This window comes from Pituophis catenifer, unplaced genomic scaffold (assembly GCF_029215685.1).
Source record: "Pituophis catenifer annectens isolate HBS135680 unplaced genomic scaffold, rPitCat1.0.hap2 SCAF_1, whole genome shotgun sequence".
NCBI lineage: Eukaryota > Metazoa > Chordata > Lepidosauria > Squamata > Colubridae > Pituophis > Pituophis catenifer.
This window is the reverse complement of record NW_027256881.1, coordinates 240796525-240940623: the sequence shown is the minus strand read 5'-3', so window position 1 is coordinate 240940623 and position 144099 is coordinate 240796525. Positions and strand designations below refer to the sequence as shown.

At 40.9% G+C, this 144099-nt stretch overlaps 2 protein-coding genes across 2 annotated transcripts; both read left to right on the top strand.

The window, feature by feature from the left end:
- Window positions 1–41504: 41504 nt before the first annotated feature.
- On the top strand, window positions 41505–96130 carry LOC139308574 (NACHT, LRR and PYD domains-containing protein 12-like). The gene is given in 15 exon segments (XM_070932181.1): window positions 41505–41775; window positions 42361–42399; window positions 47165–48848; window positions 57536–57613; window positions 73137–73307; window positions 78910–79080; window positions 79248–79412; window positions 79603–79773; window positions 79931–80101; window positions 80285–80455; window positions 80643–80801; window positions 80992–81162; window positions 87772–87845; window positions 87848–87941; window positions 96070–96130. Coding segments are annotated over 15 exon segments (3651 nt in total).
- A 19549-nt stretch (window positions 96131–115679) lies between these two features.
- On the top strand, window positions 115680–139274 carry NLRP6 (NLR family pyrin domain containing 6). Its single transcript, XM_070932194.1, is given in 9 exon segments — window positions 115680–115950; window positions 118542–118574; window positions 122424–124104; window positions 125884–125961; window positions 129276–129446; window positions 131528–131698; window positions 135408–135578; window positions 136476–136646; window positions 139012–139274. Coding segments are annotated over 9 exon segments (2802 nt in total). The 3' UTR covers window positions 139067–139274.
- Window positions 139275–144099: the final 4825 nt, after the last annotated feature.

Genomic DNA, 144099 nt, shown 5'->3' with positions numbered 1-144099 from the left:
GAATGGCAGACAATCAAGAGGAGGCCAGAAAACACCATCAAGAAGTCAAAAATGAAATAGGAGGAGTAAAAGAAGATCTAAAAAATATGAAGAAAAAGATGGAAAATATACAACAAACAATTGCAGAAAATGAGCAAAAGTTAAAAAAATAGAAACCAAGGTAGACCAATTAGACCTCAAGCTAGAAATGGCAGAACAGAAAGCACTGCAATTGAACAAAGAACTAACAGTCTCAATCACTTTCCTGGAAATGGAGAAAGCTTCATTTTTCTTGCGCTTCCAGAATGTCGTGGAGGAGAAAGAGGAGGATTTGAGGGAGAAAATGGTTGAGATAATTGCAGAATTAATACAGAGGGATAAATTGGAAATACGAGATACCATAGATGAAATTTACCGAGTACATAATAATTACATAAGAAGGCACCGCTTAGCACATGAAGTGCATATAAGATTCACCAAAAAAATAATAAGAGATGAAATTTACAAAAAATCAAGAGAAGAGATGGTAACATATAAAGGGAAGGAAATCATAATTCTAAAACAAATCTCATGTAGAATTCAAGAGCAAAGACAACAGTATCAGTTTTTAACATCACACCTCATTAAATACAAGATAATGTTTAGATAGATTATCCCCGAAGGAATTCTTATTACATGGCAGGATAAGAAGTTTAAAGTTGATTTGTTAGAAAAAGCTCAAGAATTTTATAAAAACTTCCTGGAAGAAGAGCCACATTTTGGAGGTGATTGACCCCTCCCATAGGAAACTAAAAAGGAGCAAACAGGGAGTGGGCTTTTGTAGGAAACAATTCGTTAGTTCAGTGGTTTCAAGAGTGGAAAGTTCTGTTAATGACTCTAAGAGACTCTGTGCCAAGTTTTGCTTTGCTCTGTGTTTGGACATTAGTTATCTGGCAGCTTCCCAAGCGAGATAAAGCGTGTTGATAAATATTCCTCTGAAAGACTGTTTGCCAAGCCGTGCTGACTGTGAATGAAAGGAATTCACAGTCATGTAAATAAAAGGGGTTTTGGACTCTGCTTCTTGCTTTCTAAGGACACCTAGGTCAGAACAGTTAAATCTATTTTTATTTCTATTAAGAATATGGTCAGGAAGAGTTGGAATTTAATATATATATTTTTTAATTTTTTATTATATTTTTATTGTTAAAGAATAACAGAAAGAAAGAAAAATAAAAAAATCAATAATAAGGAATATATTGCTATGCAAACGGAAAGGAAGTTTTAGGAAATTGAAGTCTTCAATTCTTCCAGAAATCTCTTTGATAAGGTACTGGTGCCGATTCATCCAATCTCCCAAGTGCAAAGTCCACAAATGGTTGCCAAGTGTTCCAAAAAATATTTTCTTTGTATATACCACTTCTAATTTTAATATCACAAGTTAATTTATCATTTAATGCAAATTTCCATGTTTCATTATACCATTCTTCTAATTTTAAATCAACATTTAATTTCCAATATCTAGCAATTATAATTCTCCCCATTATAACCAAAATCCTCACCAATTCTCTTTCTCCAGTTGTTAATGTTGTTTCATTCAATATTAATAATAATATGGTTTCCAATTTCAATTTGACCCTTTTCTTAATCACTTCAAATATTTCATTTTCTATCCTAGACCAAAAAAGTTCAACCCCATTACATTTACACCACATATGAGCATATGTCCCGAGTTCCACTTTACATCTCCAACACATTTTATCCACTTTATTATCCATTTGAAAAAGTCTTATTGGGGTCAAATACCACTTCCAAATAACTTTATAGTTATGTTCTTTAATCCTTATTGATAATGTCCTCATTATTCTACTAACCCAGTTCATATTCCAATTTTGATCAGAAATTTCAATACCCAGTTCTTTTACCCAATTCTCTTTCATTACCCTTTGTGAATTATTATCAAAGTTAATAATTTTATAAATTTTACTAACTAATCCCTTTGGCCCAATTTCATCTTTTATTATTCGCGATGTCAAATTTTCAAATTCCGTTTCCTTTCTACTCTCATCATTCCTTTCTTTACATTTCCTATTCCATTTATTCATTTGAATTCTTTCAAACCAATTAATGTTTAATTTTCCATAAATTTCCTCTTTCCTCATTTCATTTTCTATAAATTTCAACCATTCACTAATTGTTTCCACTTTCTCTTCTATTATAATCCTCTCTCTGTTACTATTTAATTTCATTGGGCAATTCTCTTTCAGTTTACCTAAATACAATACGTCTGGTATTAATTTTTTTGCTACTCTGTCCCAATTTTTAGTCAAACTATTTAACCAGTAATTACAAATTTTAACCTTACCTTTAAAATTTTCCAAAAACCATTTGTAACCAAACTTCTTTATTTCCTTCATTTCCAAACTACCCCAAAGTTTAACATCTCCTTTTAAAATTTTTACTACTGTTTTTATATTAAATGCTCTATAATAGTTTAATAATTTTGGAATTCCTAAACCACCTTGTTTTTGGTTCTGATACCACATTTTCTTAATCAATCTTGTTTTTTTATCCCCATTACAAAATTTATCTAATTTTTGTTGATATACTTCAATGTCCTTCTCAGTTAAAAAAATCGGAAGCATCTCGAATAAAAAGTTAAATTTAGGAAGTAACATCATTTTATATAAAGCTACTCTACCAAACCAAGATAACTTTAGTTTTTTATATTTCCCAATTTTCTCTTAAATTTCTTTTATTACTATGTCATAATTTAGTTTCTTTAAATTTTTAATTTTAAGTGAAAGTATAATACCTAAATATCTTAAATTATCCTTTATCCTAATTCCAAATTGATTTTGTAATTTTTCTAATTTATTTTCCCTATCAATTTCCATTAATAATTCTGATTTTGCCCAATTTACTTTCAAACCAGTCATATCTTCAAATTCTTTCAAATGTATTTGAACTCTTTTTATATCATTTGTAATATTATTTAAAATGACAAGAGTGTCATCCGCATATAAATTAACTTTGATGCCTTTATAACTTATTAATTCTGAATCCTCTTCAATCAAAGTTGTTAAAATTTCCATTGCTAATAAAAATAGGGTCAGAGACAGGGGACAACCCTGTCTCGTCCCTGCTTCCAAATTTATATCTTGTGTAAATATACCATTTACCTTCACTCTTGGTGAGTGAAGGTACAATTTGGAAATAATATGAATAAATTTATTACCAAATCCTAATGCAGAAATCATTTCTTTTATAGTATCCCATTGTATAGAATCAAAGGCTTTAAAAATATCGAAGGCAAGAATATCTATCTTATCACCATTATTCTCAGCAATATCAATAACATTTAATACTCTTCTAACTAAATCACACATATAACGCCCTTTAACAAAACCTACTTGATTATGGTTTATATATTTATCTATAAAATTATTCAATCTATTTGCTACAATTGCAGTAAATATCTTAGCATCTTGGTTAATCAAGGAAATGGGCCGATAGGATTCAATCTTTTCTAAATCTTTACCTGCTTTCGGGATTAAGGATATAATTGTTCCATTCCAGGACATGGGAATATCACCTCCATGTAATATCTTATTATACAATTTCTGTAGTTTTGGGATCAAAGTTTCTTTAAACTCTTTATAAAATTCTGCTGGTAACCCATCCTCACCTGGAGATTTTCCAAGTTTTAGCTTCTGAATCACATCTTTAATTTCCTCAGAGGTAATATCCTTTTCCATTTTTTCTTTATATTTATTATCAATTTTCTTCTGACCATATTTTTCTAAGAAATTTTTTAATTTACAATTATCAATTTCTTTTTTAAGATATAATTCTTGAAAAAACTTTTTAACAATTTCACATTTCTCTAATTTTTTATAACATCTCTTACCTTTTTCATCTATTAGGACACCTATTTGTTGGTGATACAAGATTGGTGATACACCATGGCTGTTGATACAAGATTTCAAAATAGAGAAAGCCAAATGAGCAAAGGGTCAAATAATGGAGTGAAGTTTAGGAGTAAGAATACAATGTTGGTAAGCAGTCTGCTGTCAGTGGAAATCCAAAGGGAAAACCAGTGAAATTTGGGAGGAAACATTAATAGCTAAGCAGCCATTCAGATAATGTGACAGTATACTTATGTCAGAAAGGGCTGAGCTGCATGGCCAGATATCCTAGTCAGGTGTTAGGACCCCAACCAGAAAAGAGGATGAGATAGCTACATCAATAGCACTTAGATTTATGTAATGTTCCATAGTGTTTTATAGCAGTCTGAGCAATTTACAAATATCAACATATTGCTCTCAACAATCTGTGTCCTTATTTTACCAACCTTAGAAGGATGGACGCCTGAATCAACCTTGAGCCAGTCTGGATTGAACTCCTGTCTGTGGGCTGAATTAGCCTGTATTACTGCATTTTTTAAAAATTTGATTTATATGCCGCCCTTCTTCGGAGACTCAGGGCGGCTTACAGTGTGTTAAGCAATAGCCTTCATACTTTTGTATATTTATACAAAGTCAGCTTATTGCCCCCACAAACTAGGTCCTCAAATTACCTACCTTAGAAAGGATGGAAGGCTGAGTCAACCTTAAGCCTGGTGAGATTCGAACTTACAGTAATTGCAGACAGCTGGTGTTAATCACAATGCTTTTAGTCTGCTGAGCTACCAGGCCCGGTGCATTCTAACTACTGCGCCACCAGGGGTCCTAGTATGAAATTATCCTACACCTTCCTGCTTCAAGATGAAAAAAGTCCCTTCTGGCTTCTTCCAGCTCTAGAAGTGCTTCCCAGTTTGCTCCTTCAGGTACCCACTGAGTCTAGTGGCCTGGATGGTCCCTCTTCCAGGTTAATGATTGCTGCGTGGCCATTTTGGGCCTGGACCATTTAACCTTTAATTTACTTTCACTTTTTCATTCCTCCCCCCTCCCCACTTATTTCCCCCACAAGTTGCCCAATGAAGTAGTGGAACTGCTACAGTCCTTTCTCTGAACACTTGAAGATTGTTGGTTTTTTCCTCACATGGGAGGTATGATGGATTCTGGCATTTGATACCTAGACTCTACTTTTTTGTTCCCTCTTCTTTCAGTGGTTAGGTCTTCTTTCAATTTTCCCCATAGAAGAAAATAAATAAAAAGAAAAAAATGGGTCTGTTAGACAGGCAAAGGCAACCCACAGGAAGGGCTACGACCTCATAGACGACCCTCACTCTGTCAAGGACCTTGGAGGACTCATCTCAAATGATCTAAGTGCCAGAGCTCACTGCAACAACATTGCCAAAAAGGCATTAAGAGTTGTTAACCTAATCTTGCAAAGCTTCTTCTCCGGTAATATTGTATTGCAAATTTGGGCATACAAAACTACAAATTTGCTAGACCAATTCTCGAATACAGCTCATCTGCCTGGAACCCACACTGTATATCGGACATAAATACAATTGAGCGAGTCCAGAGGTATTTCACGAGAAGAGTCCTCCACTCCTCTGCTCACAACAGAATACCTTATGCCACTAGACTTGAAATGTTGGGCTTAGACAACTTAGAACTACGCTGCCTTTGGTCTGACCTAAGCGAAGTACACAAAATTATCTGCTACAAAGTCCTACCTGTCAATGACTACTTCAGCTTCAACCGCAATAATACATGAGCAGATAATAGATACAAACTTAAGGTAAACCACTCCAAACTCGATTGCAGAAAATACAACTTCAGCAACAGAGTAGTCAATGCCTGGAATGCACTACCTGACTCTATGGTTACATCCCCAAACCTCCATAACTTTAACCTTAGACTGTCTACTGTTGACCTTACCCCATTCCTAAGAGGTCTGTAAGGTACCTACACTCTCTGTCCTACTCTCCCCATTTATTTGTATATATTTCCTGTATTCATAATATGTTTATACTTATATCTGTTATACATGTTTGACAAATAAAATAAAATAAAATAAAATAAAATAAAATAAAATAAAATAAAATAAAATAAAATAAAATAAAATAAAATAAAATAAAATAAAATAAAATAAAATAAAATAAAATAAAATAAAAATAAGGGCAGCCCTCATCTGCCCATCCACAGCAAGACCAAAAAGAGGAGCCCCAGAATTGGGAGGGCACAGCAGAAAAAGGATTAGCCACTAGGGGCCCAGCTATATCACAGCCCAGACGGAGCACATGGCTAGTCACTGCTGAACATCACAGTCTAAACAAAGCCTCCTTAAACTGGCCACAGAGTCTACCTTGCATCAATATCAGACAAGTACAGCTTAATGCAATGTTGAATTAGTCTTTCAATTTAACTTTTTTCTCTTGGGACCCCTTTCCAACTTTTAAACATTAGGGAGGATCCCAAAAGAGCTTTTGTTTGTATGGCTTATATTGATTAAATGAAAAATTAAAATTGACATATTCGTTGCCACTATTATTTCTCATAATTTTTTGATTGGGTTTTAATATTGTATTATTTTCCAGCACAGACTGGCTAAGAGGTTTGATTTCACAGACACCTGAGAAGGTCTTCTATCTGGGTGATAAAAGAAAATGAGATTGTAATTCTTTTGAAGATTGTATTATTAAATCTTCTATTCCTACATACTGAGCTTGCCCTGCATATGTTATAGCTGCAAGGACACTCTAGAGATGATATTGGAAAGCATAGGCAGCTCTTTCAGGTAGTTCTCGCTTAATGTCGTACAATCATTCAGCGATTGGCCAGTATTACATTAGCACTGAATGAGGGTAATTATGATGCAGAATAGGAATAAAACTAGTGCAATGCAACATCTTCAGTGTTTTAGTGTTAATATTTTTATTTGGTATGTACTATTGCAATGCTAATGCATAGTGCTGGTCTGAATTCCACTGATAACACAGCAAAATATTCAGCTACACAAAACTTCTTGTCACTGAATGTTCAGTATTCAATGCACTCATTGCTGACATAATAGTTGGCAGGACTAGAGTCCCAGGCATCCAGGGAGCTTTCTCCTGCTTCAACCTGGCTGCTTGTCCCAGAATCAAATGGGAGGACAAATTTTAAGTGCTGGCAGCAAAGAGCTGTGGATAACAACAACATCCAGGAGTAGACAAATGGGCCGATAGTTGAAAAATGTCACCCCCAAAATAAGAGCTGCAAAAAACTTTTGGCCAGAAAACCTGCTTATTGGAAAACCAATAGTTTCTTATATCAAACAGACTCCAATGAGATGATTGATGCTTATTAGCAGAAAACTGGTAAAAGGACCAAACCAAACCCACTGAAGGAAATCTCACCAAGTTCCCAAATGAATGTTCACCAAGATTCTAATGCAAGCTATGGCAAATGGTACCACATACACAGAAACAGGAAGCGCTTCAGAAAGGACTTGACAGAAACATGGAAGTTAGGCAAACATTTCTCCCACAGAGCTGATGGGTGGAGCGGGGGGAGGGGAACCTTTTTTTAGAGCAGCAAGGAACCTGTCAGCTTTATCTGCCCTTTAGCCTCCTCCAGGTCCTTGGCCTCCTCCATCTCTTTCAAAGAGGAGAAAAAGAATCTGCATATGCCCAGAAACCCTTTTCTGGTATTACAACACTGTGGTAGGTTGAGAAAGAATTAGGAAAAAGGGTGGAAGACATTAAGTGAAGCAGCCGGTTGCGTATCTTCATTTCAACCTTTGTTTAAAGGCATCTTTTCAAGGCTTTTACAGCTCTCCTGTTTGATATTCATTTAGCAGAACTGCTGTGAAACGTTTCCTGTCTTTTGAAGCAGCTACTTCAGGACACGACAGAGCAAACACAACTCACAGAATAAACTGCAACGAGGAAGGGAGGGCCACTGTTGAAAACGAAAGCACAAAGGGCAAAGCTTTATCTATCTATCTACAAATTCAGGACGAATTTACTTTCAGACTCCATTTTTTGCCACAAAAAGGTAAGGTTGCCATCCTAAGTGTTTAAATATAGGAGGGTTGGATTTCGTGTAACGTGTGTGTGTGTGTGTGTGTGTGTGTGTGTGTGTGGTAGACTATTTGGGTGGTCAATGCTTTGCAAAAATATAAGGCCTTTGAGGAAGACTTTTCAGCATAATTTGTGCAGGGAGGAAACGTCTCCAGGAAAGGAGGAGGCCCTTCATCTGAGCTTGGAATGGGGCTGGCAATATTTCCTTATTTCCACCATCAGTCTATAAGCATAGAGAGATTTTTTCCCCTAAGTTTTGCTTGGAGGTCATCAAGATCTGGCTTCTCATATAGGGTGTATACCTGATACCAGGATGAAATTCCTATGATTTCATGTTTACAAACTTTCCTGGCTTTCCAGTCAGCTGAAATGCTGTGTAGAGCTCAACCGGTCTGTGCTTTTAATGTTTAATCACATGCTTCAGCAGAAGAGGTGAAGACTGGGGCATTAGTACAGCAGAAAACGTGTCCCTACCTGGCAAAAGCTGATCTGGCCCTCAAGTGCCCTCTGGGAAAGAAGGAAAAAGGTCTTACGTGCCAGGTGTGCAAGGCACTATGAGCCAGATGCAGAGGGTGGGAACCCCAGCCTGGTTCGATCTGTGGGGCTTCTGTTTGTTTTTGAGCAGCCTTTGAAGTTCTTTCAGTCCTAACCGTAGCAGACAAATGGAGATCAGGAAGGGCGGTGGCTAGGTTATGGCCAAGGTTAACGGGTGAAGTGAATGGAAAGGGTAACATAGATCATGCCAAATGTGATATGGAAGTCACTGTCAGATCTCGTCTGTTGAGTCTGAGCCTGCCTAACAAAGTACAGCATGTTCGAGCTGCCAAGTTGGGAAAGTGGCGGGTGGTGGTGGTGGTGGTTGAAGTCACTGCCCACATCATTTAGCCTCAAGAGAAAGTTGTAGGGAAGGAGAGAGGTTTGTCTTGTCCGCTGCTCCTGATTGTGGTCTTATTTATTTATTTATTATTTATTTATTAATTAAATTTCTATACCGCCCTTCTCCAAATAGGACTTAGGGCGGTGCACAGCCAAGATAAAAACAAAGCATACAAAATTTAAGAACAGTATTAAAATAATTAAATATTTTGGCCGAAATTAAGATAACCCAATTTAAAATCAATTTAAAATTTAACTCAGGCCAGCCCAGCTTGTTGAAATAAATAGGTTTTCAGGGCCCGACGAAAAATCCGGAGGTCTGTTATTATACGTAACTCTGGGGGAAGGTTGTTCCAGAGGGTGGGCGCCGTCACAGAGAAGGCTCTCCCCCTGGGGGTCGCCAGCCGACATTGTCTGGCGGATGGCACCCTGAGGAGGCCCACTCTGTGCGAGCGTACTGGCCGGTGGGAGGCTATTGGTGGCAGAAGGTGGTCTCGTAAATACCCCGGCCCTAAGCCATGGAGCGCTTTAAAGGTGGTCACCAACACCTTGAAGCGCACCCGGAAGACCACTGGGAGCCAGTGCAGCTCGCGCAGGAGAGGTGTCACATGGGAGCGCCTCGTCGCCCCCATAATCCCCCGCGCGGCCGCGTTCTGGACCAGCTGGAGCCTCCGGGTGCACCCCAGGGGGAGCCCCATGTAGAGAGCATTGCAGTAGTCCAGGCGGGAAATGACTAGTGCCTGAGTGACTGTGCGTAGAGAGTCCCGATCTAGAAAGGGGCGCAGCTGGCGTATCAGGCGAACCTGATAAAAAGCCCCCCTGGCCACGGCCGTCAAATGATCTTCTAAAGACAGCCGTGCGTCCAGGAGGACGCCCAAGTTGCGAGCCCTCTCCGTGGGGGCGAGTGATTCGCCCCCAATAGCCAGCGATGGCGTCAGCTGGCTATATCGGGACGCTGGAAGCCACAGCCACTCGGTCTTGGAGGGGTTGAGTCGGAGCCTGTTTCTCCCCATCCAGGCCCGCACGGCCTCCAGGCACTGGGACATCACTTCAAGGGCATCGTTGGGGTGGCCTGGGGTGGAGATGTACAGCTGGGTGTCATCAGCGTACTGATGGAACTCCACCCCAAAGCCACGGATGATCTCACCCAGCGGCTTTACATAAATGTTGAACAGAAGGGGCGAGAGGACCGACCCTTGTGGCACCCCACAAGCAAGGTGCCTCGGGGTCGACCGCTGCCCCCCCGTCAACACAGATTGCGACCGGTCAGAGAGGTAGGAGGAGAACCACCGCAGAACGGTGCCCCCCACCCCCAACCCCGCCAACCGGTGCCACATGATACCATGGTCGATGGTATCGAAAGCCGCTGAGAGGTCTAACAGGACCAGGATAGAGGAGCAACCCCTATCCCGAGCCCTCCAGAGATCATCCACCAACGCGACCAATGCCGTTTCCGTGCTGTGCCCAGGCCGGAAGCCGGACTGGAGCGGGTCTAGATAGACAGCTTCATCCAGGTACCGGGGAAGCTGTTGCGCCACCACACTCTCAACAACCTTCGCAACAAAGCGAAGGTTGGAGACTGGACGATAGTTAGCCAAAACAGCCGGATCCAGAGAGGGCTTCTTGAGGAGGGGCCTCACAACCGCTTCTTTCAAAGCGGCCGGCAGGACCCCCTCACTCAAAGAAGCGTTAACAATCTTCTGGAGCCAGCCTCGTGTCACCTCCCGGGAAGCCAGTACCAACCAGGAGGGACACGGGTCCAATAAACATGTGGTCGCGTCTTGGAGAACAAAGGGAGGAACCGGTGTGGATTGGAGTTTGTTGTGGTCCATCACAGGCTCTCATTGGAGTCTCTGCAAGAAGAGTTGGAAAAAGAGAATGCTAGAAGTTTGGATCTGCTATCAGAGCGAGGCTATCGTCTGCCTATCCTGACCTCCTTGGCAGTATGTGGGGGGGAGGGAGCTTTCTCCTGCTTCAGCCTGGCTGCTTGTCCCAGAATCAAATGGGAGGACAAATTTTAAGTGCTGGCAGCAAAGAGCTGTGGATAACAACACCCAGGAGTAAACACATGGGCCAGTTGTTGAAAAATGCCACCCCCAAAATAAGAGCTGCAAAAAACTTTTGGCCAGAAAATCTGCTTATTGGAAAACCTATAGCTGCTTACATCGAACAGATTGCAATGGGATAATTGATGCCTATTAGCAGAAAAATGGCAAAAGGACCAAACCAACCTACTGAAGGAAATCTCACCAAGTTCCCAAATGAATGTTCACCAAGATTGTAATGCAAGCAATGGCAAAGCAAGTTTCCAAATAGTACCACATACATAGTGGGAAGCCCCCCCCCCTCAGAAGAATAGACTATTTTGGGACATATTAAAAAAGGCAGAATATTATATTTCCCTAAAAGAGTAATGGAGAAACATATTTTTAGAGGCAGACAGCAGCCCCAGTCTTTCTTTTTTATTTTTATTTTTATTGAAAATTATTAAAATTTACAGAAAAAAAAGCATAGCAATATGGATAGAATTGCAGAGAGTAATATAATACATATAGAGTTTTAAAGTATCAATTTTCACCTAGAGGTAGTACAAAGCTCCATTAAACCAACTCATCAGAAGAAATAAAAGTTTATCCAGAAAAAAAAGATTCTCAATTGCCATGCAATGCTCCTATAAATATTTACCCACATTCACACTAAGGTTAATATTTCCATTCTTCTTAAGATTTCTTTTTTTGCAGCCAAGCATACCACCTGTCCCAGCTCCTATATAACCCCAATTCTTGTCTATCTTGCAAAAGTCCAGTAAGCTTGTCTGTTTCTGCACAGTCCAAGATCTTTGCGGTTAACGTAGCCTCCAATGGCATATTTTTGGATTTCCATTCTTGTGCAAACGAGATCCTGGCTGCAATGATGATGTGGAGAGCGAGATACCAATTAGATTTGTTTAAGTTCTTTGGTTTCAGGCCTAATAAAAACGTTTCCAGGTTCAATTCTAGTTTTTTTTAAAAAAAAATTTTTATTACATATATAAACACACAAAAAACACATACACATACAAATGTGACAAATACGACATTAATAACATAAATGACATCTAAACGTAGTGTCTGATTTTATCCGACATCAATAACCTAAATTCCTCAATATATATTCCTTCCTCTCGCCTTATATAACGATATTATTATTTTTTAATCTTTAATTATGGGTTGTTATATCTTATTTGGTACAGAATTTTATTTTATTTTTTTATTATTATTTTTTTGGGATTGAAACAGATTTAATCCCAGCGTGGAGTCTCACAAATCTTCTGTCATTGCTTAACAAATCCAGCAGACATATGAGTTTCCTCTTGATTAAGTATTAATTCCGGAGCTTTTTTTTTTTTTTTTAATTAACATAAACAAACATAAAACACATGTAAACACTTATACATTAACAAAGAGTCAATCGACTAACTTCTAGAAAACCTTCGCATCGGTGATTAATGTCCATTTAACCAATTTTCCTTAATCATACTATTTACAAATTTACTTGCTTATACCTTAATATATTCATTGAAGTTCAGCAGTATCTTTCTACAAACATATTAACCATTTATTTATACAATCCTACGGCTCATCTCATATATCTATTTCTACAATTCTTGAGTTATGTTCTCCTAATGTCCTATGTTGTTGGCCCTATCCTTCTTTCTAACCATGTGTACCATTTTTGCCAAACTAAATAAAAGTCAGTGTTCTCTTTATCTTGGAGCTCTTTTGTGAGCCTATCCATCTCTGCGCATTCATTTATTTTTGTTATTATTTTTTCTTCTGTTGGTATTATCTCGGATTTCCAATTCTGAGCGTACACTATACGTGCCGCTGTCAATATGTGGATGGTAAAATATTTTATCTCCTTGGTACACTGTGGTGTAGTCATTCCAAATAGAAAGAATTCTGGTTTCATTTCTATACTTTGCCTCGTTGTTTCTTCGATTATTCTCTTAATCTCTTGCCAGTAGCGTTGTGCCTTCCTGCAAGACCACCAGAGATGGTAATATGTCCCCATTTGTGTCTTGCACTTCCAACACATTGGTGATGTGTTTGGAAACATTTTAGCCAAACGTGCCGGAGGAAGGTGCCATCTATAAAATATCTTGTATAAATTTTCTTTGTATGGAATCGACAGTGTCATCTTATAATTTTCTGCCCATAGCTTGTCCCATCTATCCAACTCTATATTGTGACCTATATTTCTTGCCCAGCTTACCATGTTTTCTTTCACTGTTTCCTCCTCTAATTTATACCTTATTAAATATCCATAAATTTTAGATATTATTTTCTCATCTGTGCCTTTTAAAATTTTATCTAGTTCACTTGGTTGGCTTTGAAAATCATAATGTCTCCGGTCTGCTGTATATTTTGACTCAATTTGAAGATATGGCCACCAATCAATCATAATGCCTCGTCTTTCCAGTTCTTGTCTCGTAAGTAGGTCTCCTTCACTACTCAACAATTCTTGATATTTCCGCATCTTTCCTATTTCTATAGTGTTTGGATAAATTAGCGCCTCCATAGGCGACAACCATCGTGGGATTTTACTATAGTGTTGCCTTCTGATATCTTGCCATGTTTTATATAGTGCACCTCTTATTACATGTCTCTGGAAGTACGGATGTTGCTTGTCTGTGCCTTCCCACAGAAAGGCATGCCAACCTCGACTCAGATCAAATCCCTCCAAGTATAGTGTTCTCCTATTTGATAGATCTATCCATTTTCTGATCCAATTCAACGCCGCCGCCTTGTAATATAGCTCCCAGTCTGGTAGACCTAGGCCTCCCTTCTCCTTTGTGTCCTGTAAGCATCTTATTTTAATTCTAGCTTTCTTTCCTTGCCAGATGTATTTCATTATTGTCTTATTGAGATCCTTAAAGAAATCTTTTCCCGGACCAATTGGTATCACTTGGAAGAGATATAGGAGTCTTGGTAATATGTTCATCTTTACAGACGCTATTCTGCCAAGAAATGATAGTTGTACCTTATTCCATCTTTCCAAGTCTTTTCTAATTTGCTTCATCAATTTAATGTAATTGTCCTCTCTAATAGTTGTTGCTTTTGTAGTAAGCCAAATTCCCAAATATTTTACTTTCTTCGCAATTTGCATTCCTAATTCTTCTTCTAATTTTTCCTCTTGTGTCATTGTCATATTTTTGGTCAAGACTTTGGTTTTTTGTTTATTGATCTTAAGCCCCGCCACTTTGCCATACTCCTCTATCTTCTCTAATAATTTGACTCCCGCTACTTCCGGTTGTTCCACTATGAAGACCACATCATCCGCGAAAGCCTGTAGTTTATACTCCTCATTCCTTATCTTCAGTCCTTTTATTTCTTCTTCCTTTCTTACTTCCTTTAGAAGGATTTCCAGTGAGATTATAAACAGTAGAGGCGATATCGGGCATCCTTGTCTTACCCCCTTTTGGATGCTTATTTTTTCGGTCATATCTCCATTAATTATAATTCTCGCTGTCTGGGAAGAATATATTTTCTTAATCATTTTCAGGAATTTGTCGCCAAAATTCATAATCTGCAGTTGTGCTATAAGGAATTTCCAATTCAAATTGTCGAACGCCTTTTGCGCGTCGAGAAAGATTAGTGCTACCTGATTATTGATGTTTTGCTCATAGTATTCGAGAACGTTTATTATTGTCCTCATGTTGTTTTTTATTTGTCTCCTTGGGACAAAACCATTTTGGTCGGGGTGTATATAATTATGTATAATTGTTTTCAGCCTCTGTGCTATAATTGTCGTGAATAGTTTATAATCTACATTTAACAGCGAGATGGGTCTATAATTTTGGACTTTAGTCGGATCTGTATCTTCTTTGGGGATGAGTGAGATAATTGTTTCGGCCCAAGATTTAGGTGTTTCTGCTTCCAGCAGTGCCTCATTGAGAACTTGTAGTAGTAGTTCGTCTATTGCAGACTGGCAGTTTTTATAAAATTCCGTTGGAATTCCATCCGGACCTGGGACTTTGTTGTTCTTCTGTTTCTTTCGGGCTTCCATCAACTCCATCATTGTTATTGGTTTATTCAGTATTTCTCTGTGGGATTCCTCTAATTTCTGAATATTTGCTTTTTGTAGGTATTCCATAATATCTTGGTCTTGAGTCTCTTCTTGTGTGTAGAGGTTTTGATAGAATTCCCTTACTATACGTTTTTTATCTAAATTCATACTATATAGTTGTCCTGTTTCATCCTGCAATTGTGTATTATTCTTTTTTCCCTCTCTTTCTTCAGTCTGTATGCCAGCCAGCGACCTGTTTTGTTTGCATATTCAAAGTATTTCTGCCTGGCCATTTTCATTTTCTGTGCGATTTCTGCTTGTGAAATTAAGTTCAACTCATGTTTAGTACGATTCAATTTTTCCCTCGTTGTTTTGTCATCAGGCTGTTTCTGTAATTGTGACTCATATATGTTGAGTTCTTCCATTAATTTTTTCCTCTTTTGTTGTTTATCTTTATTTTTTTTTGCTGTGTATGCTATTGTGAGGCCTCTTATATAGGCCTTAGTAGTGTCCCACAGATTCTGTACTGAAGTCTGCTCCTTTGTGTTTATTTGATAAAATATTCTAAGTTCGTTCTCCATCATCTGCACATAATCTCTATCTTTTATTATTCGGGTGTCCATCATCCACCTCTTCTGCTTTCGCTGTCCTCTCCATGTTATTTTTATAGGATTATGGTCAGCCCATGTATTCGGTATAATTTCGATGTCTTGTAGATCCTTCCTGAGGTCTGGCGTCATCCAGAGACGTCATCCATGTCAATCCGAGACCATGACTGGTGTGGTTTGAGTAGAAGGTATATTGTTTGGTTTGTTTGTTGGCCTCTCTCCATCCATCATGTAATTGCAATTCTTCAGTCATATCCTTAAATGTATCCGGTAAGATTCTTTTTCGAGTCTTACTTTGTTTATTACTTCGATAGTCATCTTGTATATTCACGATTGCGTTGAAGTCTCCGACAACACAGATATTTTCGTACTCCAAATCTTTAATTGTGTCATGTAGTTTCTTGTAAAATTCTCTCTGGTTTCCATTAGGTGCATAGATAGAAGCTAGCAATATTTTCTTTGTTTCTGTTTGTATTTCGGTTATTAAAATATGTCCTTCCGAATCTGTATATATCTGTTTAGCTTTTAAATGGTTTTTGACATAAATTGCCACTCCTCTCTTCTTATTATTTCCTAGGGATGTGAATAATTTTCCTAATTTTTGATTCTCCAACAATATTTGTTGCTGTCTTTTAATGTGTACTTCTTGTAAAGTTATCACATCTAAGTCCAATTTTTGCAATTTCGTAAATATATATTTCCTTTTCCTTGGGGAGTTGAGTCCGTTTATATTAATTGATATAATTTTTATTTCTCCTTCCATCTCTATCGAGTTTATCTATTTGTGATTTTCAACTTTGTTGTGTTTCTGGTAACTCTTTGAGTCTTTTCCCTCGCTCCCTCTCTCTCCATTCTTTCTCTCTCCAATCTTTTTGCCTCTTCCTGATCTTTTTCTTCCTTCTCCATCCGCCGTGTCCCGGATTCCGCTTCTCTCCTTGTCTCCTGTTCCTCTTCCATTGTAAAGTGCTGGTCAAAGAATTCTTGAACCTTTTCCAGATTATCAATCTTGTACTTTCTTTCATCCCAGGAGATAAGTAGGCCTTCCGGTAGTAGCCAGCGGAATTTTATTTTAAATTTATTTAGCTGGGTGGTCAGGAAATTATAATTTCTTCTTTGATCTCTCGTTCTTCTTGGTATTTGTTTGAGAGTTATGATTTCTCTTCCCTTGTGCATGATTGTCTCTTCCCTCATCTTCCTGTAGATCTCTTCCTTAATAGATTTTTTCGTGAATCTTATGTGAATTTCTTTGGGTAATTTGTTTCTTCTTGCGTAGTTCGTGTACACCCTATATATTTCATCCATTCCATTTCGCAGTTCATCCTTATCCACCTGGGTTGCCTTTGCCAGTATCTCAATCATTATTTCACTTAGATCCTCATCCTTCTGCTCTTCTACATTTTGAAACCGTAAGTAGAATGATGCCTTTTCCATTTCCAGATAGGTTAACGCGTCCTCAGTTTCCTTATTAAATGCCCCTTGATCTTGTTCCATTCTTTCCATTCTGTTGGTCGCATATTCTACTCTTTCTTTCACCTTTTGGATCCTCTGCTCGTTTTCTGTTATGTTTTGCTGAATTTGTTCTATCTTCTCATCCATATTTTTGATGTTATCTTTAATTTCACTCACATCTGACCTCAATACTTCATGATTTTTCTTGGTCTCTTCATGATTATGTGCCATGGTTTCCTGCATTCTATTCATGCCTTCCTGGATCATTGCTAATGCGGAGTGGATGTTCTGTAGGGCAGGGCTCATTTTCTCCTTTTCTGTGGTTTCAGTTACTTTCTGTTGAGCTGGTGAGGTCATAAGTATCATTTGGCCCGATGGTGTTTTCTTACTTATTTTAGCTGTTGTCGTTATACTTGTGGTCGCCATTATTATCTCTTTTTTTATTCTTTCCCAGATTTTCATATACTGGTCAATATTTCTAGGTCTGTTTTAAAATTTCACCCAAATTTATTTTTCGCTTTTTTCCAGGCTCCTTTGTACTTATAAATCAATCAGCATGGGAAGCTAAGTGGGAGGGTCGAGGGAAAAATGTAACGTTCTAGCAATCCATCAGCTAATTCTCCCTGGTATTAAGTATTTGAATAAGTGGTATATTAGTAAGTAGGGAGTAAGTGCAATATGATTTCTCTCAGAAGGTAAAGGGATGTAGTTAATATAAATGTATCTAATATACTATGGACTAAATCTTTAATACTAACTATATATAGATCAAATTAATATATCACTTAATCTATTAATATACACTTCTTATAAATAAGGTCATACTATGCAATCAAATGTCAAACGTAGATTCCTTAAGCAATTGTCTAAATATTTATCTTACTTATCTAATTTATCCAATTTATTTTAATTTATATAACATACGTATATGGATATACTTTTGTAATTATAATATAGCTATGTTAAGTATAATATAATCCGGATCTTTGATTCTAGTTGTATTAAGACAAATTAACAAATCATTGAGATTCTAACTATATAAAGACAAATTAATAGAAATTATATTTAGCTATAATAAAATCTATATCTCTGATTCTACATATATAAATATATAAAAACAAATTAATAAGGCAATAATTCACTTAATGGGTACAAGATAAGTATAAGGTAATGTTATGCAGTCATATAAGTATAGATTTCCAAAGCAGTGAGTATATATACACCAAATATTACTTCTTAGTCACTGTTGGTAATTAGTAGTTGGTTTTGGTAATATCTTGTATTCTGGCAATCTTTATATCAAATATCCAATTATAGTTCAAGTCCACTTCCTTTCAACTGTCAATAGTTTCAATATAATATATCCATGTATTATCCACTTGTTCCGTAATCCTCAGTTCAAGTCCTCACCGGGATAAGCCGTGGCAGAAACAAAAATTATAAATCCAATGCATTTCACGTCCGATCGTACTTTTTCCTCCCTTTACTTTACTTTTTGTCCAATACACACCGATCGTGCGCCAAAAGTATCAAGCGTCTGCTTCCCCAAATAACTCAATCCAATAGTCCCGTTGCTTTATTATCCAATTATCCAATTAACTCAATCAATAAACTCGATCCTGTTAAGGAAGCCTTTATCTGGATTGTCCAGTAAGTATCGGCAACAATGTTATAAGTTCTAAGTTGACTGCGTTCTCCCTGCCGTTGCTCAATATGGCTTCACCGTCCTTTCTTCTATGGATATCCGGGGCTCTAAAAGTCCTCCCGTTAAGTCTTTTAAGTTTTCAGAGACCTTCGCTCTCCCAGCTTTTTGTTATGAAGCTCTGGTTATCAATCACACACTTCGTTCAACCGTATTCCCTCTGGATTCTTTCGGATTCCACTGACTACCAGATTACACGCTGTCACTTTCAATATGGATTCCTCCCCTTCACTCCACTTATCGGTCACCGCTTCTCTTTCTCCTCTTTTATTCAAGGGTTCCTTCCGCCTGCTTTCTCCCAACCGTTAGAAAATGCAGATATACCTTTTCAATCTTTAATCCTCACTTCTGTTTTCACCGATGCTTTTCTTTTTCAATCTTCGCTTCCCTCTTAACAGCTGTCAGCGTTTCTGGCCAGCCGGGTGACTGGTTCTTCCTCGTTCCGAGTTAGAGGAGTTATCCTGAACCTTCGGGGGGATTGCCGCCCTCCCCGAGGTCCTCAGAAATTTCCCCTTCTTCTACCGACCTCTATGGGGTCGGTAGCGCCGAAATCAGCGCCCGCAGCGAGGATATTAGGGGCTTTGGAAACGGAGCACCGTTCCTTTCGTCCCTAACACGTTGACATCACCGCCGGAAGTCCTGGTACAGAATTTTGTTTTACTCTTTTAGGATCCTCTTTTGGTTTTGTTTTTCCCCTCTAACCATTGATACCACCTTTGCCAAACCAGGTAGTAGTCAGATTCTTCCTTTCCTTGAATTTCCTTGGTGAGTCTGTCCATCTCAGCACATTCCATGACTTTAGATATTATTCTATCTTGTGTTGGGACTTCTTCCAATTTCCAATTTTGTGCATAAGTGATCCTTGAGGCAATCAAAATATGTGTGATCAAGTATATTGTTTCTCTGTCGTAATTACTTGTAAATATGCCTAATAAATATGTTTCTGGTCTTAGTGGTACTTTTTGGGCTGTTATTTGTTCCAGTTGGGTTTTGATATTATTCCAGAATTGTTTGGCTTTGGGACACGACCACCACATGTGGTAGTATGTCCCTTTTTGTGCTTTGCATTTCCAGCAGTGAAGATGTATTGGGGAACATTTTGGAGATTCGTGCCAGTGGGTGATGCCATCTATAAAACATCTTGTAAATATTTTCTTTGTACTGTACTGATAAGGTTAATTTACTGTTAATTTTCCATAGTTTTCCCCATTTGTTCAATTCTATAGGGTATCCAAAGTTCATCGCAATCATATTTTCCTTGACTATCTCCTCCTCTAATTTATATGCCAGTAAGAAATTATAGATTTTTGTTATTAATTTCTCATTGGGGCCCAATAAGATTTTGTCCAGTTGGTTTAGTTCTTTTTGGATTCCAAATTTCTCCATATCTGTTTTGTGTCTGGATTGTAATTGTAAGTATGGCCACCAATCCATTTCAAGCCCTTGAGTTCTTAGTTGTTCTATTGTTTTTAGTTTTCCTTCTTCATTTAAAAGATCCTGATATGTTTTCATTTTATTTGGGTCCATTGTGTTTGGGTAGATTTGTGCTTCCATTGTAGAGATCCAACGTGGTATCTTATCATAGTGAATCTTTCTGATTTCGTTCCAGGTTTTGATCAGGGTATTTCTCACAATGTGTCTACGGAATTGTTCTTGTTTTGTGGGTTTGTCTTCCCATAAGTATGCATGCCATCCCTTTGTCAAGTCGAAACCTTCCAATGTTAATGTTCGTCTATTTTTCAATTCAATCCAATCCTTTATCCATGTTAATACTGACGCTTTGTAATAAATCTGCCAATCGGGAAGTCCCATTCCTCCTCTATCTCGTTTATCCTGTAAATGCTTTAATTTGATTCTTGCCTTTTTTTTCTGCCATATGTATTTTGGTATCATCCTGTCCAAATCTTTGAAGTATGTTCTGCCTGGGTTTACTGGAATCACCCTGAATAGGTACAGCACTCTTGGTAGAATATTCATTTTGATAGTGGCAATTTTACCTAAAAAAGATAACTGGAGTTTTGTCCACTTTTCCAAGTCTTTTTCTACTTGTTTAGCCAGTTTAGTATAATTATCTTCCTTCAGCGTCGATATTTTGTTGGTAAACCATACCCCTAGGTATTTGACCTTTTTTGTTGTTTGCATTCCTAGCATATTTTCCAACTCTTTTTCTTGGTGTTTGGTGAGATTCTTTGTTAAAATTTTAGTTTTTTGTTTGTTGATTTTCAAGCCCGCCACTTCTCCATATTGCTGTATTTTAGTTAGTAAACTTAATCCCGATTGTAGTGGTTTTTCTAATATAAGTACTATGTCATCGGCGAAGGCTTGCAATTTGTATTCCTCCAATGGCATATTTTTGGATTTCCATTCTTATGCAAATGAGATCCTGGCTGCAATGATGATGTGGAGAGTGAGATACCAATTAGATTTGTTTAAGTTCTTTGGTTTCAGGCCTAATAAAAACGTTTCCAGGTTCAATTCTATCCTACATCATATGATTTCTAAAATCCATTTTTGAATTCTAGCCCAATATTCTTTTGCTCGGGGACAGGTCCACCAACTATGAAAATAAGTTTCCATAGCGGCGTTGCATTTCCAACAAACCGGAGAGGTTCCCGGGAATATCTTCGATAATCTAGCTGGAGGCAGGTGCCATCTATACAGCATTTTGTATATATTTTCCTTATAGGAAACTGATATTGTTAATTTTAAGGTTTTTCCCCACATTTCTTCCCATTTTTCAAGTTCAATCGAATATCCCAAATTTCTCCCCCAGGCAATCATTGAGTCCTTGATAACCTCCTCTCCAATCCAATCCATTAAGAGGAATTGATACAGTTTGGATAATACCTTCTCATCCTTCCCCAACAAGATCTTATCAAGTTCCTGTAGGGAATTATAGATTCCTCCCTTGCTTTTGTCCTGGGCAGTCCTGGATTGGATCTGATTGTATGTCCACCAATCTAACTCATAGCCTAATTCCACCAGCGTATTTCGAGATTTTACTTTGCCTAAAGGATCCAACAGAACTTGGTAAATTAATGGTTTATTTCTGTTATAAAGAGTCAGGTGTATCATCGCCTCTAAAGGGGAAAGCCAAATCGGAGTCATCAGGTAATATTTATTTCTTATTCGATCCCAAATAGTCATCAAAACCTTTCGGATAAAGTGGTCCATAAAGTATTTATGTTTTTTGGGCCTTTCCTGACTCAGATAATGCCACCCCTGTTGCAAATTGTGGCCTTCCAAACTAAGGATTCTCCTCCTCCTCAAAGCAATCCAGTCTCTGATCCAATTTAAGACAGCTGCTTGATGATAAAGCTCCCATTTAGGTAGGCCAAATCCTCCCCTGGAAGGGGATTCTTGAAGCATTTTCAATTTAATCCTTGGTTTTTTGTTCTGCCACACAAATCTATGTATACATTGATCTAGAGATTGAAAAAATTTTGTATCTAATAAAACTGGGGCTGTCTGAAAAAGAAAAATCCATTTAGGCAGGATATACGTCTTAACTACTGCAATTCTACCTAATAATGATAACTGTAATCCTTTCCATTCTTCCAACATTTCTTTAGTTTGACCAAGTAGTTTCTGGTAGTTATTTTCTTAAATGGTCGAGCATTTGGATGAAAGCCAAATGCCTAAGTATTTCAATTTTTTAACTATCTGAATCCCTAGTTCTTACTCTAACTGCACTTTTTGATTCTTTGTCATATTCTTAATTAGAATCTTGGTTTTATCTTTATTTAATTTAAATCCCGCTACTTTCCCATAAGCCTCCAACTCCTGGAGCAAGATTGGTCCCAATTCCAAAGGTTCTTCCAAGACAAATATCAAGTCGTCCGCAAAGGCTTGGAGCTTAAACTCTTCCCCTCTGATTCTTAGCCCTCTAACCCCTTGGTTCTTTCTGACCTCATTCAATAATAACTCTAGGGTTAAGATAAATAAAAGTGGAGATAATGGGCACCCCTGTCTAGTACCTTTACTTATATAAATCTTTTCAGACTCTTCCCCATTAATAAGTATTTTCGCTGTCTGTTTTGTGTATACTGTCCGGATCGCCCTGGTAAATCTTTCCCCGAATTCCATTTCGGTCAACTGTGCAAAGAGAAAGTTCCAGCTCACTCTGTCAAAAGCTTTTTGTGCATCCACGGAGACCAGGGCCACCTGTTTATCAGAATTACACTCATAATATTCTAGTATATTCAATATAGTTCTCACATTATCTTTCAATTGTCTGTAAGGTAGGAAGCCATTCTGGTCTCCGTGGAGGTACTCATTCGAAAAAATTTTTAGTCTCTTCGCTAAAATCGCGGAGAATAATTTATAATCGGAATTAAGCAGGGAGATCGGCCTGTAATTTTTGATCAGAAGCGGATCAGTGCCTTCCTTTGGGATTACTGTAATATACACTTCGGACCAGGAGGGTGGCATTTGACCAAAGACCAGAACCTCATTAAACACTTCAGTCAAAAATTTCCCCAAAGTCTCAAGGAGGGCCTTATAGATTTCTACTGGAAGACCATCCGCACCTGGGGTCTTTCCCCCCTTTTGTTCCCTTAATACTAACTCTACTTCCTTCAAGGTAATCTCTGCATTCAATATTTCTTTCATTGGTAATGGGACCTTCCGGGAATCCGCTCTAGCCAAATACTCTCTAATCTCCTGGTCCTGTTCATCTCCAGCTGTATACAAGGCAGCAAAATATTCTTGTATTATTTTACCTTTCCCTTCCTTATCCGAGATACATCTTCCCATTTGGTCCTTCAGACAAACTATCCTATTTCTTTCCTGTTGCTTCTTCAGTCTTTAGGTAAGTCATTTTCCCGCTTTATTTGCATGTTCAAAGTGCCCTTGTTTTGCCCATCTAATTTTAGTAGCCAATTCTTCCTTATCTAATAAATTTAACTGGTGTCGGGTTATTTTCTTCTCCTCAACTAGTTTTAAGTCCCCTGGGTCTGCCTGCAACCTCGCTTCCACTTTCTCCAATTCACCCATCAATTTACTCTGTTTCAGTCTCTGGGTCTTCCCCTTTCCAATTATATGAGATGATACTACTCCCCTGATCACCACCTTCGCCGTATCCTAGATAATCTGGAGACTTCCTATTGACCCTAAAGAAAAAAACCATCTCCTCCTTTAGTTTTTGAAGTAGATCTTTGTCTTTTAATACTCCTACATCCATCTTCCATCTCTTTATTCTGCGGGCTCCTCTCCATAATATTTTCAATGGGCTATGGTCTGCCCAGTCATTAACCTCAATTGCTACATCTAACACCTGGTCACATAATCCTACAGTCATCCAGGCTATATCTAATCTGGACCAGGAATGGTGTCTGGGGGAGAAATAAGTACCCTGTTTCTTTCCCGGATTTCTGTCCCTCCATATATCTCTCAGCCCTGTTACCTCTCTAATCTGTTTACAAATTTTTGGCAAAAGCTTCCTCCTCTTTTTCGCGGTTTTACCTCTCTCTGGTATATAATCCAAATTTGGGTCTACTACCGCATTAAAGTCCCTGAGCAGACAAATATTGGCGTAGTTTACCTCTAATAGCTTCTGATATAATTTACCGTAAAAGTTTACTTGGCATTCATTTGGGGCATAAATTCCAACCAACAAACATTTCTTTTGGTCCATTGTTACCTCTACCATCAGGACTCTACCTTTTTTCCCAGCATAAATTAATTTAGATTCTAAATGTCCTTTTACATATATTACTACTCCCTTCTTTTTCTGATCTGCCAGGGAGGCATACAAATTTCCCAGTCTTTTATTCTCCAATATTGCTTTCTGGTTTCCTTTGACATGAACCTCCTGCAAGCATATCATATCATAATTTGCTTTTGCCAACCGGTTAAACACTCTCTTTCTCTTACATGGATTATTTAAACCTTTAATATTAGCTGAAAATAAGGATACTCCCACCTCTCCCTTTACCATCCTCCTTACTACTTATTTATTACTTGCTCTCTGTTTTCTTTCTGGTCTGTCGGGTTTTCCTCGGGGAAAGGGGTTCTTTCCTTCCTCCAGCTCCTTCCCTCTCTATCTTTCTCCCCTTCCCATCTGTTCGTTCCTTAAGGTCTTCATCCTCCTGTAGGTCTTCTAAGCTTTCATTTTCTGCTTCCCTCTCAGTCTCCAAGTCATTCACCTTAAAATTTAGCTCATAAAAATCTCGTGCATCTCTCAAGTTCTCAATTTTAATCCTCTTGTCTCTCCAAGTTATCAATAAACCTTCCGGTATCTACCATCTATACAGAATTGCATTTTTCCTTAATTGCATCATCAGAAATTGGTATCTTCGCCGCTGTTCTCTAACTTTCCTACGGATTTGCTTTAAAATCATAATTTGTTGTCCTTTATATGATATCACCTGGTCCCTTGCTTTCCTATAAACTTCCTCCTATACGTCCTTCTTACAAAATCGGATATGAATTTCTTGAGGCAAATTATGTCGTTTTGCATATCCCGTAAATACCCTATAGGCCTCATCAATGTCTTTCATTATTAACTCCTTCTCTTTTTCCAAGATTTCAGTTAAGATACTTCCAACTACTTCTCTCACACATTCTTCTTTATCTTGAACCACGTTCTGCATTCTTAGGAAAAAGGAGGAGCGTTCCATCTGTAAGAAGATTATTTCTTCTTCCATAGTCCTCGTAGTTGCGGCCTGCTCACGTTCCAATCCCGCCAAGCGTTCTTCATATCTATTGGTATGGACTTCCACTTCGTGAAATCTTCCCTCTTGTTTAATCATTGCCTTTCACACTTCTGTCAATTGTTCATTTAATATTTTAATGTCTCCCCACACCTCTCCCATTTCACTTCTCAAATTCATTGTTAAGTCCATAAAATTCTTCATCATTACCTCTTGCATCGTCTGCATCATTCCCTGTAGATTCTGTAATGAGGGGGACTTTCCCAATGTATTTGCATCTTCTATAGATTTAGATGACATTTGGAGTGATAATACCGGTGATGACACTGAGGAGGGCAGTAAAGCTTTCTTGCTCCCTTTAGTAACCGTTATAGCTGCTGCAATGGACATCTCTCCTTGGGGTCCTCCTTGATTTTTATTTGGAGACCAAAATTTCTTCCATCCCAGCATACAAACTAAGTTCTCTCCACTTTCCAGCTTACTTAGTCTTTCTCTTCCTCAAATTCTCTATTTATCAATTAATTTAAATCAACCCAATATATACAATTAATCTGCAATTTTTAGCCGATGTATTAAGTATATAGATATATAAATTATTTTCCACAATAACAGTAGTAGATCAGTCCCCTCTGTATATAGTGTAAATATAGTATAAATCTGTTTAAGTTTCTATTCAGCCTAATACATCACTCAGACCTAATCAGTTAATAAGGGTTGAAGAAAGGAGGGAGAGTGCTGTCAAAGATTAACCAAAAAGGAAAGGAAAAAGGAAAAGGGGAGGATCAAATCTTTAGATTTTAGACTTCCTCCAAGTACAATCACAATATTCTTTTGGAGTTTCCAAGTCTGCTACTAGATGGAGCTGCTGATCTTATATTGCCGACAGTTCCAGGCAAAGACTTTCCAGCTACAAACATAGAGTATCAGAGAGCTAGTAATTCAGCTTGGTAAGGGAGATTATTAATAGTTTGTCCCGGATTTATAAATTTATGATAGAAAAAAAAAGTCCACAGCAAAATCCAATAATCCAATAAAGGAGATAACAGATACAAAAGAGAGTAAAATTACACCCCACTACCAGCTCTTCTCCTATTAAGTAGGCAGATTTCTTCCCCGTCTGGGTTACTCTCTCTCAGCCACTGATCAAGTGAGGCTATTTCACCTCACAGCTTGTCCGGGCAATTAGAGCTTCACACTCTCTCTCCATGCTCCTCACCTCTGAGTTCAGCATTGATCACACAATAAATCCAAGTTCTCCAACTTTCCAACTTTCTGCAATCGGCTTCCTATCCAATATGATGAGTCATTCCTTTAGGGCCGCCATTCCCGGCGCCTTCTCCTTGACTTCAGAGACTGAAAGAGGATCAAGCCTTCAGCACGCGGGATCGCCACATCCACACGCGCCCTGCACTCCTCACTCTCCCCACTCCCTCCAGGGGCGGTTTCGGCAGGAAAAAAAGCCGTCTGAATCAAGGAAAAGAAGATCAGAACAGGAGCTCTTTTCCTATCCTTCTTCTTCTTCTTTATTTATTTATTTATTTTATTTATTTTATTATTTAAATTTGTATACCGCCCTTCTCCTGGTGGACTCAGGGCGGTGCACAGCCAAGTAAAAAACATCCAATACAAAATTTAAAAATTTAAAAGAATTATACCCTTTGGCCGAAAATTAAGAACCTTACGACTAAAACCCATTAAACAATTAAAAAATCTAATATCTCAAAAACGGGAGGGGGGGTTCACGCCAGCCCTGCTTGATGGAAGACAAAAGTTTTTAGGGCATGGCGAAAGGCCCGGAGATATGATATCCTTCGTATCTCCGGGGGCAAATCGTTCCAGAGGGCAGGTGCTGCCAGAGATAAGGCCCTCCCCCTGGGGGTCGCCAGCCAACACTGCCTGGCTGACAGCACCCTGAGGAGTCCCTCTCTGTGGGAGCGTACTGGCCGGTGGGAGGCTATTGGTGGCAGAAGGCGGTCCCGCAAATACCCAGGTCCGATGCCATGGAGCGCTTTAAAGATGGTAACCAGTACCTTGAAGCGCACCCGGAAGTCGACCGGGAGCCAATGCAGCTCACGCAGAAGAGGTGTCACATGGGAGCGCCCTCTCGCTCCCATAATCCCTCGCGCAGCCCCATTCTGCACCAGTTGGAGCCTCCGGGTGCACCTCAAGGGGAGCCCCATGTAGAGAGCATTGCAGTAGTCCAGGCGGGAAATGACGAGTGCCTGAGTGACTGTGCGTAAGGAGTCCCGATCCAGAAAGGGACACAACTGGCGAATCAGGCGAACCTGATGAAAAGCTCCCCTGGCCATGGCCGTCATATGCTCTTCTAAAGACAGCCGTGCGTCCAGGAGGACACCCAAGTTGCGAGCCCTCTCTGTGGGGGCCAATAACTCGCCCCCAATAGCCAGCGATGGCCCCAGCTGGCTATATCAGGACGCCAGAAGCCACAGCCACTCGGTCTTGGAGGGGTTGAGTCGAAGCCTGTTACTCCCCATCCAGATACGCACGGCCTCCAAGCACCGGGACATCACTTCAAGGGCATCGTTGGGATGGCCTGGGGTGGAAATGTACAGCTGAGCATCATCAGCGTACTGATGGAATTCCACCCCGAAGCCACGGATGATCTCGCCCAGCGGCTTCACATAAATGTTGAACAGAAGGGGTGAGAGGACTGATCCTTGCGGCACCCCACACATAAGGCGCCTCGGGGTCGACCTATGCCCCCCTGCCAACACTGACTGCGTCCGATCAGAGAGATAGGAGAACCACCGTAGAACGGTGCCCCCCACTCCCAGCCCCTCCAACCAGGGCAGCATGATACCATGGTCGATGGTATCAAAAGCCGCTGAGAGATCTAATAGGACCAAGATAGAGGAGCAACCCCTATCCCGAGCCCTCCAGAGATCATCCACCAACGCGACCAATGCCGTTTCCGTGCTGTGCCCAGGCCTGAAGCCGGACTGGCATGGATCCAGATAGACAGCTTCATCCAGGTACCCAGGCAGCTGCCGTGCCACCACACTCTCAACAACCTTCGCCATGAAGGGAAGGTTGGAGACCGGACGATAGTTAGCCAAAACAGCCGGATCCAGAGCAGGCTTCTTGAGGAGGGGCCTCACCACCGCCTCTTTCAAGGCTGATGGCAAGACACCCTCACCCAAGGAAGTGTTGATAATACCCTGGAGCCAGCATCGCGTAACCTCCCGGGAGGCCAGTACCAGCCAGGAGGGACACGGGTCCAATAAACATGTGGTCGCATTCAGCCGCCCCAGTATCCTGTCCACGTCCTCGGGAGCAACAGGATCGAACTCCTCCCAAATGACAGTCTCAAGACCGGCCTCCATCATCCCGTCTGTACCTACCCAGTCAGAGACCAAGCCTTCCCGAATCTGAGTGATTTTATCGTGCAGATACTGAACAAAATCCTCAGCACGACCCTTCTTATGCTGAAGCCCCCCCCTCCCCCCAGTCTTTCTTAACAGCTCACAGCAGATGCGAGTAGTTAAGGAGATAAAGAATTTATTGAAAGAGGAAGCCAACTATCTAGATGGCTCCATTCATAAACAAAACAAATAGTGCAGGAAGAAATCTATTCAAGACAGGATATTTTGAAACTCCTTGCAACAAAGTTTGACAGCTAACAAGAGCAGAATGGTAGGATTCGTACAGTAGCCCCTCACCCAAGATCCAGCACAGGATAAAAGCCTTTCACAACACAAAACCCTTCATTACGCATACACACACACACACACACACACACACACACACACACAGAGCATTTCAGGACCTGTATAAAAATCCTGGCACCCATCTAGCTAATTGTTCAGCTGACTCAGAACTGCATGCTGCATTTGTGTGTTGTTCTATTCATCGTTAAACTTTCTTTCCAATCAGCCTCCATGTTGTTTCCAGCGTCTTTCTCCCAGCTTGGAACTGAACCAGATATATTTTCCTTCCAACAACACAAACAGGAAGAGCTTCAGAAAGGAACTGGCAGAAACATGGAAGTTAAGCAAATATTTCTCCCACAGAGATGAAAGGGGGCAAAGAGGGGAACCTTTTTTAGAGCAGCAAGGATGTCCTCGGGAGAAGAGCTTTATCTGCCTTTTAGCCTCCTCCCGGTCCTTGGCCTGCCTTCTCCAAAAAGAATCTGCACATGCCCAGAAACCCTTGCCTGGTATTACAAATCTATAGGAGGTTGAGAAAGAATCAGGAAAGGTTTGGAAGACATTAACTAAAGCAGCAGGTGTGCGTCTTCATTTAAACCTTTGATTAAAGGCAATATTTTCAAGGCTTGCACAGCCCTGTTATTTGATAAGAACTCTTGTGAAACTTTTCCTTTCTTGAAGCTCAGGACCCGGCAGAGGAAACACCAATCACGATAAATGCAAGGAGGAATGGTGGAGCACTTTTGAAAACGAAATCTGGAGCCTGCGAAGGGCAAAGCTTTATCCATTTACAAATTCAGGACCAATTTAGCTTTCAGACTCCTTTTTTCCCAACAAAAAGATAAGTTTGCCAACTTAAGTGTAGAAATAGAGGAGGGTTGGATTTCATGTAACACACGTCAGTGTGGGATAGACTGTTCTGGGACCAATGCTTTGGAAAAATATAAGGCATTTGAGAAAGACTTCCAGTATAATTTCTGCAGAGAGGAAACATCTTCAGGAAAGAAAGAGGCCCTTCAACTGAGCCTGAGAAATTAGTTAAGTGAGTTTTTCCCCATTTTATGATTTTTCTTGCCACATTTGTTAAATGAATCACGGCGGTTGTTAAGTTAGTAACACAGTTGTTAAGTGAATCTGGCTTCCGCATTAACTCTGCTTGCCAGAAGGTCACAAAAGATGACACCTCGGGAGACTTCAACTGTCATAAATATGAACCAGTTTGTATTGAAAGAACCTGTTGCAATATTTTCAAGATCAGACTCAATAAATATAGTAAGAGTTAAAGGTTTAAATATTTCTCCTTTTATTTACATTAGGCATTCTATATTCACTGAATATTCACAGATAGAAGCCAGGAATGGGTGTATGTAGCTCCTTATATATACAATGGGTGGAGCTAGGTGTGGGAGTGGTAAATTATGAATACATTAAGAAGTGAAGAATAAGTTAACCCCTGATACCCCGTTCATATACTATTTACATATTAGAGAATAAGGCATTTACATGTGACAAATCCCCCTCTAAATGCCGATTCGTTATGCTACACCAATTACATTCAGATTCAGGACAATACAAAACATATAACTTGGAAGTCAAGTATTTATGCTGCTTAGAAGGTAAAGGCTTTGTCAATATGTCAGCTAATTGTTCCGATGTCTCACAATGCACTGCTTTAATAAATCCATCCTGAGATAATTGTCTCACATGTTTAAATTGTATGTCTATATGTCTGGACCTTTGTCCAATGGCGTCAGATCTAGATATTTCGATAGCCGCTTTATTGTCTTCATGCATGACAAAAGGTAAAGCAGGTTTTTTCCAAACATCAGAAATTAAATCATTAAACCATACAAGGTTATTTGCAGCTTTAGATAAACAAACATATTCTGCTTCTGTCGTTGAAGTGGCCACTAATTCTTGTTTGCCAGTGTACCAGTAAACTGGACAATTATTTAGGAGGAATACATAACCGGATGTACTTTTTCTGCATGAAGTGTCTCCAGCCCAATCTGCATCTGCGTAACACGTGAGGTTTGGTTCCTTAACATTATTGGGTTCTAACATCAGACAAAAATCTAAGGTATTTTTTAAATATCTTAATATCCTTTTAACAGCTTCCCAATGGTACATTGTTGGTTTGCTGACATGTCTGGACAATAAATTGAGGGGTAAAGCGATATCAGGTCTTGTCCAATTAGAAATGTAAAGAAGTGAACCTATGACTGATCTATAGAACGTGTTATCTTTGAATTCAGGGGATGATTCATCAGCATTTCTTAGGAAGTCAGTCTGCATAGGGGTGTCACAGGGTTTGGCATCACTTAGATTGCATTTGTTTAAGAGCTCTATGATCTTATCTCTCTGAGTAAGTTTGAATCCTCTTTTAGTCTTATTAATTTGAACACCAAGATACTTATTTACTTTGCCTAAAGATTTCAATGAGAAATGCTCATTTAGCTTGGTTACAAATGTTTCTCTTCTTTCTTTATGTTTACCTATGTACAAAATGTCATCCACATAGATCAATACAAATTCTATGTAATCATCACCTTTTTTAACAAAGAAACAGTTATCAGCAGTAGTAGCATTGAAGTCCATAGTTTTAAGTACTTTTACTAAACAATCATACCATCGTTTACCAGATTGTTTTAACCCGTATAAACTCTTGTTTAACAACCAAGTCTCATTCTTGTTTGTGTATTGACTGTGAGGTGCTCTTACATATATTTCCTTATCTAGTTTAGCGTGTAGATACGCAGTCTGTATGTCATATTGGAATACATCGAGATTGAGTGCTGATGCTACTACTAGAGCTGTTTTGACACTCTCAGTTCTTACTGTGGGGGAATATGTGTCAGTATAGTCCTCCGGATATTTCTGTGCATAACCCTGTGCAACTAGTCTGGCTTTGTATAGAGTATTGCCTCCTTCTAAATTTTTAATTTTATATATCCACCTAGTACCAATAATGGTTTTGTCTTTTGGTGCAATTGCAGGTGTAAATACGTTTAGTCCTTGTAAACTTTCCATCTCTTTTTTCATTGCTAATTCCCATTTTTCTTTTTCTTTACGAGGAAGTTTTAACACTTCCTCATATGTATTAGGTGTCGTTGATTCTCCATCCATATGCATTATGTAATCCTTGTATTTATTTGGCATTTGATTTCTGGTGTTTCTAATTGTTTTTTCAGGTTTACTATTATTATCATGCAAATATCTTGCTTCCTTTTTTGTTAGTGTGTCTGTCTTTATTTTGTGTTGGCTATTTGTCCATGTTTTGGTTTTGTTTCTATGTTTGTTATCATTTTGCTTTTCTATAGTCCCTTTCTCTTGGGATTTTGTATCTTTGTTGTTACTTGGGAATATTTCATTAAGATGTATTTTAGACCAGTTGGCCTGTTCATGGAACACAGCTGTTCTGGAAACTATAAATTTGTTATTATTATCAATGAATCTGTATCCTTTTGTGTCTGTCTCATATTCCATAAATCTGAGTCTTCTAGACACATTTTCTCCCTTTCTTCTTAATTGTTTAGGTATGTGTACGTCTGCAGTGACTCCAAATATGTGCATGTGTGCTAATTTTGGTTTCCTATTATACTTCACTTCATATGGTGTCTTATTTACAATGCTGGACCAGGTTCTATTCTGTGTGTAATTGGAATAATGTAGGGCTTCTGACCAGAATTGTTTGCTTAAGCCAGCATCTTCCAACGTGCATCTAATCATGGTTTGTAATGTTGAGTTCTTCCTCTCTACAATTCCGTTCTGAAACGCAGAAAATGGGCTAGATGTGTAATGTAACATTCCTTTGTCCTTCAGCCATTGGGAGAATTCCTTAGACATGAATTCACATCCCCTATCTGTCATGATTTGTTTTATTTTGATATTGTGTTGTGTTTCTACGCATTTATAAAATTCTTTAAATTTCTGAAAAGTTTCATCTTTGTGTTTTAATGTATAAACAAATCCATAGCGACTATAATCGTCCACTATGGTTAAAAAGTAACGTTTTCTATAAGTGATTGATGGAGTTAGTGGACCAACTAAATCCATGTGTACTAAATCAAAAATTTTGTTGGTTGACCTAGTTGATTTCCTAGGTCTGGGGCTAGTTTTTAGTTTTGTAGATTTACATACTGAGCATTCCAAATAGTTTTCACAATTTTTTATTTTAACACCTTCTGCGTGTTCAGTCATTTTTTGTACTACAGGAAAACTGGCATGTCCTAACTTCCTATGCAAAATATGAGCACACTCATCATGAATTGGCTTACCTATTTTTGGTTTTTTTTCATTATGTGCATCCTTGTGATCATGAGCTACTTTACATTCATCATTGTCACTGTTGCTAATGTTTCCATCATCTAGTTCAATACAATCTTCCATATTTGAATCAATGTTGTGTAACCATTTTTCCTTTGTTATTAAATAAGGTAGGCCCCCTTTAATTATTACAGTGCCTATATCTATTTTATTTTTCTCCAAGGTCGCTTTTCCTTTAGAAAAAACAATGTTAATATCAGAATCTCTACTTAGTTTTATGGCACTTAGTATGTTATGAGGTATTTCGGGTATTAGTAATACCCCCTCTATTTTCCCTAGGCCAGGTAAGGTTACATTCCCTCTACCTAATACTTGAACCTTTTCTTGGTTAGCTACCTTTATTACAAATTTATCTTCTACAAATGAAGATAATATATTTTTGTTATTAGTGGTGTGATTAGTTGCTCCAGAATCAATAAGCCAATTATTGTTCTCAGTTTGCTGTATGTTAGTGTTGTCTTGTTTATTTAGTCCATTCAGTGAACCAGATTTTCTATCCTTTGAATTATCTCTGCCCCCTCTATGCTCTTTGTAATTTGGTGGGCTTCTATATCTATGTCTATCAATGGAAGATTGCCTATAATTGTATTTGTTTCTGTGTTCTGACCTATGTCTTTCTTTTGAAATTTTGGGGCAATCTCTTCTATTGTGCTCCCTGGATCCACAGTTGTGGCATCTAAATGTTTCATTATATCTTTCTTGAAAAGCTACTTTTCTATATGGTTTGTGTTCTATGTGATTGTTAGAGCGATTCCTCCTTGAATTGTCTTCAGTTATTAACTTATTGGATAGACTTTCTATGGATAAGTATCCTAGATTGATTGTGTCTAAATGTGACATATAATTATCCCATGATGGGTCAAGTGAGTTGATGATAACACTTTTCATCGTTTGATCTGAAATCACCTCCCCCCTTAAATGCAGTTCAGCTCTTATTTTGTTTAAAGATATTAAGTGTTCACTTATGGAAACCCCTGGTTTTATCCTAGATGAAAAGAAATCTTTAGACATTCTTGTGGTAGTAGCTACACTGTCACTGTGAAATAGATTGAACATGCATTGAATAATTTCTGAAACAGTCAGATTTTGCTTAATGCTGTGATACATAGCAGGAGATACACTAGAAATTAATAAGAAAAATGCTCTATGGTGTAAACAGTCTAATTTTAGAGTCCAAGGTCTTTTTGGGGGACTAGTGATAAAAAACAGTAAGTTTTCTTTCATAAAGACAACCTGGAGCTGCTGATACCATTCTTGTAAATTAATGCCATCTATCCTCAGCTTTGGGAAGTCACTGGGCAAATTTCCTACATTATTAGGTCCATTACTTACAACCTGAGGTAGTCCGTGGTCTCGTAAATGCTGGAAATTACAAAATGGCATGGGAATGCTCGCAACGAGCCTGCACGGTCTTCTCAGCAACTCATGTCTTCCTGGACCGTCTGTGTAGTCTTGCGCATGCGCGTTGTCCATTTCGTCTCTGGAGTCGTCGTGAGAGGTTCTCGTCGTTGCGGCTCGCTCGTTCTGCTCCTCCTCAGACGAATCGGTCTCTGGCTCGATCTTGGGAGTCCTGACGATGGCGGCTGTTCTTTTTCTTCTTTTGAGAGCGTTGGTGCTTGCATCGGTCTGTGGCGTGGGGCGGTATCTGCAGGGCTCTCTGGGTTCGGGCGTCGGCGCTCTCGTGGTCAGGATGGGAGCGGGTAGATCTTGAGGCATTGGCTTGCTCGCTTGCTTGCTAGTTGGCTTTTTGGTAATTTTTAGTTTCGGCCCAAATGCAGCAAAAAGCGTTTTCATTGCTGATTTTATCTGAGTATCTGTTGAATCACCTTCACTTTCCGATTCTGATTCTTCTGAGGTGTTTGAATTTTCTTTTTCATTTTCGTTGTCTGGTAATGTTTTTCGCGCCAGAAATTTTGAATCGAGTTTTCTGATTGGCTCTGCTTCGCTCACCCTGGAGGTCTGTTGAAACCAAGATGGCTGCCATTCAAAATTTCGCGCGGGATCACCGTTTTTCTTCTTCATAGTATTTTTCTCTGTAATCATATCACTCACTATTTTTGGATCTTTCGATTTTTCAGTAGTGATGTGCTTCTCTCTCGCTGCTCCGCTGTTTTTCAGCATATCTTGGAGGTTCGCGATGAGGCTTTCATCATTCTTCTGGCTCTTTAATAGTTTTAATATCTCTGACCTGAGTTCGTTGTTTTCTATTTTGATTTCCTCTCGATCATCATTTTCATTTATTATTTCTTCGTCTTCAGTGGTGTATTCTTCGGATTCTCTCGAAATCGCGTTTGTGGATTCATCGATTATTTCTTGATCCGTTTCCATTTCTTTGCTGTATGCCCTGGTGTTGGGCCTATCTCTCTTAGACATATTTAAATTTTTATTGAGTCAATTAACCATCCTCTGCTACCAGATTGTTGCAATATTTTCAGGATCAGACTCAATAAATATAGTAAGAGTTAAAGGTTTAAATATTTCTCCTTTTATTTACATTAGGCATTCTATATTCACTGAATATTCACAGATAGAAGCCAGGAATGGGTGTATGTAGCTCCTTATATATACAATGGGTGGAGCTAGGTGTGGGAGTGGTAAATTATGAATACATTAAGAAGTGAAGAATAAGTTAACCCCTGATACCCCGTTCATATACTATTTACATATTAGAGAATAAGGCATTTACATGTGACAGAACCCAGGCTGCTTTTTTAAGGAAACTTTTGGGCCTCCCTCTCTGTTTTGGCTTTGCTCCGATGTATCTGGAACTGGGCATTCGATCAGTCGAATGCATGGCGTGGATCAACACCTTTAAATGGTGGTTCCGGGCACTCTTTTTGGCAGCCCCTGGCAGCTACCTCTCCCTGGTGTTAGCTGACCCCTATATGTCTCGATGGGAGAGGGAACTGACGAAGAAACTCCACCTGTTAGGTTTTTCGGGGGATGCCATGGGAGACTATGGCCTTAAAGATGCCCAATTTAGGGTAGCCCAACGGCTTGTGGACATAGACTTACAATATCTGAGAGCTAGAGCTAATAAAACCTGCTCCCCTCTGGTCTTCAGCCAACTTAATAATTTTGGACTGAGGATGGCCTCATATTTCTATACTCTAACCATCCCTAAGTATAGAAGAGTCTTCTCCCTTGCTCGTTTTAACGTCTTGCCTTCAGCATTGCTGGATGGACGATTCAAGAGGCTTCCGAGGGGCGAGCGGCTATGTCCCTGTGGTAGAGCGGAGGTTGAGACTGTGGAGTATGTCCTTTTACACTGCCCCATGTACAACGTAGCCAGGACTAATTTGATGTCTCTCTTAGAGACAGATTTCTGTGGGCCCAATGATAGTGATTTGGCCTTGTATTGTTTAGGGGATGGCTCTTCATACACTACCTCTCAGGTCTCAAAATTTTTTCTAAAAGCCTTAACCATTAGAGGAGAGCGCTGTGGTCCCTCTCGGCCGGGGCTTCCGGTGGCTGGCTGTTCGTGATGTTCTTTTTCCTGTTTTTCTGTAGCTATGATTGCATTTTGGTCTGTGACCGTAAATAAATTTATTATTATTATTATATGAACCAGTTGTCAAGCATCTGAATGTAAATCATGTGACCATGGGGATGCTGCAACGGTCATAAGTGTGAAAACTGGTCATAAATCACTTTTTTCAGTGCTGCTGTAATTTCGAATAGTCACTAAATGAACTGTTGCAGGAATAGTAGAAAGGTAAAGATGGTTTATGTGCATTTCTTAAAGAGATTGAATCACATTCACAAAACAAAGAAAGAGAATGGTAAATACTTAAATGCTCACCACCTGGAGGGAACAGACACTTTTCTCCTTTCCAGGATCCAGGGTTTTCATGCATTATTACTCTCCTATTGTTAATGCTCATGTCTGTTTGAAAGTTCTGCATTTTGTTTTGGGGAATCATCCTCTACATCTTCTCATTGGCTTTGGGAGTTAGGGACCAATATTATTATTATTATTGTGTCTTAATCCAGGGCCCTTTACAATGATTTAAAACCAAGGGCTAAGTTTCCAGGAGGAAACACTTCTACTATATCAGAAGTGGATTTCAACAGGTTCTGACCAGTTCTGGAGAACCGGTAGCAGAAATTTTGAGTAGTTCGGAGAACCGGTAGTAAAAATTCTGACTGGCCCCATCCCCATCTATTCTCTGCCTCCCAAGTCCCAGCTATCGGGAGGAAATAGGGATTTTTCAGTAACCTTCCCCTGGATTGGGAAGGGAATGGAGATTTTACAGTATCCTTCCCCTGCCACACCCACCAAGCCACGCCCACCAAGCCAAGCTATGTCCACCAAGCCACACCCATAGAACCGGTAGTAAAAATTTTTGAAACCCACCACTGTACTATATATTCTATATTGGCGTTAGAATATCAAATGGGTCTGATTCCCTGCTGCTTGAAGAAAAAAATAGAAGATTCCTTTATTTCTGACAGCATAGCATAGAAATCAACTATCGGAAATAAAGGTAGAGTACAGAGATTATGTGTTTAGAGCTAAGATTTTTATAGGGGAAGAATACATGGGAATAAATAGCTAAATTGACTTGTTTGATTAGGGAAAGAACAGCAATCACTTTATAAATGAATAAAAACAATTTATGGACTCTTAAAAATAAACGTGATTTCTGGAGTTACAGTTACAGGCTGAATATTGGAAAAATGGAATTATATCACGTAATTCTGTGGAAGGAAAAGGTATCATGTAACTATTTTAAAACAGATTTGAAATACCATATTTTTTGAACCATAAGACACACAGGAGTATAAGATGCATCAAGATTTTGAAGAGGTAAATAAGAAAAAAAAAATTTGCCCTCCCTGGCCCCCAGGAGCACTCTGCAGACCTCTCAAACCCTCTGCATGTCCTATTTTTCCAAAAAATGCACCCGTTTTTTGCAAAAACAGGACACAAAGGGTTTGGGAGGCCTGCAGAGTGCTCCTGGGGGCTGGGGAGGGCAAATACGTGACATGCATGGGAGGGCTGGTAGGCCAAAAATGGGCCTGTTTTTCGCAAAAATGGGGCATGCAGAGGGCTTGGGAGGCCTGCAGAGAGCTCCTGGGGGCTGGGGAGAGCAAACACGCCCTCATTTTTGTGAAAAACAGGCCTGTTTTTGGCCTCCCAAACCCCCGTGTGTCATGTTTTTGCCCTCCCCAGCCCCCAGGAGCACTCTGCAGGCCTCCCAAACCCTCTGTACATTCCATTTTTGTGAAAAATGGGCCTTTTTTTTGTGAAAATGGGATGCGCAGGGCGGAGTTTCAGGAGGCCAAAAATGGCTGTATTCAGTGTATAAGATGAACCATTTCCACCCTCTTTTTTGGGGGGGGGAAGTGTGTCTTATACTCTGAAAAATATGATAGTTTCTTTTAGATTTTCTTCTTTGTTTTCTATTGTTTTCACATTTTTTTCCTATGACTTCTTTCTTTACTATTTCTTTTTCATAGTTTTTATATATATAAAGCCATCTTTTGTGCCAGTCACTTTGGATAATTATCACTCCATCTCCAACTTCCCCATTTTAGAGAAGGTTGTACCAAAGGTAAGGTGACCAGATTTTAACATTGGTAAAGAGGGACATTGTGGGCGTGGCTTATTTTGTGGGCGTGGCTAGCTGGTCATGTGACTGCGTGGGCGTGGCTAGCTGGTCATGTGACCGGGTGGCCATGGCTATGTGTATAGGGTAAGGTGAACAGATTTTAACATTGGTAAGAAGGACACCATTGTGGGCGTGACATATTGTGTGGGCGTGGCTTGGAGGCCATGTGACTGGGTGGGCGTGGCTAGCTGGTTATGTGACCGGGTGGCCATGGCTATGTGTATAGGGACTACTCAGAGGGCTGAAAAGTCATTTCTGACAGGTCCTCACACTTTTGACTGGTCCTCACACTTATGACCATCCTCACATTTATGCCCGTGCAGTATTCTTAACAACCATGTCACTCATTTCACAACTGCTTCTCTTCACCATGGTGACAAGATAGGGCAAAAACGTAAAATGTGAGGACAGTCGTAAGTTCGAGGACTGGTCAAAAGTGTGAGGACCAGTCAAAAATAACTTTTTCAGCCCTCTGAGTAGTCCATATGCACAAAAGGACTAACCAGAGGGCTGAAAAAATCATTTCTGACAGGTCCTCGCACTTTTGAGTGGTCCTCACACTTATGACCATCCTCACATTTATGCCTGTGCAGCATTCTTAACAACCATGTCACTCATTTCACAACTGCTTCTCTTCACCATGATGACAAGATAGGGCAAAAATGTAAAATGTGAGGACAGTCGTAAGTTTGAGGACTGGACAAAAGTGCGAGGATCAATCAAAAATAACTTTTTCAGCCCTCTGAGTAGTCCATATGCACAAAAGGACTAACCAGAGGGCTGAAAAAAGTCATTTCTGACAGGTCCTCGCACTTTTGACTGGTCCTCACACTTATGACCATCCTCACATTTATGCCCATGCAGCATCCTTAACAACCATGTCACTCATTTCACAACTGCTTCTCTTCACCATGGTGATAAGATAGGGCAAAAAACATAAAATGTGAAGACAGTCGTAAGTTCGATGACTGGTCAAAAGTGCGAGGACCAGTCAAAAATAACTTTTTCAGCCCTCTGAGTAGTCCATATGCATAAAAGGATACAGCAATAGAGAGGGATGAAGGAAGGGAAGGGAAATTAGAGTAGGAGTGAGGGTAAGAGGGGGAGGAAGAGAGGAGAAGGAGAAAGGAAGAGGAAGTAGGGAGGAGAAGAAGAGGGGGGGAAGAGAAAGTAAGAAGGAAAGAAAAGAGAGAGGTGGTAGGTTTGAGGAGAAAGATTGCTGTACAATAAAAAAGATGAAAGGGAAGAAAGCCAACCCCAAACAAATATAAAGATATTAAGATAAAGAATGAATGGTTAAACTTTAAAGAATAAAAGAGAACAAATATGAATAAATAGCAGTAATTAGAAACACACATACAAACATACAATTTATTTTCTTTGAACAGAGTATTTGGCCGGTTCACAAATTTAAACAGTGTTTAGTCACTTCAATTAAATTTACAATTTCTATATTTCCTTTTTGCCATATTTATTCCTCATCTATTTTTTTTAAAAAACCAATATTACCCTTCATCCTCATCTCTAATCTTAATCAAATTCAATTTTTCCCTTCTATTCTATATTATACCCCTTTCCATTGTCATCTATTTTTATATCCATCCTCACATTGTTTAATTATGTAATTATGTAATACAGTTGTTTAATACAAATTCAACATTTTAATATAAATCAATTAGTTATAAAACTATCTTTTTTGTATATTAATCAATATGAACATGAATATTCCAATTATTTCCATGCAATCCAATTTCTTACAAATCAATTAATTATATTTACCAATAATAATAAACCAAATAATTTCCCCCATATATTCCTCTGAACCACAACTTAAACATTTCTGCTTTCAACACAATATACAATTAATAGTATCTCAATTCAATTATTACAATTCCCTAGTTAAATACAGCTTTTTTTTCTTTTGTGTTTTAAAATCTTGAACTCTCCTCCTAAATTTCCCATTGTTTGCAGTTTTTCACCTACCTTTTTTGGGGAGGAAAAATAAAAATAAAAATAAATCTCTCTCTGCCTCATTTTGTCACGTTCCACCAAAGATCCTGGTTTCGGTTTCGTTTCTGCAGCTTAGCTAGGGGAAAAAAAACTGCTTCAGGAACTCTTTACACTGATTGCCTGTAGGGCGGCCCTTTGAAGCCCCGGGCAAGAGTTTAAACAGTTTTTTTTTCTTCTAGCCATCAGCTGGGGCTCAAGAGGCAGCGGGACTGAGGAGGCAGAATGAAAAATCGGGACTTTTTTGAAACGCCGCGGGACGCGGGACAAATTGCTAAAAAGCGGGACTGTCCCGCCAAAAGCGGGACGTCTGGTCACCTTAACCAAAGGCAGTGGGATGATAGCTAGAATCATAAAGGTCTTTTCATCCAATTTCCTTCAGGGTAAGCTTCTTGGTTATAACTTGTCATCTCAGGTCAGGATGAGTGTTGTCTATGTTTAAGGAATATAACCTATCTAGAATGTATGGAGTAGGTGACATACGCAAATCTGTACACATCAAATCATAAATAAACTGCTGTACCTTTGTGTCTCTGCTAACTAGCTTAACTTTAATAGTATTCCCTTCAGGCCTCATTTTCCATATTAGTTTAATTTTCTAATTTTAATTTTAGATTGAATATAATCCGTCATAGTTGACATGAGTAGCATTCTGGAAGAACGTCTTTACAATGCATTGAATGAACTCATTGAGAAGCAATTTAAACTATTCAAACGGAGGCTAAATTGTATTGATTATAATGGAAAGCCAAACATCGGTAGAGCTCCATTGGACAAAGCTGACGAACAAGATGTTGTAGATATCATGATTCAGCATTATGGAGAAGATGCTCTAGAAGTATGCATTGAAGTCCTTCGAAAATGCAACAGAAATGATCTTGCCAAAAACCTTGAAGAAACTGGACAGAAAGGTAAGAAAACCCAATATATTACAGAAATGTTCTCTCCACTTAAAATCAAGTGGCAATAAAGACCATTGTAATTTGTTTCCCACTGAATCATTAAGAGCCATTACTGGCTCTCATGGCACTGGACAATTTTGGCCTTATCTGCAAAACTCCCTTTTTAGGGAAAGTTCTTGAGAAGAACCTTAGTTTGTTAAATAAATAGATCATGCCAGATTATGTTCGCTAAAAACAGATCATGCCAAATCAATCTTATTTCATTCTTTGACAAAGTGACTAAATTAGTAGACCAGTGAAATGCTGTGGACATAGTAACTTAGACTTCAGCAAGGCATTCAACAAAGTAGACCACAATCTACTTCTTGGTAATTTTCACCATTGTGGGCCATTCAAGCCTGCCTGTAAAAAAAAGAAAGAAAGAAAAAAGAGGAAAATAAATATACAGAAAGGTAAAATAATTATTAGATAAGAAATCTAATTAACATAACTGTAGACATTCATAGAAATGATAAATCAATGCAATTACCTATCTTATGAAAAATGCTCCGATATTTATCAATTTTATAATGTGTAATTCTGGTTTATCTTTAGTTGCAGATGTTGATGCTCACCAACTTGCAAATTCATCAGGTAAGGCAGGTCTCATTCAAAGGATTACTGAAATTATATGTAAAATTAATTCAGCATGAGCAGTTCTTTCCCTCTCCCTCCCTTTCTATGCAAATTACTGTGAATATTAATTATTCCAAAAATTCTGGTGGGGAAAACTCTAGGGTGGTTTTACAGTGCTGACCATAAAAAGGGGAAGGGGGAAGGGTGGAAGGAAGGAAGGAAGGAAGGAAGGAAGGAAGGAAGGAAGGAAGGAAGGAAGGAAGGAAGGAAGGAAGGAAAATTTCCATTGCTACCTGTCAACTTCCCAAAAGTCACTCCCACTCTCTTTTTTGTTTTTTTTTTGTTGTTTTGTTTTGTTTTCCGGGATCATTCTGTTTCTCTGTTTAGGTTATGAATGTTATCTAAAATAATGCCCCAACAGAGCAGAGGTTATTTAGTATTACATCATAATTGTCCATTCATAGTTTCCATTTATACAAAACTTATTCAAAACTTGTAAGTAACATGAAGTCTTCTGTCCATTGGCTAACTAAGGCCATAAAAACTCTTTTTGCAATCTTAAATAAATAAATTTAAACAAATATAAGTCTCCTTGCGCTAAGAATGAAACATAAGATCCATTTCTGTTGTCCAGCCATCATTTCCATGACATAGTTCAAAAGAATATAACCATCACAAGAAGTTAAAATTCAAATCTGACTGATACACATAAAAATTTCTCTTCCAAATATAATACAGGTAGTCCTCAACTTACAATAGTTCATTTAATGACCGTTCAAATTTACAACAGCACTGAAAAAAAAATGACTTAAAACCAGTTTTCACAGTTACAACCTTTGAAGCATCCCCCATGCTCAGACTTGAGATGCTTGGGAACTGGTTCATACTAATAACTATTGCTATGTTCCAAGGTCATGTTTGTGATCTTCTGACAAGCAAAGTCAATGGGGAAGCTAGATTCACTTAAGAATCAGGTCACTAACTTATCAACTGCAGTGATTCATTTAACAACTGAGGCAAGAAAGGTCATAAAATAGGGCAAAACTCACTTAACAACAAAAGGTTTGGACTCAATTGTGGTCACAAGCTGATGACTACCTGTATTAAAACATAACAAAAATTATTTTTAAATGAGATGTTATTCTTATTACATCTCCAAAATGGTTTCTTTTTCTATACAAATGTAATACAGACATAGAAATCAAAATTAATATTTTATGTTGAAAAAATTAAGATCTATATTGAACATTTTAATATAGATTTGATGTTAAGACAATCTTTTGTTCTTAGATTACATCTCCACTTATTTATTCCACTATTATTATTATAATTAACATTTGGCTTTGTTACAATAACCAGGAGACTATGATGCTATTGAGAGTAGTAGTTTGGCTTGCCAAGGTACCAACCCCATTATAGGAAATGCTTGTGTAATTCCCAAGATGCCCAGAGAGAAAGATGAGTGACTCTTCCAGCTGTGTTACCTAAGGCATCCTTCCTTCTCAGAGCTGCCTTGCAAGTGGGCATAGCAATTGGGAAAATTCAGAGCCATTGAGAATCTAACTGCCTGCACAGAGCACAGTTGGTCTTCCCACCAAAGTGGTACCTATTTTATCTTCTTGCATAGAACATCCCTTCAAACTGCGACATGGGCAGAAGCTGAGGCAAGTGATGGGAGCTGTAATAATTGCCAGTGGAATGCTAAAGTAAAATGATATTTATCCTTTAGCAAAGGAAATAATAAAATCTCATCATTATCATTTCTTAATTGGTCTAAAATTTTAAAAAACAGCCTCTATCTAAGTCTTCCACATAATACTATTTTTAAAAAATTAATTTTAGGTCTGGACTATTGCATTGTATCACTATAGCATAGGAAAAGGGATCAAAATAAAACTTTCCAGAAATAATATACCATGATATTCAGCTCAATGTAATAATGATAGGAACTTCTAATAATCTATTATGTTTTGAAGCCAGTGTCATCTAAGTAACTAAAATGCTATATCTGTATCTGTATCTGTATCTGTATCTGTATCTGTATCTGTATCTGTATCTGTATCTGTATCCAATGGTGGGATTCAATTTTTTTAACAACCGGTTCTGTGGGCGTGGCTTAATTGGGGTGTGGCTTGGTGGTCATGTGACTGGGTGGGCATGGCTAGCTGTCATGCGACCAGTGGGCATGGCTATCTGCATAGGGACTACAGAGGGCTGAAATAAGTCATTTCTGACTGGTCCTCACACTTTTGACCGGTCCTCGCACTTATGACCATCCTCACATTTATGCCTGTTGCGGCATTCTTCACAACCATGTCACTCATTTCACAACTGCTTCTCTTCATCATGGTGACAAGATAGGGCAAAAACGTAAAATGTGAGGACAGTTGTAAGTTCGAGGACTGGTCAAAAGTGCGAGGACCAGTCAAAAATAACTTTTTCAGCCCTCTGAGTAGTCCATATGCACAAAAGGACTACCTAGAGGGCTGAAAAAAGTTATTTCTGACAGGTCCTCGCACTTATGACTGGTCATCATTTATGCCCATTGTAGCATTCTTAACAACCGTGTCACTCATTTCACAACTGCTTCTCTTCACTATGGTGACAAGATAGGGCAAAAACGTAAAATGTGAGGACAGTCGTAAGTTTGAGGACGGGTCAAAAGTGCGAGGACCAGTCAGAAATAACTTTTTCAGCCCTCTGAGTAGTCCATATGCATAAAAGGATACAATAGAGAGGGATGAAGGAAGGGAAGGGAAATTAGAGTAGGAGTGAGGGTAAGAGAGGGAGGAAGAGAGGAGGAGAAGGAGAAAGGAAGAGGAAGTAGGGAGGAGAAGAAGAGGGGGAGGAAGAGAAAGTAAGAAGGAAAGAAAAGAGAGAGGTGGTAGGTTTGAGGAGAAAGATTGCTGTACAATAAAAAAAGATGAAAGGGAAGAAAGCCAACCCCAAACAAATATAAAGATATTAAGATAAGGAATGAATTGTTAAACTTCAATAATTAGAAACACACATACAAACATACAATGTATTTTCTTTGAACAGAGTATTTGGCCAGTTCACAAATTTAAACAGTGTTTAGTCATTCAATTTTTCCCTTCTATTCTATATTATACCCCTTCCCATTGCAATCTATTTTTACATCCATCTTCACATTGGTTAATTATGTAATATTACTGTTAGTTAATATAAATTCAACATTTTAATATAAATCAATTAGTTATATAACTACCTTTTTTGTATATTAATCAATTTGAACATGAATATTCCAATTATGTCCATGCAATCCAATTTCTTACAAATCAATTAATTATATTTACCACTAATAATAAACCAAATAATTTCCCCCATATATTCCTCCAAACCACAACTTAACCATTTTTGCTTTCAACTCAATATACAATTAATAGTATCTCAATTATTACAATTCCCTAGTTAAATAGAGCTTTTTTTCTTTTGTGTTTTAAAATCTTGAACTCTCCTCTTTTTCCCTAAATTTCCCATTGTCTGCACCTACCTTTTTTGGTGAGGAAAAAGAAAAGAAATCTGCCTGCCTAATTTTCCAACGTTGCAGCAACAACTAAGCCAACAACCTGCTTTACTTTCAGTTTCCTTTTCAGCATAGATAGGGGAAAAATAATCTGCTCCAGCAAGCAGCAGAGCCCTGAGCAAAACAGCTGAGAGCAAATCAGCTGAGAGTCGGGAGGCTGACTCTAATTAGCCTATGCTGAAGCTCCGTGGGCCAATAAAATTACAAAAAAACACCGAACCGTTTGTTAAATTGCTGGCTCGCCCACCCCTCACCCACCACTATTTATTGGCAATAAATAGTGGTGCAGAGGGGCGGGGCAAGGGGTGGGGCGAGCCAGCAATTTAATAAAGGGTTCGGCTGAACCCCCTAGAACCGGCAGAATCCCACCGTCTGTATCTGTATCTGTATATCTATCTATCTATCTATCTATCTATCTATCTATCTATCTATCTATCTATCTCCCAAAAGGGCCTGGAAGAGAGAATTTATGCTGAATGAAGTTGCTCCAAATTTGATATCATCAGTAGATATGTATATTTGTATAATTCAGAATTTGGGAAACCCAAACCCCATCTTTTAATAAAAACTGCATCAGAATTATACTCATTCTGGCAGTATTTACCACATTCAAAGGATAAATGAACGTTTAACAGCATAAAAGAGTTGGAAGGGATTTTGGAGGTCTTCTAGTCCAATCTGCTGCTCAGCAGGAGAATTTATACTGTTCTGGGGAAATGGCTATCCAGTCTTTTCTTAAAATATCCAGTGATGGAGCACCCACAACTTCTGAAGGCAAGCCATTCCACTGGTTTATTGTTCTCACTGTCAGGAAATTTCTCCTTAGTTCTAGGTTGTTTCTCTCCTTGATTAGTTTCCAACCATTGCTTTTTATCTTGTCTTCTAGTGCTTTGGAAAATAGTTTAAAAAATTGTTTAAAGAATTACAACTATCAATATCCAAAGACAAATCTTTATATAACTTACTAGTTTTAATGCAATCATCTGAGAAAAATATTATGTGAAATCATAAGTAAATAGTTAATGACAATTATTTAATGTATTGATTAACAAGTATTTGCCTATTGGCATCAATTCTGACAAACCAATTAACAAAGTATCCTACAGCTTCTCTCAACACATTAATCCAAAAGGTAGATGGGAGTGGCTTCAAGGAGAAGATACAGAGACAAAGCACTTGAGTGTGTTGTGCAGTCTTTATTTTTCACACTTCTAATTTAATTCATTCTTCCTTTAGAATACAGAAACTACATTAAAAAAAAATTTGAAACAATGAAAGATCCTAATGCTATTCCTGGGGAATATGTGCCCCTGAACCAGAGATACTCAAAGCTAATCATCCTAGATTATCATCCATCTGAAGAGGAGAGAGAAGATGAAATTCTGGCAACAGGAAGGAAACATGTTGAAATCATCAGCAAAAGAGCCAAGTCTTCAACCAACATTGAGACATTATTTAATCCTGATAAATATGGATTAATTCCACAAGTTGTTGTACTACAAGGAGCTGCAGGAATTGGAAAAACCATAACGACCAAAAAAATCATGTTTGATTGGGCGTCTCAACTACTTTACCAGGACAAATTTAATTATGCTTTCTATATTTGCTGTAGAAAGATGAATGTCCATGCAGAGTCAGAGATGCATAGCATTGCAGAGATAATTTCAGAAGAATGGATCAGGTATGATGAATCCAAAAATGTCATTCAAAACATACTGAAGAATGAAGAGAAGCTTCTGTTCATAATTGATGGGTTTGATGAATTCAGGTATTCCTTTGATCAGTCCAAAAAGTACTTTTGCATTGATCCCTGGAAGAAGGAGCCAGTGAGAATTCTTTTGAACAGTTTATTTCAAAAAAAGCTTCTTCCTAAATCCTCTCTTATAATCACAACAAGACCTACTGCTCTGGAAAAACTCCATCAATATTTAGAGCACCCACGGTATTTTCAGATATTTGGGTTTTCTACAAAGGAAAGAGAAGAATATTTCTACAATTTTTTTGAAAATAAAGACCAAGCAATTCAAGCTTTCAGATTTGTTAAACAAAATGATACCCTTTTCACCATGTGTGTCATTCCCCTTGTGAGCTGGATCATCTGTACAGTGATGAAACAGGAGATGGAGAGAGGCAAGGATTTGCAGAAGACACCATGCACTCTCACTGCAGTCTATATACGGTATTTCTCTAGTTTGTTAAAATTTCACCATAAAGAATCCAAACAGGATATCCAATCAAATGTGAAAGGTCTATGCTCTCTGGCTGCAGAAGGAGTTTGGAAACAGAAAATATTGTTTATGGAAGAAGAAGTCAAGAAGCACAGTTTGGATCAGGGAAACTCCCTCCCCCTTTTTCTGAATCAGAGCATCTTCAGAAGGGACATTGATTGTATTCAAACCTACAGCTTTATTCATTTAAGTTTCCAGGAATTTTTTGCTGCTTTGCTTTATGTCCTAGAAGAAGGAGAGGAGCAGCATTCTCAAAATCGGAATAAAAATTTGCAGACACTTTTAGAAAAACATTGGTCCCTTAGGCATGATTTTGCAGTAGGATTTCGCTTCCTCTTTGGTTTTTTAAATGAAGAAAAAAGAATGAGAGAATTGAAAAAAGAATTTGGATGGGAAATTTCTCCTAAGAATAAAGAATTCTTGTTAGACTGTGTAAAAAATAATATTAAAAAAAGACATAATTTCCAATTGCAAAAAGAAATATTTAGTTATTTATATGAGACACAAGATGACAATTTTGTAAAAAATGCAATATGTGGTATCACTGAAATAGATTATCAATGCAACTCAGATATGGAATTGATGATTCTCGGCTATTGTATACAACACTGCCAGAATTTAAAGTGCCTCTTTGTCAAAGGTTCTGAATTTCTACCTTGTGCAGAGACAGAATTATTTCTTCCAAAAAATGAGTAAGTATTTTTGAAAGTCTGTTGAACATTTCATTCAGTTTATGATCCTACCCCCACTATTCTCTAACCTACTTTCTCAAATATTATAATAGACCAGAAAAATGCCACTTGGGAATATGCATAAATGTCTCTGAGCAGCTAAGTTAAAAAGGCCTATCAATCTTTAGAAGCAAAGATAAGACATGGCTTGGGATGGATGAGCTGGGTAGATGAATAAAAATGAGCAGTTGTCCTTTGGTTAGGCCAACACCAACTAATTCCCCTTGCACTTAAAAAGCCTGATAATCATATCTCTAAGAAATACTAGGTTCAGTTCAAGATCAGAGAGGCAATTGTTGAGATCTAGAGGATGTAGCCATTCTAAATAAACAAATAAATAAAAACTTGATTATTTTATACATAGCCCACACTGACAGTCTTTAAAGGCTGACTGGAAACATTCTTGGGCATAATCAAGTTCAGGACCTTTCTCCATTTAACTAAAAAGAGCTACATTCAACACCCTCAAATTTTCCATGCTGTTGCATTTGAAAGTTGCATATAAAACTTTCCAGCTAAAATATCAGATAACATAAGGTGCTTCTGTTGGAGACTTTTTAAAATGATTGACTATATAGTTTTATCTGAGAATTTTAATTCAAACATTACTTAATTCCAAATAAGAGAAGTAGATTGAGAAATTAAAGAAATTCATCCCAGTGATGTGACTTGGACATAGTTCTTGGGAAACTATTCTCTGCTTCAGCACTGAATTGATAAAGGCCTTGTTTTATAGTCTTGTTGAGAAAATTTCTGTTATGTCCTTATAAGGACATCTGCCCGGATTGGCTGCCAGCCATCGGGCGGGAAAGTTTGAATCACTGTCAGGGGCGGTGCGACTGCTGGAGCGAATATAAGGAGAGCTCCGGCAGCGCGCAGCCAGTCTTGCTACTGTTTCTAAATAAAGTTATTAATGTAACGAGCTGGTCATGTCTTCCATTTCCTGCGCCGATCTAACACTGGTGACGAAGGACTAGAGCAAGCAACGAACCTCGTGGCGCCAAGCCAACAAGACCAAGACACCGGCACCTGAAACCACAGTAGGCATTTCCGAAGGCATGGCATCCGCTGAAGTCACCTTGCCAGCCCTTGCTCCATTCCGCCCAGGGAAGGACAAGTGGAAATCCTACGTGGTCAAATTTCGGCAATACCTGAGAGGCAACAACATCAGGGATGCCGATGATGACCGCAAGAAGGGCATCTTCCTGGCCAACTGCAGCTCCGAAGTCCTCGACATGGCAATCGATCTCATAGCACCACGGGACATCGAAGAAGTGCCATGGACGGACCTGCTGCAGATCCTGGAGGACCATTATGCCCCAACAGGAACACCAGTGGCAAACCAGCTCACCTTCCATCAGAGGGACCAGAAGGAAGGTGAAACCATCAAAGAATTCGTGGCCGCCCTATGCCAAATTGTAGCCAGCTGTGAGTTTGACCACGTGGACAATGCCATCGCTGACCGCGTGGTTTTCAGCATGAGGGACAGAGGCCTGCAAAAGAAATTCCTGAGCAGGAAGAAACTCGTGCTCAAGGATGTGGTGGAGGAAGCCACCGCATCCGAAATCTCGGAGAAAGCAGGGCAAAGGGAGTCCACAAGATTCGCTCTGCCATGCAATCATCAGCTGAGGAGTCCACCGCTGGATCGGAGTCGGAGGAGGAGGCCACCGTCAACAAGGTAACCAGACCCCCGAGGTGGGAAACCGCTCAACGAAGCTACAAGGGGGAGCGCTGTGCCAGCTGCAGAGGGGACCATGCCAGGGCAACCTACAAGTGGAGAGATGCGACCTGCAGACGCTGCAACAGAAGGGGTCACATCGCCAAAGCTTGCAGAGCCGAGGAACCAGCCCCAGAGCCCTCCAGCCACCGTCCCCGTGAAAATCGAAAAGATTACCAGAGATCATCCAAACGGTCCTCTGGCCAATCTAGACACAGGGACGACGAATTTCCCCGGAGCGGAGCGGTCCACCAGACGACCATCGCCCACACAAACTCAGACAATGCCACCAAGTTCCACGTGACCATCCACGTGGAAGGTTCACCCTGCTCAATGGAGGTAGACTCGGGCTCAGTCTACTCCATTATGGATTGGCACCAACTGAAGTGCCTGCAACCCAGCATCAGCAAGCGAGACCTGAAGCCACTTCACTCCAAGCTCGTCGACTTTGGGGGAAACCCCATCAGAGTCTTAGGAAGAGCCAACATCCGAGTCTCCTACAACGAGTTCCAAGGCAAGCTTCCCATCACAGTCGTGGAGAACAGCCGACCGAACCTGCTAGGAGTGGAGTGGTTTAAGCCGCTGGGGCTATCCATCGGAGGCATCCACCAAATTCGCAGGGATGAACTCGACAACCTCATCGAAGAGTTTAAAGAAGTCTTCGATGGTAAGCTGGGGAAATTTGTGGGGAGGCCAATCTCATTTAATCTGGACAAGGGAATCACCCCAATTAGGCTGAAGCCCCGCCGGGTTCCATTTGCCCTGCGGCCTAAAGTAGACGAACAGCTGGATAAGCTGATCACCCAGGGCGTCCTGGAACCGATCGATCATGCCTCATGGGAGACCCCCATTGTGACCCCACTGAAGCATGATGGGTCTGTGCGCATCTGCGTCGACTATCATTGTACCATCAACAAGGCGTTGGCACAGAGCGCATACCCAGTCCCAGTGGTGCAACATCTGCTGCATTCCCTGGGAACTGGCTCAATTTTTGCAAAACTGGACCTGGCCCAGGCTTACCAGCAACTGCCAGTGGACAAAAAAACGGCGGAGGCACAAACAATAGTCACGCACAGGGGGGCATTCAAATGCAACCATCTCCAGTTTGGAGTCAGCGCTGCCCCCGGCATCTTCCAATCAATGATGGAACGCCTTCTCCAAGGCATTCCAGGGGTGGTGCCATACTTTGACGATGTACTAATCTCCGGAGAGTCACAGGCACAACTCCTTGAAAGGCTCAGGCTTGTCCTGCAGCGCTTCAAGGCCAAGGGCTTGAGAGTCAGGAGAGATAAATGCATCCTAGGAGTACAGGAAGTCGAGTTCCTGGGCTATCTCATAGATAGCACTGGCATCCACCCCACCAAATCAAAAGTGAAAGCAATCCATGAAGCTCCGAGCCCAAAAAACAAAACGGAACTTCAGGCATTCCTTGGGTTGCTTAACTTCTATGCCATGTTTCTCAAACAGAAAGCCACAGTTGCTGAGCCACTCCACCGCCTGCTGGGGAAAGCAGTTTCCTGGAAGTGGGGCCAAGAAGAGGAAGCAGCATTCAGGGCCGTGAAAGGACTTTTAACTTCCAAAAGCGTCCTCATCCAGTACAATGAGACGCTCCCCATTAAGCTAACCTGCGATGCGTCACCTTACGGGGTGGGGGCAGTCCTCAGCCATGAACTGCCCAATGGCTCCAAAGCCCCAATAGCCTACTTCTCAAAAACCATGTCTGGCGCGGAACACAACTACAGCCAACTGGACAAAGAAGCCCTGGCCATCGTTGCAGGAGTGAAACGCTTCCATGAATACCTCTACAGGAGGAGTTTCACCATAGTAACCGACCACAAGCCGCTCCTAGGGCTCCTCGCAGGCGACCAACCCACCCCGACCTTCATGTCCCTGCGGATGACGAGATGGGCCATCTTCCTAGCTGGCTACTCCTACAGGCTCGTGCACCAGCCAGGCACAGCCATAGGAAACGCCGACGCGCTGAGTAGATGCCCATTGAAGGATCCAGTAGAAGACCCAGCCCCCACGCTCCACCTCTTCCACATAGACGACGATGCCAGCTGTCCAGTCTCATCCGCAGATGTGGCTGTCCACACCCAAAAGGACTCCACACTCCGCCAAGTGAAGTCCTGGGTCCTCAGGGGGTGGCCATCTGAGAAGACGGAGGAAAAATTCAGCCCATTCGTCAGGAAGCAGAAGGAGCTGTCCACCATGAAGGGCTGTTTGCTATGGGGAGACAGGGTGCTGATTCCAGGCACTCTGCAACAGCGGGCGTTAGAGACATTACATAAAGGGCACCCAGGCATCGTCCGCATGAAGGCCCTGGCATGGAGTTACGTCTGGTGGCCCTCACTGGACAGAGACATCGAAGAATGGGTATCCAGATGTGACCCGTGCCAAGAAGTTCGCCCAGCACCACCACAAGCCGAAACAGCGAAGTGGGAAACCCCCAGCAACCCCTGGTCGAGGATCCATATCGACTTCGCGGGTCCGATGCAAGGGCACCACCTACTCATCGTCGTCGATGCCTTCTCCAAGTGGCTCGAGGTGGTACCCATGGCATCTACCACAACGGAAGCGACGATCCGGGCCCTGTGCCGCCTTTTCGCCACCCATGGACTGCCGGATGTGCTGGTCTCCAACAACGGCCCCCAACTCACATCCCTGGCCATGGAGGCATTCCTGGCAGGACTGGGCATCCGCCATGCCCTGTCCACCCCGTACAGGCCGGCTGGGAACGGACAAGCAGAACGAATGGTGAGACTCACCAAGGAGGCACTCACCAAGATGGGCACGGGCGACTGGCAGGAAAGAATAGATAACTTCCTCCTCACCCAGCACATCACGCCGCATGCCACCACCCACAAGAGCCCGGCTGAATTGTTGATGGGCAGAAGGTTGAGGTCACCATTGGACCGGCTGCACCCCCAATACAGCCCAGAAGTGACCGCAACGGCCAGCCGCCCGCTTCGCGCCTTCAGCAAGGGAGATTCGGTTTTCGCGCTAAATTTCAGCAGCTCTCCTAAGTGGCTGAAGGGGAAGATAGACAACACAACCGGCCCGAAGTCCTACACCGTGGAGCTGGAAGATGGACAGGTCTGTAGACGTCACATCGACCAGCTCCGGAAAAGGTGGCGGGGAGCGCAAGAAAACCAGCCTGACGAGGGAGGCCTACAACACCCCGATGAGGTAGGCCTGCAACACCCCAACGAGGTAGGCCTGCAACACCCCGACGAGGTAGGCCTACAACACCCCTGCGAGGTAGGCCTACGACACCCCGACGAGGTAGGCCTACCACACCCTGGCGAGGCAGACCACCGCCACCCCGACGAGGCCAGCCAAGCACACTACCAGGCGCTAACACACCGACAGTCCAGAGCGGTAGACCGGGGCCAGCCGCATGGGGGATGGCAATACCAACCCAGCGAGATGGGCACCCGGCATGACAAGGCGAGGGACCACCAAAACAGCCCTCGAGTAGACCGGGACATACCCCGAAAGGAAGCATCGCACCCATCCTGCAAGGGCAATCAGCGACAGCCCTGCCAGGGAGACCTCCACTTCAGGCAAGTAGACCAGGGACCATCCGAGGTGGGCACACCACAGCCCATGGGTGAGGGTGGCACACAACACCCCGGCGAGAGGGACCCCTGCCCAGCACAGAAGACAACCCGGCAACAACAACCCAGCCCAGATGAACCCAGCCACCAACCTGCGGTAGACCAAGGACTAGGGCGAAGGGAAAGCCGACAACAACCCAGCCAGGGAGGCCTGCGCCACCCCGGCAGGGGAGACCTCCACCAACCTGCGGAGGTAGCCCCATAACGACATCCCGACCAGATCGACCACTGCTGACCCGACGGGGTAGGCCAATGCCAGCCCGGCCAAGGAGACCTGCGCCACCCCTGCGAGGTCGGACAGCACGACCCGAGCCAACACCATCCACCGCTGGCAGACCGGATCCGTGGGCACCGATCCGAACCACCCCCCAGACGACAACGAACCGAACCGCAGCCGAACCGCAGCGCCCGGGAGACCGGGGAGGAGCAAGTGACAGCCTGGGACTTACCGAGACTCAGACGCTCTTCCCGGGTCGGAACCGAGCAGCCTCGACGAGAAGATAGATCCACAGGCCAGGAGGAAGACCACCAGAACCAGCCATCCAAGGTCTGCGGTCCGGCCGGAGGCGCTGAGGGTGACCCCGCACACTCGCCAGCCGAACCGAGCCCGGTTCCAGGGAGGGAACCAGGAGACACAGGAGCCCCGTCCGTCCGGGTCGGGGACGAGGAAGAAGTGAGACTGCGCAGGTCAACTAGGGTGCCGAGGCGTCCTACGTACCTGCGTGATTACGTGACTTTTATTAATGAACATTGATTGTTTCAGACTAAGAGGGGAGGAGTGTTATGTCCTTATAAGGACATCCGCCCAGATTGGCTGCCAGCCATCGGGCGGGAAAGTTTGAATCACTGTCAGGGGCGGTGCGACTGCCAGAGCGAATATAAGGAGAGCTCCGGCAGCGCGCAGCCAGTCTTGCTACTGTTTCTAAATAAAGTTATTAATGTAACGAGCTGGTCGCGTCTTCCATTTCCTGCACCGATCTAACAATTTCTGTACTGAATAAACTGCAGGATTAATATTTAAGGCCTTTCCTATAAAGCTTCATGGCATCACAGTTCTTTTAATTGTTTCATTCTTATCAAGATTGGCTTCGATATACGGCAGATTTTTTTTCCCAATAGAAGGAAACCTGGATAATTTCCTCACTGAAGTTTTTAGCTGTTTGTTACCTGTAGGAAATGTTGCTGGCTGAAGAGCTCTTTTTCCAGATCCCAGACTCTTCTCATACTATAGCCACAGTGTTCTGAGCTCGTGTTCTGCTCAGACTGTGGTGACTACAGCTCCCAAAGGGAGGATTTTCTCCTTATTTATTCCTCCCATCTGTGACTATTCTGACCAGAGGATGCAAAGCAGAAAACCAGGCAATTACAAATTTGAAGAGCTCTATTGGCAGGTTGTAAATTTTGAGTTTATAGCAGGAATCAAATGACTAAGAGAAAGAGCAGGTAATCTTTCGAATGCAACATGTCTTGAATCATCAGAGTCAGCTGTAAAAATCCAGCATCCAAGCAGCAGAGAATCCATGAGCCAGTCTGAATATCAAATCTTTGTTCTAGCAGCTGGAGGATCTGGTGGCTGCTCTCATACCATGTGCTGATGTGTCTTTTTTAGGCACAATGCTGTTCTCTCCTTTCAAGTACATGCACTTTGCTCAGTCCTCCATAGCTCCTTGTGTGTTCTAAATTAGCTTCCCTGACATAATATGTTCCCTCAATATCTGAATTGGACCTCAATTGCTCTGACTCATTGGCCTTTTAGCTAACAAAAATGCCTGATTCCCTCATGCTTTTCAGGCCAACAAACTGTCTGTTCCCTCCTTCAACCCCTGACTCAAAAGACTGGTGAAATTATAATAGGAAAGGAAATATGAATCCAGTACCTGTCAGTGGGTTTAGGGCTACATCTAGTTGGACCTTTGATACTAGCCCTCATCCATTCATTACCCTCCTTGATTGACACTGATAGACTAATTAAAAGGGGGAGGGAACCACCAGTTTTTCCATTTTTTCCTGTCATTTTCAGTGGAAGAAATTGACAATTGATAACATTATTGCCAACTTTGCATTATTAAAAAATATAGGTCTACCACTTATCTATTCCATGAGTAAATTCCCTTTTTAAAATAAATGTACAAACTTTTTAGTGATTTTGTACAATTAAAAAAATATTTTTATAACCAGTGACCAGAGGGAAGAAGACATTACTGCTACAGTGCACAATAGTCTGTTGGAGCCAAGAGATTTGCATAAGATAAAATGCAGCTCAAACAGCCCCACAGTAAGCACCATTTCACAGCAGCCACAATTCAGTGCAGCCGGTCCCAAAATGGCACTTGCTTCCGGAAGTGGGCCATACAGCCTAGGATCGAGCAGCTTGTTCTTCTTCTCCAATGTGACATTAATGATAGCTATGGAGATCTCAATGTGATTTTCAGAGCTTTCAGAAGGAACTCTACAAAGATAAGTGAGTGATTGGTGACGGCAGGTGAGGAGAAGTGTATGGGATCTGGTGGGTTGTGAAATATGCCAAAGCTTGGGGGGAGTCTGAGGGGAAAGAAGTAGAGCCTTCCTGGGCCTCTACCAACTCCCTGGTGCACCCTGATTTTTATTTAATGACTTCATCAGGGACAGCATGCATGGAGGTTTGTAAGTGAGGCAGTCACATGGGTGCTTCAACTTAATGGCCATCACAATTTCTGAATATAATTGAGAGGCTCCAGTTGTTTATTTATTTATTTATTTATTTATTTATTTATTGGTTTGATTTATATGCCACCCTTCTCCAGAGACTCAGGGAGGCTTACAATGCGTTAAGCAATAGCCATCATACTTTTGTATATACCTGCTTAGTAGGGCTTTGCACACACACCCCCGCAAGCGGTGTTCTTTTTTTGTACAAAGTCATCTTATTTCCCCCACAAACCGGGTCCTCATTTTACCTACCTCGAAAGGATGGAAGGCTGAGTCAATCTTGTTGATTGAGGACTACCTATGACAATTTCATTTACAAAATGATCTATTTCTACTACTAATTTCTCATACTACAACATAAATGCATTTATTTTTGCTTACTTTACAAAGTCTTGAATGGTCTTGAACGCCAATTATACTTGCAAAGTAGAATAATAGAATAACAGAACTGGAGGTTTTCTAGTCCAACTCCCTACTCAAGCAGGAAACCCTATACCATTTCAGAAAAATGGTTGTCCAATCTCTTTTTGAAAACCTCCAGTGTTGGAACACTTGCAGCTTCTGGAGGCTAGAAGAACTGGAAGCACTGAAGTCTGAAGAACAAAAATGTCTTTCCTTTTTAGGGAATGGAGGTTGGATGAAAGATATATGGAAGACTTCTTTAAAGCACTGACAAAGCTGAGAAACTTAAGATACCTGAGGTAAGAAACTGCTTACATTTTATCCTAGATGTTACTAATACAGAAACCTCTGCATAATACTAGAAGTTTGTATTTGTATGTTACTCTAAATATTGTTATATCAGTCTCTTATCAATTTCTCATGGTCAACACTAGAGGAGGCTTTGCTGAGGATTCCTGCAGCCTGGGATGGAACTGTGTTATAACTGAGACGCTGAGAGACAAGGAAACAGTTTGGAGAAATGTAAGGAAAGGTGCACTATTGTCATAGGAATTCCTTGATTAGAGGCAGGTTATAGTGTTAGAGGGCCTCCTCTAGAGTGAGAAAAGAGAGGGACAGGGCTTCCCCACCTGTTTTTGTGGTTTTGTATTAGGTCTGAGAAGGTGTGTGTGCATGTGATGGTTGTAGAGGAACTGTGAGGTTAAGAAAGAGGTTACTGTGGCATGAATTGGCAGGAGGGCCAATGGGATTGCTAGGCAAATAGCAATCTGCTCTTGATGGAGGGAGTGAATTAGAGTGGTTGTGTGGATAATTGGTTAACATGGAATTGATGATGTGGTAGAAATGAGCCTGGGCACCGTCTTTCTTCTAGTTGTCTTTCAAAGAAAGAGGGTACTTCTCCGGTTCATCACAAATGCATGAAAAAGTAACCAAACTTATACGTCCGGCTTCCGGCCTGGGCACAGCACGGAAACGGCATTGGACATGTTGGTGGATGATCTTTGGAGGGTTCGGGATAGGGGTTGTTCCTCTATCCTGGTCCTGTTAGATCTCTCAGCGGCTTTTGATACCATCGACCATGGTATCATGTTGCGCCGGTTGAAGGGGCTGGGGGTGGGGGGCACCGTTCTGTGGTGATTCTCCTCCTACCTCTCTGACCGGTCACAATCTGTGTTGACAGGGGGTCAGTGGTCGACCCCGAGGCGCCTTGCGTGTGGGGTGCCACAAGGGTCGGTCCTCTCGCCCCTTCTGTTCAACATTTATGTAAAGCCGCTGGGTGAGATCATCCGTGGCTTTGGGGTGGAGTTCCATCAGTACGCTGACGATACTCAGCTGTACATCTTCACCCCAGGCCACCCCAACGATGCCCTTGAAGTAATGTTCCAGTGCCTGGAGGCCGTGTGGGCCTGGATGGGGAGAAACAGGCTCCGACTCAACCCTTCCAAGACCGAGTGGCTGTGGCTTCCGGCGTCCCGATATAGCCAGCTGGTGCCATCGCTGTCTATTGGGGGCGAATCACTGGCCCCCACGGACAGGGCTCGCAACTTAGGCATCCTCCTGGATGCACGGCTGTCTTTAGAAGAGCACATGACGGCCGTGGCCAGTGGGGCTTTTTATCAGGTTCGCCTGATACGCCAGTTGCGCCCCTTTCTGGATTGGGACTCCCTATGCACAGTCACTCAAGCACTCGTCACTTCCCGCCTGGACTACTGCAATGCTCTCTACATGGGGCTCCCCTTGGGGTGCACCCAGAGGCTACAGTTAGTCCAGAATGCGGCCGCACGGGGGATTATGGGAGCGACAGGGCGCTCACATATGACACCTCTCCTGCACGAGCTGCACTGGCTTCCTGTGGTCTTCTGGGTGCACTTCAAGGTGTTGGTGACCACCTTTAAAGCACTCCATGGCTTAGGCCAGGGTATCTGCAAGACCGCCTTCTGCCGCCAATAGCCTCCCACCGACCGGTTCGCTCGCACAGAGAGGGCCTCCTCAGGGTGCCGTCGGCCAGACAGTGCTGGCCGGTGACCCCCAGGGGGAGAGCCTTCTCTGTGGCAGCACCTGCCCTCTGGAATGACCTACCCCCTGAGATACACACGATATCAGACCTCCGGACTTTTCATTGGGCCCTGAAAACACACCTATTCCATCTAGCCAGGCTGACTTGATCCCATCCTCTCAGTTTTAATTGAATTCGGTTTTAATTGGGTTGTTTTAAATCTTGGGCCGAAATTATTTAATTGTTTTTAAATTGTTTTTAAATTTTATATGCAATGTTTTATCTTGGCTGTACACCGCCCTAAGTCCCGTAGGAGAAGGGCAGTATAGAAATAAAATAAAATAAATAAATAAATAAATACTTCCCAGAGTAACATACAGTATATAGAGATCCACATCTGAAAGTAAATGCTACTCATTGGATTGTTGTGTTAGTTTCTCATTTTTATTAAATCTTAGTAATAAATCTTAATAATCAGCTATCAGTCCTATTTTTCTTCCAAGTAATCGCTGCCAACCTGGTTTGCTGTAAAAGAAGCCTTAACAGACAGTAACATGGATACAGTTACATAGTACACATAGTTTTGCTCTTCCATCAATCAAGTCTTGTCACAAGTGTTTTCAGAATTGCTGTGGCTACTTGATCAGTCACAAACAGTATGGACCCAATCAAGCCATCTCCTGTTTGCAATTAACTGCAAGCCTTCCCCGCCCTAGTTAATTGTAGGTTAACTCTCCATATAAGCACGGATCTTTCTGCTTGCTATTTGGGCCTAGACGCTGTTTAGGCCTAGATGCAGAGCCAGTGCTGAAGCACCTGGACACAGAGCCCCGAGCAGAGCTGCAGAAGGGAGGAGAACTTAGCTAAGGAGTCCTGACGGCTGCAGCAGAGATAGCAGCAGAAGAGGAGCCGAACAGCTGTGTAAAGATACTCCCACGGAGCTAGATGCAACTGTGAGTTGAGATAGCTGGGAGCCTTTTGAAGTCTCCAATTTTGGCTTGCCTTTTGCTGAGTTGAAGCACGCAAGCCAACATCTGAACTGTTGCTGCTGTTGGAGCTACGATCGGAGGGAGAGCCGGACAGTTTCCCTCCCAGGAGCTTCAAACCACGTTTGCTGATTGAATTGTTTTTCACAGGTGACTTTTAGTTGTGAAGCTTACGCTGCTGCCCTTCTACCACCTCGATGATGTATCGACACCAAAGCTGTTTAGTGTCATGTTAGTTTTTTCTTATGGACTGTTTCAGTATTGTGGAGAGGAATTTAGGGAGATGGCCTGGCTTCATTTAACCAAGATAAGACTTTGTTGTTAATGCTTTTTTTAAAGATATAGTGTTTTTTAAACATTTTCAAATAAAATATATTTTTATACAAGACTCCTCTGCTAGTTTTATTTCAGTCCTAGTGTGTTTGCTTGTGAGCTGGTTCACGGTTCGGGGACAACCCTCAACCCCATCCTGACAAGTCTCCTGAGTTAGGGAAGGAGGTAGCAACAACTGTATCAATTGTATCAACTTTGGAAGTGATCAAATAGATCTCTTTGTTGGTGCCTGGTTGTAAGTGCCATTACATGAGGTTATAGAGACAAGCTGGGTGTCAGTGTTCCAGAAAACCCCCCAACTCCAAGTAAAGACTCTGAAGCAAACATTTTTCAAAGTTCTATTTACTAGAATAGGTGAACTGTCACATCTGGGAAAACTTTGGAAGCCATATTAGGCCGTAAACTTTGAGCTGCCACTGGGGATGGTTACTGCCCAAAATCACCATTGGATTTCATTGCTTGATTGTGGTGGAGTCTCTAGACCGAGAGTGCTCCATGTCTTGGAGATGAGGTCTAGTTCTGCTTTCATGGCCTCCATGACAACTATGGGCTTCTCTCTGACTTCACTCATTTTGACAGTCATATGTTAGAACAGGGGTGCACAGGGCAATATCCATCACCACAGGGAGAATCTGAAGAAAAAAGGAAGATTGGATGCCAGAATTACTGTAAAATACACAGCTTTATTAAGCAAAGTAATATCAATAAAGCAATATAGTTAGTTACACAGGGGAAGTCTCATCCTGTTCAGCCATGACGGACAATGATGGGAAAGGGAATTAATAATGATGTGTCTGCGTTTTTACCATTTGTGCACTTGTGATTAAATCAAAGAAATATTGGAGTAGGATTCACATCTTAATAAAGAAGATTCTTGAAGTGAATATTAAGATAAGACTTTTCTCTTAGGCTTAATAGATAAAGAACTTGAAAATAAAATAGAACTTGAATGTTACATATTCTGGCAACAAAAAGAATAACCTATGCAAAATGAAAAGCTATTTTGATTCCCACAATAGAGGAATGGCTGCAATGGAGTTAGAAGAAATGGCTAAATTGACTACTTTAATTAAAGAAAAGAATACAATTAATTTTATTTCTACTTGGAAACCTTTTCAGGACTATGCGTGTGATATGAAAAAAAAAAATTTTTTTTTATTTAGGTTTTAGTGATTAGATATGTTCGTTGTTATAGAAATGTCTAGCACATATTATTATGTAAAAGTAAAAAGTTGAGGTTGTATGTTCTATTGGGCCAAAGAGAGTCAGAAGTCAATGCTTTTTTTCTTTCTTTTCCATTTTATTCTACACTTTTTCTTCTTCCCCTTCTCTTCCCTCCTTTCCAATTATTTCCATTATTCTTTATATTTTATACTTTTGATAAACTAATACCAATTTGCAAATAGATGTGTACCTGTGTGAGAGCAGGTCAAGGTGATTAATAGTCAAGCAGTCCCATCCAATATTGAAGCTGGAGATTCCCAATACCTGGAGTTCCAAAGATCTATAACCACTTCATTCCTATTAGAACTGAGCCTGTTCCATCCAGACTCTTAAATTTTCCAGATACTATGAAAGGACAACAGCAGCATCTCTTGCATAGCTTGAAATTGAGATATATTACTGCATATTGTCTGCATGATCTAACCAGATCTGAATGGATAGATAAACTTGACCAAGAGTAAATATTGAACAGGTGAGGGAGGACTTTCAGCCCTATGGGGTCATGAAGTCAATTGCTACTTCCCCCATCAACGTCAACTGGAATTGGCTGCAGAAAAAGAATGATGGTCACTGGAACAAATGTTGTCACACAGCCTCTCCAGGATAAAAAAATGAATGTTACTGAAATCCATCAAAAATAAAACAGCAGAAGGATGGGCTCTCATCCTCCACCCCGGTTGTGCTAAAGGTCATTGATAAGCACAACCAATTCTTTGTCAATAACTTGTTGGCATATAATCAATGTACTTTTACCATCTACTTTATCTGAACCAACAAAAATATAACGATCTTTAATAAATTTTCAATAATCAGCTAATGAGCAAAAGTCAGGTTTGCACACCATTGCTCTATATAAACTATACTGTGCTTCTCATATTTTGCTCCTCTTGCACACCTCCTATCTGAATTTCTAATTTATTGGACTCTGCTTCATTTTAGAATTCGGTCTTTCAGCTTCACACACTAATTATGCCCCTCCCCATCAATAAAAATATATTAGATAAGGTGAACCATCTCATTCTTCAGTGAAGCTTCAAAATATGGGTAACCCTGATTCTATTGACACTAATATTCTTTATTAGTTCCAGCTGATAATTTGCACCAGAGAGTTAAAGCAATCCCCTAAAAAATAAAACCCACCCCAGGATGCAATCCTTCTAGAAGAAACATGAGAGGTAGAGTTGCTGAAGCTGTTTTTGAACTTTGCATCTATTTTTACTGAGGAAAATGAAGAGTATTAAAAAATGACTCTATTTGAAAATGTTATAACCCATAATATATAATGGTTATTAACAGGAATTTATAGTTTATTACTGACAGCTGATTTATAACCAGAACATGTCAAAATTTTTATCATTAAATGAAGGAATAACTATAGAGTGGGAAGTCTAGAGATTCTCAGTCATCCAGGTCATAATTAACCCAAAGTGCTTTACGTGGCACAATGGCTTCAAAGAAGCAGGAAGGGAAGGCATCAGGGGGGGGATCCCCCACACACAAACATCAAACGCAACTTCCCCCTGCTCAACAGCTACAAACTCAGAAAAAAGAACTTGATGTGGGAGATTTAAAAGAATTTATTTCTAAAACTTTGGATGAAAAATTTCAAGAATCTCAACAGGAAATAGATCATAAACTTCAAAAATCACATGAGGAATTTTTGCAGGAAATTAATGAAGTTAAAGATATGGTGAAACAGAATCAAAATATGGTGACCAAAAAAATATCAGAAGTGGCGTCTGGCCTGGCAAATTTTATTGGGAAAGTTGATTTTAAAGTTGAAGAACTCAAATTAGAAGTTAATGTTAGGATGAAAGATAATGACTATAAAATTGAAGAAGCTGATAATAAAATGCAGAGAATTGAAGATGAGATTGTCATGATACAATTCCGGGCGATGGAATTTGCCATACGGCTTCGGGGAATTCGAGAGGAGGAGAGACAGGACTTGAGACAAGTTTGCTCTGAAGCCCTGGCTAAGATCTTACAAGTTAACCCTGATTTGGTATTTCACAAAATAGATAAAATTTACAGAGTGAACTCTTGGGTGGCCAGACAAAGACAACTGCCTAGAGATGTGGTCATATACTTTACTGAGAGAGAAATTAGAAATGAAATCCTCCAAAAATCTTTTCACACCTCTGTACAAGTGGGGGGCTCACGACTTGTAATTTTTAAAGAATTACCTCCTAAAATGCTGAAAGCTAGAAAAGAATTTGGTTTTCTTGTTAAGGAATTGAAAGATTTACAGATACCCTTCCGGTGGGATGCACCAGCTGGGATAATTTTTAGATATAAGGGAGAAGGATATCGATTGAATACCGTGGAGAAGGCACAACATTTTTATAGTACTATTCTTAAGGAAAGAACACCATCTCCATGTACATCTACAGTTTTGGAGATTAAGGAGAGTGAAGAGAGGCAATTGGAAGAACAGCCTAAGCAGGAATTAGAAAATGTGCAAGGTGCAGAAGGAGGTTTTCTGAGTGAGCCCTTGCTGGATTCTTCTCCAATTTTGGATTTGATTCAGTTGACTGAAGTTAAAGATCAACGTATAACTAGAGCTCAATCCAAGCTACTTAAACAAAAGCAACAACAACAACAGGAAAGACAAGACAAGAAGGCAGCTAAGAGTACCCCACAAGAGAGTGGAGCTATGGGAGGAGCAAGATCGAAGCTCTTGGATGAACTTCAAATATTTTGCTCTGCGCTCCAGAAACAGGCCGATGACCCTTAAGTGTTTATCTTGGAATGTTAATGGGTTGAATTCAGCACAGAAAAGGAAGAAACTATTTACATATTTGAAACAATTTAATAATGATATAATATGTTTACAAGAAACGCATATTACAACTCAAGATCAGAAATATTTGATAAATTCAAAATTAGGAGTACATTATATATCTTCAACTTCGCAGAAAAAGAATGGTGTGGTTATTTATGTAAATAAAAAATTAACAGCAAAAGTTATAGAAGTAGATCAAGATGGTAGGTTTGTAGCAATTGAATTGCTTACAGCAAATGGTCAAATTCTTTTGATTGGAATTTATGCTCCCAACCAACAACAGGATTGTTTTTACAAGATGTTACATACTAAAATATTGCAATGGGACTATAGATCTATTTTATTTATGGGAGATTGGAATGGAGTAATTGATTCTAAATTAGACAAAAAGAGCTTGGCAAAGTCTAGAATTAGACTACCGCAGACTTTTTTTGATATGAAAGAAGATATGGAACTAAAAGATGTTTGGAGAATACATAATCCAAATGAATTGGATTACACTTTCTTTTCCGATAGACATAGATCCTTTTCTAGGATTGATTTTATCTTGTTGTCAAATGATCTACTTATTAAGACAAAAAGAACAAAGATTTTTCCAAGAACTTTGACTGACCATAGCCCTGTATGGATAGAAATTGAGATGGATAAGGTTGAGAGACGTTCTTGGAGATTAAATGAGAACTTGTTTAGATATGAAAAAAATACAATAGAACTTAAAAAGCATTTGAAAGAATTTTTTGAAAGAAATTTGAATAAAGGTACCCCAATTGAAATTGTTTGGGACGCTAGTAAAGCTTATATGAGAGGGGTACTTATCTACATGAATTCTAAACATAGACTGTTCCGACAAAAGAAAAGATCTGAGTTGGAAATGGAAATAAAGAATAAGGAACAGTTACTTATTAAAAACCCAACAGATGAAAGAATACGAAGTGCTATAAAACTTTTGAAAGACCAATTTCAAATGCTTATGGCGGAACAAGTTGCAACAAGTTTACAATACGCGAAGCATAATACATTTTGCAATGCCAATAAACCGGGCAGATGGTTGGCTTACACACTGAGGAAAAAACAAAGTATACGGACTATTGATAGTATTGACATTGGAGGGAAAGAAATTTTTCAACAAAAATTAATTAAAGAAGCTTTTGTGGATTATTATACTAAATTATATGCCAAAGAAGAGGTGCAGAATGGACTTATAGAAAAATATTTAAAGGATAAGAGAGTTACAAAAATTACTGATCAACAAAAGGAAAGAATGAATTATCCTATAACAGAGGAGGAGATAATAGCAGCAATTAAGCAGCTAAAAACAGCCAAAGCTCCTGGCACGGATGGTTTGACTGCAGTGTATTACAAAACTTTACAAGCTGAAATGGTGGAACAACTTAGAGATTTATTTTGCAATATTCAACAAGGGGGTAAAATACCCCCATCTTGGACAACTGCTTATATATCTTTGATACCAAAGGAACAAGTTGGTCCTAAAAAACGAGAGAACTACAGACCAATATCTCTTTTGAACACAGACTATAAAATTTATGCGAAGGTATTAGCCAACAGGTTGATGCCAGTAATCCAAAAAGTGATTCATGAGGACCAAGCGGGATTTATTGAGGGCAGATATATGAAGGACAATGTAAGGCAAGTAATAGACTTATTGGAATATCTTGATAAGAATAAACAGATTTCTGCAGTGCTGGTTTTTTTGGATGCGGAGAAAGCCTTTGATAGAGTGGATTGGAACTTTCTACTAAAGACTTTAAAAAAGATGGGCTTTGGGGACCAATTTATACAGGCGATTTCAGCAATTTATCAAGAGCAAAAAGCACAGATTATTATTAATGGAAGTTTGACGACAGAGTTTAAAATTGAAAAAGGAACAAGACAGGGATGTCCGTTGTCCCCACTTTTATTTATATTAACATTGGAAGTCTTGCTAAATACAATACAGGACTCAAAAATTTTGAAAGGTATAGTGATAAGGCAAGAGGATTATAGAATAAAGGCATTTGCAGATGATCTGGTTGTTACCCTATCACAACCAATGGAATCAATAATCCTGATGAACGACATTATACAAGACTATGGTAGAGTTTCAGGTTTTAAACTGAACTCAAAAAAGACTAAAATGATAGTTAAGAATATGACACAAGATCGTAAACATGAGCTTGAAAGGAGGGCAGGTTTTGAAATTGTACCTAAGGTAAAATATCTTGGAATTCAGGTTGCAGAATCAAATATGAAATTGTTTCAAAATAATTATGAGGTGTTGTGGCGAGAGGTTCAGAAAGACATGGAGACTTGGAAAAAGCTGCAACTGTCTTTACTTGGAAGAATAGCAGCAGTTAAGATGAATATTTTGCCAAGATTTCTGTTTTTGTTCCAAATGATTCCGGTGCTTAAAAGTGATAAACAACTGAAAGTCTGGCAGTCTGGTGTGAATAGGTTTGTCTGGAACGAGAAAAAGCCGAGAGTGAAATTGAAAATTATGCAAGATGTTCCAGAAAGAGGAGGCCTTGGACTCCCAGACCTACAGTTGTATTGTGATGCAGCAGCTTTGACTTTAACAAGTGACTGGTTTGGAAATGAAAAGGCTGGAATGTTGAATGCAGAAGGTTTTGATCTTGAATTTGGATGGCATGCTTACTTATTTTGTGATGATAAAGTTGATAAAGTATTTAAAAGTCATATACTCAGAGATTCTTTGATGAGAGTTTGGAAGAAGCACCGACTCAAATGGGATTATAAAATACCGCTATGGCTGGATCTTGGTCATACCTTGTGGAATACAAATATAATGTCACTCGGGGGGTTTTTATACAAAGAGGTTCTTTTTACAGATGCGGGCAGATGGCAGCTGAAGACATTGCAGACACTGTTGGACGAAGGGATTAATTTAACCTGGTTACAATATAATCAATTACAAATGAGATGGAAAGAGGACCAAAAAACTGGTATTATGTTGCATGAGGAAGAATTGGTTAGACATATAAGAGAGAAAGGTCCAATGCATATTAAAAGGCTTTATAATGTTTTGTTAGAAAGAGATTCAGAAACGGAATTAGTTAAAGATTGTATGATTAAGTGGGCACAGAACTTTGAAGAACCAGTGATGCTGGAAACTTGGGAAAAAATTTGGGTTCAGAATGTTAAATTTACACAGTCGCAAAACCTGAGAGAAAATTTTTATAAAATGTTTTATAGATGGCATTTAGATCCTAAAAAGTTGTCATGTATGTACCCTAATGTTCAGCCAAAATGTTGGAGATGCGAATGTTTGGATGCTACATATTATCATGTATGGTGGACCTGTAGGAAAGTTAAGGCTTTTTGGATAAAAATTTGGTGGGTCATGCAGAATGTTTTGAAGAAAAAAATTCAATTTTCTCCACAATTGTTTTTATTGGGTATAGTTAAGGGTTTTACACGGGGTGAAATAAAACTAATATTGTATATGATAACAGCAGCAAGATTGTTGATAGGTAAATACTGGAAGAATGAAGCTTTGCCTACTATCGAGGAATGGACTTTGAAGATGGCCAGTTTTGCAGAGATGGCGAAGATTTCAGCGTATTTAAAAGACTGTTCACAAGAGACTTATGAATGGGAATGGAAAAGGTGGATAGAATATGTTCAGAACAAATACCAAACTAGAAAGTATCAAATAGCTTTTATTTGAAAATAATGTATTAGAAATATTTTAATGTAAAGAGACAAAGAGGAAAAATATATAGGGGGAGGGATGGGTTCAGGTTTATATATTAGTGTTATTAGTTATGAGTATGTAATAGGGAAGTCTGGGGGGGGAGGGTTAGGGAGGGTTAGGGAGGATGGGAAGTTTGGGGAGGGAGGTGGGGGGGTGAAAAAAGGGGTGAAAATGTAATTGTAAAACTTTTGCAATAAAAAAAAAAAAAAATAAAACAGCAGAAGGATGGGCTCTCATCCTCCACCCCGGTTGTGCTAAAGGTCATTGATAAGCACAACCAATTCTTTGTCAATAACTTGTTGGCATATAATCAATGTACTTTTACCATCTACTTTATCTGAACCAACAAAAATATAACGATCTTTAATAAATTTTCAATAATCAGCTAATGAGCAAAAGTCAGGTTTGCACACCATTGCTCTATATAAACTATACTGTGCTTCTCATATTTTGCTCCTCTTGCACACCTCCTATCTGAATTTCTAATTTATTGGACTCTGCTTCATTTTAGAATTCGGTCTTTCAGCTTCACACACCAATTATGCCCCTCCCCATCAATAAAAATATATTAGATAAGGTGAACCATCTCATTCTTCAGTGAAGCTTCAAAATATGGGTAACCCTGATTCTATTGACACTAATATTCTTTATTAGTTCCAGCTGATAATTTGCACCAGAGAGTTAAAGCAATCCCCTAAAAAATAAAACCCACCCCAGGATGCAATCCTTCTAGAAGAAACATGAGAGGTAGAGTTGCTGAAGCTGTTTTTGAACTTTGCATCTATTTTTACTGAGGAAAATGAAGAGTATTAAAAAATGACTCTATTTGAAAATGTTATAACCCATAATATATAATGGTTATTAACAGGAATTTATAGTTTATTACTGACAGCTGATTTATAACCAGAACATGTCAAAATTTTTATCATTAAATGAAGGAATAACTATAGAGTGGGAAGTCTAGAGATTCTCAGTCATCCAGGTCATAATTAACCCAAAGTGCTTTTTTAGGCGGTAACTGGACTTTCTTGAAATCCATTTCTATAGAGTGGGAATTTCAGAGGAAATAGAATATCAAATTTATCTTAAACAACATACTTTGAGATTTAGTGTAAGATATTTTGCCACTAGTATATTACTCCCATAATGATTTGAAAATGAATATTTTTTTTCTGTGAAACGTTGAAAATGTAATGAAAATATTCAATCCCTTTTCCATATGGGGTGGCAATGTTTCCTGCTCAGCAATGCTGGTAAATAATTCATTGTAGATTGGAACAAATTTTGAAAATTGTAATCCCATTTAACTCCAAAATCCTTTTATTAAAGGTCATTAAACGATACATTTCTTAAAAATATACAAAATACTAGAACTGAATATATTAAGAGCTACAAGAATTTTATAACAATGCTAATGTCAGAGTTCCAGAAAACCGCCCACTCCAAGTAAAAACTCTGAAGCAAGCATTTTCCAAAATTCTATGTACTAGAATAGGGATACTGGCACATCTGGGAAAACCACATCTGGGATCTGAGAGGTCCGGGTTTTCCCTCAGTAAATCAAAAAACCCCAAACCATCCCCTCACTCCTCAGTCGATCACATGCTCCAATCACCATCCATCCCATCTTGAGACAGCACTCCAACCACTCCTTCTCCAGATGCAGAATTGGCCTGACCTTGACAGACAGGAAGAATGCTAAGTCTAAAGGAAACCCCTCTACTAAATCCCCCCTCCTACTTTCCCACACATGAGAAGGTGGCAGCATGGAAGCTTCCGGCCTAATATGGCTTTCAAAGCTGACAGCTAATCAAATTGTGGGAATTGAAGGCCATGCATATTTTCCAACGAAACAAACTAAGACAGGAAGACCATTTAATTACAAGGTATTCAGAATATTCTGATAAAAGGGTTTCCTCTAAATCAAAAAGGGAACCTTGAGAACCTTTATAGTTAAGACATCAAAGAAAATGCAAGAGAAATGGCGATTGGACAGGACAAAAGTAACTCCCCCTTTGCATAGGAAATCAGTTACATGTAGTCCAACATGATACATATTTGCATCCCATAATACTACACATCCTCATTAAAATGAAGTATGACAACAGAAGGGGCCTATATTTTAAGATGTTAATAAGGAAAACAGTTATTTGGAGTTCAGAAGATACCAATTAGCAGTAACAAGCTTTCTCTTATCAGAAGACATTTTCAGACATCCCATCCTATAACTTATCATTTCAGTTTAGGAATGTTAGAAGCTATCAATCAATCAAGTCTGCAATAATTTGAAAACATCATTTAAAAGGTAGAAAAATAAGATTACCGTATTTTTCAGAGTATAAGACGCACCGGAGTATAAGATGCACCTACCTTTTTTGTTTTTTTGTTTTTAATAAAAAGGTTTTTTTTATTTTTTAGACAAACATACAATGTATTTTCTTTGAACAGAGTATTTGGCTGGTTCACAAATTTAAACAGTGTTTAGTCATTTCAATTAAATTTACAATTTCTATATTTCCTTTTTGCCATATTTATTCCTCATCTATTTTTTAAAAAAAACCAATATTACCCTTCATCCTCATCTCTAATCTTAATCAATTTTCCCTTCTGTTCTATATTATACCCCTTCCCATTGTCATTTTCTTTTGTGTTTTAAAATCTTGAACTCTCCTGTTTTGCCCTAAATTTCCCATTGTTTGCACCTACCTTTTTTGGTGAGGAAAAAGAAGAAAAATAAATCTCCCTTTGCCTCTGCCTAATTTTTCCTCTTTGCAGCAAACAGCAAACAGCCTGCTTTACTTTCAGTTTTAGTTTCAGCATAGCTTGATTAGCACAAGGGGAAAAAAAATCTGCTCCAGCAATTTACTTCCTTGTAGCAAGCAGCAGAGCTCTGCGCAAAACAGCTGAGAGCAAATCAGCTGAGAGTCGGGAGGCCGATCTAATCAACTTGTGCTAATTAGCCTATGTTGAAGCTGAAAGGAGCTGGTTTTCTTTGCTGTTTGCTTGCAAGGAGGTAACTGCTGCGAGGCAGAGGCCAAAGGGTGGGGGCCAGTGGGTGGGCAGAGCTACATTAGGTGTATAAGACGCACCTAAATTTTCACCCCCTTTTGGGGGGTAAAAAAGTGCATCTTATACTCCGAAAAATACAGTAAAATACAAAATAACTAAGTTACCAAGTATAACAATGTTTTTGACCATGTTTTTGGTACTACAAAGTCCATTTTGTGTGGCCCTCAGAATGTACTTCAATGTTTAGATTAACTTTTTATTTTAAAGGAAATTTGATTTAGAATTCCATTCTATTTGGAATTCCTTTTTGTGATTACAACTGCACACATGAAATGTGCCAAATCCAGCAACTTATTTTTTTACTTTGACCATAATTTATATATCATATATAGGGTATTTTAATGTATTGTTAATATCTAACTATATGACTAGATATTAAAGTTAATATCTAACTTTAGATTTGTTGATTATCTGTCCATAATTATTGCTTTTATTTCATTATTATTATTATTATTATTATTATTGGTTAATCTTTAGTGAGATTCACAGCCTTTGAGGCTGGTTAATAGCTCAGCAGCTCGAGTCCTAACCAAGGACCTAGGAAATGTTAAGGTATCGTCGGAGGATGTAAGCTGTTCCGAGTAAAGTGGTTTTTTTGTAGAGTCGAAATGTTCAAGACTGGCAAATTTAGAATTTCTAAATAGCAGGGTAGCCCTTTGGGTATTGCTCCAAGGGCTCCAATTACAATCGGGACAACACACGATTTCTTTTTCCACAGTCGCTCAACTTCAATTTGCAAGGCCCGGTACTTTGTGATTTTTTCTTGCTGCTTATCTTCAATCCGTGCATCACCAGGTATTGCAATGTCAATGAACCATACTTTTTTCTTTTCAACTATTGTTATGTCAGGTGTGTTGTGGACCAAGTGCCTGTCAGTCTGAATCCTAAAGTCCCACAAGATCTTTATTTATTTATTTATTTATTTATTTATTTATTTATTTATTTATTTATTTATTCAATTTATATACCGCCCTTCTCCTAGTGGACTCAGGGCGGTGCACAGCCAAAACTAAAATACATAACAATACAAAATTTAAAATTAATTAAAAGAATTATATACTTTGGCCCGAATTAAAACAGTGTGAATTAAAACCCATTAACAAATTAAAACTAAACAATTAATAACCATTAAAAACTAAAAAAGGGGGGCGGGGTTCACGCCAGCCCTGCTTGCTGGAAAAGAAGAGTTTTCAGGGCTCGGCGAAAGACCCGAAGATCCGATATCCTTCTTATCTCCAGGGGCAAATCGTTCCAGAGGGCGGGAGCTGCCACAGAGAAGGCCCTCCCCCTGGGGGTCGCCAGCCGACATTGCCTGGCCGACGGCACGCATAAGATCTTGAGTTTCTCATTCTCTAAAACTTTCTCAACTTGATGTTCCCAGTGTTTTTTGCTGTACTCAAATCCAAACTTTTGGCACAATTTCCAGTGAATGATCTTAGCAACACGGTCATGGCGTTGTAGGTAGTCAGTTTATGAAATTTTGCTGCACCCACTGATCAGGTGGTCAACTGTCTCATCTTTCTCATTACAGAGGCGGCATTTGCTGTTGGTGGTAACATGTATAACATAATAATAATAATAACATCATCATTATTATTATTATTATTATTATTATTATTATTATTATTATTATCATCTGTATCATCTATTTTTATATTTGATACTGCTAACCAGAAGATTTCATTGTAATTCTTCTCAATATCTGCTATATTTTCAGGTTGGAGGATTGGTCCTTCACAGAGTCTTGCAGCAGGCATCTTGCTGAAGTCTTCAGGAAAAACCAGAGATTGAAAGACTTATGCTTGTCCCTTGAGGACACAGAAGACAGAGCTGCGGAATTGTTGTATGATGGACTTCAACATCCAGATTGTAAAATAGAAACACTAGGGTGAGTGTTCAGTATTTGTTTTTCAGTTTGATATGTGTTGCTTTCTCTGAGAATAATATCTATGGAAAGACAATTACAGTTGTGATATTTAACCTTATTCTCTTCAGTTCCTTCCAGAGTATTATGCAGTTCCTTTCAGAGTATTATGCAGAAAAATAGATTACAGTTATATCATAATCAAAATGTTATGAAGATGGTTTGCTGGGAGATATGAGTTCCGAGTTCCTCCTGAGGGCAGATACTTTATTAGGTATTAACTGCTGAGAATGTGGCAGAAGGGCTAATTTTTTTGGCGAGGAGGAGGGTCCACTTCCTAGGGATTAGCTCAGAAGGTTATAAGGGATTAAGATGGACCTCAAAGGAGATTTAAAATTGACAGTCTATAAGAATGATATTAAAAAAGATGCTTCATGGGACATTCAAAAGAAAACAGCTCTTAATAATTAAATGAGATATGCAAATAAAACTTAACAGAGTGTGGGATATTTTTCTATATTGGATCTGCTAATCAAGTTTTTTTTTTAATCTATTCTCTCAGAAAAGAAACTCACCAAATCAGACTTTCCAGCCAACTACATTCCAAGTGATCAGTTGGATGGTTTCCTATAGTTGATATAACCATTTTACTTAATCAAATAAGAGTGCTTGAGCAAAAGAAGGAGATTTTTTTTTGTAATTTTTTTTTATTTTTTCCAACATAAACGGAAAACAGAATTTTTTTTCCAGAACGAAGTCTTGATCTGGTCACAAATGAGTACACTAATTTAACAAATGTAAAACAAACAATTTTAACATAAATTTCAACATCTTAATTAATCTTTCTATTATCTCATCATACATCTTAATCTTCTACTAAAACAAATTTCCTTTTTATATTCAATTATAAGTTCAATTATAAATCGAAATTCAAAACCGCTTTATCTAAATTTTTTATCCCTTGCTCCTTTTAGCGTCAACATTAAACACAAAAACAATCTATTCTATTAATCTATATATTTACCTTACAATTTTATCACCACAAATCTTAATTTCAAAATATATACAACTCAATTTTTATTTCAATTTATTAATCAAGATTTCTTTCTATTTTTCTTGTTTTCTAAACCCAATCTATCCTGTTACTGTATACTCTTAAATGTTTACACAGAAATCTCAAAATTTACCATTTCATTTTAATTATCCCCCAACATTTTCTTTTTCACCCCTTATTAATAATTATTCTTCAATATGTTCTCCTCATTCTCCTCCATTACTCCACCTATTATTTGCTGATTTCCAGCCTAGCATATTTTGGCTGAGTTTTCAGCATATTATCCTCCTTAACTCCCCCTTTTATTTGGCTGATTAACAGCATTTTTTGTTTGGATGATTAATAGCATTTTCCTCCTCTACTCCACCTATTATTTGGCTGATTTCCAGCATTTCATTCTTTGGCTGATTTCTCAGCATATTCTCCTCCATTAACTCCAATTTCTATTCTACAAGCCTATTAAAAATTTATTTTTCCACATATTATTTTTTAATCCACTATCTCAACTATACTCTTCCAGGGTGTATCCCCATTTATTTCTTAATATTAATCATTCTTTTTTTTTTTTTGGCTTTAATTTATATGCCACCCTTCTCCGGAGACTCAGGGCAGCTTACAATGCGTTAAGCAATAGCCTTCATACTTTTGTATATTTATACAAAGTCAGCTTATTGCCCCCACAATCTGGGTCCTCATTTCACCTACCTTTGAAAGGATGGAAGGCTGAGTCAACCTTGAGCATGGTGAGATTTGAACTTGCAGTAATTGCAAGCAGTAGTTGTTAATAACAGTGTGCTTTAGTCCACTGTACTACAGGCTGTTTCATTCCCAATATATATTAAATATAATCACAATTATAATTTCCAAAAAGAAGGAGATTTTGACCGATTTTTACTGATGTTGGAATAATATTATCAATACTTCCTCCAAATATACACAGTTATGTCAATTTCTCTGTCCCTAAATTGTAACTGCTGTTCTTCGTTCCCATAAAATTCTATATTTAGCAACCTCTGATCTGGGACTGGAGATTCTATATTTGAAGGCTCAACAGCTACTGATGCTGGCAATTACCTCAAACCAGCTTTCTCATTTTCTAATTTCTGGGCTTAAAGACAAATAGATCAGATTGCAAGTTGAGATCAGAAAATTGCTACCACTTGGGGAGCAAAGAGAGTTTTCTTCAATAATGAATGACAAGGTGTGGTGGAGCATTCACTGGCAAAGTGGGGTTTGAATCAGGATAGTTCTTCCTTTGTGTTTATCCTTGATGTTGAAGGAGTTTTCTATTTTATAAAGTTTTGGGTTGTGATTAGGACATCTAGAACTGATGCTATGCTCTGGTTTGGCTCTCCTCCCAGGATTTAATGGGAGTGATGCATAGCTGTTATATGGTATTTTAAAACTTTTCTGAAGCCAAAAGTTAACTATTTAAAATCTAAAAACAGAATAAGGTATCCCAAAGGTGCTTTTTCAAAAGGCAACTGGATCTTGTTTTTTCTTTTAAGATATTTCACCTCTCTTCCAAGAAATGTTTTCAGCTCTGATCAAATGGTGGAAGATGGAATGATTTCTGAGAGTTGTCGAGGCCACTTGAAGGTTTATCTGTGCCCTCGGGGTCACCTCTGACCAATGTTGAATACTTAAATTTCAGTAGTCATCAATCCCAGTCTTAAAATGAGTTTAGAATCAGTGGGAGTCACTGATAACAATGAACTAACTAGCTACTGATAATGAGTCCAGTCCTGCCTTTCTTTTCCTTCTGTCCAAGTTTTGCAAGTACTTTTTCCAGGTATATGTTTTATTCCAAAGTATGCAAACCATTATTGTTAGGGAAAAAATGGGTCTTCCAAGCAATTTTAAAAGACACTGTCAGAATGACTCTGCTCTCAGCTCCCCTTGTGGCTCCTTGAAAAGTATCCCCCCCCACATATGTAAATGAAAAGAATAAGTTTAAAAATCCTAGCCTTTTAAAATTGAAAATATGGAGAATTGGGATGATGAATATGAGACACTAAGGGAGATGTTTCAAAAAGTAAGGGAGGCATTTAAGGGAAATAAAGAAGCAGAGAATTGGTTAGCTTGCAAAAAAAAGAAAGATAAGATAAGCAAGAGAAACAAGGAGATAATATTGAAAAGGAAATAATTGGAAAAAAAGATAAAGATGATTACACTGGGTTCAATAGAAAAAATGGAATAAGATTAAATATATGCTAATAATTAAAAAGATGAGGGGAAATTTTTAGAAATATACTTGATAAATGAAAGAAAGACCGGGGACTCCATAGTGGAAAATATAAATTTGAAAATGAATACAGCAATAGAGAGGGATGAAGGAAGGAGAAGAGAGATGGAAGAAGGAAGGAGAGAGAGGGAAGGAAGAGAAGGGAGGAAGGAAGGGAAGGGAAATTAGAGTAGGAGTGATGGTAAGAGAGGGAGGAAGAGCGGAGGAGAAGGAGAAAGGAAGAGGAAGTAGGGAGGAGAAGAAGGGGGAAGAGAAAGTAAGAAGGAAAGAAAAGAGAGAGGTGGTAGGTTTGAGGAGAAAGATGGCTGTACAATAAAAAAGATGAAATGGAAGAAAGGCAACCCCAATATAAAGATATTAAGATAAAGAATGAATTGTTAAACTTTAAAGAATAAAAGAGAACAAATATGAATAAATAGCAATAATTAGAAACACACATACAAACATACAATGTATTTTCTTTGAATAGGGTATTTGGCCGGTTCACAAATTTAATCATTTCAATTAAATTTACAATTTCTATATTTCCTTTTTGCCATGTTTATTCCTCATCTATTTTTTAAAAAAACCAATATTACCCTTCATCCTCATCTCTAATCTTAATCAAATTCAATTTTTCCCTTCTATTCTATATTATACCCCTTCCCATTGTCATCTATTTTTATATCCATCCTCACCTTGGTTAATTATGTAATATTACAGTTGTTTAATATAAATTCAACATTTTAATATAAATCAATTAGTTATATAACTATCTTTTATAGATATTAATCAATATGAACATGACTATTCCAATTATTTCCATGCAATCCAATTTCTTACAAATCAATTAATTATATTTACCAATAATAATAAACCAAATAATTTCCCCCATATATTCCTCCAAACCACAACTTAACCATTTCTGCTTTCAACACAATATACCATTAATAGTATCTCACTTATTACAATTCCCTAGTTAAATAGAGCTTTTTTTCTTTTGTGTTTTAAAATCTTGAACTCTCCTCTTTTCCCCTAAATTTCCCATTGTTTGCACCTACCTTTTTTGGTGAGGAAAAAGAAAAGAAATCTGCCTCTGCCCAATTTTCCAATGTTGCAGCAAACAGCAAAGCCAACAGCCTGCTTTACTTCCAGTTTCATTTTCAGCTTGATTTGCACAAGGAGAAAAAAAAATCTGCTCCAGCAATTTAGCTCTTTGCTGCAAGCAGCAGAGCCCTGCGCAAAACAGCTGAGAGCAAATCAGCTGTGAGTTGGGAGGCCGATCTAATCAATGGGCTAATTAGCCTATGCTGAAGCTGAAAGGAGTTGTTTTTTCTTGCTGTTTGCTTGCAAGGAGGTAACTGCACAGGCCAAAGGGTGGGGGCCACCCTTCTTGCCACTTAACGCCCCCCCCCTGCAGCCCCCTTTTGCCTCTAGCGCCCCCTGCTGCCCCCCTTGCCTCTTACCACCCCCCCAAGGCATCCCACCATCCCCCAGGGGGTGGTACCCCCCACTTTCGGAACCACTGGTCTACTCATTTGTTTTCTTTTAACACTGATCAGCTGTAGGGTGGCCCTTTGAAGCCCCGCGGCAAGAGTTTAAACTGTTTTTCCCCCCTCTAGCCAATCAGATGGGACTCAGGAGGCAGCAATAGATTGGGGGTTGGGCCAAATAAAAGGTAAGAATAACATGGGGGGGCGGGGGGCAGAACCAGTTCAGTGATATCATATCATCACCAGTACCGACTCGGCCGAACCAGGAGGAACCCACCACTGCTGTACATTTCTTACTGCATTGTACTGCATATATCACATTGCTCAGTTTGTGTCAGGGTGTTTTATCCTTGGGGTGGATAAGCTTTTACCTTAATGTATTTTTGGGTTTAAAGTGTGTCTGTAAATTTTGTTGGTTGAAAATTCTTCTGAGCTTTTCAGATATTCCTGCAATTTATGGAATGAATAAATACCTACACCAAAAGGAGGTAGAAAAAGACACAGTGGATAAAGAATAAAATATCAGTAAATAAACAAAGAATTTATAATTCTAATAAAAACAAATAATTGAATCATTCATTAAATGTATGGAACCAGATTTATTATATCATATTAAGAAATCACTAAATCATTAAATTCTTTATAAAACTCTAAATGTTGATATTAATATTGATATCATCCTTATGTATTATTGTTCCAAAAGAAAAAAAGCAACTGCGTATCTTCTGCAATGTATCCTTAGAGAGGGAGTTCCAATATCACCAAATAACCATATTCCCTGCAGTTCCTTGTAGACTACAGCCTATGCATGTTTTCCAAGAAATATTTGTAATTTTTTTGGACTCATATTTGCAGATTTACAGGAGAATCCATGACCGAATTGTGCAGCAGGCATCTTGCAGACATACTTAGGAAAAACCAGAGATTGAGAAAATTAGACTTTTGGCTCTACCATCCAGATGACAAAGTAGTGGAAGTGGTTTGTGAGGGGCTCCAACATCAAGACTGTAGAATAGAAAAACTAGGGTGAGCATTCAGTGTTTCATTTTCAATTTGATGTGTGTTACTTTCTCTTGACTGTTCAGTTCTGGAAATATATCCAGGAAGAGCAATTCATTTGCCATGTATGTTTTCTTCTTACAAGAGTACACTCAAAGACATAATTGTATATTTTTTAAAAAAAATATTTACAGGCTTGCTTGGGAGTTCCTGGCCGAATCTTGCAGGCATTTTGCAGAAGTACTGAGAAAAAATCAGAACTTGAGAGAGTTGGAGTTGTTCTTCATAAAATTAGATGATGATACAGAACTCCACTATACGTTGCTCGGGCATACAAAATATGTGTTTGAGATGCTACAGTAAGTGACTGCTTTTTCCTTTTAGTTTAATGTGCAGAAGCTTCTCTTAACACTTAACATTCTGAGAATATATCTAGGGAGAGGCAATTAAGTTGCCATATATTATCATATTCTGTTCAGTTCCTACATGAATACACTATATGTGTGTTTGTCAAGAGATAATTGTATTTTTTTATATTCTTGTTTGCAGACTAACTGGAAAGAACCTGATCGAATCAGGCAACAGGCATTCCATAGAAATACTGAGAAAAAATGAGAGATTGAAAGACTTAGAGTTGTTCCTGAAAAACATACGTGACAAAACAATGGAACTGATGCATGAGTGCCTCAAACATCCAGAATATACAATAGAGATGCTACAGTAAGTAATTTTCCCCCTTTCAGTTTAATGCTTAACATTCTGGAAATATATCCACGTAGAGGCAGATCAGTTGTAATCATATTCTCTTCCGTTCCTACAACTGTAAACTTCATGCTTGTTTTTCAAGAGATGTAATTTTTTAGATTTTTTTCTATAGATATTTTGGAGAGTTCCTGACCAAATCCTACAGCAATCATCTTGAAGAAACACCCAGGAAGAACCAGAAATTGAGAGAATTAGGGCTGTCCCTTAAGAACCAAGATGACAAAGCATTGGAATTGCTGTTGGATCTGTTCAAAGATCCAGAATGTAACACAGAGATGATACAGTAAGTGTTTTTTTCCCTTTCAGTTTAATGTGTACCACCATCTCTTAATGATTAATATTCTGATAATATATTCTGGGAGAGGCAGTTACTATACATAAACACGTTCTCTTCAGTTCCTATAAGAATATAATCCATTCTTGCTTTTCAAGAAATTATTGTAATTTTTTGAATTTTTCTCCACAGGCTTGCTGGACAGTTCATGGTTGAATCAGGCAGCAGGCACATTGTAGAAATTTTCAGGAAAAAACAGAGGTCAACAGAGTTATGGTCATCCCTGAACAACACAATTGACAAAACAAGGGAACTGATGCTTGAGGGGCAAACAGATTCAGAATATAAAAAAGGGACACAACAGTAAGTGTTTTTTTCCCCCTTTCAAATTAAAGTATACAACCTTCTCTTAATGGAAATATTCTGAAAATATATCCAAAGAGAGGCAGTTTTGTTGTACTACATAATCATATTCTCTTTGGTTCCCACAGTAATAGTCTATGTGTGTTTTTCAAGAATTAATTCTAATATTTCTGACTTTTCTCTGCAGGATTGTTGGACATTTCCTGTCTGAATCCTGCAGCAGTATGCTTACAGTACTCAGGAAAAATTGGGGATATAAGTCATTCCTGAGGAACACAAACGGCCAAACAATGGAGCTGTTGTGTGAGGGGCTCAAAGATCCAAAATGTACAATAGAGACACTACAGTAAGAGACTAGTTTTTTTTCTTTCTGTTTGATCTGCACAACTGTTCTTTGACTGCTAATGTTCTGGAAGTATATCCAAGGATAAGCAGAAAGACAGTTTCAATGCCATATATGCTCATATTCTCTTCAATTTATACAAAAAGACATTCCATACTATTTTTAAGAGATAATTGTATTTTTTTCTCTGCAGTATTGTTGGACAGATCCTGAACGAATCCTGCAGCAAGCATCTTGCAAATGTACTCAAGAAAAACCAGAGATTGAGAGTATTATACTTGTCCCTCAAGAACCAAGATGACAAAACAATTGAATTATTGTGTGAGGAGCTCAAAGATCCAGAATGTGCAATAGAGACAGTAAAGTGAGTGACTGATTTTTTTTTTTTTTTTTTATGTTTGAACTGCACAACTGTCCTTTGATAATGTTTTGGAACTATATCCAGAGATTAGCAAAGAGGCAGTTTCAATGCCATATATCCGTGAAGGCAAACCTATGGCACACATGCCAGAGTGGCACACAGAGCCCTCTCTGCTGGCACGTGTGCCATCGCCCCAGGTCAGATCTCTGTGGCATTTCTTTCATGAGCTTCTGTTTCCCTGCAAACAACGCTCACAAAAGAAAAAGATCTTACCTCTTGCCACACTGCCAATGTTGGGATACCCCGCCTGTCAGGAATAAATGCCTTGCCTCTGATCCAGAGCTAGAGGCAGGGGGGCTGGACAAGCCAGCCCCCAAGGTCCACCCTAACCCAATAACCCCTCCTTACCTTAGCCACGCCCAGGGGGTACTTAAGGGTCAGCCATGTGGTCCTGCCTCAGTTCCAGACTTGTACCTGTAATGACAAGATGCTTAATTAATAAACGATACCTGATTTAATGAATACCTGCTTATGGAGTTATTGGGCACGATCCTTGAACACATTTAACAATATGGTAGCAGAGGATGGTTTGACAGCCCAATCCTAATACTCCACAACATGCAAAGGACCACGACAGACAGGGTGAATACCAGAGCATTCACCAAGAAGATGGCAGAAAGGCCTGCCCAACCCGAAACCACGCAAGGAGAGGCACCCGAGGCGAGCGGCCTACTCCACCACCCATGCACCCCGGCTAGAAGCGACGAAGGGTGGAAGAAACACGAGATCTCAAAAGGAGAAAAACACGACCTAAAGGTAAAACTTCTGGAGCTGATAGATTCATCACAAAGCAACACCGACCTCATCGCGGAACTCTGAAGCCTGGTCAAAGGCAGCAAAGCAGCGAGTGAGGAAGATGAAGATGAATCCGACTACAGCGACCAAGATGCGGTAAGGGAGGACCCCCTCCACCAGAAACCCACCGAAAAGGCCGAAGGAGACTTCGCGCCCTTTTTACGGTGGCCATCTTGGGAGGCGGCGTCATCAAAAATGGCCGACCACCCACCAATAGATTCCCGAGATTTAAATCTCATGGCGGGAATCGGGGCCTACTCAAAAGTAACCGGCAAAAACTACCACAAAAGACAAGAAAGCCCAAGGCCAAAACCTACAGGCCCGCCTACCGAGACCGAGGTCAACAAAGCCATCGAACTAATCACCGCGGCCCTAGGGGATAAGGTGAAACTACCGAACACGCACCCCGGTGCCAGGCCAAAACGCAAAGGGGACCCGAGCGCGAAGAGAACCAACGCCGGCACCCACCCTGGGGAACTGACCGCTACCGCATGGGCCCAGGGCCACCCAGAGCTCCCAGGGGGCCTTCCCATAAAAACGGGACACCGGAGGCGATGGGGCTACTCACCGGACCGACGACCGGGACCAGATCCATGGCCCACGGGGCCATCCGCAGGCAGGGGACGTCCATCGGCGGGCAGGGGACTTGGCCCGACACCCGGAGGCGACACCCACACAAGGCCGGGCCATCCGGGACCATTCATGGCCCCAACGGGACTTCCGACATCCACCGACGATCCTCACCGCTTCCCGAGGCTCCAGACGACGATCCGCGACGATCCCAAGCAAGCGAGGCCGACCAAGGAGGAACCGAAGGCCCATACGGAAGGCTGGGGCCTCCACCCGGGAGCGGCGGGAACAAGCTCCTCACTCCACGGCGGCTGGGCAGAAATGAACCTCACGCATGCGCAATGCATTCCTATAAATGAAACGGAACAGAACATAGAGCTACACCGACGCAAGCACATAGAGACAAGTCAGTTCAGACTTGCCACAGTCGTTCCTCTGCCTTATTGCGAGTATCCTTATGTGAGGAACCATGGACAGCGACATAATGTAAGTAATTTAACTTACAATTCAGGGACTTTACCAAGTGACTTTCCCAAACTGAGGCTAGATGGGGAGAATTTTCTGGACTGGAACCAGCAGCTCCAAGTCACCCTGCTAAAGGAAGATCTATTATCCCTAGTTATAGACCCCCCAGAAAAACCCTGGACTTTTGAACTAGATTGCATACACCACAAAGCATACTGTATTGTCATTGCCAGCATTACCCCCAGCATTTACCCCAGCATTAACCACCACTTGACTGCTCTGGAGGTAATACAGAGGATGCACAAACTATTCTACTGCCAAAGCGTAGCTAGCACCACCAGGTTATCCAGGGAATTCTACGCCACCAAACATAAGGAAGGGACCCCAATGAGCGAGCATCTATTGTCACTAAACACCACTAGGACTCAGCTGACACAGAGGGGGGAGGTCATTAGTGAGAGGACCATGATAAGCATCATTGTAAATTCCTTAGACCCCAGTTGGGACACATTTATCACTCAGATAGACAACCTAGGGTCAGGGAAACTCTCACTGGAACTACTAACAAGTAAACTAATAGCTGAAGACAGCATCAGGAAAGACCGTCTACTAAGCCGCAGGGAGCAAAGACCAAGCAGAAAGGCCGAGCCACAGGGCAAGAACTACAGTAACATAGAGTGTTATTTATGCGGGTCAAGGAACCATTACAAAAGAGACTGTCCCAGAAACACAGGGGACAGGGACAGATCACATAGAAGGGACAGACCAGAACAAAGGGCAAGACACACTAGTGGACGCTCACCAGAGGACAGACACAGGCGTAGGGATTCCCCTAGCCCCAGGGATAGGAGAAACCACAGGGACAGCTCCAGGGAGAGCCAGACTGGATCACTGTATGGCATAGGGGACCAAGAGCGACACATAGGCCAGGGAGGAAAACAGGGAGGAAAACACATGGCTGTTAGACTCAGGGGCCACAAACCATACCACTTATGACCGTAACTTACTAACCTCATTTACAGATGAAAGTTTTATTATAAAAGTGGCTAACCAGAACAATGTGCAAGTAACAGGTAAAGGCAACGCATACGTGCCAGGGATAGGAGAAGTACAAGGAGTACTATTAGTGCCAAATATACCCTATAACATCCTTGCCACCCTAAAACTAAGCAAGGACAACAATGTTGAGGTGACATTCAAGGAAGGAAAGGCACAGGTAACTAGAGGGGGCAAAAGAATAGGGAAAGTAATAATCAGTGGGGAACTACCATTCTTCCAATCAGTCAGGGACAAGCAGCCAGAGGTAAACAACCACCAGAAGGTTAAACCCGACAACCCAGAACACACAAGTGGGGAAGTAGAGGGGGTTAGCCACGCACACACCACTGATGAAACAAGTGAACAGAGGGCTCCCAAGAAAGGAAAGCCAGCTATAGGGAAACCAATGCATGATAACTGCGCCCACCTGTTACACAGAAGACTAGGGCACATTAGTTTCCCTGTGGTGCAGAAAATGATGGAATGCTCTGAAGGTGTAAAAATAAAGGATTGTGAGAACTATCTCGAGTGTTCTATTTGTAAGAGCTCAAAATTAAAAACCAAACCAAGGCCCAAAAAGTCAGTACACACAACTAATTCAGTTTTCCAACTCATACACATGGACCTGGTGGGACCACTAAGGCCCTCCATCAAATACAGGAAGAGGTACTTCCTGACCATAGTGGATGATTTCAGCCGCTATGGCTTCGTATACACATTAAAACACAAGAGCGAAGTATTCCAAAAGTTTAAGGAATTCTACGCAAGGGTGGAAACACAACATAATACCAAGATCAGACAAATAATGACAGACCGGGGGTCTGAATTTTTGTCAAGTGATTTCTCGCGATGGTTAAAGGCACGCGGGATAATACACTACACGTCTTCTCCGTTTTCCGCCTTTCAAAATGGCATCGCAGAACAAAAAAAACGGAACACTGCAGACCATGATGAGGTGCGCACTAGAGGATGCTGGCCTAGGGCAGCATTTCTGGTCAGAAGCACTCATCTATTCGAATTACACTTTGAACAGGTTATGGACCAGTGTACTAAACAAAACTCCATACGAGTTAATGTACCAAAAGAAACCACAAGTGTCACACTTACACATATTCGGGGTCACAGCAGATGTGCACATCCCCAAACAATTGAGACATAAGGGAGACAGGGTATCCAGACGACTGAGGTTCATGGGGTATGAACCAGGGACGAAGGGATATAGGTTCATAGACAACAATGACAATTTTGTGATATCACGAACTGCTGTCTTTCACGAAAACGCCAACTGGTCCAAGATACACCTCAACGAGGTGTCCCTTAGCAAGGACGAACCAGGGGATGACCAAAGGGGGATGAAGCACCAAACAGGAAAGGGTACAGAACAGGAAAAGAGCAAACCCAGGAGGCAGGAAATACCAGTGAAGGGGTAGAAAGAAAACCACCCATGCATCAAAATGGACTCGCTCACAGAGAGAGAAGCTAGGTACATGCATGATACAGAGACACCCCCTGACAGGCCAATCAGGGTAAACAGGGGTAAAAGGCCAGAAAGGTTAGGAGACTACGTGTTATCCCTCCACACTAACCAACTAACCCCTAACACATATGAGGACGTACTTAAGTTACCAGATGAGGAAAGAGAAAAATGGGAACAAGCCATGGAGAGGGAAATGGACAGTCTGAGGGAACTAAACATATACACTCCCTCCAAAGTCCCAACAGGAAAGACGGCCATAGGCACCAGGTGGGTCTACAAAATTAAAACACTGAAGGGAAACAAAGCACTCTACAAGGCTAGATTGGTGGCACAGGGGTTCGCCCAAAAATACCCTGATGATTACACAGAAACGTACTCTCCCACGGTCAGGGCTGAAAGCGTAAAATGTGCATTGGTTATTGCATCACTACTTGGGTTAGAAGTACATCAATTCAACGTGCAAACCGCTTATCTGCACGCCGAGCTCGATAAAGAGATATACGTGAGAGCGCCACCTAGCCAAAGCACCAGGAAGGGAGAAACCTGGATCCTAAACCGGAGCCTGTATGGACTCAAACAGTCAGGGAAACGTTGGTACGAGTGCCTATCCAAGACATTGAAGTCTATGGGATTCTCAGCCACCTCGGCCGACAACTGCTTCTTCACCAAGAAGTCAGACAGTTCCCTCGAGTACGTTTTGATATACGTGGACGATATATTGTATATCGGTGACAAGCCTAACAAATGTAAAGACTTCGCCAGTGAGCTGGGAAAACATTTTACACTGAAGGTACTGGGTAAGGTAGATAAATATTTGGGGGTACAAATCACAAAAACAGACAGAGGTTTCCAACTGTCACAGAAGGACAAAATTTTGGAATTTATACATAAGTGCAACATGACAAACGCCAAGGGGTGTGAAACACCAATGCAACCAGACTTCTTGAAGGACATGTATAATGAGGCTGAGGTGTTCAAGGATAACACATTATACCGATCCACCATAGGCTCCCTATTATACATTGCGAACTGGACCAGGCCAGACATCACCCTGCCAGTCAACTTGCTATCACGACATGTAGGCAAACCCACTGTGTACCACTGGGAAGCCATCAAGAGGGTACTGAGGTACCTAAAACAGAGCTCCGATACCTGCCTATCACTAGAACCCGAGAACACCACAACACCCACACTCACGTGCTATGCAGACGCTGACTGGGCTGGGGATGTGAAATGCAGAAAGAGTACTTCAGGTTATGTATTCTTTTTAAACAACAGCCCAGTACATTGGTACACAGGCAAACAGGATCTGGTAGCCACATCAACAACAGAGGCCGAATATATTTGTTTGTCCAAGGCCGCCAACAACCTGGTCTGGTTTGATGACCTGCTAGCAGACATATGGGCCGAACCGAACTACCCTATCATCATGCACGAGGACAATAAAGCCGCCATGGAAATATCTAAGGCTGAAGCAGTGGGTCAAAGGTCGAGGCATATCGACATAAAATACAAACACGTTAGACAGTTCGCAAGTATAGGATTCATAAGAGTTATACATTGTGACACAGAAGAACAAACAGCGGACATTCTAACCAAACCATTGCAAAATAAACAACACACGTATCTAACGTCAAAATTAGGTGTCCTCCTGAAAAGGACACCTCAGGTATGCACCACACAAGAACACCTCGGCCAGGCATTTAGAGGGGGTTTTGTCAGGAATAAATGCCTTGCCTCTGATCCAGAGCTAGAGGCAGGGGGGCTGGACAAGCCAGCCCCCAAGGTCCACCCTAACCCAATAACCCCTCCTTACCTTAGCCACGCGCAGGGGGTACTTAAGGGTCAGCCATGCGGTCCTGCCTCAGTTCCAGACTTGTACCTGTAATGACAAGATGCTTAATTAATAAACGATACCTGATTTAATGAATACCTGCTTATGGAGTTATTGGGCACGATCCTTGAACACATTTAACACCGCCTCCCACTGGCCAGCTGATCTTTGGATCTCTGCTGCATGTCTGCGCATGCCCGCCCATGGGCACACCTTTCAGTTTGGGCATGCACGCACACAGTTTGGGCACTTGGTGCCTAAAAGGTTCGCCATCACTGCCATATATGCTCATATTCTCTTTAGTTTCTACAAAAAGACAGCCCATGCTTATTTTTCAAGAGATAATTGTAATATTTCGGATTCTTCTTTGCAGGATTGATGGAGAGATCCTGACTGAATCCTGCGGCAGGCATCTGGCAGAAGTACTCAGGAAAAACCAGAGATTGAGAGTGTTCACTTGTCTCTCAAGAACCCAGATGACAAAACAATGGAACTACTGGGTGATGGGCTTAAACATCCAGAATGTAAAATAGAGACACTACGGTAAGTAACCATTCTTTTCTTTTCAGTTTCATCTGCTGACCTTCTCTTGACTGTTGATCATTTGGATATACCAAGGGAGTGGTAGTTCCAATTTCAATGTATAACCTGTTGTGGCCCCGCCCTCTGAGCCTGTCCCATCGGAGGAAGAAAGCTCCGAGCATGAGGAAGAGGAGTCAGCCAGGCCTCCCTCTCCAGGCCCCTCCCCTCTGGCATTGTCTCAAGTGCCGGTCGAGGGAGAGGAGACAGCTGATTCGAATCAAAGTGATAATGAAACATCATTCCTGGACGCACGCCTCCGAAGGAGTGATAAACGTTTGCAGCAACTTAGGAGGCGTGCTAGGGATTAGAACTGAGTCACTGGACCACACCCCAGAGACTATATAATAGAGGGTAGTGGTCAAAGGATCCTTGTGACGAACAAAGCAAAACCTTGGACAGTCACTAAAGCCTCGTCCGGAACTGCTGGGAAAAATATTATTTCTGTTTGGACTTTCTTGAACGTTCGTATCTTATCTGTCTGTTTGTGAAAATAAAGTCCCTTGGCAGACGGTGTGTCTATCGCTGCCAAGAGGGAGATAAGAACTGGGTGCGTTCCAAACTGTTTCCTTAACCCTCGGCTGGCTGTGTTGTGTGTGTGTGGGGACGGGGACAGATCATCTTGTTCGTCACCCCATACTCCATTGTTAACCCACGATGGACCAACAGCTGCAGCAGCAGATACAGCAGATGCTGGAGGCCAATCAGCTTCTGCAACAGCAAGTAGCACAGCTAACTGCCCAACTTGCTTTGGGAAATGCTCCTGCAGCTCCACCTCCTCCCCCTCCCCGTCCGAGATGCCCAGTGAACGTGCCAGATAGGTTTTCTGGGCAGCAGGAGATGTTTCCGGCCTTCTTGGGACAATGCCAACTGTTTATGGCGATGAGGCCGGAGGATTTTCCGGATGACCGGGCTCGGGTGGCATTTGTTATCAGCTCCCTCTCTGGCACTGCCGCCCGATGGGCCACGCCCCTGTTGTTGCAAGATAGCCCCTTGCTCCTGGACTTTCAGGGCTTTTTACAACACCTGCGCACCATGTTTGAGGATCCCCTCCGGGTGCAGACGGCAGCGAGGCGCATCAAGGACCTCCGCCAAGGCAAGCGCCCCCTGCAGGACTATATTGCAGAGTTCCGACTGCTAGGCCAGGATTCGGCTTGGAATGAGGTGGCGCTGATGGACGCCTTCCAGGACGGCCTTTCCGACGAGATGCAGGACGAGCTGGTTCGTGTGGAGGCGCCACCGACCCTCGACGCGCTGGTGACCCAATCCCTGCGCATCGACGCCCGCCTGCAACGGCGACGGCCCCGTCGGGCTCTTCCGGAACCATCGACAGCGTCGGCACCCCCGCGTTTCGCACCGACAGCGCTCCGGACCGCACAGCGTTTTGTGGTGACGGCTGAGGAGCCCATGGAGCTCGGAGCAGCCAGACCTCAACTGACGGCCCAGGAGCGGATGCGGAGACGTCAAGGGGGGTTGTGCCTCTATTGCGGCGAGGCGGGACATTTTGCCGCCTCGTGTCCCCAGAAGCGGAGTGGACCGCTCAAGCCTGTTCTGGAGTCTCGGCGTGACCAGCCAGGAAACGGGCCAGGCCTGGCCTAGGGGAAACTCTGGGTCAGGCACGTGACCATGCCCCGCCGGAGTCGGCGGCTGTGGACTGTGAGCCCCCTCGGCACCTGATTTTGAACACCCGGGTGTTGTTGGCTAACCGGTCGGAGGGGCTCCAAGCGCACACGCTGGTGGACTCGGGGGCCACCACGAACTTTATGGACCAGGCCTTTGTGGCCCATTACAAAGTCCCCTTGGTTCCAGTGGACCCTCCATTGAGGGTTGAAACTATAGATGGGCAGGAACTCGTGGCGGGGCCCATCAAAACCGCTACCCAGCCCTTGCGCCTCGCCATTGGAAACCACGAGGAGGCGATCCAGTTTTACGTAACAGCGGATCTGCACTTTCCCTTGGTCCTGGGGATGGCCTGGCTTCGGGCGCACGACCCTCAGGTGGCGTGGTCGAGAAACGCCATCTCGTTCCCGAGCCTGCAGTGTGTCAACCACCTTCGCCACACCTGCGCCGGCCAGGACGTCTCTGCCCCAAACGTCTCCTTGCCTCCGGAGCTGACGCCCTTCGCCGACGTGTTCAGCGAGAAGGAGGCGGACCGCTTGCCCCCACACCGACCCTACGACTGTGCGGTAGACCTAATGCCCAACGCGCCCTTGCCATCGGGACGCCTGTACTCCATTTCGGAGCCCGAGCTGGCCGCCTTACGGGACTTTCTGGAAAAGAACCTGGCCCGTGGGTTCATCCGGCCTTCGACCTCCCCGCTCTCGGCCTCGGTCCTCTTCGTTAAAAAGAAGATGGGGGACTTGCGCCTGTGTTGCGACTACCGGCGCTTGAATGCCATCACAGTGCGAAATCGCTACCCCCTGCCGCTGATCCCGGAGCTGATAGAGAGGTTGCGGGAGGCCTCGATCTTCACTAAGCTCGATCTCCGAGGGGCTTACAACCTGGTGCGCGTGAGAGAGGGGGACGAGTGGAAGACGGCGTTCAGCACGCGGTATGGACACTTCAAGTATACCGTCATGCCATTCGGGTTGACCAACACCCCCGCGGTCTTCCAGCACTTGATGAACGATGTGTTCCGGGACATGCTGGATCGGTTCGTGGTGATCTACTTGGATGACATTTTGATCTATTCCCAGACCCCGGAAAGTCACCTCCAGCATGTCCGCCAGGTCCTGCAGCGCCTGCGGGAGCACCAGCTCTATGCGAAGTTGGAGAAATGCTACTTCTTCCAGACTTCCATAGAGTTCCTCGGGCACATCATCACCCCCGAGGGCATCGCGATGGACCCGCACAAGGTGGAGGCCTTGCGCAGTTGGGAACCCCCGCATCGGGTGAAGGACGTCCAGCGTCTGTTGGGATTCGCCAACTACTATTGGACCTTCATCCCGGGCTTCGCCACCCTGACCTTGCCATTGACCCAGCTCCTTCGGAAGAAGGTCCCGTTCCAGTGGGGGCCCCCGCAGCAGCAGGCCTTCGAGGTCCTCAAGCAGGCCTTCCTCACGGAGCCAGTCCTGAGGCACCCCAATCCACACCGTCCGTTCGTGGTGGAGACGGACGCGTCCAACATGGCGATTGGGGCGGTGCTGCTACAGGCTCCGGTGGATGGCGGCACTCTTTTTCCCTGCGCATACTACTCCCGGAAACTCAACCCTTCCGAGCGCAACTACACCATCTGGGAAAAGGAGTTGCTGGCCATCAAGGCCGCGTTCGAGGCTTGGCGACATCACCTCGAGGGGGCTCGACACCAGGTGGAGGTGCGGACGGACCATCGGAACCTGGAGCACCTCACCACGGCACGGAAGTTGAACCAGCGGCAGATCCGGTGGTCATTGTTTTTCGCCCGGTTCAACTTCCACGTCACCTACATTCCGAGCAACCTCAACCAGAGGGCGGACGCGCTATCCCGTAAGCCGGAATACTTTTGCCCCAAGGACTCCCTTCCCCCCCGGACGGTGCTGCCAGCGGACTCCTTGGCCGCGGTCCAGGAACCGGTGGACCTGCGGGCTCAGGTGCTGGAAGCGCAGCGACGGGACGACTGGTCGCAGCAGCGGAGAGCGGACGTCGGCCCCGCGTCCCCATGGACCGTGGAGGAGGGCTTGCTCAGACATCGGGGTCGGCTGTACGTGCCCACGAGTCCGCTCCGAGCCCTCGTCATGAACCAGTGTCATGACAACCCCGCGGCGGGGCACTTCGGCTTCTTTAAGACTTTGAACCTGGTGACACGGACTTTTTGGTGGCCTCGGGTATGGCACGACGTGCACGCCTACGTGACGTCCTGTGTGACGTGCCGACAGGCCAAAGCCGCGTCTGGACCCCCTCCCGGACTCCTCCAGCCGCTGCCGACACCGGAGAGACCGTGGGGAGCCATCTCCATGGACTTCCTGACAGACCTGCCCCTGTCCGCTACGTACACGACCGTCCTCGTGGTGGTGGATGCGCTCACGAAGATGGCACATTTCATCCCGTGCCGCGGCCTGCCCTCGGCCCGCACCACGGCTCGCCTGTTCCTGCAACATATCTTCCGCCTCCACGGCCTGCCGGACCGGGTGGTTTCGGACCGCGGGGCCCAGTTCACGGCCCGCTTCTGGAAAAGCCTGATGGCCGCGCTGGAGGTGCAGGTGTGCCTGTCGTCGTCACACCATCCGGAGACTGACGGGGGCACAGAGAAGGTCATCGGCATACTGGAGCAGTACCTCCGCTGTTTTGTCAACCAGCAGCAGGACAACTGGGCCGAGTACCTTCCCCTGGCGGAGTTCGCCTTTAATAACTCCCAACACACCTCCACCCAGATGACCCCGTTCCATGCCAACGTCGGATACCATCCACGGCTTTTCCCGTTGACCATCATGGACTCCCCTGTTCCCGAGACCCGGGACTTCCTCTCGGAGCTGCAGGCGGTGCAGCAACTGGTGCGGCGGCAGCTGATCCGGGCGAAAGAGGATTATAAACGGTTCGCCGATCGCGCCCGCCGGGCGACGCCACCGCTGGAAGTAGGAGATCGGGTGTGGTTGTCCACGAAACACCTCCCCACGGACCGGCCGGTAAGGAAACTGGCCCAACGCTTTATCGGTCCCTTCCCTATCGAGGCGGTCATCAATCCGGTGGCCTACCGGTTGACTCTACCCCACTCCATGCGGCTCCACCCTGTTTTTCATCGGTCCCTCCTGGTCCCTGAGGCCCCCGCGAGCCATCTCCGCCGCCCGCCGACACCTGCCCCCCCAGCCGCAGCCGACGAGGATGACGCCTCGACGTACGAGGTGGACAGTATCCGGGACTCCCATTGGCTGAAGGGGCGCTTCCAATACCTCATCGCCTGGAAGGGGTACGGGCCCGAGGATTTCACCTGGGTGGACGCATCTGCCGTTCAGGCCCCTGACCTGGTGCGGGCTTTCCACGAACAGTTCCCGTCCCGACCCCATCCCGACCATCAGACCCGGGGGAAGGGCCCTGCGGTGGGGGATAGTGTTGTGGCCCCGCCCTCTGAGCCTGTCCCATCGGAGGAAGAAAGCTCCGAGCATGAGGAAGAGGAGTCAGCCAGGCCTCCCTCTCCAGGCCCCTCCCCTCTGGCATTGTCTCAAGTGCCGGTCGAGGGAGAGGAGACGCTGATTCGAATCAAAGTGATAATGAAACATCATTCCTGGACGCACGCCTCCGAAGGCGTGATAAACGTTTGCAGCATCTTAGGAGGCGTGCTAGGGATTAGAACTGAGTCACTGGACCACACCCCAGAGACTATATAATAGAGGGTAGTGGTCAAAGGATCCTTGTGACGAACAAAGCAAAACCTTGGACAGTCACTAAAGCCTCGTCCGGAACTGCTGGGAGGAATATTATTTCTGTTTGGACTTTCTTGAACGTTCGTATCTTATCTGTCTGTTTGTGAAAATAAAGTCCCTTGGCAGACGGTGTGTCTATCGCTGCCAAGAGGGAGATAAGAACTGGGTGCGTTCCAAACTGTTTCCTTAACCCTCGGCTGGCTGTGTTGTGTGTGTGTGGGGACGGGGACAGATCATAACCTTAAGTTCTTTCAAGAATAGAGAGCTTGTGTTTCTTTTCAGAATTCTATATATTACTAAAACCCTCATGATCACTTTTAACTATGTGAAACAGTTCATCATAGGACAATAGCTTTTGAACCGAAATACCTTACCAAATTTATCTAAAATCTGGAACCCATGACTCTTGAGGGAATGAAATTTGGGGAAGTTGTGGCTGTTACAGTGACTGCTGCTGGGCTGCTGCTGTGATCACATGAACTTCATTTTCAATATTGAAAATGACTATTTCCCATTGAATCTTGTAATCTCTTATTCCCTCACAGCCCTCCAGCAGCAAGAAATTGATTTATTATGTGGCTGTTAAAGACACAATAATTTAAGGTGCATGAAGAAAGGTTTGGATGCTTTTATTGCTTTATGTGCCCTTTCTCTGGCAGAAAAACATGCACATGTATCTATGTCCCATCTTTGTTCAGAAACTGAAGGAACATACATAGCACTCCAGTATTTCTCCACAACAACCATTTTCTGACTATACTCTATAAGATTTCTGGAGGGTTGTTTAAAAAATCCTGTAGAAGATAAATTGCAATATTTCTCAGTATAAATCCAACACCAAGTGAATAATATGTGTATGATGGTTCCATTGGTGAAAGCAAGGGGAAGCTGCTGTGTGAAGAACTAAAACACTCAGGGCATAGTTAAAGGAGCTATGATAAATCATCAGTTCACATTTTTTGCTGTGATTTGTACATGAGTCAATTGATTTCTTAGGGTTTTCTTTATTATAGATTACATTTTCTCATTTTTTTTTCTAAAACAATAAAAATATTTTAGTCTGTACTCAATGAGATTGATCCATTACAGCACTCGAGGGGAATGGATTTATTTTCCAAATTACATCCTCATCCTATAGAGTTACGAGGTGGCACTATAGAATTAATTGCATTTTGTTAGATTCTTGCACAGTATATAGAGCTAGAAGATTTCAGATAAACAGCAACAATTAATAAATCTAAAATATAAAATTTCTCCTTCTCCTTTTTTGAAATGTGATGGTTGGCAAGGAAATCATTTTATGCTACAATTTTCTTTCACACTTTTTTCACCTTTCTGAAATGTCCTAAAAGTACATTAGAGACCCTTAAATCAAATTATTCCTTGAAGTCTTCCAGATAAATCTTTTGCCTTGAATTAAAATTAGCCTTTAGATCATCCCAAAGCTGCTTTTTCAAAAACAACTGGACTTTATTTTTCCTTGAAGACGTTCTGCCTCTTATCTAAGAAGCTTCTTTATTTCTGACTGAATTGTGGAGGATGGAACAATTTATCCTTCCATCCTCCACCATTCAGTCAGAACGGAAGAGAATCTTGTTGGGTGAAACAAAAATGTCTTCAAGGAAAAGCAAAATCCAGTTGCCTTTTGAAAAAGCATCTTTGGTATAACCATGACCTGGATGACTAAGAATCTCCATAAACATTTAGCCTTTAGATCAGGGGTGTCAAACTTGCATCATCACGTCATCGTCATGTAACGTATTGCAACATTTCCCCCTTTACTAAGGTATGAGGGTGGGTGTGGCCAGAGTGTGATGCATCCAGCTTGTGGGCTGAGAGTTTGACAGCCCTGCTTTAGATCATTCTACCAATGGCTACCCCATTAAATGCAACCTTTGCAATTCTTCCATCATTGGCCCCCAGTCATATATTAGACAGGTGATGAAATCATGAAAACAAGATTCTTGACTATTAAGGGTGAATTGGACTGATAAATTAAAAAAAGGGGAGGGGCATTGCTCAGATTCTGAGATGAAATTAAAGTATGAAAAAGCTATTTACCTGACCTTAACAAAAATGATTCAGATGTGAAGTTTCCGAAAGATGCCCTAATTAATTCATGAGCCATGAGCCGAACTTCAAAAGAAATACAGTCATTTATTAGGAGCACCATTTCGGCAATATTTGGATGCAGTTAGAACTAATCCCACGTAAATTTACCCCTATGACCCTGTCTCTCCCCTCCTCTCTGGCCATGTCATAAATCACATTCTCCAATTAACCACTTTGGCTGCCTGTGAAATCCAACATCCTCCTTCTGATTGCAGTCAGGAAGAATGTATGGAATGCACTTCAGTTAGGGAAATCAATCAGCTCTATCAGTTCTCCCTCCCACCTGCTCATGGCAACTTGAAAGCTTTGCAAGTTGACAGCAGATCAATTTGAGAAACACTAGGACACCAAAGATAAAAATTAGACTTTCCAACCTCAGTTAACTTTGATAGAATTTGTAGTGATAGGGAATTGTTTTTTTTTTCAAAGAGACTGGAAACCAAGCTATCTTAAACAGACAAAATAAACTTGGAATGAGTGAAATCAAGTGATCCCTGCAATTATCTGGGGTGGATAGATTACATCTGGAAGACAAGGTCTGCCCTCAGAGATAATTATGTGAGTTCTGCACAGCCCTGATCGGGACATTATTGGGGACTTATCTGTGTTGAGAGGTTAAAATAAGATTTTGTTTTTCATTATAGGTTGAATGGAAAATATATTATACAGAATGGAAAATGGAATGAAATGGACCACACAGCCTAGTCTCCAGTGTAGATGCTGTCTCTTCATGCTTGCTTGTTTGGTTGATCTTATTTTATTTTGATACAAATTATGGTTAGGAAGAGTTGGAATTTAATATAAGTTAAGCAAACATCTGAAGATATTTCTTTCAGGCACTATAATTTGAATTTATAAGATAGTAGCCTTCTTTCCTTCCCCAATACAATTTCTGGAGCTCCAAAATAGGGGAGAGGCTGCTCCATGCCTCGGCCTCCCTACATAGTGTAGAATGCATGGACTAGTCCAGAAGCAGGCACCATTTTGGGATCAGCTGCAAAGAACTATGACCACTTCAAAATGGCACCTGCTTCTAGGAGAGAGCCCATTGCCTCCATGTGTAGGAAGGCCATGTGGAGATGTGGCTACTTTCAGAAAGAGATCTAAAGAAGTAAATGACTGATTGGTGACAGGGGGTAACAAGGGGCTTGTGGAATCCAACAGAGTGAGAAGCAGGTTCAGGTCCTGTGGGGAGCCAGTGAGGCAGAAAAGGAGGTCCTATAAGAACCTGAGGGATGTGAAGCAGAACATGGGAAGCCTTGGAGTGGGGGAGGCTTTAAAGACTTAGGACCCCAAACTTCATCTTTCCAATCTTCCTCTTTCAACATCCATTTTACAGAAGCCTCTGGATTCCCCCCACCCCCATGCTGCATTCACTTCACTTCACCCTGTCTGCACAGAGGTGTAATGCAGGAAGCTACTAAACGTTTTGTTCAACTAAAGCAAGAAATTAACCCAAAATGCGGTTAGAATAGTACCTAGAAGCTTGTTGCAAGAAGAGCCATTACTGGAAAAATAAGGTAATGTGATATTTAGCTTCAGTTGTGGGGTGGGCAAGTGTCTGGTTGGAAAACCCAGAGTTAAACAGTGTGGGATAAGTCATGCTAAGAGCAGCTGAACAGCATTTCTTGTACATGTACTATTTTAATGATGATAAGAAATTTGAAACCAATCATTTTATTACTTCTTTGAATTTTCTTTATTCTGAAGTCTAAATATAGAATCCAGTCTTGCTCACGAATCTTCTAGCTCTTCTGCTTTTGCTGTTACTAAATTCAGCAGAGGAAGTTCCTTTCTTCCTGGTCAGAAATAAAGTGACAAATTTCCACTTTCCTTGACTCTGTGTGATTGATCATGTCAGGTATAAATGCTCTGCCCGTGCCAGGGATCAGCTATAGTGCAGTAGTGCAGGGGTTAACCCAGACTCCCACCTGGTCAGCTCCTCCCATAGGCCCCTCCTTACCTGAATCCCCGCCCACAGGTATAAAAGGTGGGCACACCTCTCCTCACCCCAGTTCCTGATGCATTCAAGTGATGATGTGATGAACCTGCAAAATAAAAGAGATATATTTTACCAGATGACTCAAGTCTCTTTATTGGGCCTGATCCACCATTCCTTGTAACAAAATGGTAGCAGAGGATGGTTGGTAAGGCCCAAAGATCCCAAGACACAAAACAAGGACCCATACCTACCTGCAGAATGGCGACACCTCCGAAGCAACGGGAGAGCAACCCATCGGACTCGCCAGGGAAGGCAGGAACCTCAGCCACCCCCAAAGCCACAGCGACGGAAGAAAGGGGGGAGATCGAAAAAGGAAAAAGGGCCCACCACCACGACCAAGAGGAAGAGAAGCTGCGACTCGACGTCCTGCAGCTGCTGAAAGAGCGAGCCGGTGACAAGAACCTCCTTGCCGACCTGCGGAGCTTCATAATCGACCGCGAAGTGGCAAGGAGCGAAGAGGGCTCGGACTCTGAACTTGAGGAGCTGGACTTGGTGAGTGGATCGCCCAAAAGGGCACTTCCAACGGCCACCGAGCCCCAAAGCCCCGCTCTAAATTTGAAACGGCGGCCATCTTTGTCCACATGGTCAGACAAGATGGCCGACCCCCAACCAATCAGCGATCAGAATTCAAAACGGCCGGCGCGCGAAAAATGCCGGACCATAAACAATGATGAAAGTGACCAGGGGGAGGGAACCGAATCTGACTCCGACCCCTGGTACACCCCCAGCGAGCGGCAAGTCGATAGGGCCATGAAGACCCTTGCCGCCGCCTTCGGCCCAGGCCTCAAAATCACCAAAGAGAAGCCGGAGAGGCCGAAGCAGAAGGGAAGACGAGGAGAGGGACAGCGGAGCACCCACCCAAGAGCCACCGACGCCCGCGGCGATTCGCCAGCCCACCTTCGCACCCCAGGGACACCGCGCCTCCGATCGCCCAGGCCGCGCACCCCGGACCGCATGGATTGGGGCAGCTACTTACAGCCGTCACCGGAGCCCCAACGCCGCCAGGATCTTCACTCGGGAGAAGCAGCCGCTGGACGACGCCCCCAGGAGCACATCTGGACCCCCAAGTACGAAGCCGAGGCCTACCCGACCGGCAGAGGCCTCCACAGCGGAGCCGCGATGAACAGGTCCTTCCTCGGCGACGGCGGAGCTGAAATGGACTTCGCGCATGCGCTCTTCCGTCTAGAAGAAGAAAAAAGAAAAAAATTACAAAGCGGGACTTTTAAATTACCGGCAAGCGTTCCTATGCCCTATTGCTGCTATAGAGACATAAGGAACCATGGACAGCAGCCAGCAGTAAGTAATTTTACTACTAGTGCTGGGAACTTACCTGTTGACTTTCCCAAGTTGAGGATGGATGGGGGCAATATCCTAGAGTGGTCACAGCAGCTCCAGGTGGTATTTCTGAAAGAAAACATGTCTCATTTTATTAATGACCCCCCTGAGAGACCATGGACTTTAGAGCTAGATTGCATGCACCATAAGGCATTCTACCTTTTAATTGCCAGTATTTCCCCCACCATTTACCACTGTATTGGCCACAACCTCACAGTATCCGAAATCATAGGGAAAATGTTTGGGTTGTTTTATAGTGAGAGTGTGTCCACCACCACACAAATTTCCAAGGAATTCTTTTCCGCCAGACTTAAGCCAGGGACACCCATGAGTGAGCACCTAGTGTCCTTAAGCGGTACCAGAGCAGAGCTACATCTTAGGGGAGAAGTTATTTCTGACCAAATCATGAAGAGTGTGATAATCAACTCTTTAGATCACTCATGGAATAGCTTCCTGACACACTTAGACACCGTCAGCCTAGGAATGCTGTCTGTGGAGAGGCTATCCAACAGGCTCATCGCAGAAGATAATCTGAGGAGGGGCCGCCCCGGCCCTCCCAGAGAACACAAGAGTGAGAAGAGAGTAGTCTTCCAAGAGAAACAACACAACACGCCCGAGTGCTACATCTGCGGGTCGAGGGGACACATCAAAAGGGACTGCCCCAAGAACTATAGGGAGAGAGGCAGGCCAGAGCATAGGTACAGACAAACAGAAAGGCACACATCCGAAGATAGGTATAGGCGTAGAGACTCACCCATCCCCAGGGATAGGAAGGGAAACAGGGACAGCTCACGCGACAGCAGGACAGGGTCCCTATATGGGATAGGGGAGCACACACACACCACACACCAAAACAAAGACACCAGCTCTTGGCTCCTGGACTCGGGAGCCTCCAACCACACCACATACAATCAGAAACTACTCTCATCATTCAAGAGAGAGGATTTTTCTATCAAAGTTGCAGACCAAAACCAAGTTAGAGTAACAGGCAAAGGGGCAATTACATTACCAGGCGTAGGGAAAATAGAGGGGGTACTACTAGTCCCGGAGATACCCCACAACATCCTGGCTGCAGTAAAGCTTAGCAGGGAATCAGGGATTGAGATGATATTCTCAAAAGGCAACGTGAAGGTTAGCAAGGACGGGAAGGACATAGGGAGAGTAACCGTTGACCAAGGGTTACCATACATAGCTTTCTGTGAGGATTACGCCCACAGCATAAACACCAGCTCAGAGAATGCAGAAGACACTGACCAAGGCAGGGCTGAGGGTGAACAGGTAGACGGGAGAGAGGTAGATAACAATGACAACACGACACCAGAGACACAACACAACAAATACACCCAAAGGAGACCCTCAATAGGCAAACCAATGCACGACAACTGTGCCCACCTGCTGCATCGCAAGCTTGGACACGCCAGTTTTCCTGTGATACAAAAAATGGCCAATTGTACCGAGGGTGCCATAATAAAAAACTGTGAAAACTACCTCGAGTGCTCGGTGTGCAAGTGTTCAAAACTAAAAGTAAAACCCAGACCCAAGAAGTCATTACGCGCCGCCAACCAAATATTCGACCTAGTACACATGGACCTGGTAGGGCCCCTAAGGCCATCCATAACTTATAAAAAAAGGTACTTCCTCACCATAGTGGATGACCATAGTCGATATGGCTTCGTCTACACCTTAAGAAAAAAGGATGAGGCCTTCCAAAAATTCAAAGAATTCTATAAAAGAGTAGAAACCCAAAACAACAAACAGATCAAACAGATCATGACCGACAGAGGGTCTGAGTTTCTATCTAAGGACTTCTCACATTGGCTCAGGTCCAAAGGCGTGATTCACTTTACGTCATCCCCGTTTTCCGCCTTTCAGAACGGGGTCGCAGAACGACGGAACTCCACGCTGCAAACGATGGTCAGGTGCGCCCTAGAGGACGCGGGCATTGGCCAACACTTCTGGTCTGAAGCCCTGGTCTACTCCAACTATACATTAAATAGAACATGGTCCAGTGTGATAGACAAAACACCCTACGAGGTCATGTATAACAAGAAGCCGCAGATAGCACACCTACATGTGTTCGGTGTAACGGCTGATGTACACATACCCAAGCAGTTGCGCAAGAAAGGGGATAAGGTGTCCAGAAGGCTCAGGTTTATGGGGTATGAGCCAGGGACCAAGGGCTTCAGGTTTGTGGACAATAATAATAGGTTTGTGGTCTCCAGAACAGCGGCATTCCATGAGCAAGCCAACTGGTCCAGGTTACACCTAAATGAGGTACCCACCAAGCGGGAGGATAGCCCAATCGAGCAAACCCAAAACAAAAACAAGACAGTGAGTAAACAGGAAGGGAGCAGGCCCAAGCCCGACCTCCAAGGCATCAAGGTTGAGGGATGGAAAGAGAATCATCCCAAGATAAGTGTCGAATCACTGACACAAAGAGAAGCCAGATATCTGCATGACACTGAGCAGGCAGCAACCAGGCCGGTCAGATCGACCAGAAACCAGCTGCCAAAAAGGTTAAATGATTACGTGATGCACGTGCATGCAAACCACGTTACGCCAAACTCATACGAAGAGGTGCTAAGACTACCCCAGGGGGAGAGGGCAAAGTGGGAGTTAGCCATGGCCAAGGAACTGGACAGCCTGAGGAAGCTGGAGGTGTACACCCCCACCAAAGTCCCAGAGGGCAAGAACACAATAGGCACCCGATGGATATTCAAAGTCAAGAACTTAGAGGGGGGCCAAAGCCTATACAAGGCAAGATTAGTTGCCCAGGGGTTTGCTCAAAGGTTTCCGGAGGATTACACAGACACCTATTCGCCCACCGTAAGAACAGAGAGCGTCAAAAGCGCCCTGGTCATCGCATCCTTGCTAGGGCTGGAAGTACACCAGTTCGATGTGCAGACCGCTTACCTGCACGCCAACCTAGACAAGGAGATATACATCAGAGCCCCCCACAGCAAAGAAACCAACAGAGGGGACACCTGGTTACTTCATAAGAGCCTGTATGGACTAAAACAATCAGGCAAACGGTGGTACGAATGCCTGGTAGAGGCCCTGAAGTCTATGGGATTCACGGCGACCATAGCTGACAACTGTTTCTTCACCAGGAAAGAGGGGGACTCACCAGAATACATCCTAGTTTACGTGGATGACATTCTATACATCAGCAAACACGAAGCCAACCGCAACACCTTCGCCAGCAGGCTGAGCGAGCATTTCACCCTAAAGTACCTTGGGAGGATAAACCGATACCTGGGAGTACAAGTCAACCAGACGCCAAAGGGTTTCCAACTGTCGCAGAAAGAGAAGGTAGAAGAGTTGCTCCATAAATGCAACATGGCAGACGCCAAGGGATGTGATTCACCCATGCAGGCGGACTTTCTAAAAAACATGCATGATGAATCACCCGAATTTGGAGACAACACGCTGTACAGGTCAATCATAGGCTCCCTCCTGTATATCGCCAACTGGACCAGACCGGACATTGCCCTATCCGTTAATTTACTATCCAGGCACGTGAGCAAACCCACCACATACCACTGGGACGCAGTGAAAAGGGTACTAAGATACCTGAAACAGAGTGTCAATGCATGCTTAACCCTAGAGCCTGAAAAATCCGAAGAACCCATCCTCTCATGCTACGCTGATGCTGACTGGGCCGGAGACGCCAAAGGCCGCAAAAGCACATCTGGGTACATATTCTACTTAAATAACTGCCCAGTGCATTGGTACTCAGGCAAACAAATCCTGGTGGCAACTTCGACTACCGAAGCCGAATACATATGTCTCTCCAAAGCCGCCAACAACCTCATCTGGTTCGACGACCTACTTGCCAGCGTGTGGAGAGAACCAGCTTACCCAATAAATATATATGAAGATAACAAAGCCGCCATAGAGATATCCATGTCCGACGCTGTAGGGCAAAGGTCAAGGCACATAGACATAAAATATAAGCACGTTAGACAGCTCTCCAGAATTGGTTTCATAAAAGCCATACACTGCGATACAGAGGAACAGACCGCAGACATACTCACGAAACCCCTACAAGGCAAACAACACTCACACTTAGTTTCCAAGCTCAACATCCACCCCAGGGTACCAACTAGTCAGTCAGGCCTACAGACACGGGCCAGGCATTTAGAGGGGGATTTGTCAGGTATAAATGCTCTGCCCGTGCCAGGGATCAGCTATAGTGCAGTAGTGCAGGGGTTAACCCAGACTCCCACCTGGTCAGCTCCTCCCATAGGCCCCTCCTTACCTGAATCCCCGCCCACAGGTATAAAAGGTGGGCACACCTCTCCTCACCCCAGTTCCTGATGCATTCAAGTGATGATGTGATGAACCTGCAAAATAAAAGAGATATATTTTACCAGATGACTCAAGTCTCTTTATTGGGCCTGATCCACCATTCCTTGTAACAGATCAGCCTTCTCACCGGGTAAACAAACCACAGAATGGCTCGTGGCCATTAACTTTAATAGGCTCTGGACAGACCACATGTGAGCTGGGGAGGTTCTTCAGTATGGGCCTGAGCCTGTGCTAGGTCTCTAAGGGCCTCTGCGACACCATGTTCCTCTTTACGCCCTGAATAGTTGCTTAATGACTGCATTGGGGAGAGCAGAAATGGGAGTAATTAAGCAAGACAATCACAAACTAACCGTCATGACTTGGAGCTGTAATGATCAGACTCTATTACAATGTTTCGCCTTCCTTCCTTCCTTCCTTCCTTCCTTCCTTCCTTCCTTCCTTCCTTCCTTCTTTCTTTGGAATAATCAAGAGATTTCCCTGGGAAATTGATTTGTGGCCACCTTTGATAACTGTTCTGGCTTGCCTTCTGTATTTTCAGTTCCATCTCAGAATAGATTGTTTTTTCTTCTAACAAAGTATAATATATCGTTATAACAGCAAACAGTTACAATTCCATATGTACTTATCTAATGTAAATATAAATATATCAAAAATAAAAATTGATGCAATTGCTGCCATTACTACTTTCACGAATGTTTGATGAGGTTTTAATATAGTGTTATTTTTCATGATATCAACCATTATGCTACATTTAGAATGCTTAAATATGCTTACACAAGGAACAGCTAGGAGTGGTTGGAATTTAATAGACATTACTCTTATTTGAAATAACATCTTTGATCACTAATTATGGCTTTATTAGTTTCTGATTTATCATTGATTTTGACTGTACTGCAATTCCTTCATTTTACTGTAACTGATTAATCTGCTTCAGTCATCTTGAAATCTACATATTACCAGAGCAGAACATATTTAGCTCAGGATTGAACCCAACATGTATGCCTGATTTTACATCATGTTCTCACAATTTTTCTATTAACTGATGATCTCAATAAATTTTGAACTGATTTTTTTTCCATGCAATTTATTTCAGCAGTCAGAACTTTATATATATATTATTAAAATAATTTAATCTCCTTAGAATTTAACTAAGAGATGGTACCAGATGTGTTTTTTCTTTTCCCTCACATTACCCAGTTTCCTCATATGCTGCATATCTTAATATATAATATCTATAAATGGATTTCCCCACCACTCCATTTGTCGTAAGATTAATTGTAATAAGACAATGAATAGCGGAGGACATTTTGTGGTGGAGGGTGGGCTGTGGAGGATGATTTCTTAGCACCTGCCACTTCAAAAAGAAGAAAAAAGAAGGAAGCAGGGAAAATTAAATAATCATGTGGAAGAATTAACTCTTCCTCTTCCTCCTCCATTAAGGAAATACACTATATGACTGCCCAACAATTTAGATCAAGACTTGTGGATATATTTAAAAAACAAATATTCAATTGAGATTCAGCTACAGTATAAGAAAATAAAAGTCTGGTTTCCTTTCCCCAAGAAGAAGGTACAAGCGGAAATGTTTAAATCCAATATGAAACTAAATACAAGCATTTTGCAACACTGTCTCCTTCTCAATGGCAATTTATGTCAGGGGTGTCAAACATAAGGTCTGCGGGCCAGATCCGGCCTGCGGGGTGCTTAAATCTGGCCCACGGGGCCGGCCTAGAAATATCAAAGGACCGGCCCGCAGTGCCACTGCCAGCCAAAACAGCCCATGGGGAGGCATGTGCGGACCCACAAAGCCCATTTTCGGCTTCCCCAGCCTCCAACAACATTCTGCCAGCCAAAAACGGGCCATGCAACCTGGTTTTGGCCAGCAGAGTGCTGCAGGAGGCCATGGAGGCTGAAAACAAGGCACTGGGGTGGATTCCCTGTGAAGGGAATCAGCGTTTTGTCTGAGTTTCTTTTGTGCTCACCACAATTCCTTCTGGATTGTTAAGCAATGGGATGGCTAACATTGGTTTAAATAAGGGGCATGCATAAGCACACCAGCATGCCTACCATCCCTGTCCTAATGTTTTCTTTTATTCGTATCCTTTTCATGCATTCATAATTATGTTTACACTTGTATCTCTCATAAAATACATGCTTGACGAAATAAATAAATACAATAAATAAATATCCATCACAAAGCTGATTCTATGTGCATCTTTTAGAAGGAGCTTTTCTCTCCCACCCATTAAGTACCAATTGCCTCTCCATATATCCTGAACAAGAAGGAATTGTACAAAAACACTCCCTGGACAGTTCCTCAGCACAGACTTTTGCTTTAAAGAGCCTATAGTGGTTGGGGGGGGGGGTAGTATGTCAAAGGCAGAATATTTTCTTGATTAGTAGCAATAGTTGTCAAGTAAAGTCATCAGTTTAGTTCTGCTCAGTTTAGTGATAGTGCTGCCATGCCAATTGGATGAAATTGGTCTTTAACTAACAAGCAAAGTACACCAGAAAAAAATTGGCAGTAACATTTGCTTGCTTCCCAAAGTATCAGTCTCAAAATAATTCAAAGGAAGTTATTTTCTTCTCTTGGTGACCAAAGTATTCTGCTTGTAGGTGTGCCTCTTCACCACCTTTTCAAGCTCAAGAGCTGATGCCTTCTAGCAATTTATCTATGATTAATTCAATACACATAAATCAGGGGTGTCAAACTGGATTTTTTCGAGGGACGGATCAGCATTGTAGTTGTCCTCTGCAGGCTGGGCGGCAGGGAACAGGGATAGGAGATGGGACGGACGCCTCCTGCAACACTTTGCCAGCCAAAATGGGGCATGGCCATGTGCAGCCCCCAACCCCACCCCAGTGCCTTGTTTTCAGCCTCCATGGCCTCCTGCAGCACTCTGCTGGCCAAAACCAGGTTGCATGGCCTGTTTTTGGCTGGCAGAATGTTGTTGGAGGCTGGGGAAGCCGAAAATGGGCTTTGTGGGTCCGCACATGCCTCCCCATGGGCTGTTTTGGCTGGCAGTGGCACGGCGGGCCGGTCCTTTGATATTTCCAGACCGGCCCTGTGGGCCAGATTTAAGCACCCCGCAGGCCGGATCTGGCCCGCAGACCTTGTGTTTGACACCCCTGACATAAATTGCCATTGAGAAGGAGACAGTGTTGCAAAATGCTTGTATTTAGTTTCATATTGGATTTAAACATTTCCGCTTGTACTTTCACAATTCTCTTGGAGCCAAAAGATCAGTCCCTGAGGTAATAGTAAAGAGAGCTCTGCACCAATTTATTCACAATTTATTCACAATTTATTCATTTTATTTATATATTTGTATCAGGGCCGGATTTTCCTATAGGCTAACTAGGCTTCAGCCTAGGGCCTCAAGATCAAGAGGGGCCTACACAGTGGTGGGATTCTGGGGGTTCTAGGGGGTTCAGCCGAACCCTTTGTTAAATTGCTGGCTCGCCCGCCCCTCGCCTCCCACCCGCGCGGCGCCAGCCTACCGTAGCCAGGGGTAGGCAATTGTGGCTCTTTTACAACCTGTGGCCTTCAACTTCCAGAATTCCTGAGACAGCTTGGCTGTCTCAGGAATTCTGGGAGTTGAAGGCCATAGGTTGTAAAAGAGCCACAATTGCCCACCCCTTCCCTAGCCTGAGTTCCGCTGCCTGGGATCCACGTGGGCTGCCACGTGGTTTCCCACCGCCTCTGGATGCAAGAGAGCAGGATGGAGAAAGCAGTTTCCATGCCTTCACTCACCCTCACTCTCTGCTCTGTTGGATCGCCGGCCGTTCGCTTACCCCGCCCACTCCCCATTTATTGCTGCCTCCGATGGCTAGAGGAAAAAAAAACTTCAAATTCTTGCCGCGGGGCTTCAAAGGGCCGCCCTAGAGCCAGTGATGCAGCCGAACCCTTTGTTAAATTGCTGGCTTGCCCCGCCCCTCCGCACCACTATTTATTGCCAATAAATAGTGGTGGGCGAGGGGCGGGGGAGCCAGCAATTTAACAAAGGGTTCGGTGGGTTTTTTTTTGTAATTTTATTGGCCCATGGAGCTTCAGCATAGGCTAATTGGCCTCCCGGCTCTCAGCTGATTTGTCTCAGCTGTTTTGCTCAGGGCTCTTCTGCTTCCTTGCAAAGAGTCCTGGAGCAGATTTTTTTTCCCTTAGCTCTGCTGAAACACGAAACTGAAACTGATTTGCTGTTGCTGCAAGGTTGGAAAATTAGGCAGGCAGAATTCTTTTCTTTTTCCTCACCAAAAAAGGTAGGTGCAAACAATGGGAAATTTAGGGAAAAAGAGGAGAGTTCAGGATTTTAAAACACAAAAGAAAAAAAGCTCTATTTAACTAGGGAATTGTAATAATTGAGATACTATTAATAGTATATTGTGTTAAAAGCAGAAATGGTTAAGTTGTGGTTGGGAGGAATATATGGGGGAAATTATTTGGTTTATTATTATTGGTAAATATAATTAATTGATTTGTAAGAAATTGGATTGCATGGAAATAATTGGAATAGTCATGTTCATATTGATTAATATACAAAAAAGGTAGTTATATAACTAATTGATTTATATTAAAATGTTGAATTTATATTAAACAACTGTAATATTACATAATTAACCAATGTGAGGATGGATATAAAAATGGATGACAATGGGAAGGGGTATAATATAGAATAGAAGGGAAAAATTGAATTTGATTAAGATTAGAGATGAGGATGAAGGGTAATATTGGTTTTTTACAAAAATAGATGAGGAATAAATATGGCAAAAAGGAAATATAGAAATTGTAAATTTAATTGAAATGATTAAACACTGTTTAAATTTGTGAACCGGCCAAATACTCTGTTCAAAGAAAATACATTGTATGTTTGTATGTGTGTTTCTAATTATTATTTATTCATATTTGTTCTCTTTTATTCTTTAAAATTTAACAATTCATTCTTTATCTTAATATCTTTATATTTGTTTGGGGTTGGCTTTCTTCCCTTTCATCTTTTTTATTGTACAGCAATCTTTCTCCTCAAACCTACCACCTCTCTCTTTTCTTTCCTTCTTACTTTCTCTTCCTCCCCCTCTTCTTCTCCTCCCTACTTTCTCTTCCTTTCTCCTTCTCCTCCTCTCTTCCTCCCTCTCTTACCCTCACTCCTACTCTAATTTCCCTTCCCTTCCTTCATCCCTCTCTATTGCTGTATCCTTTTATGCATATGGACTACTCAGAGGGCTGAAAAAGTTATTTCTGACTGGTCCTCGCACTTTTGACCAGTCCTCGAACTTACGACTGTCCTCACATTTTACGTTTTTGCCTTATCTTGTCACCATGGTGAAGAGAAGCAGTTGTGAAATGAGTGACACGGTCGTTAAGAATGCTACAATGGGCATAAATGATGACCAGTCATAAGTGCGAAGACCGGTCAAAAGTGCGAGGACCAGTCAGAAATCACTTTTTTCAGCCCTCTGGGTAGTCCTTTTGTGCATATGGACTACTCAGAGGGCTGAAAAAGTTATTTTTGACTGGTCCTCACACTTTTGACCAGTCCTCAAACTTACGACTGTCCTCACATTTTACATTTTTGCCCTATCTTGTCACCATGGTGAAGAGAAGCAGTTGTGAAATGAGTGACATGGTTGTTAAGAAAGCTGCACGGGCATAAATGTGAGGATGGTCATAAGTGTGAGGACCGGTCAAAAGTGCGAGGCCCAGTCAGAAATGACTTTTTTCAGCCCTCTGAGTAGTCCCTATGCACGTAGCCACGCCCACCCGGTCACATGACGAGCTACCCACGCCTATACAGTCACGTGACCAGCTAGCCATGCCCACCCAGTCACATGATTGCCAAGCCACACCCCCAACTAAGCCACGCCCACAGAACCTGTTGTTAAAAAAATTGAATCCCACCACTGATGAAAGGGCCTCATAAGTGGAATAGCCTAGGGCCTCTTTTCATCTAAATCCGGCCCTGATTTGTATCTTAACTTTATCATTTTTACAAATAACTCCAGGTGGCAAATATATCCAACCCACCTTCTTTGACCTGTTTTCCCCAGAACAACCCTGTGAGGTGGATTAACTGGCCCAAAGTCACCCAGCTGGCTTTCATGGCTAAGGTGAGACCTGATCTCATAGTCTCCCACTTTCTAGCCTGGTGCCTTAATCACCAGACCAAAGAGGCTCTCAATTCCTGCTTGAGAAGGTTTCTTAACAACTCTCCCTCTCAACTGCATGCGTGTGTGAGATACACATCCTTTAGCAAAGCCAGGGGATGCCTTGGGACCAGTGATGTCATTGTAGGCAGGCTTGGTTATTGACTCCTGATATTGGCTGCAGGAATGAAGAAGACTCCAGGAGTTGGGCATGAGGGTATAGCAAAAGGGAGTGGATGCAAAGAGAACAGACAGTTGATAGAGATCCTGAAGCAGCATTTCAAAGAAAACTATAAATGGAGAAAAATAATTTGTTTGAATATTCTTCTGCTGCTATGTTGTTAAATACTTATTTTCATGAAGGTGAGATTAAAGAGAAGTTCACACAATAGAGAGACAGTGGATCGCATAGAGTGCAAGTCTTACCGTACTAATCCATAAGATAAAGATAAAATACTTTGAATATTTTGAAATAATCCCCATAGTTCTAAATTAATTACAAAATCAAAATGAACAAGACTTGGCTGAATTTGGAAACCTTATAGCACAAAATTGGTGAATTTAACCTTATAGCATACAATTTGGAGAATTTTCATTTAAAAATTGCTGAGTGATAAAATATGCCAGGCCATAAATGGCTATGCCCAGCAGCATCCAGGGTAGTTCATGCAGTAGACAAAAGAGCCACTAGTTAAAAAATGCCACCCCCAAAGTAGGAGCTGTAAAAAAACTACAGCCAGAAAACCTGCTTGTTGGATAACCAATAGTTTCTTATATCAATCAGACTCCAATGGGATAATTGATGGCTGTTAGCAGAAAGTTGGCAAAATGACCAAACCCAATCTACCAGATGAAATCTCACCAAGTTCTCAAGCTAATGTTCACAATGCCAATGCCAGATTCCAAATGTTCAGTAGCAAGATTTATAGCAATGATATCACACACACATAAACAGAAAGAACTTCACAAGGGGATTGACGGAGAACATGTAAGGTTTAAGTCTGTTCTAGTAAACACAATATTTCTCCCATGGAACTGAAGGTGAAACAGAAGGAAAGCATTTTGTAGGTTTGTGTGAGCAACTTAGATTCACCTCAGGAGAACAGTTTTGTCTTCTCTTCAGCCTCCTCTAACTAGTTGGCCTTCTCCGTCTCTTGCAAAGAGGAGAAAATCAATCTGTATATGCCCAGAAACTCTTTTCCAATATTGCAAACTTTATGAGGTTGATGAAGCACCAGGAAAGCAAAGCAACGCCAATTAAGTAAAACTGCTGTGAAACATTTCCTCTCTTGAAGCAACTGCCTCAAAACACGGCAAAGGAAACCGTAATCGACACAATAAGTACTAGGAGGAAGGGAGGAGCACTTTTGAAAACAAAACTGCTTTAAATAGAAGACATGTGAAGGACAAAATTTTATCTATCTGTTTAAAAATTTAGGACCAATTTAGGTTTCAGACTCCTGTTTTTCACCATAGAATGGTAAGCCTAGCATCCTAAATGCTTAAATATCGGAGGGCTTGATTTTATGGTATGGTTTTGTGTCATAGACTCTTCTGGGGAGGAGCCAATGCTTTGCAAAAACATGCAGTCTTTAAGAAAGACTTTGCAATGTAATTTTTGTGGGGAGGAAATATCTCCAGGAAGGAAAGAGGCCCTTGAGCTAAACTTGAAGTGTGATTGGCAATGAAGGGTCGCTGATTGCCACTGTCAGAATTATACTTTCTGGATGTAGCCTAAAGTTTTATTTGTCTGTATTGTGTGTGTGTGTTTATATATATGATGTTCAGTATTAAGAAAAATAATATTGAGATGATACCATCATTTTTCTTTCTAAGACTTAATGGCTAGACAATTAGAAATGATTCATGGATAGTTGATTTTATATATGGTGACTACAGCGAGACTTATATGCACAAAGATAGAAAAATGCAAAATTATCCACAATGGAGAGATGGATTGTGAAGATGGCAAAATTTGCAGAAATGGCTACATTGTGTTGTTTGATTAGGGAAGGAATTACTTTTGACTGAAAATCCCTTATGGATGTTTTGCTGAAAATGGATAAAAATGAACTGATGATTTCTGGATTTACTGATTTTAAAAAAAACTGTATATGAATACAATGGAATTATGTCATGCAATTTTGAGGAGAGAAACAGTATTAAGTATGCTTATCACTATTGTAAAGAAGATTGGAAGTTGCTTCTGTCAGAAGAATAATTTGGGATTCCAATTCAAACCAGGGTTGTACAACATTAAATAAAAATGAAATCCAGACAGCTGTGAGGAAAGAAGAAATATTTATTCCCAAAAGCAAAGAGTTTTGCTTTGGGGATAGCTGCAGAGAAATTGGGTACAGACATTGTTTTATAGAGGAACTTTCCTGGATGTGGAAGTATGTACCAGTATGTGCTGATTCTACGGAGAGACTTGAGCGTGGGTGTATAATGTTTATTCTTGTGAACATTCTCCAGAACCGGTAGTTAAAAATGCTTTTAAAAACTTTTTTAAAAGGTTCCCAAGCTCGCACGCCATAGCTGTGATTGTCGGAACCTTTTTAAAAAACTTTTTAAAAGCATTTTCTACTACCGTTCCAGAGAACCGGTAGTAAAAATGCTTTTCAAAAGTTTTTTAAAAAATTCCCAAGATCTCACGCCACAGCTGATTTCTGTTCTACTTACCTACCCAAGCCTCCTTTTGGCGTGTATTGTGCATGCGCTTGGAGTGCAGTGCGCATGCGCAGCCAGTGAACCGGTGGCAAAACGGTTCAGATTTCACCACTGATCTAGGTCCTCATTTTCTCAATTTCAGAAGGACAGAAGTCTGAGTCTCTGGCTGTAGGCAGAATTAGCCTGCAATACTGCATTCTAACCACTTTGCCACCATGGTCTTCTTCTTTCTTTTCTATTTCTTCTATTTCTTTTTAACATTTTTGTATATATAAAGCCATCATTTGAGCCAGCCATTTTAGGTACTTATTACTCCATCTCCAACTTCCCTATTTTAGGGAAGGTCATACCAAAAACAGTAGGATGTAGCTAGAATCATAAAAGCCATTGTGTCCAATCCCCTTCTCAGTGCAGGATCTATCTCTGATAGATGACCACCTACTTTCTCTATGAAGCTGTCCAGCAAGGGGCAACTCCTCTTCCAGAGGGCTCTGGGTGAAGCAGAGCATGCATCCCTTCTGATCGGTGTTCAGGGATGGAAATTTCAGTGGTTGCTCTTATGGAAGACCTAAATGGGATTGGATTACCTGTTTCCGCGACATATTCAAAATGGACAGTGATTAATATATTTATGTATATAAATGTATACTGCAGGTATGTATGTATGTATGTATGTATGTATGTATGTATGTATGTATGTATATAGCATGTGTACAGTATATGTGTGTTATGTATGTGTGTGGGTAGATATACACTCTCTTGAGACCAGTCAACATAATTTCATTTTTAATGTGGGCCGGTGTGCTCGCAGTAAAAAAATGACAATAAAAGTTATCTTATCTTATCTTAAGAGAGAACACCGTCTTACATTTCTATGACCTCCTTTTTGACAATCTAAAAGGGACAGTTTTCAGAGTTTTTGCACCTTCCAAATAGTGCAGCTCCAAATTGGGATATTCAAGGTAGAATCTGCCTGCTCGTTACATGCACGCTAAGAAGAAAGCTAAGTGTTCACATCATTGAATAGGACAGGGGAACTCTGAAAGGAAGAGTTCTTGGTTAAGCTTGTCACTCCAGATAATGATGTTGTTGTTAGTTGTGAAGTCATGTCCGACCCATCATGACCCCATGGACAATGTTCCTCCAGGCCTTCCTGTCCTCTACCATCCTCTAGAGTCCATTTAAACTCATGCCTACTGCTTCAGTGACTCCATCCAGCCACCTCATTCTCTCTCTTCCCATTCTTTTGCCCTCAATCTTTCCCAGCATTAGGCTCTTCTCCAGTGAGTCCTTCCTTCTCATTAGGTGACCAAAGTATTTGAGCTTCATCTTCAGGATCTGGCCTTCTAAAGAGCAATCAGGGTTGATCTCCTCTAGGACTGACCAGTCTGATCACCTTGTAGTCCAAGGGACTCACAGGAGTCTTCTCCAGCACCATAGTTCAAAGGCCTCAATTCTTTGGTGCTCAAACTTTCTTATGGTCCAACTTTCACAGCCATATATTGCAACTGGGAAAATCATAGCCTTGACTATACACACTTTTGTTGGCAGGGTGATGTCTGTGCTTTTTAGAATGCTGTCTAGATTTGCCATAGCTTTCCTCCCCAGGATCAAGCATCTTTTAATTTCTTGGCTGCAATCCTCAACTGCAGTGATCTTGGAACCCAGGAAAATAAAATTTGTCACTACCTCTATTTCTTCCCCATCTATTTGCCAGGAATTGAGAGGGCCAGATGCCATGACCGTAGTTTTCTTAATATTGAGTTTCAAGTCAACTTTTGCACTCTCCTTCTTCACCCGCATCAAGAGGCTGTTTAGTTCCTCTTCGTTTTCTGCCATTAGAGTGGTATCATCTGCATATCTGAGGTTGTTGATATTTCTCGTTCTTGTATAGCTCGTTGATAAGATCACTCTTGTATAGTTCTTCTGTGTAATTTTGCCACCTCTTCTTAATCTCTTCTGCCTCTGTTAGGTCCCTGCCATTTTGGTCCTTTATCATGCCCATCTTTGCATGAAACGTTCTCTTCATATCTCCAATTGTCTTGAAGAGATCTCTGGTCCTCCCTATTCTATTGTTTTCATCTATTTCTTTGTGCTGTTCATTTAAGAAGGTATTCTTATCTCTTCTATCTATTCTCTGGAATTCTACATCCAATTGGGTGTATCTTTCTCTTTCTCCCTTGCCTTTCACTTCCCTTCTTTCCTCAGCTATTTGCAAAGCTTCCTCAGACAACCATTTGGCTTTCTTGCCTTTCTTTTTCTTTGGGATGGTGGTAGTTGCTACCTCTTGTACAATATTATGATAGTTCTTCAGGCACTCTGTCTATCAGATCTAATTCCTTAAATCTATTTGTCACCTCTACAGTATATTCATCAGGGATATGATTTAGTTCCTACCTGAGTAGCCTAGTGCTTTTCCCTACTTTCTTCAATTTAAGCCTAAATTTTGCAACAAGAAGCTCATGATCTGAGCCACAGTCAGCTCCTGGTCTTGTTTTTACTGACAGTATAGAGCTTCTCCATCTTTGGCTGCAGAGCACATAGTCAATCTGATTTCTGTGTTGACCATCTGGTGATGTCCATGTGTAGAGTCGTCTCTTGGGTTGTTGGAAAAGAGTGTTTGCAATGACCATCATATTCTCTTGACAAAATTCTATCAGCCTGTGCTCTGCTTCATTTTGTACTCCAAAGCCAAACTTGCCTGTTATTCTTGTTATCTTTTGGCTTCCTACTTTAGCATTCCAATCCCCCATGATGATAAGGACATCATTTTTGGTGTTAATTCTATAAGATGCTGTAGGGCTTCATAGAACTGGTCAATTTCATCCTCTTCAGCACGAGTGGTGGGGGCATAGACTTGGATTACGGTGATATTGAATGGTTTGCCTTGGATTCAAACTGAGATCATTCTGTTATTTTGGGGATTGTATCCCTGTATTGCTTTTCCTACTCTTTTATTGATTATGAAGGCTACTCCATTTCTTCTGAGGGATTCTTGCCCGCAGTAGTATATCTGATGGTCATCTGAATTAAATTCACCCATTCCTGTCCATTTTAGTTCATTGATTCCTAAAATGTCGATGTTCAGTCTTGTCATCTCTTGTTTGACTACATCCAGCTTGCCTTGATTCATGGATCTTACATTCCAGGTTCCTATGGAGAAAAAAAATATCTTTACAGCATTGGACTTTCCTTTCACCACCAGATGCATCCACAGCTGAGCATCCTTTCGGCTTTGGCTCAGTCGCTTCCCTCTTTCTGGCATTATTAGTAGTAGCCCTCTGCTCTTCTCCAGTAGCATATTGGACACCTTCCAACCCGAGGGGCTCATCTTTCAGCTTCATATCTTTTTGCCTTTTGGTACTGTCCATGGGGTTTTCATGGCAAAGATACTGGAATGGGTTGCCATTTCCTTCTCCAGTGGATCATGTGTCAGAACTCTCTGCTATGACCTGTCTGTCTTGAGTGTCCCTGCACAGCACAGCTCATAGCTTCATTTACCTACGCAAGCCCTTTCACCACGACAAGGCAGTAATCCATGAAGAGGAGATAATGATGAGTGCCATCTATTTTAAAACTATTACTTGCCTGGAATGTATGGAGTAGGCGACCTACACAAAGTTGTATAAAACAAATAATAAACAACATGCTATAGGTAACTTAATACCTTTATGAATGAGCAACATGTTTTAATTTGAAAACAGGGAAAACTGTTTCCTTCAATCTTCATTTTCTATAAAATATTAGTTTAATTCTCTAATTTTAATTTTAGATCAAATATAATCCATCATAACTGACATGAACAACACCATGAGGGAAGATCTTTACAAAGCATTGAATGACCTCCTTGAGAAGCAATTTAACAGTTTTAAATGGTGGCTAAAATTTATTAACCATAACGGAAAGCCAAACATTCCTACAGCTTCATTGGAGAAAGCTAATCAACAAGAAGTTGTAGATCTCCTGATTCAATATTATGGAGAAGATGCTGTAGAGGTGTGCATTTATGTCCTTAAAAAGAACAATATATATGAAATTGCTAAAAAACTTGAGGAAACTCTACAAATAGGTAAGAAAATCCAACATATTATAGAAAAGTTATCTCCATGTGAGATCAACTGGAAATAAAAATTGGAAACTGCCTGCCACTGAAATCCTTCTCTGCACTCCATGCATTGCTCTAGAACCATATTATTATAACATGAAAGGATGGGAAAGTGAGTGCCTGCCTCACCTCTGGAGTAGAGTGTTTCACAGGATGGGGGTAGAGACAGAGAAGGCTCTGTTCCTGGACTCTGCCAGTCAGAATTTTTAGTTGACAGTGTCCACAACATACCTTACCTGCATGACTGGGTGGGACAAACTGAATTAATGGGATTAAGACAGCTCTGTAGTAACCTGGCCGCATTCCATATAGGGCTTTAAAGATTATAACCTTGAATTGGATTCAGAAGCAGTCTGGGCATCTCCACAGGATTTGTATCCTGCTTGGTACCTAACTGGGGTCGAATCCGAGAGATTTTATCCTCCAGTTACAAGAAAAATTCCTTTGCACAGTCCTGTAAATAGGCTTCCAGCCTCACTTTTGCCTAGGAGAGTCCTGGTAAGCCTAAACAGAGCCCTTGGGCAGCATTCTGCAAATGCAGTAAGAGAGGAGACGTACTGGCATTTTGACACTCTTACTGCCATGAGTTAGGCCTATCAGCAGCACTAGCTTATGTGCATTTGAATTCATTCTTATTTTCCTCCAGTAGTGCTCTAGGAGCCTCTTGATCCTTTTCAACTCCCTCAACTCCTCAGTGAATTATAGGGAGCAACAGGAGCAATGGTCCAAAAGAGACCGCACAGACGCAATCCTGTCTGAGGCCTTGGCCCTTTCCCTATTCCAGGCAGCCACCAGGATGTCTGGAAGAGTATGTAACAGATCAAAAGTTATTTCCCCCAGCTCCCTTTGAAGCCCAATTGGCTCCATTAGTCACTGGGGGTAGACTAGTCAAATGGGTCCAGCCTTCCTGCAAAGCAGGGAGGGTAGAGAAAGAGAACCACAAAGTCACCAGGATGTGATATCACCATGATTTTGTTCATGCTTTTATCTAGCAAGCTTCCTGACATGATACAGCATTACAATATCTTACAAGTGGTGATGCTATTGTTGCTACTAGAGAAGTGAGCAGAGCATGAAGTACTGGGTGGAAGCAGAGAACAAAGAAGGGCAACTTCTATCTTGCAGCAATCCCAAGTGGAAAGAAATTGAGAGCTGATCTTTGGGAAGGACAGTCCCAAATATCTAAAATCCCCTGAGTATATTTTTACAGTGGGGATGCCAAATTAGGGAGCCAAAAAGCATCCCAGAACCAGTTGCAATTCCAAGAAGAAATTCCATTTGTCTCTTGTTGCAACATGTAGGGCTGCTTTAATTTGCTTGATATTCTGTTGGATATCTCATCAGACTGGTCTCTGTAAAAACATCCATATTTTTGAAGGAAGGCACAATCCACACACACACACTTGAACATCCCTGTCCAAAGATCTAGGGTGCTGCCCTTTTATCAAACTACTTAGACTAGAAAAGAAAAGGCTAAAAAGATTGAATGGCTGACATGGTATCATTGAAACCCAGTTCACATTTAGCTGAAATATGGTGAAGAGCTCACTCAGCTTCTAAAACTCCGATGCCCAAAAGAGACATATTTGTAATTGGAAAACCCAAAAGAACCATTATCCAAAACGGGAGCTTTGCTGGACTAAAGATAGAATGCAAAATTATTTAAGTTTAAGTTTAAGATTCACTTGGAAAGTAAATTATGGAGGACTGTAATATGACACACCCCATCAATTCCACAAAGGCCTCACCTTGGGCAGGTGAGGATTTCTACCCCTACCATCCACATATAAAAAACAAACCAAAAGTAGAGATGAAGATGATGAAAGGTGGGGACTTTAAGTAGAGGCCAAGCAGGATGAAAAATGCTGCCAAGCAGATCCTGCAGCTTTGAAGATACCTAAAGGAAACAATTACCTAGATCCTTTCCAGTCATGGTTCAGGCTGGGAACTAGCACTAGGATGATCTTGATTGCATTTATAAATGACCCCTGATGGGAGCAGGACATGAGTAGCACATCTATCCTAAGTCTCCTTGATCTCTGGATTGCCTTTAATGCCAAGGATGTTGATATCCTTTTGGAACACTTTAGTACAGGCTTGTCAAACTGGTGGCCCATGGGCTGGATGTGTCACACGCAAGCCATACCCACTCCATCTCCGCAAAGGCAAAAAACATCGCCATACGTCACAATATGTCATGTGACACGATCGAGTTTGACACCTGTGACTTAGTGTTTTAGGAGTGGGAGGAGTGATTTAATGGTAGCTCTCCTTCTTCCATACAAGCTAGACTGGGAGATAAGGCAAGGGCACAGTTAGTTATGTCTGGTAATTTTCACAGTTGTGGGCCATTCACATCTGCCTATAAATGAAAAGAGGTAAACAGGAAAAGAAATTTATAGGAACATATATGAACTATTAGATATGAAATCCAATATACATTGCAAATGTAGGCATCCGTAGAGTCACCCATGTAGTTACCTATTTAAAAAAGCTCTGAAATTATTTTTTAAATAATTTGTATTTTACTAATGATAGACCATCTTCACTTACAGATATTGATGCTCACTGACCGCCAGATTCATCAGGTAAGGCAGCAGTCATTTAAAAGTTCACCATTCGGGGAGGACATACATTTTGACAGCAGCAATCCTTCCCATAAGTGATAGCTGTAAATTTTTCCACCTCTCCAAATCTCTAACTGTCTGATTATAAAGGGGAATGGTTGTTTTTGTTCCAAACTGCCCCGATAAGTTTGGATAGGGAATTCTTCAACAACTTGAACAGAGTTATTTCTAAATTTATTTGGCAAAGTAAAAAATCAAGGATTAAGCTCAGGATGATGCAGGAACCTAAAATTAGAGGGGGATTTGGACTCCCAAATTGGGAGCTTTACCATCAGGCAGCCATTCTGATATGGGTGAAGGACTGGATTGCCCTGAAAAGGAGGTGGCTATTGGCGGCAGAAGGTTATGGCCTTCAACACGGTTGGTACCACTTCTTATGGCCAGGACAGTCAGCCCGACCGAGGTATTTTTGGAATCATTATTTACCTAAGATCCTAGGGGATACCTGGGAAAGACTTAGGAGAAAGTTGTATCTGAAGATACCATGTTGGATCTCAATTCAGGAGGCCCTGGTATACCCAACATTATGTAAAGGAGAGAAGGTCTTGACCTATGAAGATATTTTGGATACTCAGGGCAGACTGAAGACACGGGAACAACTGAGGTCAGAGGGGTGTAACATAGACTGGAGGGCCTACACCCAAATACACTCAAGATGGAAGAAAGATCAGGAGAGCGAAGGGATATATCATGGAAAACAAGAATTGGATAAAATCTTATTAGGTAATGACAGGAAAGTCTTATCGAAATGCTATTCTTACCTATTATCATTGAAAGCGGGGGAGGAAGTCGTTAAAGACTCCATGGTTGCTTGGGGGCGAAATATGGGTTATTCATTGGATCTTCAAAAATGGGAGGAGATTTGGCTTAAAAATTTAAAATTAACTATGACATCCTCTTATAAAGAGAATATTTATAAGATGGTTTATCGATGGCACCTACCTCCAGCTAGATTAGCTAAAATGTTCCCCGGGACATCTTCACAGTGCTGGAAATGTCGGCATAGCAATTGAACTTACTTCCACCAATGGTGGACATGCCCACTGGCAGCTAAATATTGGAAGAAAGTACGATGATGATTGCTTGAAATCACACATTGTAGAGTGGAACTGAAACCGGGGTTAGACTTGCAAATATTGGATTGACTAAATGGTATTTGATGTTGCACATAATTACTGCAGGGAGACTGGCATTCACACAAGAATGGAAGAATGAGGACTTACCAATGGACTCAAAAATAATTTATAAAATCATGGAATGTGCAGAGTCCGATAGACTTACAAAACTGATCAAGGGTAAAAGAGACTCAGACTTTTATGGTAGTTGGAATATGTGGTATGATTGGACCCAGAAACGATGGGAGAGAGACAAAGGATAATGTTGGGTTATAATTATAGATGATGGTATATTTATAGTAATTAATAAGTATTGGAAATGTAAATTTGTATACAAGAATCTGTAAATATTTTCTATTTTTACTCTCTGATTATTGGTGTATATATATATGGATATTTTGGTGATGTTACACAGTGATAGAAAAATTATTATACATTTGTTTTTGATTTTTTTTAACTATAACAAAATGCTCTAATAAAAAAATTAAAAAGAAAGTTCACCAAATTATGTTTAATTCAAGCATGAATGGGCCCTAACTTTAAACCTAACTCTAACTCCAATGGGAAAAGCTGCAAAGTGGTTTTGGCAGTGCAGGCAGTGCAGGCAGGAAGGAAGGAAGGAAGGAAGGAAGGAAGGAAGGAAGGAAGGAAGGAAGGAAGGAAGGAAGGAAGGAAGGAAGGAAAATCCCTAATGTTCCCTGCCAGCTTCCCAAAAGAAAGCTCAATGGAAAGTTGGCAGGAACTAAAGTCATTCCCCACCCACTCCCACTGCTGTTTTTCTGTCTCCTGTCATTCTGTTTCTCTGTTCAAAGAAGGAAATATATCTAAAATTATGACTCAACAGTCAATACTAGATAACTCAGCAGGTTATCTAGTATTACATTTTAATTGTCCATTCATAGACTCCGTTTGTACACAACTTGTTCAGATTTTGCAGATTACTTATTTGTTTGGTTTTCACATTTCTGAATTGCCCATCTCCCTCAAAAAGGGAGTCTTTCTAATAATATGAAATCTTTAGTCCATTGGCTAATTGGGGCCATAAATGCATCTTCCCAATCTCCAATAGAAAGTATTTTTACTGCTAAGGATGGCACAGAAAATCCATTTCTGTTGTCCAGCTAGCAATGTTCCCATAATAGGTAATAGTTCCCAGAATATAGCCATTCCAAAAAGTTTAAACCCATTTTAAGTCAAACTGATGCACATAATAATCTCTTCTCAAAATATAATAATGTTAGAATGTTGCTAATATTTATATATATGTATATGTATATATATATTTAATGACATGTTATTCTCACATTTTCAAAAGGGCAATGGTTTATTGATTCCTTTTCTGTACAAATGTAATGGGGGACCTATAAATATTATTTTATATTGAATAAATTATAATCTAAGATATATTGAAAATTTTGATACTGACAGTAAGTATGTTGTTGTATTAAATTAAATCTCTACCTATTACTTAAATTCACTTTTTAAATTGTACATGTCAATGATTTATTGGAAATTAATATTTATAAAGTCTATCTGGGATGTTAAGTTTAATAAGATTGATGATTACTTCTAATTATCTATGTGTCTCTGAAGCTGAAATGCTGCAGGTCCAAAATAAGATGCCAATATATGTTGCATCAGTGGAATGCTAAAGTAAAAAGATATTTATCCTTTAAAAAAGGAAATTAAAACTAACATCATAATCATCATTATTATTGTTATTATTATTATTATTATTACTATTATTATTATATAATCAGTCTAAAGTAAAAATCTCAACATAGATTCAAACCTTCCATAGAATAGAGATTTTGTTTTTAAAAAAATTATTTGATTATTGCATTGCATCAATTAAATATGGGAAAAGGTACCAAAATGCAATTTTCTACAAATAGTTTACCATAATATTCAACTTGGCTATAATAGTGACAAGGGTTATGTCTAATCTGTTATGTTCTGAAGGTGATGCCATCTAAATAACCAAGAATGACATATATAACTATTCCAAAAGATCCTAGGAAGGGTATTAATATTGAATGAAGTTGCTCTAAATTTGGTTATGGTCAGACTATCTTTAAAAAGTCAACCTTGTATTTGTGGGAAAAGAGGAGGAGGAGGAAGGAGAAAGGAGGAGAAAGAGAAGGAGAAAGAATTGTCTAATAGTATAATTCAAAATTTGGGAAATCGAAAGCCCATCTATGAATAACAACTACATATTTTTCACACATAGTCTGAATTGAAGAAACCCATATCTATCCATCTGTCAGTCTCTTTTGTTTCTGAATAAAAAACAATCACATAAAATATAACTTGTGGCGGTATTATATTCATTCTAAGAATATTTCCCATATCTCAGGTGGGTAAGTTTTAAAGAATTCCATCTATCAATGTCTGAAGAAACATATTTATATATATTATTAGTATTTAGTGTAATTATTTCATAAATGTTATGTAGAACAAGAACTAAAAAATAAATAATTATTATTTAATGTATTGATTAGCAAATATTTTCCTATTGACATCAGTTTCTATTTAGACTAATTAACAGAGTATCCTACAATTTCCCTAAACAAATTAATCAGAGAGGGGAATGGGGGTGGCTTCAAGGAGAAGATGCAGTAGTACTATACACCTAATTGACTTTCTTATGCGGGCCTTATTTTTCATATTTTATTTTGATTCATTCTTTTTTTAGATTACAGAAGCCACATTCAAAAAAAATTTCAAACCATCGAAGATCCTAATTCTATTCCTGGTGAATATGTATCTCTAAACCAGAGATACTCAAAGCTAATCATCCTAGATTATCACCGGTCTGAAGAGGAAAGAGAAGATGAAATTCTGGCGACAGGAAGGAAACATGTTGAAATCATCAGCAAGAGAGCAAAGTCTTCAACGAACATTAAAACGTTATTTAACCCTGATAAATGTGGACTAATTCCACAAGTTGTTGTGTTGCAAGGAGCTGCAGGAATTGGAAAAACCATGATGGCCAAAAAAATCATGCTTGATTGGGCATCTCAACAACTTTACCAGGACAAATTTAATTATATTTTCTATATTTATTGTAGAGAGATGAATCTCCATGCAGAACCAGAAAAGAGTAGCATTGCAGAAATAATTTCGAAGCAGTGGCCCAAGTATCATTCAGTGAAAAATGTCACTCGAAATATATTGAAAAATGAAGAGAAGCTTCTGTTCATAATTGATGGGTTTGATGAATTAAGATATTCCTTTGATCAGTCTGAAGATGACTTTTGTACTGATCCCTGGAAGAAGGAGCCAATGAGAATTCTTTTGAGCAGTTTATTTAAAAAAAAGCTTCTACCTGAATCTTGTCTTATAATCACAACAAGACCTATTGCTTTGGAGAAACTCCATCGATGTTTAGAGCATCCACGGTATTTTCAGATATTGGGGTTTTCAACAAAGGAGAGGGAAGAATATTTCTACAATTTTTTTGAAAATATAAACCAAGCAAGTCAAGCTCTCAGATTTGTGAAACAAAATGATATGCTTTTCACCATGTGTGTCATTCCCCTTGTGAGCTGGATCATCTGCACAGTGGTGAAACAAGAGATGGAGAGAGGCAAGGATCTGCAGAAGACACCATGCACTCTCACTGCAATCTATATGCTGTATCTCTCCAGCTTGTTAAAATTTCATCACAAAGAATCCAAACAGGATATCCGAGCAAATGTGAAAGGTTTGTGCTCTTTAGCCACAGAAGGAATCTGGAAACAACAAATACTATTTATGGAGGAAGAAGTCAAGAAGCATAGTTTCGATCAGGAACAATCCCTCTCCCTCTTTCTGAATGAGAACCTCTTCAAAAGGGACATTGATTGTATTCAAACCTACAGCTTCATTCACTTAAGCTTCCAGGAGTTTTTTGCTGCTTTGTTCTATGTTCTAGAAGGGGAGGAACGACATTCTGAAAATCAGAATAAACATTTGCAGACACTATTAGAAAGACATACATATTTTAGGTCTGATTTTGCAGTAGGATTTCGCTTCCTCTTTGGTTTCCTAAATGAAGATAAAAGAATGAGAGAATTGAAAAAAGAATTCGGATGGGAAATTTTTCCTAATAATAAAGAGTTCCTATTAGACTGGGTGAAAAATAACATTAAAACAAGAATTTATTTCAATATGCAAAAAGAAATGTTTAGTTATTTATATGAGACCCAGGATGACAATTTTGTAAAAAATGCACTAGATGGTATCACTGAAATAAATTATCAGTGCAATTTAGATATGGAATTGATGATCCTGGCCTATTGCATACAACACTGCCAGAATTTGGAGAATCTCCATATCGAAAACCATACATTTCTATATCAGGCAGAGAAAGAATTATTTCTTCCAGAAAATGAGTAAGTATTTTTGAAAGTTTATAACCCATTAGGTATTTAATTCGGTTTATGATCCTGCCACTGCTATTCTCTTACTTATTCTCTCAAAAATAAAAAAAAAGTGTCAGAAAAATGACACTTAAGATTATAGATAAATGTCTTTAAGCTGCTATGTTAGAGAGGGGTCTCAATCCTCAATCCTAACCCTTTTAAATGATATTTTAGAAACTTGATTTTTTTATACATTGCCCGACACTGACAGTCTGTAAAGAGTGATTTGAAGTTCTTTTGGCCATAAGTAAGCTCAGGCTCTTTCTCCCTGTTAACTAAGAAGAACTACATTCAGCAGTCTGAAATGTTCCATGGCACTGCATTTGAATGTCCATTGTGGATAAAACTTTCTAACTTATGGCAGATAATATAAGGAAGTTCTTCTACAATAATTGGAAATTTCTGAACTTCCTTTCAGGAAGAGACACTGATTGCCTTTCCTCAGCCCGTTCTATAAAAAGCAGGTGTTTGTTTTTTTTTTTTTCAATTTGATTTATATGCCACCCTTCTCCGGAGACTCAGGGCGGCTTATAGTGCGTTAAGCAATAGCCTTCATACTTTTGTATATTTTTATACAAAGTCAGTTTATTGCCCCCACAAACTGGGTCCTCAATTTACCTACCTTAGAAAGGATGGAAGGCTGAGTCAACCTTGAGCCTGGCGAGATTCGATCTTACTTTAATTGCAGACAGCTGGTGTTAAATTACAGTGCTTAGTCTGTTGAGCTATCCAGGCTCTCTAGTTGGACTTCCCTTCCCTTCCAACTCTATTCTATTCTAGTAATTATAGGCAATAATTATTCTCTGAAGATGAATGAATATGATTATGTATGGTGTGTATCCATGCGTGAGTATATAACATTTGCATCAATGGTGGATTGCTCCCAGTTCGCACCGGTTCGCAAGAACCAGTAGTAAAAATTTGTAGTAGTTCGGAGAACCGGTAATAACATTGGCTGGCCATGCCCCCGAACCTGTCCCCGGCCTGGTCGCCGCTTGCTTACCCTGCCCACCTCATCAGAAGCTTTTTGTTTTTTTACTTTTAAAAGCATTTTTTCTACAACCTCTTCAGCCAAAAAAATGCTTTTAAAAGTAAAAAAAAAAAGCCTCTGATGATCATGCGGCTCAGCTGGGATCACCAGAGGCTTCTAAAAGCATTTTCTTCTGCAACCTCTTCAGCCGAAGAGGTTGTAGGAAAAAAAATGCCTTCAAAAGCCTCTGGCAATCCCAGCTGAGTTGCCTGATCGTCAGAGGCTTCTAAAAGCATTTTTTTCTGCAACCTTTTAAGGTTGTAGAAAAAATGCTTTTAAAAGTAAAAAAAAAAGTTGGCCATGCCCACCCAATCACATTACCACCACCACCATCAAGCCATGCCCACAAAATAAGCCACACCCACAGAAGCAGTAGTAAAGAATTTTAGGACCCACCCCTGATTTGCCTATTGCTTCTCATGTCTTGATTGTGGGATTTTGAGTTTCCTGAAATATTCTCTGTGATTCCTTTTGTGTGTGTGTGTGTGTGTGTGTGTATATGTGTATCTAGGATGCCATGCTTAATCTTAATTCCCTCAAGTAAAGCTCTGTAACCATTTCATTTACAAAATGGTCTTGTTTTTACTATTACTTTCCCATATTAAAATATGAAGAAATTCATTTGTGGTTACTTTACAAATGGATTTTACAATTATATTTGCAAAGTATAGGGACTGGAAACACTGAAATCTGAGAACAAAAATGTCTTTCCCCATTAGGAAATGGAGTTTGGATGAAAGATATGTGGAAGACTTCTTTAAAGCACTGACAAAGCTGAGACACTTACAAATCCTGAGGTAAGAAACTGCTTGCATTTTATCACAGATGTCATTGATATAAAAACAATACATAGTATTTTAAGTTTATATATTACTATAATATTTCTGTATCAGACTCTCATCAGTTTCTCATGGTCGCAATAGAGGAGGCTTTGCTGAGGGTTCCTGCAACCTGGGAAGGAACTGGATGATAACAGACACTGAGAGAAAAGAAAATTTTAGAAAATGTAAGGAAGGGAATTACTGCACGAAATGCAGTGTATATTGTTGGAAGGCCTCCTCCGTAGAGAAAAAACAGAGCCATGCCCCCCACCCAATCTGTTTTTTGTGTATTTGTGGGAGAAAGTCTGAGGAAGGGTATGTTCATAATGGTTATGGAAGGTAAAGAAAGAGGCTTATGTGGCATGTAATATGGGTTGAATTGGTAGGTGAGTCAATGGAAGCACTTGACAAAAAGCAGTCTGCTCTTGGCAGAGAAAATGAATTAGAGTGGTTGTGTGCATAGCTTGTTAAAATAGAATTGATTGTGGTGGAAAGATTGGGGAACTGAATTGAGGGAATGAGGCTGGGCATTGTATTTCTTCTACCTCTCCTCCAAAGAGGAAAAGTATGTCTCCAGTTCATCACAAACATATGAGAAAGCGAACAAACTTATAGTTCCCAGAATAAGACGGACGGAGAGATGGATCCTCATCTGAAAGTCAATTTCATAATACTCAATGGATTCATAGGTTACTTTTTCAGTTTTAATAAATCTTAATAATCTTAATAATCAGAGATTGGAAGGTCCTATTCTTTTCTAATAATCTCTGCCAGCCCTATATATTGTTATAAAAGAAGGTCAACTGTAATGGTCTGTGAGAACAACCTTGAGGAAGAAGAGAAAGAGCCACAGTCAATGCAACAGTCAGGTAAAAGCCCATAGTAGGAATGTAATTTGAGTAAATATCTCAGAGTTCACCCTCCCTGGTTCTCTTTAGGATAAGGGAAGGGAAGGGAAGGAGGAGAGATGTTCAAATCTCACATTTTCACAAAGACAATATATATATAGACAAATGTTCCTTATTACTTTTGGAGTTACTAAAAGTGGGTGAAGAAGAATAAGAGAGGGATTAATTATCTTTTTTTCAAGAAAGCCTAAGTATACTGGGTTAAACTGGCTCCATACAAACAGCATGCAACACCAGTTGTGAAATTTAGTTTCTGCTGTGAAAATGGATTATATTCTTGCTTCTTGTGTATTTTTTTAAATACACAAGATATATATTTGCAATCATAAAGAGTAAAGTTATTCTAAGAGGAAACTTCCCAGCAGTAGTTGTGATGATGGTAGTTGACTTTAATTAGTCGACTTTAATTAGTTGACTTTAGTTGACTAGGTTAGGGCTCTTTTGCTTAAATTCCAGGAGCACTCCGGACAAAAGAAAGGCATCTTTCCCTCCCTGGTCTAATGGCAACTGAGAGATACCCACCCAGTATCATGCATAAATCTTAAGGTACCATGGCAGTATTTTTAAAAACCTCACTGCTTGGAGTATCTGCAAATGGCATGAGTGCTTTTTGGTGGCAAAGTCTAGAGAATAAGTAGCTAGGGGGAAACAGGTCCACACTATCCAAACTGACAGTTCAGTTGAAAGAGTTGAAGCTGGAAAAACCACTCTTGTTTTCCTTGGAAGTTTGGCAAATTATCTTCTTCGGGTTTTACTAAGAAGCCATGAGGCAACCTGCCAGGGAATCTTATAAAACTGACATTCTTGACAGTATAGTTTAAGTTTCTTAGACCAGTTTCAGCAATCCAAACGTAACACTTAGCAGTATCACTTAGACTTATATACTGCTCCATAGTGCTTTATAGCACTCTCTGAGCATTTTACAATGTACACTATTACTTCCAACAATCTGGGTTTTCATTTTACCAACCTCGAAAGGGTGGAAAGCTGAGTCAGCCTGAGTCCCATCAGGATCAAACTCCAGACTTTTTCAGTAGAAAAAGATTATTAAGTTTAGCAATAGCAATAGCACTTAGACTTATATACCACTTCACAATACTTTACAGCCCTCTCTAAATGGGTTCTCATTTTACTGACCTCAGAAGGATGGAAAGCTGAATCAACCTTGAGCCAGTCAGGATCGAAATCCTGGCAGTGGAATGCAGAGTTTTCCTGCAATGCTGCATTCTAACCACTGTGCCACCACAGCTCAAGTTTACCTTGAACATTATAGTTAGAATTGTTGTAAGGTATTTTACCACTAGAACATTACACCAGACAGATTTTGAAAAGGAGTACTCCTTTTCTGTGAAATGCTGGAAATGTAACGAAAAGATTTAATCCCTCCTCCATACCTCCATATATGGTGGCAATGTTGCAAAGCTCAGCAATACTGGAAAATAATTCATTATAGAAGGGAACAAATTTTGAAGTCATAATTCCATTTCGTCCTGAGGTATTTTTATTAAATGTTACTAAACACATTTCTTCAAAATATACTGAACTAAAATTCAGTACATGTTAACCATTGCAAGGATTTTATACGCTCTTTATTGAAAAAGATCTTTGATCCTATCTATAGAAGTAGGGATAATGAAATTGTGGGAATATACTTTAATGTCTATATTAGTTTAAAGAAAATTGGACTTAGAAATTATTTGGAAACCATTTTTAGATTACAACCAGACACTAGAAATGGTGCCATATCCAGCATACGGGTTTCAATGTTTCATTTTGATAATCTACATATTATTTACAGGATTATTTTAGTGTACTTTTTATCATCTCTAGTTTTTCTTTTTTCATCTTATTGACTTCAGTTTGTGTTAAACAAGTATCTTTACAGTTCAATACAGACATTTTTTTTTACTAGAAACTGAGTATGGCATGTCTTACAATAGTTGTAGGTGTGTTCATCATAGGATATTTTAGATCATCATCATTTAATGCTTTCTTGAGATGTTTATCATCTCTGTACCATCCATTTTTATATATGATACTTCTGTATTATCTTTTTCCATTCTTCTTTGAAAATTATAAATGTAAAGCATACCTATCAGATACCATTCTAATGCTTCTGAATAATTGCTGTTGTTTGGGGGGATATTCCATCAGAATTCTTCAACAGGCTTCTTACTGATATCTTCAGGGAAAGCCAGAATGTTAACGTTGTACTTAAAGAACACAGAGGTGTCTTTTGACAGTTAATCATCTGAAAATATATACAGGCAGAGGCACTTCAGTTGTAATATATAATCATATTATTATCAGTTCCTACAAGAATACAGTTCACACTTGTTTGCCAAGGGGAAAAAAAGTAATTTCTCAGATTCTTCTCTACAGGCTTCCTGGAGGGTTCCTGACCAAATCCTGCAGCAGGCATCTTGAAAAAACATTCAGGAGAAATCAGAGGTTGGAGCAGTTGGAGTTGTCCCTCGTGAATGCAGATGGCAAAGCAATGGAATTGCTGTGTGCAGGGCTGCAACATCCGGATTGTAAAGTAAAAGAACTGCAGTGAGTGACCAGTATTTCTTTTTCATTTTGATGTCTCTCTTGGAGTTCTGGAAATATATTCATGAAAAGACACTTCCAGTTGTTATATATGACTATATTCTCTTCAGTTCCTTCGAGAATAATACATTTTCTATTCTATACCAGGTTCTAAATTTTTTTACTACCAGTTCTGTGGGCGTGGCCTATTTTGTGGGTGTGGCTTGATGGTCATGTGACAATTCTTTAGGATTTAGCAGAGGTACTGGTCTACCAGGCTTTTAACTGCTTGCAGAGCTGTACCGGTCTACTCATTTGTTTTTGGAGGCACTGGTGTACCCATTCATTTTTGCAGGCACCGGTCTACCCATTTATTTTTGCAGGCATCGGTCTACTCATTTGTTTTCTTTTAACACTGATCAGCTGTAGGGCGGCCCTTTGAAGCCCTGCAGCAAGAGTTTAAACAGTTTTTTTCTCTCTAGCCGATCAGCTGGGACTCAGGAGGCAGAAATAGATTGGGGGTGGGGCCAAATAAAAGGTAAGAATAATGCAGGGGGGGCAGGGAGCAGAACCGGTTCGGTGATGTCATATCGTCACCGCTACCAGCTCGGTGGAACCAGGCCGAATGGGGAGGAACCCACCACTGTTCTATACCCGATCATAATGAAAAAGCCATAAAGAATTTTTGCTAAATGGTATGAAATCTGGGGCCTCCTTACTTTCCTACCTGCTAATTGTTGAGAACCTGGCAGGACTAATTTTTTTTCCCTCTGGGATCTGTTCCTAGGATGAACCATGAAGATTAGAAATTGTTATTAAGACATTTGCAGTTATGGCAGCATTTACGCTGATAAGAATGTCTGCATCTAAATTTCATAGATTTCAAAGTCTGTAACTTTTGCTTTTGCTTTGCAGATATTTTATTCTGCTTCTTTTAACCTCTTCTTTTAAATTTGGATTTAAGCAATTTTGTGGACTATAGTAATTCAGGTGGATTATATCATCCTGTACTTTCTCTTCAATTGTCTACTAGCTTCTTTTAATATACTAAAGATGCTTTGAACTTTCTTCTCCTTATGATTTTGGGAATCTGCTTTGATATAAACAGTGGCTTGAAGTTATTTGATAATGTACATTAAAATTTCAATTTCCATTGTCTTTCAAGAGACCTTTGGCTTGCTATAAATATTACTTTGGTTATTATTAGCATTGAATAATTTGGACTTATCTTTCTTGGTTAACCATAATTCTGTGAATTGTAGTGTGGATATGCCTAATATATATTTATTTCACTGTTTCTAATTGCATTTTGCATTGGGCTAGTTTTGTTTGGCTTATTTTCTTCTTCTATTTCTGCCCACATAAACACTTGTTTGAACTACAAAAAAGCATTCCAATGTAAGATAGTATTTTTTCTCTTTAATGTCAATTGTTTTTTTAAAAAACCTATTGAATCTGTCATGCTTGTTTCCCTCCTTTCAAATATGTTAATTTCTTATAACAAAGATTGTTAATTTTTAATCCTGAAGATATATTCATTCATGCATTTAATTCAGTGACAAAACATTCCTTGTGTACATTTCTCATAATATTTTGTTTATTACATTATGTTGCATTATATATCAGATATATTAATTAATTAATGGATATTAATTAATTAATTCATTAATTATTGATATTAATCTGATACAATCTGATATTAATCTTTTGCTGTTATCATGGGATTTGCTGTAATTTCATCAATCTTGAGCCCATCAGGATCGAACTCTAGACTATGGGTAGAGTTAGCCTGCAACGCTGCATTCTAACCACTGCACCTGACTTAATTGAATTGTTTCATTGAATTGAATTGAATTTTAGATCAAAATGTTAATGTATTTTATATTTGCAGCTGTATAGGAAAACTTGGAAGTTTTTCTTTTGTTATCATTTTTCTTTATTCTTTTGCACTTTTCCTTTCCCTTTTTCCTTTTTAGCAACTTTTGTCTGTTTGTTTTTTATATTTTATCTTTTGTAGAAATTTTATAAAGTATATTTTTAAAAAATAATATACTCTCTGCTTGTTTTTCAAAAATAATTGTAATTTTTCACACTCTTCTCTATAGGCTTTCTGAAGAATCCCTGAACGAATCCTTCAGCAAGCATCTTGCAGAAGTACTCCGGAAAAACCAGGGATTGAGAGTGTTAAAGTTGTTCTTCAAGAACACAGATGACAGAGCAGCAGAAATGCTATGTGAGGGGCTCCAATGTCCAGAATGTAAAATAAAAGAACTATGGTGAGTGAGCAGTGTTTGTTTTTCATTGATGTGTATTATCTTGAATGTTGTTTTTTCTGGAAAGATATCCACAGAGAGGCAGTTCTTGTTTCAATATGTAACTAGGCAACCTGTGACCTGCTCAGACTTTCTTCTTTCCACATATAATATAATCTGGAGCCACTTCCCCTCTCCTCATGATCCTCAGTAGAGGATCTACTCTACTTTCTCTTTCTCTTCCTCCTTAGCTGATCTGCAAACCACTTTCATTGAGATGATGGAGAACAAAGGGAGCTGAGGACTGTGGGAAAAACTGCATCTCCAACTAGCATTGCAGTGTGTCCCCAAGGTCCACCTCCCTCCAGGGGAGAAGAGTGCTCACTCATTGATTGATGGTGTCCACCAGCCAGGCCTACCTCCCCAGCAGGCATCTGAGTCACTGCCTCACCCTTACCTCACTGGCAACAGTGGCTAAGAAAATTCAAATTTTGGCCTAGTTCCAAAGCAACCAATGACCACTCATCTCTCAGATTTTGTCACCAGCCAATTGGACATAGGAGCCAAATGGAGGTGGAAAAGAGGCTGGGTATATACTGCAATGCTGGTTGGAGGTGCAGTTTTTTTCATTCCATCTTTTGTTGCAGCACACAACCTAAGTTGTTTCTGGAAAGTGTAGTTAAAAGACATGGTAATGTTGAAGCAGTCACAACATTGCCAAATGTCATTCCCATAGAAGTCATGGATCCTGGCATTCTATAAATAAGCCTATTTCAGCTTCCTTGGTTCAATAATTGTTGCCTTATTTATATATTTACTTATCAATCAAATTTATACCCTGTCCATCTCAATATATATGTGATTCTGGGTGATTTATAATAAAGTGGACTGTAAAAACCATACAAAAATATACAAAGTAAAAAAGTTGAAGAGAGCATCTTTAAGACACCGGTCACCCCTTGGGCTGCATACCACTGTAGGATCCCCTTGCTAGTTGGCAGAGCCAGGTCTTCATGTTCTTCCAGAAGGCCAAAAGACTAGGGACCAACTTCATTTGTGGAGGTAAGAAGTTCTATAAGGCAGGAGCAATGGCCGAGAATGTCCTTCTCCAAAATCCTCCCAGTAAGAATTCTTTAGCATATGTTAATACAGTTTTCAAATATGTTATTCTGATTCTTCTGAATATTTCTGGAGGCTTGGCAGAGAGTCTTTCAAACAACCAGTACAGGGATCTTGCTGAAGTTGTCAGGGGAAAAAAAAAACAAGTCAATGAGAAAGTTAGGAGTTTCCTGTCCATGTTAAAGATGACAAAGAAATGGAAGCACTGTTCAAGGGGTTCAAACATTCAGAGGATAAGTAAAGAGATTAATGTAACTGAGCAGAATTTTCAGGGTGATTTGTGTTATTACCTCTTGATAGTTTCTCTTTTGTAAATATATTTAAGGAGAGGCTGTACTATTATCCACAAATAAGTATATTCATTTCAGGTTATTCGAGAATACAGTTTATAGATCAATTTGTAATTTTTCTGACTTGTCCCTGTAGGATTAATGAACACTTCTTGAAAGAATCCTGTGGGAAACACTTCCTGCCCCTCAAAATCCCTGAGCCCTTGGACCTGCTTCCACTAGGAACCATACGCTCCTCCTTGCCCCACATCCCAAACACTCACCCTTTACCACATATTTCCTTCTGGAGCTCCTGTTGGGGAAGGAGCTCCTGTTGGGGAAGGAGAAAAAACTGCTTTGTCCCTTGGTGTCACAAAGGTTTCAGGGTTCCCTTGAATTCCCCAATGAATTAAGGCCACTGGAATGATGGTTGCTTCCAGAATGGAGGAACGCGGCCTATAGAGCAGCTTCTTCCCCAAGCTGCATGCTCACAAAGCTGTACTATTATCCACAAATAAAGATATTCATTTCAGGTTATTCGAGACTACAGTTTATAGATCAATTTGTAATTTTTCTGACTTCTCCCTGTAGGATTAATGAAGAGTTCTTGAAAGAATCCTGTGGGAAACACTTCCAGTCCCTCAAAGTCCCTGAGCCCTTGGACCAGGGGTGAAATCTAAATATTTTGCTACCAGTTCTGTGGGTGTGGCTTAATTAGTGGGTGGGGCTTGGTGGTAAAGTGACTGGATGGGCGTGGCCAAGTCAATGTCACTTCTTTGCCCTTTTTTAACCTACAAAACACAACACAACACAACTGGCTCACCCACAATGTAAAAGCAGCTGTGCTAGACCCAAAATGGCCCCTGCAACAAACAGGAACCTCACACAGCCACAAAAAATCCAAAAAACCAATTTTCACACTTTACACACACAAAATTCCACATACAGCTTTGTGAGATTTAGTGTGTTTGTGTAGTTAGAGTGAAACACTACAGAAACACACTAAATCTCAAAAAGCTTCACAAATATTATTTTATTTTATTTTATTTTTATATAAAAGCAGCTAAATTTAAAACTTCCTAAACTTTAAATGGCTAGGTCTAAAAAAAGAACAACTAAAAATTATGATTAGCAGGCAACTCAGCTGGGATCATCAGAGTTTGGCTCGTCAGAGCCATTTAAAAGTAAAAAAAGGCTCTGATGATCGCGCGGCTCAGCTGGGCATGGAGGGCGGGGACAGGGATTTTTGCTACCGGTTCTCCGAACTGCCTACCGCCATCGCTACCTACTCACCCGAGCCAGTCCAAACTAGGAGCATTTCACCCCTGCCTTGGACCTGCCTCCACTAGGAACCATACGCTCCTCCCTGCCCCACATCCCAAACACTCACCCTTTACCACATATTTCCTTCTAGACGTTCTGGAGCTCCCGTTGGGGAAGGAGAAAATGCTGCTTTCTCCCTTGGTGTCATAAAGGTTTCAGGGTGTCCCCAATGAATTAAGGCCACTGGAATGATGGAGAAAGGTGTCATAAAGGTTTCAGGGTGTCCCCAATGAATGAAGGCCACTTCCAGAATGGAGAAACGTGGCCTATAGAGCAGCTTCTTCCCCAATCTGCATCCTCACAAAGCTGTAACTCAGTTGAGCGGAGCTGGGTGCATTTGGATTTATTGCCTTTGAACTGACTGCTTGCAAGTCCACTGCTTAGCTGCATTCAGCTTTGCTCTCTTGGCTTCACCAGTTCCTCCCTCTGCCATTTGCCCAACATAGCTGAGCAGCAAGCCTGCAAACAGCAGGCTTGAAGGTGACATTGTGTTCTGCTCACTTACCTTTGTCCTTCTGCTTATGAGGGTATCCAGGAAGGATAGTGTCTTCTTTCCTTTTTTCCATCTGAGTTTTATTCCTTTGAAAATGTTCTTGGTTGTTGTTTGATTTGTATATTATTCAATTGAATCCTTAGGTTTTGTTTATTATAGAGGCATCTTAAAGAGATAATAATTAAACTGCTGTGATATGACTGAAATTATTATTATTTGTATAATAATAATTACTTTGATTTGGTATGGAACCAAATATGTTTCTGCCATGAAATAAATTATTTGATCCATCAAAAATTAATTAAATGGACTATTGCTTACAAAAATTTACAGATAATGAAAATAAGTTTTTAATCAACCTGTAACAGAAGATAAAATTAAAGAGTCATCTAGCTCTCCATTCTGTCATCTGGAAGCCCCTGAAATGGTTGTGTACCATGTAGGGACAAATGAATGACAAATCAGAGATTGATAGAGTGCAAGCTCAAGAAACCAAATGAAAGGAAATTTTTTGCACTCCTCTCTACAGCCTTCATATAGAGTCTCTGACAGAATCCTTCAGCAGGCCTCTTGCAGAAGTACTCAAGAAAAATCAAACACTGAGAGAGTTTGAGCTGTTTCCCAACAGCACAGATGAAAGAGCAACAGAAATTTTATGTGAGGGGCTTAAATATCCAGACTGTAAAATAGAAGTAATACGGTGAGTGAACAATGTTTGTTTTTCAGTTTGATTTGTATCATTTCTCTTAACTGATTCTATTCTGGAACTATATCCACAGAGAGGCAGTTTCAGTTGCAATACAGTATGTAATCATATTCTGTATGTCAACCCTGAGGCCATTTTTTTGAGATGTCTTAAGGGCTGCCACAGCGAGGCTGTCTGAAGCTTTGGGAACGGGATGGGGAGTAGAGATAGTTGGGGTCCTGCAGCCATAATACAATTCTTTCCCCTGGGAAGCAAGGACATTCTCACCAGGCGTGGATCGATAGCATCAGAAGTTGGGACTGTAACCTGATTGGGACCTGTGATGGATGTCCCACCTGAGGGGAAGGAACTTTGGGTTTGAATTGGGTGGAGAAAACTGTGGGTTTTCAGAATTGTGTTTTCCCCAGATGCACCAATATGACTTGTCCAATAAAGGAGATTATTAATGGATCCAAGGCTGATGATGTGATCTCTACTTTGGGCTCGTTACTTGGAACTCTGACAGTATGGGTCCTTCAAGAGTACGGAATCCATGCTTCTTTTTGAAGATATTATTCTAGTTCAGGCTTCATGGAAAGTCTGCAAAAGAATACTGCAGAGATCTTGCTCAGAAAGTTCTCAGAAAAAAAATCAGCAAGAGAGTTAGGGGTTTTTGTCCATGTTAAGGGTGAGAAATAGAAGCACTGTATGAGTGGTTCAAATATTTAGACTACATGTAGAGAGATTAATGTAGATGAGAGAGTTTTCAATTTGATGTGTGTAATTATCTTTTGTAAACATATCAAGGGAGAAGATCTACAATTATCTACAAATAATAATATTGACTCCAAGTTCTTCAAGACTCCAGGTTAATAGTTGATTTTTTAAGATGTATCTGTAATTTTTCTGTAGACTTAATGAAGAGTTCTTGAGAGACTCCTGTAGGAGACACATTGCAGGAGTTCTCAGGATAAACCAGACCCTGCGTGAATTATATTTGCATGGTGACCACATTAGAGACAATGAGGAGAAGCTGCTGTGTGAAGAACTAAAACACTCAGGGTATAAGTTAAAGATACTATGGTAAAACTTCAGTTAATTCTTTTCTGTTTGATTTGTATATTATTTAACTAATTTCCTAGGTTTTGTTTATTACAGAAACATTTTAATTTAAATAAAATGAAGTGAAATATTTCACTTGTGGCATTTTGAACTTATATTTTCCGTCTTAATGAGAATTTATTCACTTATTTTGTGTAGGTTTTTTATCTGCTTCTTTAATAGAAGATTGTTATGAACTTTTTTCTTGTTCTTATTGAGAAAGAGGCAGAGGTGAAATGCTCCTAATTCGGACCGGATCGCCCGATCCTGTAGCAATGGCGGCGGGTGGTTCGGAGAACCGGTAGCAAAAATCCCTCCCCCACCCCATGCCCAGCTGAGCCGCATGATCATCAGAGGCTGTTTATTTTTACTTTTAAAAGCATTTTTTCTACAACCTCTTTGGCCGAAAGCGAGTTTTTGAAAGAAAGAGAGAAAGAGAAAGAAAGGAGGGAGGGAGGGAGGAAAGGAAGGAAGGAAGGAAGGAAGGAAGGAAGGAAGGAAGGAAGGAAGGAAGGAAGGAAGGAAGGAAGGACTACAAACCTGGCACTAGATGCAGCTTCAGAGGATAATCCAGGGCTGGAAGGGACCTGGAGGTCATCTAGTTCAACCCTACTCCAGCAGGATATTCTTAGTGAGTTTCTGTCTTTTGATCCCCCAGTCACATGGTTACATAGCTACGTCCTCCCAATCACATGACCCCAGCAAGCCACGCCCAGCAAGCTATGCCCACAGAACCGGTAGGAAAGAAATTTAGATTTCACCACTGCTATAATCACCTGATTGCCATATTTTGATTTTACCTAGTTTTGGTTTTTACTATTGTTGTGAACTATCCCACATTTGTGGTACATAAGATAGCTAATTATATAAATCTTATAAATAATCACACACTGAATAATGAGCCTGGCAGTGTTGTTCTTCATAAAACATTATTCTGGGAGACTTTAAGAGCAGTGACTGGTGGATTGCCATGACTTCATTTCTGCTCCCACTTAGCATCTCTTCCTGGTGAGAGAAAAAACATCCACCAATCACTCTTTTGAAAGTCAAAAATGCACTCATTTGGCAGAACTTGGTTATTCTAAAGCCAATGCTCTGACCATCCATCATTCAAAGGATAACTAAACAAGTGTTTAAAAATTAGTGTAAGTGCAGAAGGGCAGCCCAACTCTGTACCTCAGAAGCTCACATATTGCCTAACCAATGCTTTGCAGAGCACCACTCACGCAATGCTCAGGGAAAGGCCTTTGCAGTAACTAGAGGTCTTATTTGTCCTGTAGCCCAAAAGCCACTAGAGAGAGGATGGTACCCAGGCAATCTCAAGAGGCCAAGAAGACCTGGGCAGCAGCATTACCAAGTTCCTTTGTGAGATCTGGCAGATCATCCCTATGACAAGGCTTCTTTCAGGAGCAGAAGAAAAATATAACCATGAAGCTGCAACACCAAAATGTGAATGTAGGCTTAACTATGCCATGGGCTGGGGCGGGGATGAAATATGTCATGAAAATATAGCCTTTAGAAATGGTTGGAGTGACATTTTGGAGCCATGTGAAGATGAGTCCAAAGTGTCAAACATGGTTGACTTTCAGGAGAATCCACAGCAAGCTGAGACTTTATCAAAGGTTGAAATGTGTTTCATGCCTCTTACGTACTTTCAGGTGATATTATGATGCATATTTTGTCATTTGCTTCCTTCACCACAACCCCTCCCCTCCCAATGTCTTCTATTTTAATATGATTAGTATAATGCCTACTAGCTCTTTCAAAGGACCAGTTTATTACAGAGCCTTAAACTGCATTACAGGTAGTCCTCAACTTAAAACCGTTGATTTAGTGACTGTTAAAATCAATGAAAAAAGTGACATGACTTTCACATTTATGGCCCTGATTGGGAGGATGTACTGAGAACCGGGCCAGAAAAAATAGGAGGGAGAGAGGTAATGCTCAAGTTCAGAAATGAAATAAAAATTTGAGAGATCTATGATCTTTACCTAATTCTGGGGGGGGGGGGAATGCTGCAGACCAATGTGAGAAATACTGGGATGCCAAGATTTATTTATTTTTAAAAAAAAAAAAAAGGAAAAGAATTCCCCTCCTAAAATGGATAGATTTTATAGGGATAGCAAATCCTCCCAAAGGGAATGGAAATCAACTTTTGTGAATAGACAAAACATACCTGGAAAGAATGAGATCAAATAAACCCTAGAATTATCTGGGGTGGATCAGATTATATTTGAAGGTGTGGGTCTGCCCCCAGGGATAATTAGATGGATCACTGTAAAGCTCTATTTGGGACAACACTGGAGAATAATCTTTTGTTGACAAGTGTGTTTTTTTTTCATTATAGGGTGAATGGAAAATGTATTCTGTGGAATGGAAAATGGATGGACTACATGTTTTGAGTTTCTTCATGTTTGCGTGCTTGATTTTTGTTTTTGTTTGCATTCGGACTATGAAAAGGAAGAGTTGGAATTTCATATATATTTTTTTTAATTTGATTTATATGCCGCCCTTCTCCGGAGACTCAGGGTAGCTTACAATGCGTTAAACAATAGCCTTCATACTTTTGTATATTTATACAAAGTCAGCTTATTGCCCCCACAAACTGGGTCCTCATTTCACCTACCTTAGAAAGGATGGAAGGCTGAGTCAACCTTGAGCCTTGGAGAGATTCGAACCAGCAGTAAATTGCAGGCAGCTATGTTAATAACAGGGTGCGTAGACCACTGTACTATCAAGGCTCTTTCAAGTGAAAGTCTGAAGAATGTTCTTTCAGCAAGTTTAATGGGAACTGAGGACTTTTCTCTCTTTTCAGATGAAAAATGCCAAGCTACAAGAATTAAAGTTAAGAGAATGAATTTGGGACTTTGGCAGATTTCAAAGTAAATAAACAGAAAACAATGCTGATCAAGGATATGTCTTCTCAGGATAGTGATATATTGAACAAAAAGTTGGATTTTAGGGTTGAAAAAAAGGTGAAACGCTTAGGGGTTATGCTGACAAATATAAAACTGTTTCAAAACAATTACTTCCCTCTTTGGAGGGATATTAAACAGGACTTACAAAGTTGGGATAAACTGTACTTATTATTAATGGGTAGAATCTCTGTAATCAAGATGAATATTTTACCAAAGATGCTTTTTTTGTTTCAGATGTTACCAATACTTATAACTGACAATCCAATTAAGCAATGGTAGAAGTATATTTTTAAGTTCATAATATAGCAAGGGAAAAAACCAAGAATTAGATATAAGCAACTGCACGATGCTAAGGAAAGAGGGGTTTGGGCTTACCACACATGAAATTGTATTTTGAACCATGCTGTCTGATCTGGTCAAAAAAATAGGTGAGCCTCCAGGAAAAAATAGAAAAAAAGAATGAAAGTTAGAACACAGATCTGTTCATGGAAATGTGGACAATAAATCATTAAAAAAAATTATGTACAGACTTCAAAGGGGGATAACATAAGAAAGGAAATATTGATTGAGTGGGTGAGTGAGTGATTGATTAAGTGCCCCCAAGTCCATACTGATTCCTAGCAACCACAAAGATTAAAACTATTCTTTTTTTTTTCTTTGATCTACCATATGGACATGGAGGCATTTAATCCTTATCAGAATTTATTGGAATCTGCAAAACAAGGAACTATAAATAATGTTATATATTCTTAAGTACATATAATTCTGTGCAACTGTTTGATACTATTGTCAAATTGTCAATATACAATATAATCATAATGTAGAATTCTAATCAATAAAGAATCAAGATTTATTTTAAAGGGAATATAGAAAGAGAAATATGATCCAGCTTCAAAAAGTTTGATAGAGTTATCTCTGGTGTGTTTGAGTTGATAAGGAGAAAATCAAAACAAAGTAGATACACACATATAACTAAAAAAAAAGCTTTGGTGAGCATAAAAGTAACCCCAGATGTATTGAGGGACAAGACAAATGGTTATAAAAATAGGAAGCAGAGCTGCCTCAATACTGAAAATAGGAAGTTGTGAAATAAAAATTGCTTAAGAAAATATGTAGCTGACATTAGCCCAAGTACATGAACATACATTTCATGTTTTTGCTGATATCTGTAAAATATAGCCATGTAAAGAACTGAAAACAATCTTACGGTCTTGTGACATGGAGGCTTCAACATCCCAGGCAAGATCCCAGTATTGGGCTAGGAAAACAAAGTAACCGTCTCTCAATTTCACTCTCTCCCTTTCTTACTCTCCGCACACTACCCATCCCAGAGGATTTGTAGGAGTGCATTTCTTGCTTTTGTGCTGTACTGCAGTGCAATATATTTATTTCCTTTTATTTTTATTATTTTACTCTCAGAGGATTTTTGAGATTCCAGTTAAAAAGCTGCTGTCTGCACAAGTGCCTGACAAGAACAAAAGATTCAGAAAGACATTTAAGCCATGGTTGCAGAGGTGGTATTCAGCCAGTTCGAACCAGTTCATACGAACCGGTAGCGAAAATTTTGAGTAGTTCGGAGAACTGGCAAATGCCACCTCTAGATGGCCCCGCCCCCTGCTGCCTGCTTGCCCCACACACCTGCTTGCCCTGCCCACCCACTTGCCACTTGGCAGGGGTGAGTTCTACTTACCTTTACTACCGGATTGTAATGGGGCTGCACTCGCATGTGCAGAAGCATTTTGATGACATCGGGGTCAGTGGGCAGAGCCTCCCGCCGCTTTTACTACCAGTTCTATAGAACTGGTGTGAACCGGGGGCAAGCCACCACTGCCGCTTGGCCTGCCCACTCACCGGCCACCCTGCCCAGTCACTCATCTTGCCTCCCCAGTATAGCACATACTGTAGCTCCTCGTTTGCATTGACCACACAGTCTCTGCTGCTTGCCTGCCTTCCCACGCAGTGCCTGCGGCCCAACTGAGTGGCCCTGATATGCCTGCCTGGGTAAGTAAGCCTGCGAGCCACAGTCTAGTAAGCTGCCACCCCCACCATCCCAGTCTGCTTTCCCTAGTCCCCCGCAGCCTTCCCAGCGCTCCCCATGGCCAGGCTCACTTGCCTGCCTTCTCTACTCCCTTCCACATGGCCTGTAGCCCCGCCATGCTTGCCTGCCTTCCCGGCACTCTTTGTGGCCAGGCCCGCTTGCCTTCCTTCCCTACTCCCTTCCACATGGCCCGCGGCCCCAGCATGCTTGCCTGCCTTCTTTGTGGGGAAGGGAAGAAGCTGGGTTGCCACTGCCTTTCATTGGGACATGTGGAGCAAGACGGAGCTCCTTCCGCCATCTCTTCTCTTCCCACTTCTCTTCTCTTTGTGGGCAGAAGAGTTTTCCACACCCACCACCACCCAGATGCCCTCACTTTCCCCAAATTCCCCAATCATTTCTTTGCCTACCTGATATCCAGCTCCATCGCATTTCTCATGATCATGTGCAGGGAAACAAAAGTTTGTGTGGGGCTAAAAAAAAAGTTCAATCAATCAATGCCAACTTGTCGCGAAAGAAAAAGATCTCACAAAGTTGGAATTGATTGAGTGAATTTTTTTTCATTCAGGTGTAGGCATCAGGGGAGGGTTAATTTGAAAATGAGCAGTAAAAGAGAAGCATGTTTCTGTACATAACAGAAGGAAAGGAAAGGAAAACATTGAGAAGTGTTGAGGAGCTGAGGTATGTGTGTGTGTGTGTGTGAGCAATTGAATTCCAGACTGGAAAGATTGTTTTGAAATTGGGGTGGGGGAGGGGGAAGAGAATCAACAGCTAAGCAGTCAATCAGAGCATGAGACATCATGCTTATCTCACAAAGGGTTAATTTTCATGGATGAGATGACATCATCCTGCAGTCATCCCTCCTGCCAATGCCATTTCCACTCCTGTCTTCCTGCTCTAAGATGAGAGTTCTTTCTGGCTCCTTCCACTGTGTCTCCCAGTTTGCCCATTCTTCTTTTCTTCAATCTGGGCAACTCCTGCCCTTCAGATGTCCACTGGGTGCAATGACAGGGATGGCCCCTCTTTCAGGCTAATGGTTGTTCCCCTGGATGGCCATTTCGGGCCTGGACCATTTAACCTCCAATTTATTTTTGTTTCACTTTTTCATTTCTCTCTCACACAAACACAACTTCCCATATGCTACAGGGCACAGCTCCATCTGACAGGCAACCAGGCTATGGAGTTGACAGGTGACTGGAAAATGAACGAAAAAAGCAAAAAAAATCTGGACAAAGGAAGAAAATTACTCAATTATGGAAGCTTATTATTGATCTGAGCCAACAAAATGTGGATTTCAAAAACGCATGTTCAGGATTTGGAAGGGGAATCACTTAGATATAGAAATCAATGAACAAAGACTTATGGACCAGTGGCGTGTTATTTTGAAGCACAAACTCTTCACTAATGCAGAATTACAAGAGATTGCAAGCAGAGCAGTTGCAAGATCAAGACTCAAATGTAACTGATAATAGAGATAATTTAGAAGTGGAGCAACAAGTGAAGAAAAGGAAGGAAATCAGAGAAGCAGATGCGGAACAAGAAGCAAGAGTTGGATTAGATCTTGAAGAACCAACAGCTTGAACCAAATTAGGTGAGAAGATTAAGACTCAGATGGAAAACATGGAAAGAAATTGATTGCCAGAACTGAATCAAGTTAATAAGATAAATTTGGCTAAATTATTGAAGAATGGGAATTGTTGGAAATGAATTCAACCAACAAGCATGGATCGATGAAAACAAAGAGACTTTATTAAAAGAAAATAATAAAAACAATTTTGCAAAATAGGGTGGTATCCCAGCAGAGCTCAACAAGGAGTTTGAGCCAGGAAGCCACACCTAAAATTTCAAAAGCATTACATTTTATAGTTCCCTATGTCAACGCCCCCCATGCCCCTCCTACATCGCACCCAGTGACCGATCACAGCTAATCTGTAATGCCTTCAGAGACAACATCATCTCTTTTCCCTAATTACATGTTCATCAACACCTCCCCATAACTATGCCCATAAAATAATTTGCAAGCATGGCTCTCTCTTATCTCTACTGCCCTAGCATTAAAGAATGTCCCCTTTTTCAAGGCCTCTTTCTAACTGTCCTAAAACAAAAGAAGATTTATTCTTAACACAACATTGTTACATATTGGTCAGCATGTTCTCCAACTATCCTAAAGTAGAATAATGTCTAACAAATTTACCAGAGTAGCAGAGTTGGAAGGGACCCTTGCAGGTCATCCAGTCCAACCCCCTGCCTAAGTAAAATTGAATCTTCACTTATATGCATTTCTGACCTATATACCTACATACTATTTTATTTTTGAATTTTCTCATATCCCACAGAATGAAGCTGTCCAGACTATTCCAACAGAAACATGTTCAAACAAACCAGCTAAGGTATGCAGCAGTTTATATGAATGAATGAATGAATGAATGAATGAATGAATGAATGAATGAATGAATGAATGAATGAATCAATCAATCAATCA